Source organism: Acomys minous (genome assembly GCF_964271855.1).
Source record: "Acomys minous genome assembly, chromosome: 16".
Classification (NCBI taxonomy): Eukaryota; Metazoa; Chordata; class Mammalia; order Rodentia; family Muridae; genus Acomys; species Acomys minous.
The window spans coordinates 2078055-2180554 of record NC_140498.1 but is presented as its reverse complement, the minus strand read 5'-3'; the positions used below and the strand labels follow the sequence as shown (position 1 = coordinate 2180554).

Genomic DNA, 102500 nt, shown 5'->3' with positions numbered 1-102500 from the left:
GAGGGGACCCTGGAGGAGGGGACCCTGGAGGAGGGGACCCTGGAGGAGGGGACCCTGGAGGCGGGGACCCTGGAGGAGGGGACCCTGGAGGAGGGGACCCTGGAGGAGGGGACCCTGGAGGCGGGGATCCTGGAGGAGGGGACCCTGGAGGAGGGGACCCTGGAGGAGGGGACCCTGGAGGAGGGGACCCTGGAGGAGGGAACCCTGGAGGAGGGGACCCTGGAGGAGGGACCCTGGAGGAGGGGACCCTGGAGGAGGGGACCCTGGAGGAGGGACCCTGGAGGAGGGGACCCTGGAGGCGGGGATCCTGGAGGAGGGGACCCTGGAGGAGGGGACCCTGGAGGCGGGGACCCTGGAGGCGGGGATCCTGGAGGAGGGGACCCTGGAGGCGGGGATCCTGGAGGAGGGGACCCTGGAGGCGGGGACCCTGGAGGCGGGGACCCTGGAGGCGGGGATCCTGGAGGAGGGACCCTGGAGGAGGGGACCCTGGAGGAGGGGACCCTGGAGGAGGGACCCTGGAGGAGGGGACCCTGGAGGCGGGACCCTGGAGGCGGGGATCCTGGAGGAGGGACCCTGGAGGCGGGGATCCTGGAGGAGGGGACCCTGGAGGAGGGGACCCTGGAGGAGGGACCCTGGAGGAGGGGACCCTGGAGGAGGGGACCCTGGAGGCGGGGACCCTGCAGGCGGGGACCCTGGAGGCGGGGATCCTGGAGGAGGGGACCCTGGAGGAGGTGACCCTGGAGGAGGTGACCCTGGAGGAGGGGACCCTGGAGGAGGGGACCCTGGAGGAGGGACCCTGGAGGAGGGGACCCTGGAGGAGGGGACCCTGGAGGAGGGGACCCTGGAGGCGGGGATCCTGGAGGAGGGGACCCTGGAGGAGGGGACCCTGGAGGAGGGAACCCTGGAGGAGGGGACCCTGGAGGAGGGGACCCTGGAGGAGGGGACCCTGGAGGCGGGGATCCTGGAGGAGGGGACCCTGGAGGAGGGGACCCTGGAGGAGGGGACCCTGGAGGAGGGGACCCTGGAGGAGGGGACCCTGCAGGCGGGGACCCTGGAGGCGGGGACCCTGGAGGCGGGGACCCTGGAGGCGGGGACCCTGGAGGCGGAACCCTGGAGGCCGGATGCTGTGGAGGAGTGCTGCTTACTGCCTCACTCCTCATGGCTTGTTCAGCTTGCTGTTTTACATAACTCAGGACTACCTGCCCAGGGTTGTCACTGTCCATAGTGAGCTGGGCCCTCTCACGTCAATCAAGAAAATGCCTGACAGACCTGACAGACTCGCCCAAAGGAAAATATTATTACAGAGGCATTTGTTTTTTTTTCAATTTAGGTTCTGCTTCCCAAGTAACTAGCTTGTGTTGAGATGAAAAAACAAAACAAAACAAAATGAAACACTCCAACCTGTACTTAAGAGGTTCTATTTTCTCCTCACATCTTCATTTGCTATTGTCTTCTCTCTCTCTTTCCCCCCCTCCTTCCCACCTTCCCCCCACCCTTTGCCTCTGTTTTTGAAACACAGTCTCACTATGTAGCCCTCGCTGGCCTAGAACTTACTATGTAGACCAGGCTGCCCTGGAACCCACTATGTAGACCAGGTTGGCTTTGAATTCAGAGCTCTGTCTGCCCTGCTCCTTGCGTGCTGAGGTTAAAGCTGGCGTCACCATGCCCAGCCACTTCTTTTCTTGATAATAGTCATTCTGATGGAACCTCAAAGTAGTTTTCATATGCATTTTCCTGATGGCTAAGGACACCAAACACTCAGAAATATCTGTTTGCCATTTATTTTTCTTCTTTCGTTCATTTCATTAGCTCTTTTGTTGATTGACTATTTTATTTTGGATTAGCATTCAATTTTTTTGTGGTTAAGCAGATAAATATATTAACTCTTTATTTGAAGTCTGGCTGGAGAAGATTTCCTCTTACTCTGTGGGCTGCTTGCTTTACTTCCTCCCTGGCTTCTTTTGCTGTGCAAGAACATTTTGATTTTATGCAACCACACTCATTCATGCTCATGTTATTGGAATCTTGTTTGGAAACCATTTCCCTGCGCTTGTACCCTAAAGTGTTCTCTCTATGTTTTCCTGTAGCAATTTCACTGTTCCCGGTTTTCATTTAAGCTTGATCCACTTTGAGTTGACTTTTGTGCACCATGATAGGTCCAGATATAACTTTATTCTTCTAAAAGTGGATATCCAATTTTCCAGCACCGTTTATTCGGTAGGCTGTCCTTTTCCTAGTGTATAATTTTGACAGCTGTGTCACACCATAGCTGTGTGGGTTTATTTCACTGGTCTATACGTCTGATTTTGAGCGAGCACCATGCTGTTTTCATCACTGTAGCTCTTAGAGCAATTTGAGGCTGGGTATGGCGACACCTCCAGCTGTGCTCTTCTGTTAAGGGTGAGAATAGAGTCAACACCCGCGGACAGGACTGAAGGCAAACCAGCCAGGCCTACAGAGGCTCACGCGGTTATCAATGAAACAGGGGAAGTATTTGCCCGTAAGAAAGCTTTCAGCCGGTAAGGAAAAGGAAAGATACCTGCACTGTGATAAAACAGAAGTGAACACAAAAGTGCATGCTTTAAAAGCCTGCATAAGTTATCTTACCATCTCTCTAATTAAGTTAGGGCTTAAGAGAAAATAAAAAAGGCATAGAGCAGTTCTCAGGAGGAGTTGCATGAGGTAGTAAAATGAATTGAAATACCTGTTTTTTTTAACTCACAGCCTCCTCCTCCTCTTCCTCCTCCTCCTCCTTTTTCTTCCTTGAGAAACTCCTCCCATGCCAGCTCCCCAAAGCTCCTCTTGGACCTGCCACCTGCACCACCTTCGTGGCGACCTGGGTCACTTCTGCAGCCTCTCCGGTCCTGATGCGACCTGGGACGTGGCACGGAGGCCTCTTACTGAGACTGTTACCAGCACCATGCTGGCCTCTGGCCCTCTTCCACGGCCATTTCCACATCTACTTCTTAGTTCTCCTTTCTCAAAGATCCCCTCCAAGGCTAAATCCCCCCTGCACCTCCAAGTGTCCGTCATCGTGTCCTGTGTCCTAGAATGGTATACCCAACCTCAGTGTCTCCACTCAGGCCAGCCCCACTTGGGCTGTTCTCACCAGCTCCTTTGTGGAAACACGGGTGTTAGGTGTCCCCTCTCCAACTTAACTCAGTGGCCTGAGGCAGATGATATGACCACAGCCACCACGGAGGAGTGAGGTCCAACCCATAGCACCGAGCAACAGAGCACCAATTCTGGGACCAAGATGGCTCCATCTATGCCCACAGTGTGGAGGGTGTGTCAAGAGGCTAAAGGGGTTACTACTGCTCTCCAAGGAAGTTGAGGGACAATTCTACTGTGCCTCTTGCCAAGGCATCCCCCAGATCTGGCCCTTCTGACCCTGTGTCAGTGCAAGCTGAGAATGGCGTTTATGAGAGGCTTGAGAGGTTTGCTGCCACAACTTCTGGTGGCAGAACAAAGCTGGCTCCTGGTTACGGCGCTGGGATGGAGCCACCACAGTCTGGATCGTTTCTTTCGGTATGAGGGATATTCTAGAGTTTAGATTTGCTTAGAATTTACTTCACGGGTTAGGTATTTTGCTCAGAACAGATTAGGCGTCAGAGCAGAGCTGTTAACCCCCGTTCTTGCCGACGCCGCCACCATTTTTACCCCCACCACGTCCCCTTCGCCTCTTCTTGGGAGTTACTTCTCAGAGAGTCTTTGTTTCCTGTTTGTTTTGACTTTCTTCTTCTGTGCTATGGGCACCGGAGCAGAGACTTCTGAGAACAGAAAACATTCCACTACACCCTAGTTTATATAATCTCGACCTTAGTGTTTGAGTTACTTTGTTTTTTCCAGTAACTATTTCATAATATTTGATTGTACTGAAATGGATCACAATGTCTTTTCTAATACAAAGCGGGATGTGTAGGAGGAAAATGTAATACTTTTTTATTAAAATTATTTCCCACTGACCAATACATTGAGTTTTTCATGGGGAAAAATGTTCTATTTCAACACAGCCTTCATGTTAATAATGATGTGTTAATAATACCTGCTTTGTGAGAAGGGGAAAGGCACACATTTTAAAACCTGGGGCTTGAGGAACTGTCAGTTCTGACACAGAATGGAAATCAATCTTACAGAAAATGTGGCTAAAATCTAAGTTTAAAACTTGTAAGAGATAAAGAAAAGAAGGAATTCTCTTTCTTTAAGAAGTTCAATGCCGGGCGTGGTGGCACACGCCTTTAATCCCAGCACTCGGGAGGCAGAGGCAGGCGGATCACTGTGAGTTCGAGGCCAGCCTGGTCTACAAAGCGAGTCCAGGACAGCCAAGGCTACACAGAGAAACCCTGTCTCGAAAAACCAAAAAAAAAAAAAGTTCAAAGGTGACCAATAGTGTGACTCAACTTTCACTGCATCAGAGACAGTCACAGGGCTGCAGAAATGGTTCAGAGCTAAGAGCTCTGGCTGCTCTTCCATCTCCATCTCCAGCAACAGCTCCAGCTCCAGCTCGAGAGCCATCTACAGCTCCAGCTCCAGCTCCATCTACAGCTCCAGCTCCATCTACAGCTCCAGCTCCATCTACAGCTCCAGCTCCAGCTCCATCTACAGCTCCAACTCCAGCTCCAGCTCCAGCTCCATCTCCAGCTCCAGCTCCATCTACAGCTCCAGCGCCATCTACAGCTCCAGCTCCATCTACAGCTCCAGCTCCATCTACAGCTCCAGCTCCAGCTCCATCTACAGCTCCAGAGCCATCTCCAGCTACAGCTCCATCTACAGCTCCAGCTCCATCTACAGCTCCAGAGCCATCTACAGCTCCAGAGCCATCTACAGCTCCAGAGCCATCTACAGCTCCAGCGCCATCTACAGCTCCAGCTCCAGCTCCAGCTCCAGCTCCATCTCCAGCTCCAGCTCCATCTACAGCTCCAGCGCCATCTACAGCTCCAGCTCCAGCTCCATCTACAGCTCCAGCTCCAGCTCCAGCTCCATCTCCAGCTACAGCTCCATCTACAGCTCCAGCGCCATCTACAGCTCCAGCTCCATCTACAGCTCCAGCTCCATCTACAGCTCCAGCGCCATCTACAGCTCCAGCACCATCTACAGCTACAGCTCCATCTACAGCTCCAGCTCCATCTACAGCTACAGCTCCATCTACAGCTACAGCTCCAGCGCCATCTCCAGCTCCAGCTCCAGCTCCATCTACAGCTCCAGCTCCAGCTCCATCTACAGCTCCAGCTCCATCTACAGCTCCAGCTCCATCTACAGCTCCAGCTCCATCTACAGCTCCAGCGCCATCTCCAGCTCCAGCTCCATCTACAGCTCCAGCTCCATCTACAGCTCCAGCTCCATCTACAGCTCCAGCTCCATCTACAGCTCCAGCTCCATCTACAGCTACAGCTCCATCTCCATCTACAGCTCCAGCTCCATCTACAGCTCCAGCTCCATCTACAGCTCCAGCTCCATCTACAGCTCCATCTACAGCTCCATCTACAGCTACAGCTCCATCTACAGCTCCAGCTCCATCTACAGCTCCAGCGCCATCTACAGCTCCAGCTCCATCTACAGCTCCAGCTCCAGCTCCATCTACAGCTCCAGAGCCATCTACAGCTACAGCTCCATCTACAGCTACAGCTCCATCTACAGCTCCAGAGCCATCTACAGCTCCATCTACAGCTCCATCTCCATCTACAGCTCCAGCTCCATCTACAGCTCCAGCTCCATCTACAGCTACAGCTCCATCTACAGCTCCAGCGCCATCTACAGCTCCAGCTCCATCTACAGCTACAACTCCATCTACAGCTCCAGCTCCAGCTCCATCTACAGCTCCAGAGCCATCTACAGCTCCATCTACAGCTCCAGAGCCATCTACAGCTTCATCTACAGCTCCAGCGCCATCTACAGCTCCAGCTCCAGCTCCATCTACAGCTCCAGAGCCATCTACAGCTCCAGCTCCATCTACAGCTACAGCTCCATCTACAGCTACAGCTCCAGCTCCCTCTACAGCTACAGCTCCATCTACAGCTCCAGCACCATCTACAGCTCCAGCGCCATCTACAGCTCCAGCTCCATCTACAGCTCCAGCTCCATCTACAGCTCCAGCTCCATCTACAGCTCCAGCTCCATCTACAGCTCCATCTACAGCTCCAGCTCCATCTACAGCTCCAGCTCCATCTACAGCTCTAGCTCCATCTACAGCTCCAGCTCCATCTACAGCTACAGCTCCATCTCCATCTACAGCTCCAGCTCCATCTACAGCTCCAGCTCCATCTACAGCTCCATCTCCATCTACAGCTCCAGCTCCATCTACAGCTCCAGCTCCATCTACAGCTCCAGCTCCAGCTCCATCTACAGCTCCAGAGCCATCTACAGCTACAGCTCCATCTACAGCTACAGCTCCATCTACAGTTCCAGCTCCATCTACAGCTCCATCTACAGCTACAGCTCCATCTACAGCTCCAGCTCCATCTACAGCTCCAGCTCCATCTACAGCCCAGCGCCATCGACAGCTCCAGCTCCATCTACAGCTCCAGCTCCATCTACAGCTCCAGCGCCATCTACAGCTCCAGCTCCATCTACAGCTCCAGCTCCATCTACAGCTCCAGCTCCATCTACAGCTCCAGCTCCATCTACAGCTCCAGCGCCATCTACAGCTCCAGCTCCATCTACAGCTCCAGCGCCATCTACAGCTACAGCTACAGCTCCATCTACAGCTCCAGAGCCATCTACAGCTCCAGCTCCATCTCCAGCTCCAGCTCCATCTACGGCTCCAGCTCCATCTACAGCTCCAGCTCCATCTACAGCTCCAGCTCCATCTACAGCTCCAGCTCCATCTACAGCTCCAGAGCCATCTACAGCTCCATCTACAGCTCCAGCGCCATCTACAGCTCTAGCTCCAGCTCCATCTACAGCTCCAGCTCCATCTACAGCTACAGCTCCATCTCCATCTCCATCTCCAGCTCCAGCTCCAGCTCCATCTCCAGCTCCAGCTCCATCTACAGCTCCAGCGCCATCTACAGCTCCAGCTCCATCTACAGCTCTAGCTCCATCTCCAGCTCCAGCTCCATCTACAGCTCCAGCTCCATCTACAGCTCCAGTGCCATCTCCAGCTCCAGCTCCATCTACAGCTCCAGCTCCATCTACAGCTCCAGCTCCATCTACAGCTACAGCTCCATCTACAGCTACAGCTCCATCTACAGCTACAGCTCCATCTACAGCTCCAGCTCCATCTACAGCTACAGCGCCATCTACAGCTCCAGCTCCATCTACAGCTCCAGCTCCATCTCCAGCTCCATCTCCAGCTCCAGCTCCATCTACAGCTCCAGCTCCATCTACAGCTCCAGCGCCATCTACAGCTCCAGCTCCATCTACAGCTACAGCTCCATCTACAGCTCCAGCTCCAGCTCCATCTACAGCTCCAGAGCCATCTACAGCTACAGCTCCATCTACAGCTACAGCTCCATCTACAGCTCCAGAGCCATCTACAGCTCCATCTACAGCTCCATCTCCATCTACAGCTCCAGCTCCATCTACAGCTCCAGCTCCATCTACAGCTACAGCTCCATCTACAGCTCCAGCTCCAGCTCCATCTACAGCTCCAGAGCCATCTACAGCTACAGCTCCATCTACAGCTACAGCTCCATCTACAGCTCCAGAGCCATCTACAGCTCCATCTACAGCTCCATCTCCATCTACAGCTCCAGCTCCATCTACAGCTCCAGCGCCATCTACAGCTCCAGCTCCATCTACGGCTCCAGCTCCATCTACAGCTCCAGCTCCATCTACAGCTCCAGCTCCATCTACAGCTCCAGAGCCATCTACAGCTCCATCTACAGCTCCAGCGCCATCTACAGCTCTAGCTCCAGCTCCATCTACAGCTCCAGCTCCATCTACAGCTACAGCTACAGCTCCATCTCCATCTCCATCTCCAGCTCCAGCTCCAGCTCCAGCTCCAGCTCCATCTACAGCTCCAGCGCCATCTACAGCTCCAGCTCCATCTCCAGCTCCAGCTCCATCTACAGCTCCAGCTCCATCTACAGCTCCAGTGCCATCTCCAGCTCCAGCTCCATCTACAGCTCCAGCTCCATCTACAGCTCCAGCTCCATCTACAGCTACAGCTCCATCTACAGCTACAGCTCCATCTACAGCTACAGCTCCATCTACAGCTCCAGCTCCATCTACAGCTACAGCGCCATCTACAGCTCCAGCTCCATCTACAGCTCCAGCTCCATCTACAGCTCCATCTCCAGCTCCAGCTCCATCTACAGCTCCAGCTCCATCTACAGCTCCAGCGCCATCTACAGCTCCAGCTCCATCTACAGCTACAGCTCCATCTACAGCTCCAGCTCCAGCTCCATCTACAGCTCCAGAGCCATCTACAGCTACAGCTCCATCTACAGCTACAGCTCCATCTACAGCTCCAGAGCCATCTACAGCTCCATCTACAGCTCCATCTCCATCTACAGCTCCAGCTCCATCTACAGCTCCAGCTCCATCTACAGCTACAGCTCCATCTACAGCTCCAGCTCCAGCTCCATCTACAGCTCCAGAGCCATCTACAGCTACAGCTCCATCTACAGCTACAGCTCCATCTACAGCTCCAGAGCCATCTACAGCTCCATCTACAGCTCCATCTCCATCTACAGCTCCAGCTCCATCTACAGCTCCAGCGCCATCTACAGCTCCAGCTCCATCTACAGCTACAGCTCCATCTACAGCTCCAGCGCCATCTACAGCTCCAGCTCCATCTACAGCTACAGCTCCATCTACAGCTCCAGCTCCATCTACAGCTCCAGAGCCATCTACAGCTACAGCTCCATCTACAGTACAGCTCCATCTACAGCTCCAGAGCCATCTACAGCTCCATCTACAGCTCCATCTCCATCTACAGCTACAGCTCCATCTACAGCTCCAGCGCCATCTACAGCTACAGCTCCATCTACAGCTCCATCTACAGCTCCAGCTCCATCTACAGCTACAGCTCCATCTACAGCTACAGCTCCATCTACAGCTCCAGCGCCATCTACAGCTACAGCTCCATCTACAGCTACAACTCCATCTACAGCTCCAGCTCCAGCTCCATCTACAGCTCCAGAGCCATCTACAGCTACAGCTCCATCTACAGCTACAGCTCCATCTACAGCTCCAGAGCCATCTACAGCTCCATCTACAGCTCCATCTCCATCTACAGCTACAGCTCCATCTACAGCTCCAGCGCCATCTACAGCTACAGCTCCATCTACAGCTACAGCTCCATCTACAGCTCCAGCGCCATCTACAGCTCCAGCTCCATCTACAGCTACAGCTCCATCTACAGCTCCAGCTCCAGCTCCATCTACAGCTCCAGAGCCATCTACAGCTACAGCTCCATCTACAGCTACAGCTCCATCTACAGCTCCAGAGCCATCTACAGCTCCATCTACAGCTCCATCTCCATCTACAGCTACAGCTCCATCTACAGCTCCATCTACAGCTCCAGCTCCATCTACAGCTCCAGCTCCATCTACAGCTACAGCTCCATCTACAGCTCCAGCGCCATCTACAGCTCCAGCTCCATCTACAGCTACAACTCCATCTACAGCTCCAGCTCCAGCTCCATCTACAGCTCCAGAGCCATCTACAGCTCCATCTACAGCTCCAGAGCCATCTACAGCTTCATCTACAGCTACAGCTACAGCTCCATCTACAGCTACAGCTCCATCTACAGCTACAGCTCCATCTACAGCTCCAGCTCCATCTACAGCTCCAGCTCCATCTACAGCTACAGCTCCATCTACAGCTCCGTCTACAGCTCCAGCTCCAGTGCCGTCTACAGCTACAGTGCCGTCTACAGCTCCCATATGGCCCACCGCTCTGAATATGGATTCTTTGGAAAACTTTGGAGACTGGAGACAGGTACTAATTATGATGAGGTTTTCACAGAAGTTTTTTTCAGCTTATATGTGAGAGTGCTGAACTTTAAAGAGTGCTCATATGACTTATCCAGTGCCCTTGTTTTATATTTTATACACAGAAAAAACACACACACCACACATACACACACATCACACATACATACCATTCCCACACTATACACAAACACACACTACACACACATACCCCATATACACACATTACACACTCCATACACACATACACCCCCACACACTATTTTTACCCCCACTATGTTCCCTTCTCCTGTTCCTATCAGAGAGTCTTTGTTTTCTGTTTGTTTTGACTTTCTTCTTCTGTGCTATGGGCCCCCAAGCAGAGACTTCTGAGAACAGAAAACATTCCACTCCACCCCAGTTTATATAATCTTGACCTTTGTGTCTGAGTTATTTGATGGTTTTACTTCTGTAACTATTTCATAATATTTGACTTGTAGTGAAATGGATCACAATGTCTTTTTCTGATAAAAAGTGGGATGTGTGGGAAGAAGTATGTGTGTGTGTGTGTGTGTGTGTGTGTGTGTGTGTGTATGTGTGTGTACAAGGCACATCTCAGTACCTGCTATATCTCAAATGCCTTTCCTGTGTGAGCCCCCAGCAGTAAAGACTGATAATGCCCTAAGAGACACAATGAGACTTAATTTTCTAGAGTTCCCTAGTGGGTTCAGATCTTTATTCTGGTGGCTTGAAACAAATTCTGCTGCTGGGCAGTGGTGGCGCACGCCTGTAATCACAGGACTCAGAAGACAGAGACAGGAGGATCTCTGTGAGTTTGAGGCCAACCTGGTTTACAGGGTGAGTTCTAGGACAGCCAGGGCTACACAGAGAAACCCTGTCTTGAAAAACAAAAAAACAAAGCAGGACAAATCCTGCTAAAGCATTAACGAGGCCACATTGGGGGGAGGGGGAGATGAGGTCAACCGAGTCAGCATTTAGATGGAAAGAGTGAAACTGTTACGGTATTGAATCAATGTTGTAATTATAACTCTATATAAAGAGAATTGCTCTTCAGAAGACACCAGACTGCTTCTTGAAGTTGAGAAGTTCTGTGTGGCACCTGGGGTGGGATGGTGGCAGGTACGGAGGTGAGCAGAGCTAGGGACTCTCCTCCTCACTGCCTGCCCACGGAGATGGAGAGTCTCGCAGTTGAGCTGTGTTTGGAGAAAGCAGGCCTGTTCTTTTCACAGCAGGGGCGGGAGCTTTGGTTCTGCGATGCCAGATGCCAAGTGTGCCAACAGTCGGCTCAGGAGCATCTTCCCATTCGCTGACAAGCCTAAGTAAGTTATTAGAAACCTGACAAGACTCGCCGAAGGAAAAGAACTGTGGGCAAAGGTGGGAGACGTCGCCGACGGAGGAAGCACGGGCACCAGGACGTTCATTCCTCATAGAGCAGCTTAACATTGTGATCAAAGCCGGGCATGGTGGCGCACGCCTTTAATCCCAGCACTCCGGAGGCAAAGGCAGGCGGATCACTGTGAGTTCGAGGCCAGCCTGGTCTACAAAGCGAGTCCAGGACAGCCAAGGCCACACAGAGAAACATTGTCTCGAAAAACCAAACCAAACCAACCAAACAAACATTGTGATCAAATATTGGGTGTAAATTTTGGAAATTAATTAGAAACTTGTCTGATGAAGGAAAAAAATGATAGAGCGGAAAGTTAAGAGTTCATGAGGGAGATTATGGGACAGGAGGCAATGAGGCATGAACTAAGTTTCAGAAAGAAATAGGAAAAAAAAAAGCCATAGGCGTTGGGCAAGCTGAAATGAAAAGGAAGCTGTGTGAAGGTTGCTCTCATCTTTTCACCCTGTGAGGCAAGGAAAGGCGAGGGGGGAGGCTCCGTGGGTGAACTACCTGCCACGCGAGGGTCAGCACTGGAGCTGGGATCCCCAGCGCTCACACAAAAGCCGTTGGGCATAGAGGCCCACCTGTAAACCCAGCACTCAGGAGGCAAAGGTGAGCCCCAGGGCAAGGTGGATTAGCTGAAGAAGTGAGCCAATCAGCAAGAGACCTGGCCTCGGTAGACGACGCGGATGGCAATCCAAGACGTCACCCGACACCCGCTTTTGACCCCCACATATATGTACACATGCATGCATGCCCACAAACACGCATTTAATCATGCATATACAGCATATACACATACACGCTCAAAGGCAAAATAAAAAGTCCAAAGTAAGAAAAAGCAAACTCAATATATATGAGACTTTAGCCCTGCAATATTCCACATGTAATTTGTGCAGGGAAAAAACAGTCAAAACACCAAGACTACACAGAGAAACCCTGTCTCGAAAAACGAAACCAAACCAAGCCAAGAACAAAAAAACAAATAAACAAAAAAAAAAACCCATAACAAAACAAAAAACAAACAAACAAAACCAGTTAAAATAATAGACAGTTGGGCTGGAGAGGTGGCTCAGTGGTTAAAGAGCACTGCCTGCTCTTCGGAAGGACCCGAGTTCAATTCCCAGCACCCACATGGCAGTTCACAACTGTCTGTAACTCCAAGACCTGACACCCTCACACCAACGTACACAGATTAAAGTTAAATAAAATATTTTAAAAAAATAGACAATGAAGCAAAATCCAAACATTTCAAGGCACAACTCGAATGCTTTCCCTTGCAGTGACGCAGGAAAGTTGAATCTGCATGTTGCATGAGAAAGCTATGTGCCAGGACCACTGATGAACACGTTAGTCACAGAGGCATACCCTGATGAACTCTCGACATGCCTCCTTCATTCTCCGCCTCAGCTGTGTGCCACCCAGCGGTGGGTTGAAGCACCAGTGCAAGTTTTTCCGTTAGTTCAGTGCTCAGTCTGCAGGGGGTCAGGTGATGTATGCGGGGTCAGGTGATGCATGTGGGGCTCCAGGGTTGTCCCGGAGTCTATAAACAAGATTAACCTTCAGATTCCAAAGCACTCGTTCCCACGGTCCCCTGTGGTTTCTCCTTTCCCTTCTCTGGCCTGAAACTTGAGCCTAAGCGGAGAGTGATTAACGGTTACCCTGTTCTATTGGAACCTGCAGGCCAGTCTCCCCGGGGGTTTGACCTGTGTTGGCCCCGGTGGGGCCACGGCTGCCATTCTGCCTGAGATGTACATGGGCTTGAGTGCAGAAGAAAACACAGGAAGAAACCATAATTGTCTCCATATTTCTTTGGAGGGTTAGAAGTTCCTACTTTGAGTCCCGACGTCAGAGCTAGCAGGCACCCCCCCCACCCCCCAGAACCCCCTCTGAGCACGCCCTTTGCTGATTTCTGGGTTTGGGATTGTGTGACACTCGTGCTGGGGGGGACGCCATTCTGCTCACTGGGGAATCAAGGGATTGGAGCCTCACATATGGGCTCACTGACAGATTTCTGGTGGGGTTTGTTTTTTGCTTGCTTGTTTGTTTGTTTTTAACAAGCTTTTACTCTGTAGCCCTGGCTGACTTGGGGCTCACCGGGCTAGTCTTGAACTCACAAAGATCTGCCTGCTTCTGCCTCCCCAGTGCTGAGATTAAAGGTGTGAGCCACCATGTACAGTGCTCTGATTTTTTTCCCCTTGATGATTTGATTGAAGTTTATTTCTCAAAGTCTTCAAAGACTTGATGCATGTGTTACAATTATATTTTATCATTGTTGTTAGGTGAAGATAAGGGTGGAATTCTCCAGTGAGGCAGACGCGCAGGGGCGGGGGGGGGGGGGGGGGCAGGGGGGGGGGGGCAGGGGGGTGGGGGGGCGGGGGGGGGACTGGGAGGTGAGTGAAACTGGGCTCCATATATGAGATCTCCCAAATAATCAAAACTAAAAGAGATGTGGAAAGCAAATCTACATACGTTGGAATTACGCAGCATACCGTTAAATCACCCCTGGACCAAGAAAGAAAGCACGAGAGAAATAGTTTTGACCTGGATGGGAAATGAGAAAATGGTATTATCAAAACTGTGACCACAGAGCTTTACAACCTCAAATGCTGGGACAGTCATCATCTGGTGATGTGGGAAGTCGGCTCCGGGTCCTTTACCGTCAAAATCCTCAGACCGGCAAGTCCTGCGTACACAATGTGTCTCGTTTGCGTGTGACCTCCACGTTACTCTCTTTTGCATTTTAAGTCATTTTAGAATATTATAATGCTTAGTACACCGTATAACGCCGCCATAACTGGTTTTCATATCACACCATTGAAGGACCGGTAAAGAAAGAACCCGCGCACGCTTAGTACAGGGCTCATTTTTCAAAACATTTTTGGTCCACACTTGACGGATTCCAAGTACGTAAAGCCCCTGAGAACACACAGCTAACTAGGCGAGAAGAAGGACCCAATTTAAAAAAAAAAAAAAAAAGATTCTGTCTTAATAGAACCAGAGGCGGGGAAAGCAACGTATGTGTAAAGTAGGAAAGTAAAGAACTCACTGAAGAGCAGACAGCAATGGGATCGAAGGAAAGGAGGATGGGCTGGAGATGGTACTGAAAGGGAAAATTTTTAATTAGCATTAAAGCAACCAGAACAGCAGAGCTCTCTAACTCATAAGTGCAGGTCGACAGGTATGCTAGCCCAAGGTCCCAGATGATAAGTCACAAAGAATGCGGAGATAAGAGACAAAGGCCTACTGAGTGTTCCAGGGACCGGCTGGCCATAAAAGATAGGGAGGATACACAAGGACAAATTCCTGAGAGAAGCAGGTACCGGACATGATCAAGTGAGTAATGAGCCAAGACCCCTCATCCAATTTTATGGTGTTTGCTTAATCCTCTTTGAGGCCCGCACACAATGTTCCAGGTTTGAGTTTAACCAGATGTGTTGTCAGCTCAGATAAAACATCTACCCTCGGTTTCAAGAAAAACAGGAACCAAGGACTGTTCCCGTATGATTAAGTCTGAGCTTACCCCAGATCTGCCTATGCAATTTGCTGATGTTCAAATGTTTTAAAACAACCAATCGTGTGTGGCCTCGCCAAAACTTCCCACTCCCCCCGACCCTTGCCCATATAAACCCCTAACCCCTGGGCTTCTGGGTCGACCCCTCTGTCTCCTGCGTGAGATACGTGTCGACCCGGAGCTCCGCCAATAAACTGTCTCATGTGTTTACAGCAAGACGGTCGTTTGTGTGTCTTTTGGTGCGCGCCATCCCGAGGCTTGAGTGAGGGTCTCCCTTGGGGGTCTTTCAGTACTGAGCGCTGGGTGCCCAGATTTGGTTCCCAGCACCTACATGGAGGCTCACAACCGTGTGTAACCCCAGCTCCAGGGGATCCGACGCCCTCTTCTGCCTCCACGGGCCCCAGGCACACATGTGGTACACAGGCACTAGCGACAAGTGGCTCTGATCACAGGGACAGAGAATGGTGCGGTTTAAATTCTATGGCTTTTCCCTTCCCTCAGGGCGGCTCACTGAGCGGGAAGTGCTGAGCAGGCAGAAGCATCTCGGCACCTTCACTCCGCGACACTTAGTGTCCGAGGCACTCGGGACATTCCTAGGCGTGGACCTTTGCTCCCCTTGGGTGCATAAATGGCGAGTCCGTGAAGCGAGTGGGAAACTGCTGCCCCGAGAGCCTCAGAGAGTGTACAGCACCGCACCGACCTGGGGGTTTGGGGGCGGCGGGTGAGAGGATGGGGGGGGCGCTGTAACAGACTCCAATCCTCACTCCCCACCGCTCCTCCAGGCCGACTCAAATGTTAGAGAAGCAGAAGCAATTTAACTGTCCATTTAATGTTTTTTTTTCCACTCCACGTCTCCTTTTGATTTTATTTTAAGCATTGCCTTTTTATTGTGTTTTTAATTTTAAATATTTCATGATTTAATCTTGATTTCCTCTTCTCGCCTGTAGCACTAGCTGGACAGTCACGAAACACAGAAGTCAGACGCTTGCATGAAGGTGATGTCTTTCAAACACTTGTAAGCCCAGATCTGATGGAGGTAGAGACAGCAGGGTCGCTGAGGCTTCCAGCCTAGCTGAGAAAGCTTGGGCCCTGGGCTCAGGCAGAAGCCTCCACCTCAAAGGCATTGGCAGAGAGGGACAGAGGAGCCTACTCAAGAGCCTCCTTTGGGCTCATGTGTGCACACAGCATGCATTCTCACACACATGTGTGCATATACTCCCTAACACAGACAAACATAAATAAATAAATAAATAAGACCATCACTGTTCAGGGAAGAAGAATGAGAAAAACGATTTGGGAGTGAATAAGATTGAAGTATGTTATGTGCATGCATGAAAATGTTGCATGAGGGTCCTAATTTTTGTCAGTGTTACTATATTAATACATACTAATTATATATATATAGTCATTAGAGGTTATGATGGCTTTTTAAAAATGGCTCACATACACTCAGACATTGGCACTCCTTGGAGAAGTTGTTGGTTAGGTTTGGTTTTGTTTTTTAAATCAACTTGACACAAGCTAGAGTCATTTGGGAGGAGGGACTCTCAATTGAAAACATATTTCCGATGGGCAGTGGTAGTGCACACCTTTAATTCTGGCAGAGGCAGAGGCAGAGGCAGAGGCAGAGGCAGAGGCAGAGGCAGAGGCAGAGGCAGAGGCAGGGGCAGGTGGATCTCTGAGTTTCAGGCCAGCCTGGTCTACAAAACAAATTCCAGGGCAGTCAGGATTACACAGAGAAACCCTGCCTCCAAAACCAAACGACAACAACAACAACAAAAGAAAAAAAAAGAAAGAAAGAAAAGAAAAGAAAGAAAACATATCTCCATAAGATTGGCGATGGAGGCCACTCTGCCAGGCATTTTCAATGATTGATGTGGGCGGCCCCAGACGGCTGTGGGCGGTGCCAGCCCTGGGCATGTGGTCCTGGGTTGTATAAGAAATCAGGCTGAGCAAACCATGAGGAACAAGCCGTCGCCTCCATAGCTTCTGCTTTAGTTCCTGCCTGGAGTTCCTCCCCTAGCTTCCCTCAGTGATGGAGTGTGACGTGACAGTTGTAAGATGAAATAAACCCGTCCCTCCACGAGTTGTTGTTGGTCACCATGTTTTATCAGCAGCCCAGGAAGTGTGGCCTTGCTGGAGGCGGAGCCTCGCCCCACCCACTCCCCGTGTTCTCTCTGCTCTGTGCTGTGGCTGAGGACGCCAGCCCTCAGCTTCCTGCCCCCGCTGCCATGCCTTCCTGCCATGGTGGACCCTGATCCCTCTAGAACCGTGAGCCCAGATAAACTGCCCCGTAAGTTGTCTCAGCCATAGGGTTTTATCCAGGCGACGGAAAACTACTCCAGAGGTCCACAAAGCCGAGGGCGCCAAGTCATCAGTGGCCACATGGGACAGCAAACAGCAAAACAGACCAGTTATCCTGACACCCAGCATTGTGTTGTGTTGCCATGGTCCCTCCATAGAGTTGGGTGCGGTTTTTTTGGGGGGGGGCATCTTAAGGAATTCTATTAGATCACCGTTTTAAAGCTAAAGGAGAAAAAAAAGTTCAAAATAATGCCAGAGCCTCCACCCCTTCCAGGTACTCCTCTCCCACACAAGTTTTCTGAGGAAACACTTGTCCCCTGCCATCGCTGTGGTCAAGTAATCTCGGGAAAGCGTCTCACCATTCCCATAAATGCGACAAGTCTCGGACGCCAGCGGAGCCCCTACCTGCTCCTCCTTGCAGCAACAACCACCAGGTCAACGTGCTTTCGCTGCCAGTACTTGCTGGCTTCATGCCAGCACTTCTTTGAGAAAACCAGCAGCAGCTGCCTTTATAATCCCCCCACCCCCCCACCCCATACATGGAACAGCAGGTTCTTTCTGAGCCTCAGGGGCAGGAGAGGGTAGATGAAAAAAGTGGAGGCTCTTTCTGGTGGGCCGTGGACAGGAAGTGGTGGCCAACTAGTAGCCAGAACCCTCCTTTTCATGGCTCTCAAGATCAGCCAAGAGATAAGTCAGGGGCTGCAGGTCGCCCGCAGCTGGATTTGCAATACCTCGAAGGTTGATCTGAGACACGCAGATGAGGGCGAGGGCGGGGAACGGGGTGTACTCTCTGCTCCCTGAGTTCCTGGGGGCACGGACGCCCTGTGGAGCCCAGCCATGCCCGGGTGTGGGAGCACAGGCGTTTGACCTACTTTGGGTCCTTGACTCTTTTCCTCCAGCCAACTCTGCGTAGAAACTAGCTTTGGGTTCAAAGTGCAGGCAGCTCAGCACAGCAAGTTGTTCCTGCTCACACAGTCTTGGAGACCGGGGTCTCTCACCTGCCTCCAATTCCTGCCTCCAGTCCTCCACCTCAGCTGCATAAATGCTGTTGTTTCTTGCAAAATCTGGCCCAAAAAACAAAGGACCGGAACTCAGGAGTCACCCTACATATATGGAACCATCCCAGCTCAGGGACTCACCCAAGGCTTTCTCCCTCTTGGAAGTCGGTGCCTGGATTTCAGCCCCTGTGTTTGAGGTGTGATTGTGGGAAGTGGTTCTCAGGGCAACCAGTTCCCTTAGTAACTGGGAATCTGTTGAGGTGGCTGGGACTGATCAGTCATCTCTGGGACTCAGAGGGTACAGCAGGCGCTGTTAGCCCCCAGTGTTGCACTGAAAAGGCTCTGTGGCTTCGGAGGTGATGTACTGAGACTGCGTAACCCAACTCAGCGACACAGCCAACAGCCACTCGCACCGTGAGTCCCCAGCACTGTCCTCATCTATTTACTCTATGGCCCCCTCTGGCTGTTGACACAGTGGCAGGTGACGATAAGTCATTTGTCCATGGTTGCACAGGGCAGCCTGGGGTGAGGGACACAATAGGCAAAGCCAAGGAAGATGCCTCACGTGGATGAGAGACTCCCAGGAAAAACACTGTGGAAGATATTTTCACAGAGTGGAAAATCTAAAGGAAGAAAAAGAATATAAGGAACTTGATTTTGTGTCCAGCCACACATCTCACCCGGACTTTGTAATGCCTTGTCTTTCCTGGTACAGTGCATATGGTGTGAAAAACAAAACAAAACATATTCAATTCAGTTAATCCAAACTTTACAGAACAGGGCCTTAACAGATTAGGGCTTAACCAAATTTTAATACTTTTTGACTACTTTTCTTTCTTTCCTTCCTTCCTTTTTTCTTTCTCTTCTTCCTCCTCCTTCTTCTTCTGATTTTTGAGACAGGGTTTCTCTGTGTAGCCTTGGCTGTCCTGGAACTCGCTCTGTAGACCAGGCTGGCCTCGAACTCACAGAGACCCGCCTGCCTCTGCCTCCCGAGCCCTGGGATTACAGGTGTGAGCCTCTGTGTCTGGCTTAAGTAGTTTTCTAATGCACATTTTTTTAAAAAAAATAAAGAAACATTAGCTCAGCTTCTGTAAGATTAATGTCTTCAAATCCTAGGTGTGGGTGAGATCGTGTGGTACTGGCTTCTTTCCCTTAACATAACTGTTCCATGCAAGTTCTCAAAAGAATAGTACTCCAATTTTAAATGTGTATGTGCGTGCACACGAGTTCGTGAATGTGCATGCACAATGATTGAGACGCTCATAAATCTGGGAAAGTCAGGGGCAGGAAGTAGAAGAAACAGTTGGGAAAGTATGTCTGTGTGTGTGTGTATGTATGTGTGTGTGTGTGTATGTGTGTGTGTGTGTATGAGTGTGTGTATGTATGTATGTGTATGTGTGTATGAGTGTATGTATGTGTGTGTATGAGTGTGTGTATGTGTATGTGTGTATGAGTGTGTGTATGTGTGTGTGTATGTGTGTGTATGAGTGTGTGTATGTGTGTATGTGTATGTGTGTATGAGTGTGTGTATGTGTGTGTATGAGTGTGTGTATGTGTGTATGTGTGTGTGTATGTGTGTGTATGAGTGTGTGTATGTGTGTATGTGTGTGTATGTGTGTGCATGTATGTGTGTGTCTGTGTATGTGTGTGTGTATGTATGTGTGTGTATGTGTGTGTGTATGAGTGTGTGGGTGTGGGTGTGTATGAGTGTGTGTATGTGTGTATGTGTGTGTATGAGTGTGTGTATGTGTGTGTATGAGTGTGTGTATGTGTGTGTGTATGAGTGTGTGTATGTGTGTATGTGTGTGTATGTGTGTGTATGTATGTGTGTATGTGTGTGTATGTGTGTGTGTATGTGTGTGTGTGTATGAGTGTGTGTATGTGTGTACGTGTGTGTATATGTGTGTGTGTATGTGTGTGTGTGTATGAGTGTGTGTATGTGTGTATGTGTATGTGTGTGTGTGTGTATGTGTCCATCTTGTCAAATGTGTGTAGAGTCCTGCGGGTCCAGACAGGACTCTGGATGCCCTGGAGCTGGAGTAATGGGCGATTGTGCGCCTCCTGACATAGATGCTGGGAACTGAACTCATGTTCCCTGGAAGAGTGGCAAGTGCCCTTACCCACTGAGCCATCTTTCCAGGCTCTGATGACAGTATTTCACTTATTTTTTTTTTTTTTGCCTAAAAATGATCCATAATATGTATGTGGCACACTTCATTTCTCAGGTGACAGACACTTATTCCATTTTGTTGGTATTGTAAACAGAACTACAGTAGATGCAGGAGTGATGACATTACTTCAGAACACTGGTTCTTTGGGATATAGGTGTATACATACATACATACATACATACATACATACATACATACATACATACATACGCAGGATTGCTAGCTCACACGTGGCTCTATTTTTGGCTTTCTGTAAAACCTGTATGAACTGTATAGCCCTCATACTCCAATAACAGGCGAGTTGCTCTCTTCTCTCTGCCTTCTCGCCAACATGAACTTCCTTATTTTTAACATCCAGGATGGGGGAAGGGGACAAGAAAGAACCAGAAACGCAGTCTGTTGCTTCTCCTCTGTTTCTTTACTTCCTGCCCCTGAATTTCCTAGAATTATGCTGTCTTGATCAGTTACCCAAAGGTGCTAACCTCAGGCCACTGGCTCTTGCACACAGCATGAAAGTGAACGGCTTACTGTACTGCAGTCTTTGGGGTATGTCCCCTCTCTCAGAGAACCAGCCAACTAAATCTAGACACCACGCTGACCTGAGCGGACGAAGCCAGCGCCTCCTTCACTTGAGAACCAGGGAGAAAGAACTGGTTTAGATGTGGAGCGCGGCATGGAAGCACAGAACCGTTGCTTGTGCCTTTCGGTGTGCTCCTGCTTAGGCACAGTTCCATCTCAACCTGACGACAGGCCGTTACCTACTTCTCTGCAGGGTACGGACTGGCCAGAGTTTAGAGTCCGTATGGTCTTTCTGACAAAAAACATGTGTGGCTTAATTGAGACTCCACTGAGGGGGGTCCTAGCATTCCCTGGGTCCTGGCTGCCTTTGGAGAGCAAGGGCCAAAATATTGCCTGTCCTTTTTATGTTTTTTTCCTCACTGGATTAGGGCTCTGAGCTTTGATCGTTCAACACCGAAGATGTTTTATTTGGTTTTGAAGAGGAAGTCATGAATTTACATTTTAACTTTTTTGGTCACTTTGTATGTGTGTGTGTTTGTTGCTTTGTTTTGTTTTGTTGTGGTTGTTGTTTTTTGAGACAGGGTTTCTCTGTGTAGCCTTGGCTGTCCTGGACTCGCTTTGTAGACCAGGCTGGCCTCGAACTCAGCGATCCGCCTGGCTCTGCCTCCCAAGTGCTGGGATTAAAGGCGTGCCCCACCACACCCTGCTTACATTTTAACTTTTGTGTAACATTTAGACAAAAGCAGATTTTGAAATGAATCCTGATGTTCAGATTCCATTTTCTAAGCAGTTAAGAAGCCTGGCCGACTCAGCAGGAAGCTCACACAGCTTGATGAAGGAGCGTTTTTTGCTCTGTCAGACCGTCTGTGTAAGTGTTGCAGGCCCTATGTCAACGCTGGGGCTGCAGTCTAGCATCCAAAGGCAAAGACAGGCGACTCCAGATCGAGCTGGCTACATCTCCTCACTTCTTACTTGTTGCTGTGGTAAAATATCCTAAGGAAAAGCAGCGTGGGAAAGGGTTTGTTTTACTCATAGTCCTAGGTCCAGGCTGGCAGCGCGAAACAGCTGGCCACATTTCGTCACATCGTAACAGCTGGCCACATTTCGTCACATCGTAACAGCTGGCCACATTTCGTCACATCGTAACAGCTGGCCACATTTCGTCACATCGTAACAGCTGGCCACATTTCGTCACATCATAACAGCTGGCCACATTTCATCACATCAAAGTCACCAGCAGGAAAAAGAGAGACAGAGAGAGAGAGAGAAAGTGTGTGCCCGCCCACTTCTGTGTTTGCTTGTGCTCAGCTTGATGCCTCTACCCTCACACAGTTCGGGGCATCCTGCCCAGGGGATGGCGCTGCCCACAGCAGGTTATTAACTCACTTAAGACAACCCCCTACACACAGGCCCACAGCCCATCCAATGGCGGCAGTTCCTCACCAGGACCCTTCCCAGGTGATTCTAAGTTGCATTAAATTGACAATTAACCCAACCATTACACTAGGATAGCCATATTGGTGATTTCTGGGTTCAGCTGCGAGACCCTGCCTCAGTAAATGAGGTGAAGAGCCATCGAGGAAGACTCCCGAACATCAGACTCCAGCCCTTCTAAACACCTTCACACACACATGTGTCCGAATAGTGTAAACACGCTTCCACACCCCCACACAGACCCCCACACATCCACACACACGCCATGGAACAAAACAATAAAATGATGCTGGAAAACATTGAGAACTTTTTACCAAATTGTACAAACACTCCACGATCACGTGACAGTCACTACACCTACCGCAAAGACAAAGTCTCAAACCTATAGCCTGGTTAGGGCCAGGACTGGAGTGCAGCAGGTCACAGTCACCCAAAGGGAGGCTGTTCCCGCTCCAAAACTCCAGAAAAGCTATGGCACCATTGGGATAGATTACAGTGTGTGACAAGCTACCTGATTGGTGACAAGTTCTACTCTGTAACAACCACTGGTTTCTAGAACATGCGCAGGAAGTGGGAGAAAGCTCAAAGAGCTCTGCGCAGCTGACCCAACAGGTGCCCACAGGCCGAACGAAAGGGAGCGGCTTTCAAAAGGCTGCGTTTTTACAAAACAGAACAAAAAAGCTACTTTTTTTTAAATTTTAGGAAACATTTCAGGCCCATTCTCTAATTATACAAAGAAACCCTCAGAGTTATGTAAGATCCTCGTGTCTTCTGAAAAAGCCCTCACCCGCCCGGCTTCCAGAAAGAGACTGTCCACTTTCTGTTTCTAAACTGCTTCTGGAGGCAAGATTTAGGAAGTGGCGTTACCCCGTCAGAGGGTGGTATGCTGCTACTGTGTATCCTTATCAGAGTCCTGGGCTGTGCCTGTAGGACAGCACTTGGGAGGATAAAGCAAGCTGACTGAATTTAGGTCCAGTCTGCCAAATAAAATAAAATAAAAAGCCTCAGCCGGGCGTGGTGGCGCACGCCTTTAATCCCGGAAGGCAGAGGCAGGTGGATCGCTGTGAGTTCGAGGCCAGCCTGGTCTACAAAGCGAGTCCAGGACAGCTAAGAATACACAAAGAAACCCTGTCTCAAAAAAAAAAAAAAAAAAAAAAGCCTCACAATAGGACTGGTATTACAAACCACGGAAAACCTCTGGTCTTACCTAATGAGAGAGGATACCCATCACACAACAGTGTCTCACAGTCTGCCATGCATTGAATTGTAATTTCTAAGACACTTGTTAAACTTTTTTTTTTTTTTTTTGAGACAGAGTTTCTCTGGGTAGCTTTGGCTTTGTAGACCAGGGTGGCCTCCAACTCACAAAGATCTGCCTGCGTCTGCTTCCCTGAGTGCTAGTACGACAGGCATGCGCCACCCCAGCTACCTGCTCTGACACTCTCTCCCCCTGTCCTCACGCTCCCTAACCTCAGAACGTGACATTACTTAGAATGCTCACTGCTGATTTAATAAATTACGTCCCGTTGGAGTAGCTGGGCCCTCGATCCAATACGACTGACGTCCTTCTAAGAAGCTAAGAGACACAGCCGCACATGGGGCGGGGCAGAAAGAAGGCTAGGCAAAGTCAGAGGAAGATCGTGAAGTGCTGCACTTGGCCCCAAGCCTCCCGGAGAGCTAGAAAGTTCTCTGCCGCTGAGCTCCAGACTCAGCCTCAAGAGCTGTTAACTAGAAACCAAGCAGAAAGCTGGGGAGCCCAGACCGGCGCCGGTAAGAGGACGTCTCCGGTGTTTTAGGCCACCTAGTGGTGGTGCGTGGTTAAAGCAGCCTTAGGTAACCTCGCGGGGACGGGGACAGGAAGCAGGACAGGCTGGAAAAGAAAGGGGGGGTACTCCCGCACAGCCCCCCGCTGGGTTCTCCCCCCCCTCCCTCCCTCTTCTCCACTGCAGACCTCCTTTCTCTGTCCCTGTGACAAACGCTCTTGGTGGCTGTTTCCTGTTCCTTGTTTGGGTAATCAGGTCTGGGGCTGCAGCTAGTCCAGGGTGGCCCCTCTTTTTGGATTGGTTATAAAGTCCACTAGACCGCGCCTGCTTTTACCCATGACTGTTTTAGGAGTGCCCATGTGCCAGCCAGTGGCCCTTGAAAATGCGTCTCCTGAAGCTCTGTGAAAAAGAAGCAGCGTGTGTGTGTGTGTGTGTGTGTGTGTGTGTGTGTGTGTGTGTGAAGGTGCCCCCCAGGGATCCCAGGAGAGGGTGCTGGATCCCCAGGAATTGGAGTTGTGAAATGCCAGGCAGGTGTGCCGCGAACCAAACATGGGTCCTCTGGAAGAGCATTAACTGCTGAGCCATCTCTCCAGGCCAAGATTTTCTTTTGTGATGAAAAGAGAAAGGCCAAGGAGCAGGCGGATACTCCCCAGCAAGCGGGAAGCCCCGAGTTTGATCCCCACGGCCAGTGTCATGGCGGGTACCCCGCTCGGCGCCTCGTGGGGCCTGCATCTCATCTGTAACGAGGAACACGTGCGTGCCTCGCAGTCAGTGCTTTTATGTAGACTCTCGGGGAAAGGAATGTCGCGGGTTAACAGAGTCTGAAGAAAGCGAATGAATCATTTGGGTAGAAAGGAAGAGAAGTCGGTCTGGTGCCGCCGGAATTCTTAGGCTCTGAAATGTCAGAATGAGGCATAACTGGTCGCGTTTCAGAAGTTAAAAAGCAGTTCTATTGTGTATCATTGCCGGGGAGCACGGTTACTTCACGGGGGTGGACGGGACGGGGAACAATCTGTCGCCATTTGACAGGCTGGTTGCTGAGTGAGAGAAGGAAGCCATTAAACAAAACACCACGAGCAGCGGCACCCCTCCCTCCCACCATCCTGTCCCGGTGATTTCAAGATAACCATCTGCCGTGCCTTGGCTACTGTTCAAACAGCTCCCTGAGGGCTCAGGTGTTGGTGGCTTGGTCCCTAAGGTGGTATGACATTTAAGAGGCAGTGCCGAGTAGACGGCAGCTAGGCCGTTGAAGGCACTAGGGTTAATGCTGTCCTTGAACAATGAGTTAGTTCCTATAGGAGTGGGCGTGAGGAGAGAGCAAGTCTGACCTCTGCATCTCTCCGGCTTCCTGTATCACCACAAGCTTCCTGGCTTGCTCTCCCACGTGATCACACCCCCACGATCTCATCGGGCGTGGGCCCTCCACAAAGCTCGGCTCATAGCACCGCTTTGCCCTTAAGCCTCTAAAGCCAAGAGCTGAGTAGGACTCTTGGGTTTATAAAGTTACCAGGCTCAGGCACTTGTTTTTTTTTTTTTTTTAGACAGGGTTTCTCTGTGTAGCCTTGGCTGTCCTGTACTCACTTTGTAGACCAGGCTGGCCTTGAACTCACGGCATTCTGCCTGCCTCTGCCTCCCAAGTGCTGGGATTAAAGGCGTGCGCCACCACCTCCCGGCTGGTCAGGTACCTTTTTAAAGCAAAAGAAAATGGTCTGATGCCCTCTCCATTCAGAACACTGAGGGGTAGCTACGACCGGTAAAACCAGCCACATCCAAAAAGCACACACACACCTGAAACGTGGAGAACTGGAAACCAGGCAACTTTTGACCTTGGTAGAAAAATTGGTACCATGTCAGTTGAAAAAAATCCAAAAAACAAAACAAACAAAAAAATTCACCCACACCAATTGTTCCTTTGAATCAGCAAAGCTGTTGACCTTCCTCATGGGGTTTGCGGACAGCAAAGGGCCAGGAGCGAACAGGAAGTGATCTTTTAGCCCTTTGACCACATATGTTAATCTCAAGACCTTTTCCAGTTCAGCCTCAGAAAAATGGAGGTCATACTGAGGTCTCAATGTAAGAGGTTAGAATCCTTTCCTCTGGCCTTCTCTGTCCTCGGCCACACACACACACACACACACACACACACACACCACATGCACACACACAGAGACACACAAACACACACGCACACACCACACACCCACACACACAGAGACACACACACACACACACACACCACATGCACACCCACAGAGACACACACCACACACCCACACACACAGAGACACATAAACACACACTCATACATGCACGCACACACTCACATGCACACACACACACACCACATGCACACACACAGAGACACACAAACACACACTCATACATGCACGCACACACTCAGATGCACACATGCGCGCTCTCTCGCACACACACACACACACACACACACAGCAACACCCTTCTTTCCTTAAACAATTATTTAGTTGTATGCACCTGAACACTCCGCTGCCTGCCTGTGCGTGCCTGGTGACTGTGGCGGTCAAATGGGACTGGAATTACGATGTTATGTGAGTCTTCCTGGGGGATTCTGGGAATCAACACAGGTCCTCTGCATGAGCAGCAAGTGCTCTAAATTCCGGAGTCACCTCTCTTCCTTATCAAAGGCCGAGGGAAGGCCAGGCGCGGTGGCGCAGGTCTTTAATCCCAGAAGCAGAGGCAGGCGGATCTCTGTGACCAGAGGCCAGTGTGGTGCACATTGTGAGCTCCAGGACAGCCAGGACTACACAGAGAGACCCTGTCTCGGGGGAATGGCGGCGGGGAGAAGATTTAACTCACACATTCTCGGACTCTTCCTGTTTGAGACTCACAATAGCTTCCTGGCCTGGATTTGGAAGCTGGTTCTCCTAACTTTGTAATGTCCAGACGGTGGTGCCTTTTGTGAGTCCCAGCACAGCAGGCAGTGAGTGAGTCACGCTCATGGCCTCCCATTTGGGACCTGAGGGAGCCCACTCCTCTAAGCGGAAGCGGCCCACCATGTGCGTGTTTGCAGCCCCATGCTTAGCGACCATTGGCGTGTGGCCCCACTAGTCTACCATACGGTGGGCCTGCTCTGGCCTTAGATTCCTGTGTGAACCTGCACACTGTTTTGACGGTAGTCTCTTTGTCTTGTTCACGTTTTCAAATTATATTCTATCTACTTAAGTATTTATGTGTGTTTATTTTTATTTTCTCAAAAATTCAAGTATCTGAATTCTACACAGTTCAATTTTTCCCATTTCTTCTCTCTGAGTCTTATGTTTTGATGTGTGTATGTGTGTGATGTATGTGTGTTGTGGTGTGTGTGTGTGTGTGTATGTATATGGTATATGTGTGTATGTACAGGGTATGTATGTGTGTGTACAAATGATGTGTACGTGTGTATATGTGTATGTAGCATGTGTGGGGTGTGTGTGTTGTTCTTCTAGACTGTTGAGGGCCTATCCCGACTGGCAGTGCTTTCCTATAAATGCTCAGCTGTGGGTGTCTTGGATCACAGATGTGTCATATGTGTGTGCCCTGACCGGATTTGGAGCAGGCCTTTCCGGTTATGTTTTTGTGCTGTTGATGTTTTTGAGACAGTTTCTCTGTGTAGCCGTGGCTGGCCTGGAGCTCTAGGTGGACCAGGCCGGCCCAGATCCACAGAAACGCGCCTACCTCTCCTTCCCAAGTGCTAGGGTTCAAGCATGTGCCTCCACAGCCGGTACTAATTCTGAATTTTACAAGATGTTTTTTTTTCTTTGCACAGAGGAGGGGATAAGACAAACCAGGTTTCTTTTTGCCCATTCTGTGGTCTTTTCTGAGACTAGTATCATGATTGTGCCTGCCACCTTGTCTCTAACCCTCCTGGGAATGATGCCCTTGGCACCTCTGTGTCTTCAGCCTTTGCATCTTGTGATTCATTCTTTTTTTTTCTTTTTAAAGATTTATTTATTTATTATTTATTTATACAGTATTATGTCTGCATGTGTTCCTGCAGGCCAGAAGAGGGCACCAGATGACATTATAGATGGTTGTGAGCCACCATGTGGTTGCTGGGAATTGAACTCAGAACCTTTGGAAGAGCAGCCAGTGCTCTTAACCACTGAGCCATCTCTCCAGTCCCTTGTGACTCATTCTTTAGATCTAAAAACCCCCATTCCTTTCTCTGAAGGTTAGCTGCTAACTTAAAAGCGGTTATTCTTTCTTACTTTCTAACCTACCTTTAGGTAGCTGTGTAGTGGGAAAGCTCTGGGAATGTTAGGTGCCCTGTTGTTAGCATGGAGAGTTAAAGGTACCATTTTACATCTTTATAGCTTGGATCCAGCCATCTTGACAAATTTTATTATCAGTTATGCTATTTTCTATGAAAATGTTTATATTTTCTAGGTGTTTAGTCTATAACTATGTACTTTCATTCGTACTTGCTAGAATTTCTGTCAAGTGTTGATGGATAGAAGCAATCTGGAATATCTTGTTTATTTTATATTTAAACTAAATAGCTTTGGTGATTTTCTCTTTAGAAAAATTTTCTTCTTCAGGAAATTACCTCTATTAATTTAACATGTTTCCTAATAGGCCTATTTTATTTAGTTTTATTCTTTCTTACTAAACTTTTTTCTTAAAAGTTTATAATTTTTCTGGGCCATGGTGGCGCACACCTTTAATCCTAGCACTTGGGAGGCAGAGGCAGGCGGATCTCTGTGAGTTCGAGGCCAGCCTGATCTATAAAGTGAGTCCAGGACAGCCAAGGCTACAAAAAGAAAACCTGTCTCAAAAACAAACAAACAAACAAACAAAAAACAAAAAAAAGCTTATAATTTTTATGTGTGTGTGTGTGTGTGTGTGTGTGTGTGTGTCTTGCCTGCATGTGTGTCTATGGACCACACATGTGCAGTGCCCACAGAGGCCAGAAGAGACATCAGATCTCCTGGAACGCGGAACTGGAGTTACAGATGGTTTTGGGCTGCTTTGTGGGTTCTGGGAACCAAACTAGGTTCCCTTCCAACAGCAGCCAGTGCTCTTACCCGCTGAGCCTTGGCCCCCTGAAGCTTTGTTCTTTTAATCAGACTATGGCTGCTGAAACTCAGACTTATTGGTGTGATGCTACATTGAGTTTTAAAACAAAGTCTTGCTGTTCATCCTTCAATTATGAGCCCATCCACCAAGGCTGGAGCTGAGGGTACCAACCAGGGAGGGAACCCCAAAGTGTCCAATGGTAATATGACAAAGGAAAGGCAGAGCTGAATACTGAAAAACCTCACTTGGCTGCAGTGATAAGATTGGGTCGTGGGCTGGAGAGATGGATCAGGTTAAGAGCACTGGCTGCTCTTCCAAAGGTTCTGAGTTCAATTCCCAGCAACCACACAGTGGCTCTATAATGTGATCTGGTGCCCTCTTCTGGCCTGCAGGAGTACATACAGCCGGAGACCATTTGGGATGTGGTTGTGGTTGGCTAGGCCAGCGAGAGGCACACTAAGGCTGCTACATTGTTGCCCACTTCCTGCCACTAACACAGGAGCTACTTAAGACTCAGGGCAGAGTTGGTAGTCAAAAGCCAGAGAAAACAAGTGACACTGACAGTAACAAACAGCCAGGCGTGGTGGGCGTGCCTTTGAGGCAGCGCTGAACAGGATCTCAGCAAATTCTAGGTGAGCTAGGCAGTGGTCCAGGAACAGGTTCATCTGTTAATCTCCCTTTTCCAGCCTCTCTGTTCTCTCAGGTCCCAGCAGGCAGTTCGTAGGTGGCCTAGTCAACACTCTTGGTTTGTTGTTTGTATGCAGCATGATCTACAATGTTTCCATTCGTATCCATGGACCCTTAAGTATGTAGAAATCCACCCTATTTAGTTATGGCGGTCAGATGAGGCTGCCTCTGTTTCAGGCCCAGAGTTAGGACCTGACGGAGAAACCCCAGCATGGTGCTCTCATCTCCCCTGGCAGTGGCCGGTTTAAGCAGACATACATGGAAAAAGCCTGGCTGGGCAAAGGGGTATCTTCTAGGAAGGAAGGTATCTTTACTTCTGAGGAGGACACACTAGAAGAAATGCACAGCCACCCCATCATGTAGACAGCAGCAGCCAGTGCTGGAACTAAGAGGGGGGGAAAGGAGAAACATTCAAAGCAAAGATTAAAAATATGGGAAAGCGCCCAGTTCCTTACGTATGTCATTGAGCAAGTGGCTGCATTCCTGAACTTGGCTTAACTGTTTAGTGTGTGTGTGTGTGTGTGTGTGTGTGTCGTGTGTGGTGTGTGTGTGTGTCGTGTGTGTGTGTGGTGTGTGGTGTGTGTGTGTGTCGTGTGTGGTGTGTGTGTGTGTGTGTGGTGTGTGGTGTGTGTTGTGTGTGATGTGTGTGTGGTTGTGTGTGTGTCGTCTGTGGTGTGTGTATGTGTGTGTGTGTGTGTCATGTGTGGTGTGTGTGGTGTGTGTGGTGTGTGTGGTGTGTGTGTGTGTCATGTGTGGTGTGTGTGTGTGTGTGTGTGGTGTATGTGTGTGTCATGTGTGGTGTGTCGTGTGTGGTGTGTGTGTGTGTGTGTGTCGTGTGTGGTGTGTGTGTGTGTCGTGTGTGGTGTGTGTGTGTGTCGTGTGTGGTGTGTGTGTGTGGTGTGTGGTGTGTGTGTCATGTGTGGTGTGTGTGTGTCGGGTGTGGTGTGTGTGTGTGTCGTGTGTGGTGTGTGTGTGTGTGTGGTGTGTATGTGTATGTGTGTGTGTGTGTGTGTGTGTGTAGTGTATGTTGTATGAGTTTGATGCACATGTGCATTTGGGTTTCCAAGCATGCATGTGTGAGGGTTAGAGGTTGACATTGGATGTCTTTATCACTCTCCCACTTTCTTCTTCTCCCTCCTCTTTCTCCTCTTCCTCCTCCTCCTCCTCTTCAAATAGACAGAGTCTCTCCCTGACACTAGAACTTACTGGTTGGCTAAATCGTTTGGCCAGTGAGCTATGGGATCTTCCCATTGCCTCTCCTTGCAAGCGCTGAGGGTAGAAATGGGTCCTGCATCTGGCTTTAGAATAGGTGCTGGCGATCCAAACTCAGGCCCCCGTGCTTACACAGCAAGCACTTTATCCACTGAGTCATTTCCCCAGCCCCACCTGGCTTTATTGATGCCTGGAACGCCACAGCTTGAATATTTGTGTACTTCCCTTCTAGACCCTAATGTTGCACATCTAAAAATCCTAAAACACAGAGTGACATTGTTTGGAAGAGTCAAGGCCACAGGGGCAGTTTCAGGAATGAGTGTGGTGCTGGTCATAGGAGACCTTGCAGAACGCCTCCACTTCCTTCTGCCCTGTTAGAATACAGCAGGAAGACACCACGGACCGGGGTGCGAATCCTTGTCACAGAGCCGACCTATTGGTGTCTTGATTCTGTACGTCTCAGCTCCCAGAGCTCTGACAAACACGTGTCTGTACAGTTCATACGCCTGTGGCATTTAGTTTTAATAGCCAAGTTAGAATAAGGTAATGACATTTTTTTTCTACAGTTTTGTTTTGTTTGGTGTCTGTTTTTGTTTTTGACTGGATCTTTCTTTCTGTGTAGTCTTGACTATCCTGAAGCTCACTCTGTAGACCAAGCTAGTCTCAAACTCACAGAATCTGCCTGCTTCTGCCTCCCAAGTACTGAGATTAAAAGCATGTACCACTGCCAGGTGTGGTGGCGCACGCCTTTAATCCCAGCACTTGGGAGGCAGAGGCAGGCAGATCACTGTGAGTTCGAGGCCAGCCTGGTCTACAAAGTGAGTCCAGGATGGCCAAGGCTACACAGAGAAACCCTGTCTCGAAAAACAAAAACAAAAAAACCCAAAACAACAACAACAAAAAAATGTACCACTAAGGCCAGCTTTGTTTTTGTTTTTAATTATGTGTGTCTGTGTGAGGGTGTGTGCCCTTGTGTACAGTTGCCTGTAGAGCACAGAAGGAGGCATTGGGCCACCCGAATTTGGAGTTCCAGGCAGCTGTGGGCCACCTGCCGTGGGTGCGAGAACTGAACCCAGGTCCTGCAGAGAGCAGAATGACTGAGCCGTCTCTCCAGCCCTTGCCTGGGCTTCTAGAAAGGTGGGTGATTTGATGCCAATACCTTTGTATTAGCCCAGTTTTCTTTATTTATTACTATACTGAAACATCCAAACCAAACTCCCTTTATGAAGTAGAGATGTTTATTTAGCTCATGGTCCTAGGGAGTTAGGGAGTCAGGGTGTGATTCGAGTGATGTAACAGAAGACAGAAACATGAGCAACAGGGAGAGATTATATTATCAAACAGGCAATTAGAGAGATGGGGGTCCCACAGCCCACCCTGGGGGCAGGCCTACAACTGACCTAAGGTCTGCCCACTAAGTCCCATCTCTTAAAAGTCCTCTTCCTCAACACCACCATACCTAGGACCAGCTCTCCAACAGGTCAGCATTTGGACGCCATGGCATCTAAACCATCTTTCTTAATATTTTGGGGCCAGATAGGACCAGCATATCATTGAACCCCTCTCATTATGGATAGTATTTAGTGGAGATAGAGATAAAAAAGAAAACAACAAGAACAGATTGGAGAAGAATCTAGATTAAAAATGAAGTATATGCTTTAAAAAAGGGTGATGGGGGGGTGGGGAGCTGCAGAGATGGCTTAGTGGTTAAAAGCACTGACTGCTCTTCCAGAGGACCTGGGTTCAATTCCCAGCACCCACATGGCAGCTCACAACTGTCTATAACTTAACAGCCTTACACCGACATACATGTAGGCACACTACAAAAAAAAGAAAAGAAAAGAAAAGAAAAGAAAAGACAAAAAGACCATGTATGGTGGCTCATGTCCTTAATCCCAGAGGCAGGTGGATCTCTGTGAGCTGGAGGACAGAAAAAGAAAGAAAGAAAGAAAGAAAGAAAGAAAGAAAGAAAGAAAGATAGGTATGTGTTTACTGTCAGGCACAATAAGTTAGAACCAAAGACTGCTGAAGAGCTCAAGTGAGAAAGACAGCTTTCTGGGCTGGACACGAAGCTCAGGTGCAGAAGTACATAAAACTGGACACAGCAGAGCAAGCCTGTGACTTCAGCATTCACAGGCGGAGGCAGGAGGATTAGAAGTTCAAGGCCTCGCTTAGCTGCACCGTGGCTTGGAGAATGAGGTGTCCAGTAAGCCCAAGCACGGCGACCCTGGCTCTGGCCAGCCCCTCTGCCTTACTAAACTGTTAGATCACACTCCACACTCCGAAAGCTAGCCACTTACCGGGCCACTTTCTCCTCCTGAGGCTGAATACCAAGGCCCAGCTGTCAAAGCACTGAAGGCCAGCCCCTTCAAAGACCCCCTTAGGCTCAGCTAATTAACATACCAATCAACACAAACCAAGGCATCTTAACCTGGGCGGTTCCCCTTTTACCTTTACAGACCGCAGTTTGCCTCTGGGCCATGTCTGAGAGCCCTTTGACCCTTGGCGGCAAGTACACCTCCCCCTCGCCCTTGCACTCTTCTCTTCTCCCTGGCCTAGTTTGCTTTCTCCTGTCTTTTTGTCTTTTTCCAGCCCTTTGCCCCTTTGGGGCAAATAAATATTTTTTGTGTTGAGAACTTGGTCTTGGTGTGTCCTGGGACAATTTTGGTCTTTCCAGAGGCCAACCCGGGACATGTGAGGTCCTGTTTCAAAAGAAAACCAAAACCCCAAATGAGACAAAAGACACAGTAGCCCAAGTAGGAGGTACACTCAAACTGGGCTGCTCCTTCTGGCGTCTTCTTTCTGCTTGGGGCCCGAGAGACAAATGCATCTGATTCTCCTCACCGCCGTGGCTAAGTGATCATACTCTTTTCTCCTAGGCTCTTAAATGTTCAATTTTCCCGCCCTGGGCTCAAGGAACTAGGCTTATCGTCCTACACTGCCAGGCTCAGTGAGTGTTAATTTTTTGAAAGGATGTATATTTTTTTTTAAAAATTTTTTTTTTCTACAAAGAGCTCCCTAAGTCTAGTGTTGACTGATTTCTCATCAATCCTTATGGAATGAAGTCTTGGGCAGTGAGAAAAGAAAATCAGCCTTCAAAGTTATTTACTTTAGGGACACGGAATGTAACAAAGGGGTTGGCTGACTAATGTTATGTTTTGTAGACTTGTATCTAAGCATTCATTATTTTAGAATTTTCCTTTCCGTATTTTAGAGACCGTGAAGGTACTCATCTCTCAAGCATTTATGTAAACACCTGGGAAGGGTTAGCTCTAAGCCGTTACCCAAGGGACAAGCCATCTTTGCTTAAGGACAACAAGGAAATAAACTCAGAAACCACAAATCTCCTAAGACCCACCAAGAAGCAAGAGAGGCAGCACATATGCGTGTGTTCCAGCTACTCCTGAGTTTGAGGTGAGAGAGGGACATTTGAGGCCCTAAGTCAAGGTCAGCCTGGGCAACACAGTAAGACCTTACTTCCAAAAAGGAGGAAGAAAGGGAAGAAGAATGAAAGGAAGGAAAGAAGGAATTAAGAGGAAGGGGAGGGGAGGGGAGGGGAGAGAAGGGGGGGGAGGGGAGGGGAGGGGAGAGAAGAGGGGGGGAGGGGGGAGAGCCAAGCAGGCTTTATATATTGAGTTCAGTATAGAATCTTAGCTCTGCTTTGCTCAGTTCCCTGAGCACTCACTGTGCTCAGTACTAAAACATCTGCTCTTAAAGCCTTTGGTATCAACTTCTTATCTCCCAAATCCCTGGAATCCAGTGAGGTGTAAGCACTTTAGGTAGAAATCAGAATGCCTCCAGTTGCCCAGTGCCTTGCCTCCAGGTGAGATGATGGCGCCACCCTCACAGATAGCTCTTGGGTGAGGGGCAGCCTCCTAGCAAATGACTCCTGGTTGCAGATCAAGGAAAGAGGAGGTGCTACGAGGCTTTGAAGTTCAGTTACATAAAGCTCAGCAAAGCCGTTTGTCTGAACGCGCCCGCTGGAGAACAGGAATCCCCAGGGAGAGATGGGGTGCCCTTCGGGGTGCCAAGGGCTTTCTGAAAGGTTGAAAAACAGAGAGAGGCAGGAGGAAGCTTTCAGAGGACGTGGCACTGGGTTGGACAAGGGCGAAGGAGGTTTGTGGCTGATGAAGAGGATCTCAGTTTAGAAGCAAATGCACTGAGAGGGAAAAGATTTACCCTGTGGATAAACAAGAAGAGGGCGTCTGTCACGAGTGACAGATGCCAGGTCCTGAACCCTTCAGACCGGGACTTTCCCAGGCTTAGCCAGTCCTTACTGGACTCACCCAGGCATCTGCCTTGATGACAAAGGCTCCTTAGCTTCCTTGGTCCAGAAGACCACCTTGGTAGGTGGGAGTGTTGCCCAAGGCATATTTTTTTTGCCTGGAATATTATTATTATTATGTCATGCAGCGCTGACCTCCTGCACACCCTGGTTTGACAGCGCCCACAGGGTGGCTAGGTTACATTCCCAGGGCTGCAGGAAACCTGTTGTCCAACTCTCTCTCTCCGCCCTCTCCTGGCTTCTAGCCCTGCTTGACATGACTCAGCTAAGTAGAGACGCAGGCCGGGCCAAGCCACTGCAGCCCAGCAGGGTGATCTGGGGTTTATCTAGATACATCCCCTGAGGGACCACATAAGCTGCGTGCTGGGGTACCAGTCTGGGGCTGGAAAGATAAATACACACGGAAAACGGAGTGGTAGCTGAAGAGATGGGCAAGGGAGGGAGAAAAACTCTAGTCTGCCTGACCACCCTTCTCACATCGAACAACAGCCCGGGGCAGAGAGAGGACTGGGTGGGGACGCGGGGTGTGTGTGTGTGTGTGTGTGTGTGTGTGTGTGTGTGTGTGTGTGTGTGAACCGGTGGGGATGGGAGGGTGAGAGCCGGTGGGGAGAAAATTAGGAGGACAAGGAATAGGAAGGCACCTGTACTCGTAATTAGTGGGCCTACTATGCCCTGGAACTGTGATGGGGCCTTGCAAGTCTCCTTTCCTTGGAGTGCCACTGATGACCCTTGGTTCAAAGTATTAATTTATTTTACGGATGCCTAAAACTGTAGGAGTCAGGAACAATAATGCTTTTCATGGGTCCCCAGGTCCTGGTGCCACTGCCAGATGCTGCCGTGGCCTTGTTGTGGTTCAGATTCCATTCTGAAACAGCCTGTGTCCTCGGACTATAATAGTTAAAAGTCATTGTGAGCTGCCTTGAATCTGGACACCCTCCTTTAAGGAACCCCCAACCTAGGCCGGGCGGTGGTGGCGCACGCCTTTAATCCCAGCACTCGGGAGGCAGAGGCAGGCGGATCTCTGTGAGTTCAAGGCCAGCCTGGTCTACAAAGTAAGTCCAGGACAGCCAAGGCTACACAGAGAAACCCTGTCTCAAAAAACAAAAAACAAAAAAAAGAAACCCTTGACCTTATTGTTCATTTATTTGTGTTTGTGTTTTGTTTTGTAACAAGACAGGGTCTCTCTGTGTAGCCTTGGCTGTCCTGGACTCTCTTTGTAGACCAGGCTGGCTTTGAACTCAGAGATCCTCCTGCCCCTGCTCCTCACCCCACCCCATCCCTACCCCTCCAGTGCTGGGATTACAGGTGTGCCACCACACCTGCCTGTGTATTATTTTTTAAAGACAAGATCTTGCTATGTAGCCCAGGCTGACCTTGGGAGTTCTTTTTCTGTCTCAGCCTCCTGAGTTCTGGGGTCACAGGCATGTACCTCCTCACAAGGTTTTTTGTTGTTGTTGTTGTTGCTGTTGCTTTTGTTTTTAATGCCTGGGTTTGGTTGTGTGTGTGTGTGTGTGTGTGTGTGTGTGTGTGTGTGTGTGTGTATTTGTGTGTCTGTCTGTCTGTCTGTCTGTTTAGCTGGTTGGTTGGTTTTTTTGAAACATGGTTTCTCTGTGTAGCCCTGGCTGTCCTGGAACTTGCTCTATAGACCAGGCTGGCCTTGAACTCACAGAGACCTGTCTACCTCTGCCTCCCAAGGGCTGGGATTAAAGGTGTGCATCGCCGCTGCCCAGCTGCATGTTTTTTAAAATTTATTTATTTATTGTATCTGAGTACTTTATCTGCAGAAAGCATCAGATCACATTACAGATGCTTGTGAGCCACCACGTGGTTGCTGGGAATTGAACTCAGGACCTCTGGAAGAGCAGGCACGGCTCTTAACCATTGAGCCATCTCTCTAGCCCCCAGCTGCATGTTTTTAATTCACTCACTTTTCAGAGAAAAGATCTTGCTGTGTTGCTTACTGTGGCCCTAAACTCTGGACTTAACTGGTTCTCCCACCTCAGCCTCCAGAGCCGCTGGGAGGACAGGTGTGCGCTTCTGGGTGCGGCTCTACCTTACTATTTGTGATGGGAGGCAGAACCTGGCTATCTGCAGACACTGCAAACACCAGCTGTTTGCTTTCCTGGTGCTCTGTCAAGCGAGGATGAAAACACAGGGCTAAGGCTGCAGAGGCCTGGACCATGGCTTTGAACTTGAATTTGGGAGCTCCTGCACCAAAAAGCCGAGCAGCAAAAGCCGCTAGACTCAGCGTTTGCAGAAGGCTGATAGCAGTGACACCTACTGTCCTAGAGGTGGCTCAGCAGCCCATTTAGGCTTGTGGCAGTCCTGTCCATCCAAACTTAGTTCTACAGCCTTCTTTGCTGTTCTGTGACTTTTACACTACGGTGTAACCAACCATTTTCTTCCTTAACTGTGCTAGAGTTTATATCTATGGGTTTATTAAAATATTTATTTATATGTGTATGTGTGAGTGCCTGTGTGAGTTTATGTGTGAGCTTACCGCATGTGTGCATGCAGATGCCTGGAGAGGCCAGGAGATGGCGTCTGACCTCCTGGAATGAGAGTTCTACGTGGCTGTGAGCTGCTTGATGTGGGTGCTGGGCACCTGAGTCCCCTGCAAGAGCACTGAGCGGTCTCTCTAAGCCTGTCCATGGAGTTTTAACAATCTGACACGAACACTGACGTCCTAGAACCAAAGTAATCCAAATAAGCAAAGCTGGGGTAGACACTATTTTCACAGAGACCTCAGGGCACAGTCCCTTCATACAAACCATTAGCATGTTAAGAGGAGTGGGAAGTGTGTGTGTGTGTGTGTGTGTGTGTGTGTGTGTGTGTGTGTGTGTGGTGGGGGGAGGTGACAGAGGGAACAGATGGGGCTGGATTAGAAGAGGCAATGGTGACAGATTTGGTAGCAGAGCTGAGAGGTGTTCATGTTGGGGCAGGACTCCCAGCCCAGCATAGGCGTTGGCCAATCCAACAAGAACACCCCCAACAACTCGAGACCCACAAGCCAGTTCACGAAGGCACCCAGCAGACTGTTCCTGTGCACAGTGGCCCCGCAGTCTCCCTGCATCCTTATCGCATCACAGCAGTGGTCCTCTGGCCCTGAACCTCAGATCTGGGCCAATACGTCCTTACCTCCTTCCCGGGTCATGCTCTTTTGCAGGGTGTGCATCTGAACTCTGAATTCTGTGCCGACTTCCTGTGGCCTGGTCACTGGGTGAGTTGGGGGAAGGGGGTGGAGACTGGGGAGTGAGGGTGGGAGGCACAGCTGCTAAATTTTGAAAGCCCAAGATTAGCTGACTGGATGCTACAAAGACTCGTGTTTTTTGACCTCCTCAAACAGCAGTGTTTCCTGTGGACAGCTCTCACCGTCCTAGCCACCTTTGCAGACTGCTCTCCCCACCCCCATACATGCCCACAGGGAGAGCCGGGGGTGGGGGTGGGGCACAGGGCTTCACAGAGGTAGCAGGCAGAAGGCCATAAGAGTTCATGGGCCTTCTATAAAAGCTATTTTGTTTTATTTTATTTCATTGGTTTTTAAGGCAGGCTTTCTCTGTATACCCTTGGCTGTCCTGGGCTCACTTTGTAGGCCAGGCTGGTCTCTAACTCACAGAGATCAGCCTGCCTCTGCCTCCTGGGTTCTGGGATTAAAGGTGTGCGCCACCATGCCCTGCTAAAAAACCACTTTAGAGTTCACTAATATAGCCATGCTCCTAGATCCTGTGTCCTCAAAAATAATGTCTATACAGCCCTTGATCGTCTCTATGGCTTTTCTAAAGCCCTTATCTGGCTCCTCCCTCACCTCTGTGTTTTCTCTACGTGGGCAGGCCTGTCGGTATTGCGCCATGCTGTGCCACTTTAGGCAATGCATCCACTCACTCATCCAGCAACCCGCCATTCACCTTTACCACCTTTGGATGTGAAAGACCCAGAGATTAAAAATTTGAGGTCCAGTTTCCAAGGCCTCATAGTGTAGGAACAACATAACATGGGGGGCAGTGAGGAGCCGAAGCCAAAACCAGACAGTTTTCAGGCAGCTAGAAGCATCCTGGCAGAGGCCAAGCCAGTGCCTGCTGATGATAGCAGTAACCCCAACACACGGAGGCTGAGGCAGGAGGATCACCAGTTCAAGGCCAGCCTGTGCTACACAGTGAGCTTCAGAGCAGCCTTAGTTACCGAAAAAGATTCTACCTCAAACAAACCAACAAATACAGTAGGCCAGGGGTTCTCAACCTGTGGGTTGAGTGCCCTTTTGAGGGCCAAATGGCTTTTTCACAGGAGTCACCTAAAACCATCAGAAAATACAGGTATTTGCATTCAACTCATAAAAGTAGCAAAATTACAGTTATAAAGTAGTAGTAAAAATGTTACGGTTGGGGCTGACCCAACATGAAGAACTGTGCTAAAGGCAGCATTAGGAAGATTGAGAAACACCCCTGTAGGAAGATTTGGTGTAGGCGTGGTCTGGGGAGACTTCCCAGAGGAGCCCCTCTGTCCTCCTGCTCCGTCTATGGATCTGTCACCCTTAATGGCAGCCTGCCAGGGCAATAAAACCTTTGAACAAACGTATACAGCCTCCCAGAGTGTTTTCTTTTTCTTGAAGAAATGGGACAATGCACAAACATTAGTTTCCTATTATTCACCAAAGTAAAATTCCCCCTGAATTTTCCGCATTAAGCGTGACGCTTTGAGAAAGTCTCTCCTGTGTAAACGCCTCTCCACTAGATTCTCCTCACCACTCTGACCCTGCTTCCCACTTTAATGTCTTCTTCCTTCAATAAAACTAGGGGAAAATATCTCCCAGAAAGCATCTGCACTCTTCTGTGTGGCCTCAAGGCTTTCCAGACAGGACCCTGCCCCAAGACTGCCCTACGTCACTGCCCTACACGGCAACTTTTTACAGCACTGCAAACAAAATGCCAAGTTACTTCCATGCCTTCTCAGTTTTCTACAAGTTTTGCCAACTGCCTGGAATGCCCCCTACCAGCCACATTCATCTGGAAAACTCCTACTCACCCTTCAAGGCCTCGCTTAAGGGACCCTCTTCTGTGGAGCCTCCAAGCAGGCCCAAGCTACTGAGTCAGTCCAGCTCCTCCCGTGGGCCACTCCACAGAGTGTTTTTCTTTATCCTTGTGCTGAGATTCCCTTCCTGTGACTATTTCTCTGATTTGATTGTGGGGGCTAGGAGAGGAAAGGCATATATTATTCATGCATGTATCCTTATTTTTAAGCCTAGTGACAAGCATGAGAGATACCTATAAACACACACACACACACACACACACACGCATGCACAAGTATGTGCACACACACACAGGCACAGGCATATCATATCCATTTCAGAAAACAACAGCAGTAACTCCTCTGCTGGGTTTGTTTGTTTTTTTTTTATAATACCTAGTATGTTTCTGTTTTTGTACAGTGGGCCTTAAATCCAACCCAGAAAGCAGCTGGTTGCGCTTGTAACAGTTGTGCCATGATTTCCTAGTGGGCACGGGTGTTCGGCTTGCCTACAACCACACAAGACTGTGGATGACGACCCCACCCCCAGCAGCCTGCATAGCGCCCCTGGCACCGCAAAAGCCCTTGAGACAGGAAGGAGCTCTGAGTTTCAATTCCAACCCGATTTCTCCCTATCTTGCAACTAAAGTGTGTGGTGTCTTCAGCAATAGCGTCTTAAAGTCTTCGAGCGCTGGCATGCACCCAAAGGCAGTGACAATAGTCAGTCTCGGGTAGGGGCTCTCAAGGCCATTTCTGAGCAACCTCTACCCTCGGGGAAGAAATGCAGACAGCATCCTCTGGCTGGATAATTGCCCACCCCTGGAAAGAACTTACTGTTTCACATTTACTGTTCTGTCTGTCACTCCTTTTACCCCACCCTGGGAGGCTCACCAGCACAGGCTTTGGCTTTCTGACAGCTTACCCGCTAGGGACTCCCAACTCTACAAAAATCTTACCACGTTTGCTTTTGAGTGACCTGGAAAAGCTCTGTGTCTGGCCCACCCTTCACCCCACCCCCATCGCCTCCGCCGCATTGCTTGCTTTAGCATTTTATGGACATGATTTACCCACCAGAAAACATCACTCAGATCCAACAACTCTTTTCCTGTCTTGTAAAGAAAACAGCCTACCGCAGGGCTCAGCAAAAGCACCAAGGGCCTGTGCCAGACGCGAGGTCCTAGCTGCATTCACTTCTTTCCTAACTGGCCTGTGCACACAGCCCTACCAGGTCGGGGGACCTTAGCCACAAACACTGCCTCTCCCGCGCCCAGTTCCCCCAATAATGTTCGCCCTTCCTCCATTATCTTGCAGTCCCCGAGACTCAGCCAGTAACAGCCAAATGTCCCTAACAGGACCTATTTCTCTCACATTGTCTCAGACACACAATCTTTGAGTCAAGGATGAAGGGGCAGCTGTGTTACTCAGTTTCTCTGCCTCCAGGGCATTCAGACTGATGCCACCAACCCCTGTGTCTCATATCAAGTCCTTTCCAGTTAAAGCAGGTTTTTTCCAGTTAAAGCAGGCCTCGATGTGGGATGTGGGGGTGGGTCTCTGAGTATTGTGATTTTTCTGCACTGAACCAGTATAAAGGTCTGTACCTGCTTGCTGAATCATGGATTTTCCCTCCATCTGTATTAAAGATTGGGCTTGAAGGGTATATCCTGTGTTATACCCTCTGTCTCTCTCTGTCTCTCTCTTTCTCCACAGTCAGATTGTTCTCATGGGTTCCAAGTTTTTGGATTGCAGGAGAAGCTATTTAACACAGATCTAACTTGTATTCTCTTTCCCCTATATCCCCCCCCCCCGCAAGAAACAGCAAGCCAATACTTCCCCCCCCACACACATTTCCTATCAATTAAGAGGCTATTGAAGTAGCCGAGCATGGTGGCACCAGCCTGTAATCCCAGCACTAAGGAGGCAGAGGCAGTCGGATCTCTGTGAGTTCAAAGCCAGCCTGCTCTACAAAATAAGTCCAAGACAGCCAAGGCTACACAGAGAAACTCTGTCTCAAACCATCCCCCTCCCCAAAAGAAGAGGAGGAGGAGGAGGAGGAAGAGGAGGAAGAGCTATTGAAAAGCATAGAACCCAAACATCTTTTTCATGTTGCAATTCCTCCCTTATATGAATTCTTTCTAGGCAGACAGTTGAGCCACGGTTGTATATCTTCCCCCTACCACACGTGCCCAGATGCCTCTGGTTCCTATTCCTTTTACAATGCCTTCTGCCCCCAAGCACATCATGGGGTGTGCTTTATGGTTTGTTGACTAAGGAAGAGAAGACAAGGTGCTGATTTACAGATGTTTTACATGCTGTACAGGCACCACCTGGAAGTAGACAGCTGCAGAATTCCAGTCTCTGTGTGAAGGGAAATCTTCACAGTGGACAGAACTTTTTTTTTTTTTAAAGATCTATACACAGTGCTCTGCCTGCATGTACACCTGCAGGCCAGAAGAGGGCATCAGATCACATTATAGATGGTTATGAGCCCCACCTGGTTGCTGGGAATTGAACTCAGGACCTTTGGAAGAGCAGTCAGTGCTCTCAACCTCTGAGCCATCTCTCCAGCTCCGTGGACAGAACTTTTGACAAGGCACATGGTTGTGCATTTTTCTTGGAAGGAAATATGGCCAGATGTCGGACTACATCCTGATTCAAGTGTGTTATCTCAGCGTGTGGGAGGTAGCAGACGTTCAAAGTCATTCTTGGCTACATCGTGAACTTGGGGGTCAGCCTGGGCTTCATAAGCCCCGTCCCTCTCAAAAAAGAAAAGAAGTCACGATTTCTATTTAATTTTCTCATACAGGTTCATGCTTTACAGCCCATGTGATTCTACAGAGAGTCACGGGGTTGATGTGGCTCTCTGACCTTGAATTTACTAGGTCAGTTTTGAGTCTGAAGTAGACACAGCAAGGGGAAGTGAAGCTGCAGAGCCCGGTCAAGTTCCCCCGAGTTACGGTGATGACCAAGGGGCTATCGCATATCATGTTTGGACACTGTTCTAAGCCTCTTACTTACACATGCGTACACCATGATGAACGTAATCCTTATAACAACCCTATCAGGTAACTATTATTATAACCGTTTAAAAAACAAACAAACAAAAAAATGAGGAAATAGACATTTGTTTGCAATCAGATGGCTAAAGCGACAGAGCTGAAGGTCAAGTTGCGCAAGCCTTGTTGGGGGTCCGTTTCTCCAGCGCCGTGTTGCGTGCTACGTGCATGAACGTCACACAACTCTGGCTAAGAACATGCTGAGGAAGAGGAGAGTGTCCTTGCACAACCAGCCATCCCAGGCTCTGGGGCTTGCAGCCTTCCGGTCTCCTCCCTGCCTGCGTATTTACTTCACCGGGGAGAGAGTGGTTCCTTTCGGTTGGCCTGGTTCCACTTGCAGTCCTGACCAGTCCTCTCAGGAAGCCAGCTGTTCCCTGCTCGCTCGTGGCTTGAGTGCCTGCAGGCTCCAGTGGCTTTCACAAAAGCAACTCTTGACTGGGGAAACCAGTGGGGCCACTTTCCTAAAGTGTGTGTTTTAGCAGGGCTCAGCCTTCACTGGTCTGCTGTTCTAGGACACCAGCAGGGTAAAAAAAAAAAACACACACACACACACACACATACACACACACACATGATGGTGTGCTGAGGAAAGTCTGTCTACACTCTTGGTTTTTGGTTTTCAAGACAGGGTTTCTCTGTGTAGCCTTGGCTGTCCTGGACTCACTTTGTAGACCAGGCTGGCCTCGACTCACAGAGATCTGCCTGCCTCTGCCTCCCCAGTGCTGGGATTAAAGGTGTGCGCCACCACTGTCTACACTCTTTAATCTTCAGCTTCCAAATTTTGCAGCTATTTTTCTTCCCTTTCCAGGCAGATACTTTCTCATCAATTAGGAAACACTGCCATCCTGTGGCTGTTGATTGATACAGGCCTCAACCTGCAAACTGCGGAAATTTCAGTGGCATTGCTTAATGATTAAACCAAAGAACACACCTATCAGTCCAATGGCTGAAGTACAGCAACAGCGATCCTTAAAGAAGGATGCTCGTTAAAGTCTTCAAGAAAAGCACTCTGAATTCTTACTTTGCTTTTTTTTTTTTAAATCTAGCCTAAGTCTTCAGTGATTCTGGTGGCAAAGATCTCATCTATTGCCAGCCACCTTTGGTTTAGAATCCTATGCACTGTGGCTCCGCAGAGCCTCTGCCCTTTCCAGGGAAGGTCAAATCAGTCTCCAGGCTAGTTCCCCTCAGCTATTGCAGGCTCACTCCTAGGTCTGTACTCCCTGCCTCTGCTCACGGTAGGATAAACCTACATTCAAATCTTTCCACTTTCTTTTTTTATTTTTATTTTTTTGAAGCTCTCTCTTTGGCGGTTTTTAAATTTTTTTTTAATGTTTTGGTTTGGTTTGGTTTTGGGGGGGGACAAGGTTTCTCTGTGTAGCCTTGGCTGTCCTGGACTCGCTTTGTAGACCAGGCTGGCCTCGAACTCACAGCGATCCACCTGCCTCTGCACCAGTTACTCCGTTTGTAAAATGGAGGTAGCGTCATCTTCATGGGGGATATTGTAAAGGTGAAATGACAAAGTGCGTGAAGACGACCTGGAACATCACCGGTCTTGGTAATGGGGGAAGTCTTCTCGTTTCCCAGCTAGGACATGCTGGCATTGTGTGTCGGAGGCCAGTATTTGATGTCGAAGGTTCACAGGATCATCCGCAACAAACCGGAGACTCTGAAGAACTCATTTAGGCTGTAGAGACCACCGCTGTTTTCACGCGTGGACAGCCGGCCCGGCAGGGATTGCAACCCGGCTCTTCTTGCGTGTGCAGCCGTTTGCAGGTGCGTGGGCGTGAGCCCCGAGGCGCCGAGCCGCGCGGGGAGAGGCGGGGCGCGGCCACCAAGCACACTCATTCCTGGCGGTTTCCTATCCAGGGCTGGGGGTTGTGTGTGGCTAATTCAATCCCCGTGGGACTCGGCGTCAGGCCTCGGCCCAGGCTTGGTGGATTGGCTGTCTCGCTTTCCCCCGCCCTCGGTACTCACCCCCACCCCGTGTCCCAGGTGGCTCGGGCCCCTGTGGTGATCTCTGTTTACCGAGAGAACCGGTCCAAGTTGGGCTCCATCTCTGCACTGGCTAGCTGCTTATCAGAACCCTGCCTGCCTGCAAAGCGCGGAGAAAATCCGGCAGAATCCACTTTCGCCCTTTCCCTACCCCACAGCGCCGGGAGAGGTCGGGTAAGAGAGAGGGGGTTTGGAAGGAGGAGCCCCTGGCCTGGGGGAATCCTGCTGTCCTCCATCCCGGGACCTCACGCGCACCCAGGACTTCTATCCCTAGGCCTGGTTCCCGCGCCCATGTTCCGGGCGACGTGCCCACCCTGGGCGAGCAGCCCGAGGCTGGATCTCAGGGACGTCAGCTCCCTAGCGGAGGCCCAGGCGTGGAGACTTCATTCACAGGTGTTTCCCCACCCCAGCAGACGGCGATGACCCCCAAGCCGGCCGGACCCCCGGACGGGGGCTGGGGCTGGGTGGTGGCGGCCGCAGCATTCGCCGTGAACGGGCTCTCCTACGGGCTCTTACGCTCCCTGGGCCTTGCCCTCCCCGACCTCGCGGAGCACTTTGAACGAAGCGCCCAGGACACTGCGTGGGTCAGCGCCCTGGCCTTGGCCGTGCAGCAGGCAGCCAGTGAGGGGGGTCCCCCGCCCCGAGGTGGGAGGCGGGCACCGGGTGGAGAGGACATGATTGTAGTGATGGGAGACAGCAGACTCGATAACCAGACAACCTGGTGTAACCAAGTCCTAGAAGAGTGGGTCTTGAGGTCAAAGGAAGGAGTTACCAGGCCAGGCAAAAGAGCCAATGAGAAGTGTTGGAGATAGTTTGGGGGGGGGAGTCCCGGGGGCATGTCTTCGTTGACTCCGCCCCCTTCTAGGCCCAGTGGGCAGCGCCCTGAGCACTCGCTGGGGGGCACGCCCCGTGGTGATGGTTGGGGGAGTCCTAACCTCGCTTGGCTTGGTCTTCTCGGCTTTCGCCCAAAGCCTCCTGCACCTCTACCTCGGCCTGGGCCTCCTCGCTGGTAAGAAGAATGGGGTGCCCCGTATGCTTCAGGGGTGATGATAATGGGGACAGGAGCTTCTTGTGGGGAAGGGGGCCGAACAGGGCTGTGTGTGTTTGTATGTCCACGTGCGCTCTCAGGGGAGAAGCGGGGCTAAGGAATGCTAGCAAAGCCATCCGTGACCTCATCCTGTTGTATCCATTTTCAGGCTCAGGCTGGGCCCTGGTGTTCGCCCCTGCCCTGGGTACCCTCTCTCGGTACTTCTCCCGCCGTCGGGTCTTGGCGGTAGGGTTGGCGCTCACCGGTAATGGGGCATCCTCGCTGCTCCTGGCACCTGCCTTGCAGTTCCTCCTTGATACTTTTGGCTGGCGGGGTGCGTTGCTTCTCCTTGGCGCTGTCACCCTTCATCTCACACCCTGTGGCGCCTTGCTTCGACCCTTAGCTCTCTCTGGTGACCCCCTGGCTCCACCTCGCACCCCGCTAGCTGCCCTCGGCCTAGGTCTCTTCAAGCGACGGGCCTTTTCAGTCTTCGCTTTGGGGACAGCCTTGATTGGGGGCGGATACTTCGTCCCCTACGTGCACTTGGGTCCGCACGCTTTAGACCAGGGCATGGGGGGTTACGGGGCAGCGTTGGTGGTGGCTGTTGCTGCAGTGGGAGATGCCAGTGCCCGATTGGTCAGCGGATGGCTGGCAGACCAGGGCTGGGTGCCCCTTCCACGGCTTCTGGTTGTATTTGGGTCTCTGACTGGATTAGGGGTACTGGCAGTGGGACTAGTGCCCACTGTGGAGACGGAAGAGGGTTGGGGGGCTCCCCTGCTGGCCGCTGCTGGGGCCTACGGCCTGAGCGCCGGGAGTTACGCCCCGCTGGTTTTCGGTGTGCTCCCGGGGCTGGTGGGCCTTGGAGGTGTGGTGCAGGCCACAGGTCTCGTGATGATGCTGATGAGCCTCGGGGGACTCCTGGGCCCTCCTCTGTCAGGTAAGGACTGAGCCTGTAGATAGCTCAAGACCGTCGTCTTCTGCCCCTAGGATGCCAGGCCTCTAAAATTTCCTTTACCCTTGCTCTCAGGTTTCCTACGGGATAAGACAGGAGACTTCAGTGCCTCTTTCCTGGTGTGCAGCTCTTTCATCCTCTTGGGCAGCTTCATCTACTTGGGGCTGCCCAGAGCCCTCCCCTCCTGCCGGCCAGCCTCCCCTCCAGCCACCCCTCCCCCTGAGAGAGGGGAGCTGCTCCCAGTTCCACAAGTCTCCCTGCTCTCCGCAGGGGGCCCTGATGCCACCCGAGATATCACTTGTTGACCTCACTTGTTGACCACTTTCTTCTTCTAGCCTTCCCTAATAAAGAGCTTTTATCTGACTCTCTCGGAAGCTTCATTAGCCAGCCCAGGTCCCTGAAGAAAATCCCTATTTAGAGGACATCTCAAACAGTAGCTGAAAGCAACAGGACCCCAGCAGCCCTAACCCTATCCCTGAGGCTGAGGATGTCTGTCTGTCTGCCTAGTCAGTTTCCCTTTGCCCAAATCCTTGCCTTAAGACGGTCTTTGAGAAGTTGTCAGCTAGTCAGTTTCAATTTGTTAGGGGGCATATGTAAACCTCATACTTAATTTTTTTAAAAATAAATTTTATTTATTTGTGTGTGTGTGGAGGGGGCAGATCTCTTGGAGATGGAGTTACAGGCAGTTTCTGAGCTGCTTGGTGACATGCCAAGAGCCAAGCATGTCACCGGGAAGAGCAGCAAACCGTCTTAACTGCTGAGCTCTCTCTCCAGGCCTAGTTCAAAAAGAATTTTTATTTATTTATGGTGTGTGTGTACGCCACATGAATGTGGATGCCCATGGGAACCAGAAGAGGACATCGGGCTCCATGGAATTGGACCGTAGGTGGTTGTGGGCCACCCAGTGTAGGCACGCTGGCACGCTGGCACGCTGGCACGCTGGCAGAGCAGGAAGTGTTCTTCACTGCCGGGCTTTCTTTCCAGCTTCCAAACCCCACACTCTCTCTTGCATTTTTATCTGCCTTTGTTAGCCTAAGAGAAACAAAAATCCATCTGGGTATAGTTGTATGCACCTGTGATCCCAGCCCTTGGGAGGAGGCCAGGTCTCAGGTTCAAAGGCAGCCTGGGCTACACCGTAAGGCTGTCTCAAAAGTTCAGGCTCTTAGGTCAGACATCAGCTTGATCGAATCCAGTTTCTGCTCCTAAGCCTCCTCTTCCACACACACACGCCTTTCTCTTAATTTTTCCCTTTTTGAGGTTACAATTATTGTCCACTTTCCTTATTTGTTTTGTGTCCAAGGGACACCAGAAATCACATATGAGAACAGGAGAAGACTCTCGGCCTTTGATTTTCAGATTTGATTCAGAACCCAGTAGAGTGAGATCTCCTGGAGCCTTCAGAAAAGAGCAAAGGTGACATGAGAGTCCTCAACAAAATACAAAGGGTTGGCACATAAATTGCAGGAACCCCGGGCCTGCCCCAGAGGGGGCAGATCAAGACTCCTAAGGCACTGTGCTTCTGCGGACACCTTGATGAGGCCGAAGACCTGGCGCTGTCGAGCTCTGGCTTTTCACCACCACCACCGCTCCCAGCGCAATTCAGTCCTCCCCCAGCCCCTCCTCCTGGGGCAGGGGGATTTTGGTACCCGGCGCCTCTATTACAAGGTTCTGGGCTCTGGAGGTAGCAGCTGGGCTGCAGGAGAAGAAACGGGGCAGGGTGACAAGTACTCCACTTCCTGCGAGAAGGAAGGCCCCAGCCACCACAAAAGAAGCCGTGTAGTTGCCTGTCACATCCCGGAGGTAGCCTGGGTCCAAGAGAGAAGAAGAAAGACACATGGGTGATCCGTGCACTGGGGCTAATGGCTTAGACCCATTTTGGGCTAAGGAAGAGCCGCTGTCTTGGAAGAGCTGGGACTCCCAGGGTAGGACTAGAAGAATATGGAACTTGAGTTTCTTTCTTTCTTTTTTTCCCCCCAGTTTTTCGAGACAGGGTTTCTCCGTGTCCTGAACTCACTTTGTAGTCCAGGGTGGCCTCGAACTCACAGAGATCCACCTGCCTCTGTCTCCCGAGAGCTAGGATTAAAGGTGTGCGCCACCATGCCTGGTGGAACCGGAGTTTCTTAAACAGCCTCAAAATGTCTTTTCAACTGCCACCCGCCCCTGTGGAAAAAGATCTCCACACCAGTCTGCAGGTTTTCGTGAGACATGCTAAGTCAAGCGTGTCTGTGGGTTTTGTTCTGGCAATAGTGGTCCTCTTAGGCCTTCGGTTAATGCTTAAAGAAGAAGGTGTTAAAGATCAGAAAGTTCTGGCATCTTGAGCACAAGAACTTTAACCAGATGTTTCAGACATTTGGGCAGGGGCCCAGTGGGCCAAAGGGGGGAAAAAAAAGACACTAACATGTTAGGTCAAGCCAGGTCTTCTGAAAACCCAGCCTGCCCTTTCACTGAGTCCCTCTCTGTTTTTCCCACTCAGACCTTCTCAGACCCGAGTTCTGTCCCCTGGGCTGTTATGATCGGCTATGGAGGCTATGTACTGTAACATACTATAGAGCGCTATTAACATCTCCCATAGCGGGGACAGTCCCTTCCTCCAGTGACACAACATGGCATCCATGGCCCAGCTGGCAACCCCACTTCCCTTACCTGACAGAGGAGCTCCCAGCAGCCCCCCGATGCTCTCTACCATCTGCACCAGTCCCAGGCCACAGTAAATCCTTCCAGTCCCCACCAGTTCAGGAAGCACGGAGAAGGCCACGGGGGTCAGGGCCCCTGACGTAAAGCCATAAGCCACAGCCAGAACCACCAGGGTTGTGGGAGCCTGAGCCGCAGGGAACAGGGCTAGTGACACCCCAGTCAGGGTGGTCCAAAGCATCAGAAGCCGCGCCACAGGCCCTGGGACTGCATCTCCCAGCCAACCGGATGCCACACGCCCCACGAGGTCAGAGATAGCAGCCACTGAGAGTAAGAAGGCAGCAGGCAGTGGGTCCCAACTCAGGTCCTGCAGATGGGCCACCAGATGGACATAGGGGATGAAGTAGCCAGTGTTGATCAGAGTGAGGGCGACAGTGTAACGGAGGAAAGGACCATGATGAAGGAGGGAGGCGATCTGGGCCCCAGGGCCACCCACAGCAGTGTCTTCAGTCAGGGAAAGCGGGCGGAGGAGAGCACCACAGGCCACCAGGTGTAGGGAGAGGGCAGACACTAGCAGAAGGGCCCCCCTCCAAGCATAGTTGCTGATCAGCCACTGGAAGAGGGGGGCAAACGCGAAAGAGGAGAGGCCCACTCCAGTCAGGGCCAGCCCCGTGGCCAGAGATCGCCGCTTAGAAAAGTAACGGGAGAGGCAGGCCAGGGTCGGCGTGAAGGTCAGGGCCCAGCCGGAGCCTGTCAAAAAGGAAAACAAGGGTTGGGGGCGCTGTGGGCTTTGGAGGTGCCCGGAACACCCAGCGATCCCAACACTGTCTTGCGGTGTGGCAGCCCCTGCTTCTGACTCCCACAGACCTGGGTTTTTATAGTGCCGGCTTTAACACTTTCTAGCTGTAGGGTCTTGTGTGTTTTCCTAACTCTGGGGGTTGGGGGCCTCAGCCTCCTCATCTGTGAAGTGGGGTGTTTACACTTTATGGCAACGGTCCTTGACCTTCCTAAAGCTGTGGCCCCTTTTTTAAAAAAATACAGTTCCTCTCCTCGTTTGTTGCCACCAACCCTAAAATTATTTTCACTACCGCTCCATAACTGTAATTTTGCTATTGTGTTATGAACAAAATGTAAATATCTGTGAAAGGGTGGATAGACCCCCCAGAGGAGTCGCGTCCCACATGTTGAGAACCACAGTTTTATGGGATCTGGGAAGACAAGAACTAGAGCTTTGGAATTTCTGACTGTGCTAATCTTCCTTTGCCCAGGTGTATAATCATCGACAATCACTGAAAGGCTCGTGGTTATTTTTTTTAAGGTAACAATCTTAAAAGAAAGTCTCCACTCCAGCCCGATGGGTTTGGGCTTGTGCTTTCTGGATGATCTCTGACTTAGTCATTCCGTTTAAGAATTCCCTTCGGGGCACAGGTTCTCTCTAAGCCCATTTGGAAAGAGGTGGAAGGCGGCGAAAATCTAGCGGCTTAAGACCCAGGCCTTGGACTTCCGCCCTTGCCCGAGGTCTCACCTGACAGCAGCCCGATACTCAGGTACAGGTGGGTCAAGGAGGTAGCAAACGACGCCAGCAGCATCCCAAGCGCGGCCAAGATGCCCCCAGTCATCACCACAGGCCTGGGCCCCAACTTCGTGCTCAGGGCACTGCCTATTGGGCCTGGGGAATTGGAATGGATTCTGCGAGGTGGTCTCCGCCGTCCTCCCTCAGCGTCCTCCCGACCCTTTGCCTTTTCCCTTTCTGGTCCCCAAATCGCTTCTCTTTTCCGAAGGTGGCAGGCCACCGCACCCGGGCGCAGCACTCACTCCCAAACTGCTGCACCGCGATCCCAATGGAAGCGATCCAGGAGACTCTGGCTGCCTGCTCCTCAAACGCCGCCACAAATTCCACGAAGAAGACACCGAAGGAACGGAGCACCCCAAATACCAGCGCCGCCTGGAAGAATGCTGAGAGCACCACCATCCATCCCCAGCCCCCGTCAGGGGGCTCAGCCCTGCGCGCCATTCGAGAAGAAAGAAAGCTGCAGCCCCTAAGGCCGCCCCGCCCCCCCTGCCTGACCTGGGTTTTAAACCCACCTACTTTGGCCCTCCCACCCACCCTGCAGAACGCTCTCGGAGCTGAGCAAAGGCTGGTCGCTAGGAAGTTACTGATAAAAGCGTGAGGCGCCTGCGCCTTTCCCCAGAGGCCTTGGAGCTGGGACCTGGCACCGCCACAAGGCCGGGTTAGCCCACACCTAAGAATCCAGACCTGGGCCAGGGGATTTCTTTAGAGGCCAGAGAACAAAACCCAGCACGGGCTACAACCCTGAGCAGAGGTTGTCTGGTTGTCGATTTTGTTATCTCTGAGGACTCAGCACCTGCCCAGTGGGCCAACTTCCAATGCTGAGCTCGCCAATTAGGATGTAGGTTTGCAGACCAGAGGGGTGGATCCGGAGGAGCTGGGCGGGGCTTACAGCATTGTTCTGGACCTGCGGTGAGAGAGGGGCGCATGCGTAGGGAGGGGCTTCAGGGACGATAGATCCCACGTGACTGGGGACCTACCGCGAGGGTTTCTGTGGGTTCCGACCGTTCACTCACATTTCCAAGACTCGCATCTAAGGGCCGGTGGTGCATAAACTGGTCCCGGGCAGGCAGGGACTTATTTGTTTAGTGAGGGATCCAGGAGTTGCTAGACAGTGTGGGTAGGAAGGGATAGGTTATGAGATAAGATTCAAACAAACCGATAGAGCACCTAGGGCAGCTAGAAGAGCCCTGAAAATTCTAGACAGCTTGAGTTCGAGAGGGGCAGAGGGAGAGGGAAGACAGGAAAACGCAGCCAGTGATTCTGGCTGCTTCCAGAGACAGAGACTAGGGCATGGTCAAGCGGCGGCAATTGAGCTAGACCCTGCCTCAAGTTTTTTAAATAATTAAAAGGGATATACAGTTTTGTGTTGGTCCGGGTTCAATCCCCAGTACTGCTATGTTTAAGGGCTGGGGACGGGGGGGGGGGGGGTACAGTGGAGGACACGAGGAGTGATGGTTTGTTGGGAGTCCTGGCGTTCATTTCTGTCATGAAAATTTGTCCCGGCCATTTCTATCCTGACAGGAAACTTGCAGGTCACTAAAACCAAAAATAACTGGGGAGAGGAAAGGCGGCTGTCAGAGCATCCAGCGTCCTCCATCAGCACCTAACTTTTCCTCAGCTGTGCTGGAAGCTCTCCCCCGCCCCAGGGCCTTCTAGTAATGGCCATTTCCTAGCGAGGCTTTGATCTCATGATGAACTACTCAAGAGAGGAGCTATGACCCTGGTCACTGGAGCAATCAGCCTCTTATCTAACCAGGGGCCCCGGGAAGCACTGCCACCACCCTCATGACCTCATCACGGCAATGGCTTGAGCTTTTCTGTTCCCTTATTATACCCCAGACTCCCCAGGGCTCTGAAACCTTGGGGTCAGAACTCATACCCAGACCAGAAGGGAAAGAGGCAAATGAGAGGGGGGATGGGATAAGAAGCTACGCTTTTACGAAATCTTAACTGTTGCCAGGCGCGGAGGCACACACCTGTAACCCCAGCACTCAGGCAGGCAAATCGCTGTGAGTTCGAGGCCAGCCTCGTCTACAAATCGAGTCCAGGACAGCCAAGGCTACACAGAGAAACCGTCTTTAAAAGCCATTAAAAAAAAAATCATACTGTAGGTTCTGGAGAGATTGCTCGGCAGTTGAGGGCACTTGCTGTTCTTTCAGAGGAGCACAAATGGCCACCACAGTGGCCTGTAACTCCTGTTCCAGGGGACCTGACAACCCTTGGCCTCCACAGGCACTGAAGCTATGTGGGTCACTGAAGTACACGTAGGCAAAAACACTCATAAACATAAAAATAAATATACAAACCAAGTTTGATTGCACAGGCCTGTCTGTAACTCCAGCTGTTTAAGAGACTGAGGGAAGAGGGCGGCAAGCTCAAAGCTAGCCTGGGCTACAGAATGAGGTAAAGGGCAGCCTGGGCAACTTAGTGGGACCTCGTCTTAAGGAACTAAACGCTGAATTTTGCTGTGTTGGCATTCACCTGTTGTTCCAGTGCTTAGGAGGCAAAGAAGGAAGTTTGAAGCCAGCCTGAGCTATTTAAGACTGTCTCAAAAAACCAGAGGGGCTAGAGAGATGGTTCAGCAGGCAAGGTGCTTGCTCGAAGATCCTGGTGACCGAAGTCCAATCCCAGAAACCCACAGAACCATGGACAGAGTTGTCCCCTAACCTCCACACACACACGTGCCATGATATATACACACAGACATCATACACTCAAGCACAATAATAAATTAATTTATAAAAGCCCCCTCCCTGAACCCAAGGCCTAACATGGAAGTCCCTGGGTTCGATCCTCTGCACCAAGCAAAACCAAACCAAACCATAGTAAGTTTCTTAGTTTTATATAAGGAAAATAAAATAATCCTAATGCTATGGGAATCGCAGTTTTATTGTAAGTAGACTAGGGGTATGCCAACGGTTATAGAAAAATAGTGGACTCTCAGGCCTCGGAGCCCAGTCTTCAGATCTTTAGAATCAAGTCACAGTCTTGGTCCTGACTTTATCACTACTCCATGGTGAAGATACTTAACCTCTCGCTTTATCTCCTCATCTGTAAACTGGGAAGAGCACTCCTACTGTTTACAATTGCCAGTGGGTTAAATTAGTAAGTCTGGACGGGCTGTGGTGTTGGTGCACGCCTTTAATTCCAGCACTTGGGAAGCAGAGGCAGGCGGATCACCGTGAGTTCGAGGCCAGCCTGGTCTGTAATGTGAGTTCAGGACAGCCAAGGCTACACAAAGAAACTCTGTCTCAAAAAACAAAACAAAATTATTAAGTCTCTGCACTAAAGTGATTCAGGACCTGTTGTTCAACACATACTGAGTAACAGTAGCTGGTCTTATTCTCAACAGGGGACAAGCTGCAATGGGAGGCGACGAAACTTTGCTTAGTTTCTGTCTTTTGATTTTTTTTTTTTAATGTAACCTACATTATGGACTGGCAAGAAATGAAGAAATACAGGCAGCCACTAAAATAGATAATTAGGGAGGACATTAGACTGAAGATGAAAAAACCCACAGCCTGTAGGTGTTGGGGTCACTCCAGAGGTCACACCTCATCTTTATCACAGCGGAGTAAAGTCCAAAGGGAGATAACATTAGAGTAAGTGACTTCTGGCCTTGGGCTAGATCACACCTGCGCACCCTGGACACAAAGGCCAGGGGGAAAACCGGAAAAGACACAGGTGTTGGGCATTCGATAGAAGCCAAGATACTACAGCTAGGAGGTGGAGTGGGCACATAGGCAAGCAAGCACTTGCCTTCTCCTAGCTGCTTCTCCCAGCCTCTGTTGTTCGTGTGGGACCCAAGGCTTACCCACCTTCTTCAGTGATGGGTGTGTGTGTGTGTGTAGGGCTGGGTTGGTCATGAGCGTTAAGAACCCCCGGCTAGCACAGATGCATTTCCCGGGTCCTTGGTGCTTTCCAACTTTCTCCCTGCAACCTCCACACCTCAATCAGGAAGTGACCTCAGACCAGCGGATGCAGGTGGCTCCGGATAAACTTCATGAAGTCACTGGTTCCCACACAATGAGCCGGAAGGCTAGGGTGGGTGGGTGGGGGGAGGGGAAAGGGGGTGGGGGAGGGAAGGGGTGGGGGAGGGAAGGGGGGGGGAAGGACCACCGAAGAGGACTAGTGGGATGGAACAGTGGAACCACAGCAGAATCTGAGCTGCCGTTCTCCAGGGCCTCTTTCCAGGTTTCCCTGGTTTCCCCCTCCCCCGACAAACAGAAACCGAGGACACGACAGATGGCGCGAAAGGGGGGCTTCTTTATTGCAAGGGTCTGATCTCGTAGGATCCAACATTGCATCCCCTGCACTTTCCATACGCCCATCCAATCTGCTAAAGAGAAACCAAAGGACCTTCCCAGTCTCTCCTCTGTTGTCCTCTGCCACCTCCCCCAACACTTCAGTTCTGCACTCCCAGGACAGGGGAGTAAAACGGAAACAGAATGGCTCTCTTACTAGTGCCCCAGCTGTCAGCCACAGGAGTGCCTTAGCTTAGGAACCCGTGTCCTACAAATTCAAGTCTTCTTCCATTCGCCCAACTCCTATAGTCAAACAGGTCCCAGGGCAACAGGAGGACTAGAAACCAAGGCCCCCAAAGATTACCCAACATTCTAGACACCTCATCTAACCATGGCTCTCCACCCCTGACGCTCTGATCTACAGGGTCTACACCAGAAGCTGCAGCCCTCAACCAACCTGGGTAACACTATCTGGCAACTTGCTCACATAGAAGGGACCTTTGGCCAATCAATCCATCAATCAGTCCCTTAGAGCTTTCTAAGTGTGTAATTCCAACCATGATCCCCAGTGACATCAAGTGCGGCCCCTTTTCTCCCTGTGTACGGTCCTAGTGCATTCACCGGCCCCAGGCAGGGATGTTAACAACGGGAAGTCTGAGTCAGACCCAGATTTTCTAAGGTAAGAAAATTACCCAGCGCCCATGAAAGGTGACATTTTTGGTAATTTGGACACTTGCCAGAAGCTGTCCAAAAACAAAACAAACAAAACACATTCAAAGAAGGAGGGTGCACGGAACCCCATGTGCTGCACATGCAGCAAAGGACGTTGGCGGACTCACAGTCGAGGTAAGGGGTGCCATTACTAGTCTTTAGGTCATAGCATTCTTAGAAACCAGATGGATAAGAAAAGGCCCTACAGTCTCTAATGAGAATCTTCAGGTCTCTCCCCATGGGGACACTCACCCAGCCCTAGCGGGAGGAGGATTAAGGGGGGTTCAGCTCAAACCCTCAGGCAGGCTGCATCTGATACAAAGACGGAGTGCAGTCAGACCCGGCAAATAGATCAACGGCACTGTTTACAAGCCGGGGCTTTCTTGCAAGGAAAACTCCCCACCTCCATTTAGGATGAAGAATCCAGCCCCCACCTTCCCAACCTTCAGGAGGGATTTATTGTCTACGTTTTAGGTTCGTTTAAAAAAAAAATTTTTTTTTTTAAGTTCCCATCAACCTCAAAGATCTGAAAGGGTTCTCTCCATGACTTGCACCATCCAAAACACCAGAGAGAAACCCGGGCTCCACCTTACAGGATCCCATGATCCCGGGGTTTGGACTAGGAAAACTAAAGCTTCCAGGCCTAGGACTGGAAGGACAAACCAAAAAAGCAAAGAGGAAAAAGTTACAACAAAAAACAATGTTGAAACACTCAAGCCAATGGAGAGAGCCAAGTGCTGGCGCCTCTGCCAGCAGAGGCGTGCCCTCACCTGAGCTTCCAGGCACTTTTGATCACGACCTGCGGAAAAAGAAAGCTGGAAATGCAGATGCAGACAGAGTGAAGGCCCTGGTGCCGCCCACAGACCTTAATAAATTATATTTACAGATAAACCATTTGAAATGGGGGGGGGGCGCAGTTCGCTTAAAGAGAGCAAATCCCTTGCGTCTCCCCTTTTCCCCTTAGCTACCCAATCTGGATTGTGAGGAAGAGGTTTTGACCAGCAAAACAGAGGCAGATCTAAGCCAGGATCTGCCACCCCTGCTCTCCTCAGTAATGAAATTAAGTAACGAAGTTTCTGATACCAGGGTGGTCTGGCACACCTCCATTATCAAGACTGTCAGGGAAGCCAAGACTCAGCCGACTACAAACTTTCACAGCCCCCTTGTGAGCGTGCTGGGTTGGGGTGCCAGTGGGGGACTCAACTACGGTCCTCCGAGGATGTGGTAGCGCACTTTGGTGTTGGTGGCAGCCCCGTGTTTCTGCCGCAGGTGCAGCCGTAGTTGACTCTTGTGCCGAAAATGCAGGCCGCAGGGGTCGCACTGTGGAGGGACAGTCTGTCAGGTCCCTATACTTCCCCAACCAGCTTTTAGTTGGGACAGGATGGGGGAATTGTCCAGCTCAGCCTTTTGGTGTTCAGGCCCTGCCAACTCCTCTGGAATTCCTTACTTAGCAAAAAGCATCAACATAATTATCCCCACCACTCTCCGGGGTCCAAGCCCTGGATTCGCTCGGGCCTGAGCCCGTCGCCCCTTTCCAAGAAATCTAACGCCCCTGGCAAGACCCGCCCCTGCGTATGTAGGGGACAATTCCAAGACTAGGGTACCCACGTGGTACGGCTTTTCCCCCGTGTGGATGCGAACGTGGCTTTTGAGGGTTTGTAGATGGCGGAAGCGGGTTCCACAGGTGGGACAAGGATAGGGCTTTTCTCCGGTGTGGATCAGCACGTGCGCGCGTAGGTGCGCCACCTAAGGAGGGGCGGAGCCTTCAGATCGCCTGGGGGGATGGGCAGAACCCTCTCCTCTCCTCCCACTTTGCCTTCCAGCCCTCTCCTTGCCTGAACGAACCGCGAGCCACAGGTCTCGCACTTGTACGGTTTCTCTCCGGAATGGATGCGGCTGTGCGTTTTTAGGTTAGCTGGTCGGTTGAAACGTGCTCCGCAGACGGAGCAGCGGTAGGGCTTTTCTCCTGCAAGTAGGGAGGAAGACAGTCAGATAGCCTTAAGGGAAGAGTGGTCACGAAAAACCAAGACCCCCCCATCTCCTACCTGTGTGCACCGTGCGGTGACTAGCCAGGTTGCCCTTATAGCGGAAGGCAGATCGGCACAGTTGGCATTTATAGGGCTTGTCTTCGCCCCCTGGTGCTAAGGGGTCCAGCCCCGACGAGCACCCAGCCAAAGCCTCACAGTTCTGGCAGCCAAAAAACTCACTTCCTGGGAAGGGTGGCGAACAATGACAAATCTATTGAGGACTCCCCAGGTGCCAGTAAATCCACAACGGTACGGTATACTAGTAGGGTACGTTGGCCTTTTTAACCCCTAATTCTTTGCGGGTGATATTGGGCAATCGTTTGGCTTGCGGCCATACCGTCAGTAGGGTATGTTTGATTTAGTAGTACTACGCTTATACTTTTCAACGGTGGTGACATTACGTGGAGGTTCTTGCTAGTGGGTGGAGGAATTTCTGTTGCCTCACTCCGGGGTGACAGCCTGCCAGAGAGGCCCTGCCAAACTCTGGGCAGATCGTCCAGTCCTGGATTGGGTTAGGCCACGCATTCCCAAACTGTGCTGCTCTTTGGAAGTACACGGAGAGCTTAAAAAATATTTATGGTTGCTCCCCACCCACTCTTGGGACATTCTGACTGGTTAGGTGAAAGCTTCACAGAAGGGGCCAATTTGCGGTCAGGTCTGGGGAGTTACTAATCAGGTCTTTCCTGGGGTCTTTTGGTGCAGATTGCCTTGGAACAGCTGCAGGGAGAGGAGCCAGCTGAGAAGGGCTCTTACCTGGTGGCGGATGAGCCTGCTTAGAAGGTGACAGATGAGGTCCGGGTGGGAAGAGGTAGGGGTTCTTTGCTGCAGCTCCACATTTGAGTCGTGCAGTGGAAGTAGCTAGTGATGGTCTAGGCAGATGGTAAGAGCCAGAGGAGAGGTTAGGGACTGTGTGCGTGAGCGCGCATGCGTGCATGAGTGTGTGTGTGTGTGTGTGTGTGTGTGTGTGTGTGTGAAGGGCGCCTCAAGGCTCATCTTCTGAAAGTGAGCTAGTATTGATCAATAAGTCACATCTCCCCCTGGCCTTTGGCCAACTCCCTAAGGGCCTGTCCCCAGTAGGTGTCTTGATGGCCACCCAATGGCCACTCCTAGAGAAGACTAGCCTCTAAGACTCCTGGGAAATCTAAGGTCCAAACCTGCTCTGGAGACCAGGGGTGTGTCCTTCTTCGCTGCTGCTGCATCTGCTGCTGCTGCCGCTGCTGCCACCAGAAGCTTCGTCTCCACTAGGGAGCCTGACTTTGGGGCAAGGTTGCCCAGAACTCTCCCCAACCAGGCTCCCTGCTTGTGAGGTCTGAGAATTTAGCACAATAAATTTGTACTTTTTCCAGTTGCAGGCCTTGGGGTCTGGGCTGGCTGGACTTGGGGGGCCTTGACTGCAGCTTCGAGACTCAGTAGGTGGGTCTGGGTGTCCTTCGGAGCGCCTGGGACTGCCTGGTGGAGGGACTGTTGGGGGGGCTGGGGGTTCTGCCTCCACGGGTCGCAGGGAGATGCCTAGAGGTTCGTAGCTAGGAAAAGTATGGTGATCATTAGTGCCGCTTCCTAACCACGGCTCTTGATCCTATCCCCAGCACTACTCCCGCGGAAGAACAGAAACCCAAGGCTCCTTCACCTGGCTTGGATGAAACGGTGGCATGCCTGGACTACATGTTCCATCTGCAAATAGGTGGCAGCCGCTAGGACAGCTGGTGCAGTGGCTGGAGAGAGGCGAAGCCTTGAAGTGTACATGAAGTCCAGAAGAGGTGCAAAGCCTCTGGCTTCTGGTCCCCCAGGCAGAGAGAGTACATCCACCCCAACTCCCGCTCGGCCCCGGAAAATTGAATAGAAGAAGCCACTGGAGAGAGGGCAGATGGGTCATGTTAGGAGCTGGGAGAGCAAAGGGGACAGGATGCTTTAAAGTCTTGCCCCGCTCCCGCCTCTCCCCCCCCCCCCCAGCACTGCAGCCTGCCTCCCTAGTTGCAGGTGTGGGCCGCTGTCCCCAGCTCCCCTCATACTTTGGATTCATTCTCTCTCGAGGGCCTTGTGACTCTGACCTTTACCCTGTTAAGTTCCCAGGAGCCCTACCCCCTCGAACCTGCAGGCGATAAGAACTGCCTTGTGGGCTCTTAGGGGTTGCCCGCCAACCAGCAGCGTGACGTCAGTGAGGATCCCGCGCAGGCGCAGCTCATTCAGATTGCCAAGCACGTCGGAGGAGTGGCGGGTGAACTCTCGGACGTAGCCCAGCGCTCCCTCTGGAGCCGCTGTGGAACCCATAGCGACCCAGGCCTGCGTTGGCCACGGACAAAGTTAAAGAGGATGCAGGCATTCCTGAGATACATTTCTGCCCTTCTCTGGTGTTGTCCCCCTCAAGCCAACATCTTTAGATAGCATCACCAGCCCCACTTAATTCATCTCGTTTCTTCTGCCTCTCAACAGTCGCTTCCTTCCTTTTGCTGGATCGCAGAGCTCTTGTAGCAAGTTAGAAATTACCATACCTTCGCCTGGAGAACGAGCTTAAGGAACCCCGCACTCCTGCACGCCGGGACTCTAGCTACCTTCACCCACAATCCTTCCCTTCCTCTGTTTCCCTCCCCCCCACCCCCCGCGCGAGCTTGGGTCACAAGCACCAGAGCTTGCCGGGGGACCACATAATGATCTGCAGCCCAACGCCCTCCTATGCGACACCCTATAACGTTAGACCCAAATCTCCCCATCTCCTTTCAGCACAATTTCTGGGATTCAAGTCTTACTACCATCAACAAACCCCAAGCCCTCTCTGGGGGAAGAAGTCTGATTCCCTCGAGGTCTGGTTCTTACCCCTGTCCTGCAGGGGCTGCAGCTTCTCTTCTCGAGGGGGGCGGGGTCTCTCTCCTCTTTCGGCCCGGCTCCTTTATTCGGCCGGGATGTCGGGGGCGGGGGTGGAGGTGGGGTGAACCGGTGGGTCCGTATCCTTCCTTCCTCTTTGGCCTTCCAGATGGTGAGCACGGGGCGGGGTCTCTGTCTCCAGCTCTGTATCTCAGAATTACGGGGTGGTCTTATCGTGGGGGGAACTTTGGTTAATTAAAGGAGTACCCGAGGATGAGGCTATTAGAACGGAGGAGGAGGAGGAGAACGAGTTTAGAGTTGTGGCGAGTGGTAACATGGGAGCCTTGTGTCGTCGGAGGACCCGGGGCAGCGAGAATTTGGAGGTTGCATTTGTGAGAGAGAAAAGAAAAGCCATCAAACTCTCCAATGTACGAGATTCAGGGAGAAAATAGAGAGCCCAAGTGGTATCGGGTTTGGGGAGTCAGTAGTGGGCTTCCTTGGGGTCTCAGAGGGAGAGGGAGGCGTGGTTGGCAGGCAGGGTTCACAAATGGGGGGTGCGGGGTGGCTCTGACCAGGCAGGGTAAGGAGAGGGCGGATATGATTTCTAGTTCGTTTCCTTCCATTGTCCTGCGACCGGACGGCTCCTGCAGCTGCTTCCCGTCGAGGAGGTGGGGAAAGCCCCGGGTGGGGACCGAGGGACGCTCAGGAGACCTAGGCGTCCGGCCTCTTACTCCCAGTTTTCTTCTCAGCCCTTTTAGGGATCCAGAGAGACAGACTCTCGCCCAAAGCCCAGCCGCTCTCCGTCAGTCCTAGCTCACTAAGGCCTCGAGCACCCGCCCGTCGGCCGCGCTTGGAGTCTGGCGGGGCGCCGGGGTCCAGCGCGGCAAGTAGGCAAAGCTCGGCAATGTCGGCATCCTTCCACGAGGGGGCGGGCGAGCACTAGCCTCGCTTGGCCCCTCGGTCTCCTCCTGGGCCGAGGAAGTACTCAGACCAGGCAGCTGGATGCCTTCAGCCTGGGCTACCTTCAGCTGCCTTCTGCACTTCTGTCTCTTAGTAGGGCACCCAGGTAGAAGACAGAAGAGTCAGGGTGTCTGCCGGAAACTCAGGCTGGAACTCTTAGGAAATTGGCCTTGAAATGGGGGGGGGGGGGGGGCGTCGTGTGCCTGGCAGCACAGGTGTTTTGTTTTTCCTAATTAGTTAGACAGTGCTACCCAGAGCCTGTAGACATGATTTTTCTTTCTTTATTTTTTTTTAAGTGAACGTTAATTTGAACATTAGGTGGAACAAACAAGACAGAGGAGAAAGGGCAAGAGGACCTTGGTAACTTTTAAGTACTGGATCTAGGAGGTAGGCAGGGACTAGAACCTTTGATTTTTTTTTTTTTTTTTTTTTTTTTTTTTTTTGGCTTGTGGAGCCTTGGGGTGGGAGGACAAACTATTTGAAGAAGAGTGGCCAGAGCTAAGCCCAGGTGCAAAGCAGGAGCTCTTTTGTTACGGGGTCAGGAGCGTGCGTGCACGCTTGACCAGGAGTGATGGGTGGACCTGCGGATCTAAGGCCTGCGGCCCCTCCCGTGTGTAGTAGAGGCGTTTTGTCAGTTCATTTGTTTTACTTTGGCTTGTTTGTTTTTGAGCAGACACACAACAAACGAAGCAGCGGGCCAAGTGGGAGTTGAGGATAGCTAGGGACCCAGGATAAAGACGTGGCCATACTTTGTGAGGGTTGTTTTGGTCTCATTTCCATTTTTTCACTTCCAATTTATTGGCAAAACCCACTAAGGGCTCCCTTTAATGTCAAGGCAGAGTTAGCGGTATGGTCAGTTTTGCGGTGCCACTTGCAGTAGGTTGTTGTTATAGTCAACCCCAGTCCTGGTACAGTCTTGAGACCTGATAGCAAGTTGAAAATGTGGGGCTGGGTTTAAAGCTGTCTTAGTTCTGAGACTGGCTGTCTCTGTTATTTCGGTCTGCTGGGAGAGAGCCCGAGTGCTCAGACGAATTTCAGGGATATAGTCTCTTGCCAAGTGCTCTCTGTTTCAAGTTTTAGATGAGATTGTGTGGGGACATAAAATTCAACTTGGGGCTTTTTAGAGAATGAAATTACATTGAGTTGGAGGCAGAGCAGAGAGCTAGGAGTGAGTCTGAAGGCCTTTTGTAGTTGAGAACTTGGTGGGAGGGGCCAACATTTTCTATTTGAATCTTGTGGAAGCTCCTATCAAGGGAAGGGGGAGTGTTACTGTGCTCATGTTTAGGTGTGGAACTCCCCCAGAGGAGGAGGGACTGTGAGAAGCCCCCCAGGGTGGAAGGATCATTTTGGGGTGTCCGATTTCAGAGTGTTTTGTCACTGGCCACATTTGGTGAAGCTGAGAGAGGGACCATGGATTGATTTGGAGGCTCACCTGGTCTGGAGCACACGTCTTTTGCTGATAGCCCCTTCTTGACCCAGACTGTAAAAGTTTCTATTTTTGGTGAACCCCCAAATAAGACCAGAATTTGAAGGGAGACACCTGGAAGAAAGCGGTATGTTTCATCATGGACTTATTAGTGTAAGGCCTATTGAGCTGAGGGTGGAACTGTGGTTTCACACTCCCAAACCCCGATTTCTTATGGAAGAAAAAAATTCTTTCCCCATTTGGAGGAAATGGGGTATCTCTTATTAAAGTGGGTGCTTCTGGCGAACACAGTGCTGCTGAGACTGGCAAGGGGGGGTTGTGGTGGGCTACAAGGAGATGAGTCTTGCACCCTAATTTTTTTTTTTTTTTTTAGGATAAGAGCCCCAAACAGAAAGCAGACAGAGGCCTGGGTGTGAGGGTGAACTGAGGGGGAGGGGTTCCCAGCGGCAGCAGGGGCTGGAGGGTAAGCCAGGCCAGAGATTCCCGCCTAGGTCCCAGTTCTCCCCGGCTCTCCACCCCCCTTCTCCCTCCCACCGCCCACCCCCCCAACCCAAGGAAAAAAAAAACTGCCTGTGCAATAGCAATGGCAGATTCCAGTCCTCCAGGCTTTCCTAAACCACCACGGAGACCAGCCAGGGGGGAGGGGAGGGGAGGGGAGGATCGGGCTTTCCTGCTTCCTTGAGGCAGGGGCAATAAGCCTGACCTTTTGGCCCCTAGCCCTCTAAAGAGTGTCCCCCGGTCTGGAAGCCAGGTGTCCTGGACCCTAGCCCCCAAGCGGGGGGGCCTAGAGAAACGGGGAGGAGGAAGGAGGGAGTGACTTCCAAAATTGGCATCGGGACAGAGCAGGGCTGGCGGGAGGCAAGAGAAAGACAGAATTTTCCTGAAAAAACGGGGGTATCTAAGGACCCCAAATTTGGGTAGCTAGTTCAGGACCGTCTTCCCAACATCCTAGATTTTTTTGGGATTTTTTGGGGGCCCCGGGACCCCTCTAGATGGGGTGAGGAATGTAGTGTTGGGGGAATCTGACTGGGGCATTGCAGCTGCCTCTCCCGCCGAGTTGGAGACGGATGGGCTGGGACGGGTTTTGGGGGGGTGTCCCCAGTTCTGACTGGGAGTGGAGGAACCCCTCCAGAGCTCTCTTGTGGGGGTCCCCCTCCCCAGGGCACTCCCCAGCCCTTGAGCCAGCTGAGAGGAAGGAGGCCAGCGATGCGACTGGGGCGTCTCTTTTCTCCTGCACCCCAAATGTGAGGGATGCACCCCCAAATTTGCACCTTTCAAAATAGGGGACCAGGATCTCAGGGGAGAGTAGCTGAGGTAAGTGGGGAGGGAAGTGTCCCCTGTTTTCAGGAGAGACGTGGCAGTTGGGGGGAGGCTTGGAGGTGCGTGCTGGGGTGGGGTTGCGCCTTGTAACTCTTAGAATTGGGGTGATGACTAGAGAACCTTTCTCTTGTACCCCTAAGATGTAGCTCTTCATATTGAAACCAAAGCCTGAGACTCGAGACCCCCCCGAATATCTCTGGACATTAGGATAGTGTTTGATTTTTTTTACCCCCACAAAAGCTTTGCTGGGATGGGAGCTGGGGGGCAGCAGTTGCTTTTCGGGGGGCTCTGGAGAGTGCAGGGAGCAGGAGGCCTTGGCAGGGCTTGCTGTAGGAGAGATGGTAGTCTTGGAGCGGGTGTGACATCCTAGGGGACCTAAAAAGCCTGCTTACACCATCTTAGATCTTTTGATTGCTAAGAGTTTTGGGGGGTGTGTCGGAAGCTTGGTGGTGGTAAAAGGTGGGATGAGATGTGGAAGGTTAATATTTGGGTTTTACAAAGTTTTTTTGTTTGTTTGTTTGATTGATTGATTGATTTCCAGAAGAAACTTTTGCCTTCTGGGAGGTTCTTTTTAAAATGAAGTCTTGGACAGGAGGAAAGGACTAAGGGAAGGCCTAGGGTTGGGGGTGGGGAAAGGCATGTTTGTCTTTGCTTAAACGTGGCTTTCAGGGGTGGGCCTGCTTGCCTGGCCTGGCAAGGCACTAATGAGGGTTGCTGTGGGGGTGGGGGGTGGGCCTTGGGGGACCATGGGGCATGGAAGCAGCACTTGGTGTTGAGTACTTGGCCCTCAGGTCCAGATGGGCCTCCTCCTGGGCTCTGCTGCTCTCCTTTCTCTCTGGCCTCCATTTCCTGCCTTTGGCCTCCATCTTGTGGCAGGCCCAGGGCCCAGGGCGACTTCCGGCCCCCCCTCCTCAACCGTGTTCCAGCCCCACCACCTCTGGACTGCCAACTCCCAACGCTGCTGTCCTTGGCCCTGTCTCTTCTTGTATTTCTCCTGGGTTCTGACCTAGGGAGGGAGAAATGGACACAGGAAGCCTTAGGTCCTTGTCGGGAGGCAGTTTGTTGGTCTAGCCCAGTCATCCCCCGTTTCCCCTACCACTTTCCTAAGGATCCCCACAGCTGAATTCCTACAGAGGTGAAGAAGGCCCGAAGCTTACACTTTGAACTCATCTTCCAGGGCCCTGCCCTCCTGGTGGCCTGCTGAACTACTGTTGCTGGGTCCTGATTTTTCTCCAAGTTTTCGGGCCATGCTTGCCATCCACACCTTCTCTGTCTCCTCACTCTTGGTGAGGAGTCTTCATGGCACTATCCGGTGCTCTTCCTCTCAACCTACCCCAGTCCTGCTCCCGCCCCAGCAGCACACTGTGGTTTGTACGGCACTGTGGCCACGTCCAAACCACACTGTGGTGTTAGAGCGAGGGTGGGGGAGGCACCGCTGAGGCCTGGCCCTGGGAGGCCACCCTGGAGAAGCAACACACACACACACACACACACACACACACGGCTGGCCGAGGGAGGGTATTGTGATGAAGGTGAGGCAGGAGCCACTCTAAAACCCTCAGGTAGTCTAACCCTTGTCAGCAACCCCGGGAGTCAGTTCTGGCCCCACAGAGCAAAGTGGAGTCTTTGTTGCCCACACCCAGCCCTCCTGGCTCTAGCAGCACAGAAATATTGGCATGGGGAAGTGAGTCTGCCAGTATTGGCTGTGCTGCTCCAGGCAGGGTGGTGAGAGCTGCTGAGAAGGGGCCGGGCCCCCGAGGGCTCAGGAGAGGAGAGGGAACAGCAGCTGGCAGCACCATACTGAGAGATTTTTTTATTATTATTATTATTATAATTTTCTGTATAAAAATGTCCATCAGATGGAGGTGGGAGGGTGAGGGCACGTGGGTATCAGGACCGAGGTGGACAGCTCCGGCAGCTCTCTGACCCTCTCATACGGTCCTTGCTTAGAGTCCCAGGTGATCCACAGGTCCAGGGTAAGCATCAAGGGTCAGAGGTAGAAGGCTCAGCAGGAAAGCAGAGGAGCATCAGCAGAGGTCGAGAGAAGGCCCGAGTCCAGGGTCAGGCTGTCTGGAACAGGAAGTAAACGAGATGGAGCAAGCGCGGCGTACTCTTTCCAAGGAAACCCTCACTTCCTCAAACATTCCTAACTGACCCAGCCCCCACACTGGCTCTCTTCCTTCTGAAGCCCTGCACAAGAACGGGGCTCCTGCTGGGACCCTCCCCTCCCATCCAGGTGAGTACTTCTGCCCACCCCAGCCAGCGTGGGAGGAGGAGGACTCCTACCCTGGTCAAAGCTGAGTTTCTTGGCTGGAGGAGTTTCTCCTAGCCCTTCAACATCCACCAGGTCACTGTTGGCGTCGGAGTCGTTCAGAGCACTGAGGGTGACATCTGGGAGGGGGCATAGGCTAGGTTCTAGGTTTCCCTGACTGCTCTCCCTCCTCCCAGCTCGCCACAGCTTCATGCTCAACACACCCTCTAGCCGGGACTGGAATCGCCAGAGTACGGAAGAGAGATCTGTCCTTCTTTGACCCAGGCCCAAGTCTCTCACTGAATCTCAGATGGGACCTTTAACCCCTGCCCTAGGCAGCACCCCCACAGGTCTCACCAGCCTTCTGTTTCTTTAGGGGAGGCCCCCCAGCTTCAGGGACACTGGAGCTGCTGGGTGGAGGGGCGGTTGGAGGTGAGAGGACACCGGAGGTCGTCTTCTTGGGCCCTTTCTTGGGAGACTCTGCCGGAAGAGGGACAGCAGAGTCTTCATATACTTTCCGTTTCACGGTGGTCTTTATCTGAGCCCTGGAGGTAAGAGAGAGCAGATTAGGGAGTCATCAGAGAAGCTGGGGCAAGAGGGGGAGGGAATTAATGGGCCACTCTGAAGGAATCTAGGAGTTCCTTTATAAAGATCCAGGCCTAGGCCCTAACCAATGTGTAAAAGCCCCTCTACCCCGCAAGAAGCTTTGCACCCACTTAGGGCTAATGAATTACAAAGAAAGGCGTCCCTGAACTGAGTAGCCAGGAAAAAGCCCTTTTCATGATCCTCCGGGAGAGATGGATGCATCTGTAGGGCCACCAGGTTATGTTATGATGTGGTGATATAAAGGCAGACTGAAACTTTTTCATAGAATCTGGCCAGCTACTGAACGCATCCCCTGCACATGCTGGTCTCAAAGGAGTTACAGAAGTAGCCAGGGAGCCCTCATCACCAAACACACCCATGGAGTATCTGTATCTGGGTACCCTGAAAATAAAATTTTCCGAAGGCCCTAGTTACCACTGCATTCCCTGAACTTCCGGACCACCTGCCACATTTATATTCTCTCAGTCTTCAAAGAAATGCTAACAAAACTAGCCGCTTAGGAAAGATATCGAGCTGGGGGTTCCGAGAGAGAATAGTGGGTAGGGAGGAAGAAAGTTGGCCGCCCCTCCCTTTCTCTGCCAGCCACCCTCCCTCACACTGTCCGTTCCTTGATGACACAGCTGATGTGATTAAGGTCGTCCCCAAATCGCTTCACAGCAGCCCTCAGCATCTCTATCTCCGTCTCCGTCCACTTGGCACTGTCGGAAGGGGAGAAGAGTGACAGCCAAAAAAAAAAAAAAAAAAAAAAAAAAAGGAGGAGTGTGTGTGTGTGTGTGTGTGTGTGTGTGTGTGTGTGTGTGTGTGTGTGTGTGTGTGTGTGTGTGTGTGTGTGTGTGTGTGTGTGTGTGTGTGTGTGTGTGTGTGTGTGTGTGTGTGTGTGTGTGTGTGTGTGTGTGTGTGTGTGTGTGTAACCAGCCCGCAGGCTATGCCGTCCACGGCCGAGCAGCCTCTCCCCCCAAACCCCTAGTCTCTGGGGCACCTTTCAAAGATTCATAAACAGGGCCTCCTTAAGAAAAACCCTGGGGACAAGCCGCTAGCCGCATGAAATTGCATCCAGGGCCACTTTGAAAACATTTCATAGTGTTACAGCTTCCTTGAACAACCCACGGAAACCAATGCAACAAGTGAGGCCTTACAGACGGAACCCTTGAGAGACGTGTGGCGGCACTAGGAGGGAGTCCACCAGGCTCGGGTGGGTGGGAGACTATGGAGGTTTGCAGCTGGGGGTGGGCGGTGTGGACCCGGTGGTTATCTTCAGCTGTCATTTACTAACTCAACAACGATCAACACCTCCACTGCGCTGGGCCAGGCGCAGAGGAATTATTTGTCCCCCCCGCCCCCCGGCTCTACAGAGGGTTTTGTCTGTGACTGAGCCCAAGAGTCGGCTCTGGGCGTCCGGGTCCTAGGCTGGTCTCACGTACCCGGCAGGGGAAGAGTCCGACACTGGATGCAGCTGCATCGTCAGCTCCCCGAGCTTCGTGAAGGCGGCGCCGGCCGCCGAGAAGATCTCTCCAACCTGGGGGCGGAGCAGCATTACGGGGGGCCGGCAGCTCGCCGTCCCTCCCCAGCCTCGGATCCGCCCGCCCCCGGCCCAGCGCGCGCACCAGCCGGGAACCAAGCAGGGGGCCCACCCTCCCGTGGCCGCCAGGGAGCGCAGTCCGCGAGGGGAAGGTCGAACCTTGGTGGACGCTGACGTCATGGCCCCCGCGCACCTCCTCACGGAGACGCTCCGCCGCCGCCGCCGCCGCCACCACGCGAGCTGGAAACCACGGAGGGCCCGGCTGTCGGCCGCTCGGGCTCCCGCGCAGGAAGTCCCGCCTTCCCTGCAGCTGATTGGCTAGATTCCCGACCTCTCCCCCTGTCACTCAGGTCGCTTAGACGCGCGAGGCGAGGGGACGGGGAGAAAGGTGAGACGTCGTCTCACTTCCGGCAGGCTTCAGTCCACTTCCGTCGGAGGGTCCGGGGGCCCCTCGTGGAGGCCGGTCTCGGTCCTTCAAGCCCAGACCCTCCCGCTCCCTGAAAGCACGAACACCAAGCTTAGGAGAAACGCTTTTTATTGTAGTTCCGGGGAGGGCGGGGGCGGCCAGTCCCGGTTCGCAGGGTCAGGCAATGCCGTCTCCCCGGGGCGCCAGGTGGGTGGGGCGGACAGGCTGAGGGGGGTTTAAATAGAGGGGGGGGGGAGGGAAGGCCGGGCAGCGCTCTAGCGCACCATGTACTCCTTGCGCTTATTGAGCCGGACTTGGCAGAAGGAGAAGCCTCCGAGGAGGAGGTAGAGGCCCGCGGCGATGAAACAGTTGTAGCTGACTTGCTCGTACAAGCTGTATATGCTCTGGGGGCCGTTCCTGCAGAGTGGCGGGGAAGCAGGCAGACGTCAAGCACTCGGAGTCACCCGGTGCGCGCGCGGTGACACCGGACACCTTTGCTCAGCGCATAGACTCCTATCGGTCTTGCTGACAGTCATACCAACTGTGGTATGTCTGTCCATGGTGTCCGTTTTGCAGAGCAGGAAGGCAAAATATTGGGAAGAGGCGACATCCGAGCTGATGGACGGCCCCTGCGGTGGCCGCGGACGCCTGGCTTGCAAGGCCGCTCCTAAGTACACTCCGACCCCCATTTCACTTTTTAGTGTTGGGGATTGAAACTAGGGCCTTGAGTGGTTAAGGGCGCGTTTGACACTCAACCACTTTGTAGAGGAACAGCCCTCTTCTTGCAGCCTCCCCCCCCCCCCCACACACAACCTACGGCCATAAACGTCCAGCCTTCAGCAGCGTCCCCATAATTCTGACCCTTAACCCTGCTGCTTCTCATCTGCGCCCAGGCTCGCCTAAGCACCCGTGACCACTTACTCAAAATCTTTCTCCGTGAAGGGAACGTCTTCAATTAACACAGCAGAGTGGACATTGAAAAATATCCCGAGCATTATCTGGAGGAACAAAGGGGGCAGATCGGTGGTCAAGCTCTTTGGTAGCTCCTAAGCTCCTCCCATTCCTAATGTTGGCCCAACGCTGGCGCCAGAGATTTAACTAGACAGGGCTAGGAGCAGGGTGGTTCTAACTAGATTTGGACTCAGCCATCTGGAACAGGGCATGAGGTAGGACACTGGGAAGAGTAGCCGGGTACAAGGAGGCATACAGCAAACAGCTCTCCAAGACGCGTCATCGTCATGGGAGCAGACGGAAGAGATGAGGGGAAGCCAGCACTTCGTATTTCTGGAGGTGGCGGGCGGTAGAGCTCTGGAGAAGCAAGGCTTCGGGTTCCATTTTCCGGAGTCAGCACACTTTCCCCCTTGCCTCCGTTCAAGTCAAGCACGTCACACAGGTCTAGCTCTCCTTTGCCTTTAAAGGTCTGCAAATTTACCTGAACTGGCTCCCAGTCCCAGGGTCCTGTCCCCAGCACCCTTTCGCTCCGGTTCCCCAATTTTTTTTTTTCGACCCGAGTCCCATCTCGTTTACAAGCAGCTATTTAGCCAGCCCCTTTAATCGGTCTGCTGCTTCCTCAGGCCTGGGGGCGGAGAAGGGGTGTTCCTGGCCTCCCAGCACTTCAACCCCGGAGCCCCTCAGACCCGGACCGCAGGTAGGTCCCCTCACCAACATAATCACTCCCCAGGCGCTGAGGACGATGCCACAGGCGGCCAGCTTAGGTCCGCAGCACAGGAGCGACGCCATGGAGGAGGGAGGCAGGGGCCGCTAGAGACTGTGCGAGGCGCAGAGCGACCGGAGGTAACCCTGGCGACTCGGGGAGCTGGATTTGGGGAGTTGGATTTGGGGACTTGCGCGGTGCCGAGCGGGGGGGCGTGGCCTCGGGCGTGGACCACTTGGTGGGGGGGAGGGGGTGGCTGGAAATGACAGCTGTGTCCCAGGCCGGGCCAAGCCTCCCGCAGGAGGACGCAGCGTCGGAAACCAAAGCAGCCACTCTACCAGTCCCCTCTCCTGACCCAGGTGGCAGGGGCGTGAGTGACGCAGGAATCAGGGCCAGCGAGTTCTCGCTCCATCGCCTACCCGGACTTGGAATGGAAGGAGCAGGCATCTCACGTGACCGGCTTTGGCGGGTCACATGACCAGGAACCAGCCGTAACCTAGTGTCAGGAAAGAGTCTAGCCGCGGTGAACGCCTGTTCGGTTGAGTAATGGGGCTGTTACGGTAGGGCGAGAAGCTTGGGGTCGTCCGATTCCTCCCTCACACCCCTTAGTCGTGGGTGGTCCTTCGGTAATTGGGAAATGGTAAGCGAGCGAGCCTGGGCGATGATTCGGTGTGAGGGCCTCTTGCCTCTACCTACCAGTCCTCCTTTTGAAAAATGCTATGACACTTTGAAAGGATGAGCCCCCTCTCCTGAGGCTGAGCATCCTGCTTTGAGGGGCACTTTTAAATAATAGTCGCGGGCTTCCTGACCCTGGAAATGCGGCGCGTGGAATTCTAAGTGCCACATTTCGGGGAAAATATGGGTCTAGGAAAAGCTGACTCAGTAAGAGAAGGCGTGAGATGTGTCACTGTTCCAGTGCTGTAAGGAGACACCGTGACCAAGGCAACCCCTTAGAAAAGAAAGGATTTAACTGGGGCCTGGCTTACAGTTTCAGAAGTTTAGTCCGTCATCATCCTAGTGGGGAGCGGGGCATGGCCTGGGGCAGTAGCTGAGAGCTACATCCTGGTGTGTGTGTGTCTTGGGGGGGGGGGCGTTGCGGGAGTGACCGGCCCTGGCAAGGGCTTTTGAAACTTTAAAGCCCACCCCTAGTGACACACTTCCTGCGGCACGGCCACCCCTCCCCTCCCCTCCGGTTAGCCAGGCATTCAACTATAGGGTCCTATCGGGCCGTCCTCATTTAAATCACCACGTGGTATAAAAATAAGAATAGGCCTTCCTCTCCAAAACACAAAGTTGGCAACTTCACCAGGGAGGAACACATTTGGAGCAATTAGATATGTTTAAAGAACACTTCTCGGGGGCTGGAGAGATGGCTCCGAGGTTAAGAGCACTGTCTGCTCTTCCAGAGGTCCTGAGTTCAATTTCCAGCAACCACGTGGTGGCTCACAACCATCTATAATGAGATCTGGTGGCCTCTTCTGACAGGCAGGCACACATGGGAGCAGAGTACTGTGTACATAATAAATAAATAAAATCTTTTTTTAAAAAAGAACACTTCTGTCTCCTCCTCCCCACCACCCAGGTCTGGGTTTGAGCTCAGGGCCACCAGGGAAGGAGAATTTTGCACTGACATTGGTGTACCCACCTTAGCAAGGACAACAGCCACAGAACAATCTAGAGAATACATTTTGATCACAAGACCCCAGAACCAGAGGAACACTGTCATGGACTCATCTTGGGTGGCATTTTTCTGTTTATTTTGTTCTCAAAATGGTTGTGAAAAATACAGTGGTTCCTGCATGGTAAGCCAGCTGGAAGAGTGGGCTTCCTGCCTTGTTTGCAACTGTTGGGGAAGGACACTACTTGGGGATATGGTTTTTATTTGGGGCTTTATTTAGGGCAGTCAGGGTATGTGTTCAAAGTGGAGAGGTCAGGGTGTTGGGACACTGTCAAAGAAGAGAGTCTGGGACTTACAAGTTGGCCATCAAGCATGAGGCCTGGCTCCTGGCAAAGGAGGATTAGCTGAAGTAGTTGATTTCATCCAGAAATATCCGTTTCCTCTCCTCAGCCATGGCTCTTGGGTGTTTTGAAATAGGGGTTTTGGGCCTGAGGCTTGTATGAGGTTAGACCAAATCTGGCCTGAAATTGTGCATGTTCCGAGTGCTGGGATTAAAGGCGTGCGCCACCCTCCTGGCTTTGGTTTTGTTTTTAAATGGCTGAACAAACCAAAAGAGCACCTGGTAACATGCAGAGTCCCCATCTCAGCGTCTATACATAAAAGTTTTATTGGAATGCCATCATGCAGATGATGACGGTGGCCTGTCTCAGTGGTACAGTGAGAGAGTGAGAGCGCCTAGTAACTGTGGCCTCCAAAGACTCAACTGTTCCTCTCTATAGCAGAACACTCAGTGCTGTGCAGTAAAATGCTGAGTGGAGAGTTTAGTCGGGAGAAGAATTAGAGTCCTAGCAGCAGACACGAGGAGGCACAGGGTCGAGAGGGGTGCACCAGTCCCACAGCTGATGTGAAGACATCCAGTGCCTGCACCTCTGGCCTCAGATGGTGATGCTGTTCTCTATGCGGCTGGGCTTGAGGTATTCATAGGGCAGGTCGAGTTGCTCGTTCCGGGCTGTAATCTCCTTTTCCAAATCCCCCAAATCTGCTTGAAATTGGCTGAGCACAGCTTTGGTCCTGGGGTCTGAGAAATACTTTTCTTTGTGGTGTCCTAGAGGTACCTGAGACAGAAAGGGTCACCCAGGTTACAGTCCGAAGACATGTCCCGTCTCCTGACGCCCACCCCCTCACACTGGTATTTCCCTCTCCTGAGCCTTACCATGTCTGGCTGGAGGCGACCCAGATGCCATGTGATGGTCATTTGAAGACAGGACTTCTGAATATCGGGCAGCGACCCCATCACAGTCTCCATCGTCACGTCTTCCTTGTTGGTGGGTGGAGGCATCCGCATTGTGCATGGAGCATTAGGTACCCAACTGTACCAGTCCAGCTGCAGAAGGAAACTAACTCTAGGACCCAGGTATTGGGATTTGAATCCCTACCTCCCCCTTGGACTCCCCAAGGTCCAGGCGCTTGCTTTCAGGGACATAGGCGCTTGCTTTCAGGGACACAGGCGCTTGCTTTCAGGGACACAGGCACTTGCTTTCAGGGACACAGGCGCTTGCTTTCAGGGACACAGGCCCTTGCTTTCAGGCACATAGGCACTTGCTTTCAGGGATATAGACGCTTGCTTTCAGGGACATAGGCCCTTGCTTTCAGGGACACAGGCGCTTGCTTTCAGGGACACAGGCACTTGCTTTCAGGGATATAGACGCTTGCTTTCAGGCACGCAGGCCATCAGCTCTCCATACCTGGCCCTGGTTGATGGCAGCGTGCTGGGAAGTGCATGTGAAGACGCACATGGTAAGGAAATGGCAGAGCTGTGCCCGGGACTGGAAGGAAACAGGGAAGCCTGGCCAAGAAAAGAACAGGATGTAAAGAGGAAAGAAAGAAAGGATGGTTTGGTAGGTCAGTATTTTAGAATGGATGTGTGGGGTTTTTGTTTGTTTGTTTGTTATTGTTGGGTTTTTTTTTTTTCCGTTTCTGTTCTGAGATAAGAGTTTCTCTGTGTAGCCTTGGCTGTCCTGGACTCATGTTTGTAGAACAGGCTGGCCTCGAACTCAGAGATCAGCCTGCTTCTGCCTCCCTCCCTGAGTGCTGGGATTAAAGGTGTGTGCCACCAAGCCTGGCTGTGTGTTTGTTTATGTAGCTGTATATATATATATATATATATATATATATATATATATATATATATATATATATTAAAAAAAATAAGATATGGGTTTCAGTACTGGCCTAATCACTTATATATTGGTTACTTTTTTTTTTTTTTAGGTCAGTTACTTAACCTCTTCACAGTCCAGTTTTTTCTATCTTCACAGTGGGTATAGTAGTGCATGTATGTAGTCCCAGCTCAGGGGCACGAGGACGGCCCAGCCTGCACCATTGTCTGATCTACATAGAGAGAGCTTGTCTTGGAAAAAAAAAAAGACGTCAGAATTATCTGTTTTTAAACAGTGCTCAGCAGATAGTAGATACTGTTTTTGTAGAAGGATTAGGGCCTGGGTGACCCTTTATCCCTAGTCAGTGAAGAATTTAATGAAGCTTCTTCCTATTCCTAGGCAGGTACTTATGGTCTCTCAGCTACAAAATGGAGAATAAGAGAGGTCGTAAGCTGGGCATGGTGGCCCATGCCTGTAATGCCAGTGCTCGGGAGCTTGAGGTAGGGAAAGCAGGAGTTCAAGGCCAGCCTCCACTACATAGTAAGTGTGAGGCCCAGCTACGGTAAATGGCCCCTGTCTGAAAACAACAGAGTCCTGAGTTTACCTCAAGCCAGTTGCGTTGCCTGTGGGAGCTTTGCACTGAGCTGGTGCATTTATAACTACACTTGCTGTCTAGATAAGAAAAGCAAAGACCAGGGAGATTAAACTGCATGTCAAGATTGCCCGTGGGGGTGGGGCGGGGTGGAGGCGGGGTTAGGGTTAGGTTCCTGGCTGCTCTTCCATTACCTGTTTTAATTTTAGCATGCTTCCTTTAAGTCCATCAGGAAAATTAGGCAAAAATGAGCTCTGACAGTCGAGAGGGAACAGAGAGGGCAAGGGCTGAGAATCTATTTATGGAGGCTAAAGTTCAAATCCATGGTGTGGAGTGAATGTTTGTGTTTCCACTCCCAAGTTACTATTTCAAAATTATCCACCAGCGTGGACATGAGGAGCCTTTGGAAAGTTATCTGGTCACGAGGATGGAGCGTGAGTGATGGCATGATCCTCACAAGAGAGGATGTGGTGCCATGAAAGTCACCTATGGGCAACCTGGAATAGCGCCCCCAAGAGCCCAAACATGTTGGCACCCGACCTCAGACTTTCTGCCCCCAGAAGGAGAGAAATAAACTTCTGATGTTCAAGCCATCCCGTCTGTTTCACTGCATTATTTCAATCCCGGGGGGACTAAGACCCTGAATATCTATTGTACGTTTTAGGCTGCAGATACTGCGTGAGGAGCCGGCCAGGGAGAAGAAAGACTTTTTTGGATGCGTGGAGCCAAAGGGCCAGGACCGAGGAACACTAGAGAAAGCTCGGTCCTGGGACAGTGGGGGCCATGAGACCTTTGCTTTCTACAGAAGAGGCGCTCTCCAGGGTCCACGTGTTGCTGCCCTGAGGGTCTGGTCATGAAGTTCCCCGCCCCCCCCCCCCCGCTCCCCTCCAATACCTTGGAGGTGCTGGATGGGATTCAAGGTGGCAGTTGAGGATGAGGGGGGACCAATCGGACCCCCAGAGCCAGGGAGGAAGAGGCCCCATGTTTAGGTAGCCCAGGAAGGGCCAGCTCTTTGCCTCGGTAAAGGAGGAAGAGGATGGACTGAGAAGAACGGCTGCATCCTGAGTGCTGGCAGGGGAGGTGGGGAGCGAGGGCCAGATTTCCCACAGAAGCCTGAGCCCCAAGCATGTGAGCCACAGCATGCAGGTAGTGTGGAGGTGGCACCTAGAAAGGACCTTGCTGCCTGGCAAATGTGCAGCACTCCGGAACCCTCTGTGCGCGCACGGGAGCAGGCAGGAAGAAAAGGATGGCCATGGTGAGCCGTGATGATGGGCTTTCCCCATTTTATGTCTTCAGGCAGAAAAATAGGGAACCGTGAACACAGGACATAACACACACACACACACACACACACACACACACACACACACAGAGGACTGGGCAGAGCTCACCGGCTGCGGCTTGGGCTGCTTGAGCCCCACACTGTGGCAGGTTGTGGACAGGACTGAGGACGCGAGGGCATGTTGATGGGCAGGGCCTCTTTAGGAGGACATAGGGTGGTCCTGGGTGTTTGGGGGCACGGCGGGTGCTTTCATGAATGGGAGGGAAGCTGCGATTGGGGAGTTCAGTCCCTGAGGTCTGGGGAGGGGCGCTAGCTGGGTCTCTGTCTGGGAACTGTCTCGGGACGGATCTTACCTCTGTCCTGGGCACGGCACAGCCCCACCTCAGTGATCTCCCGACACCAGGCCTGCAGCTCTGGGTCTCCCCTCACAATATCATCACTCTGGTAGAAGAGCTGGACCATTCCCTTCACATACCTGCCCAGAGAAGGAGGCTGAGCTGCCGAGACCGCGAGGCTCCTGTCTCACCTCTGCACCCCAGCCTCGCTCCCACAGCTCTCCTCATCTGTACCCCGCTCCTGTTTTTAAACCTTACAATGGACTCCCCCTGTTCTTTACATCTCCCCCGCCTCTCTTTGTGACTCTGTCTCTCTGTCTCTGTCTCTCTCTGTGACTCTGTCTCTGTCTCTTTCTGGGGAGATGCTTTTGGCCCCAGGTTGGGTCTCACCCACAGCCTCTTGCTCACCTGGCAGTGATTTCCCAGAGCTGTAAAGCATCCTGAGCATAGAGAGCACTTGGGATTCTCAGCAGGCCTCGGTTCGCCAGGTCATCGGGAGGACAGAGGGAACGGTACGTCAGCTGAGCCATCGCCCGAGTGAGCAGCTGAACATGGCCGCCTCCACCCGTGCTCACTACCTGGGGCAGGAGAGTTGACAGGTCGTGGTGGATGGCAGCGGGCATAGAGAACCCAGGCCCTGAGGGCCCCGGAGATGGAGTTTTCAGACTTAAAGTCATGTATACGGAGGGACAGGAGATTTTCACGGAGGTTGGTCCTGCACCCCCAAGTGTTGAGACCATCCAACGGGAGCTAGATCAGGTGCTGCCATCGCCACCTTACCTGATCAAATATCCCTCCATCTGAGATGAGCTGGGTCCGGCTTCGGGTGTTGATTTCCATAGTGTAGCGGATGTGAGGAACCAGGAGCTGGGTGGAGATGGAAGGGGGCTGTGCCTGAGACCTCCCTCACAGGCCCTGTCACCAAGCATTAGGGGCCTGCTGTGCTCCCGATGCTGTTGTTCACGCTGCTACGTCGGCAGGCTGGTCTCTTGCTTCTCTGATCACTCATTCACCCTCTCTAAGTCCCTCAGGCGTTGTCCCTCTAGAGCCGTAGAGACTAGGATGTCAACCTACACCTCACCACTCAGATACTTGGCCAAGGTAATTACTGTGTAATCCGCAACACCCTCATCTGCCAACAGGGGGCAGCAATAGGCTCTTATCCGAGGGAGCTGTAGCATTGTGTGTGACTACGTTTGCCCACATAAAGGATCGCCCCCCTGCACCCCCCCCCCACCCGCCCAATCGATAGCTGTTACTCATCCTCTTCCAGCCTGAGTGTGGTGTCTCTTTGGGGCTCTCAGCCCCTTTTGATTATATTCTTATTATGTATATCCTCACAGCTTAAATTAGCCTGTATATTCCTTATCAAAACTGTACTGCCATTCTTTGGCTGTTTGAGTCTTGGGTTTCTTCAGGGGTGCCTTCGGGGGAGGGTATATGAAGCTGCCCGCTGACAGGGCTGTCTCCATCCCTCTGCTTTTCCTTGACTGTTATAAAAGGCCACCTCAATCACATACATTTCTTGTTGTCTTCTTCTCCTCCTTTTTTTAAAAACATAGTTAATATTCATAATCCATCTAATTTCGGTATTTATCTGAATTGCTTATGCCAAACACAGGAAGGACTCAAGTGATCTCTTTGATTTTGATATATCAAAGCAGCTCACGTTGGTCTGAATTTTGTTTTCAGAAAATTCACACACAAGCTTCTAAATGACATAGAATGCCCCAAGTCCACATGAGGAGACAAGATGTCTGGAAACAACCCCTAATAAAAGTTGAAAGAACTTTCTGGATAGCAATGAATATGTATCACATTATAATTTGTCATTCCTCCTTCAACAAGCAGTCTACAGGAGACCTCCTGTCATTGTTTAAAATGTGCACAAGAAGCCTGGAGATGTACCTCAGCTGGCAAAATGCTTAGGTCACATGTACAAAGTTCCAGGTTCAACTCCCAGCACCCCATAAGTGTGTGGGTGTGTGGTACGCACCTCTAATGCCAGCATGTGGGAGACGGACACAGGAGGATCAGAGAAGTTTGGGGAAATCTTTGCTTGTAGAGTGTTTGAAACCAGCCAGGGTTACATGAGACCCCTGTTCCAAAAACAAAACAAACCCAAAAACCAAAGCCCAAGCCCAAAATAACAACAAAAAACAGCAAGTGGACATTTGGAAAGTATCAAGGCAAGATTTGGAATTTAAACCCTGACGATCAAAGCCCAGACTGTGCACAGTAAGGCGGCTTTTGGACATTTCTACATTTAGTGTCCTATGATGCGCAGCACTTTGCCATGGGATGCAGTTGTTATGGTGGATGGAGATGGGGGGGGGGGGGGGCTGAGCCGGAAAGGAAGGTTTCAAGGTGAACAGAGGCCTTAACTATACACACTGAGCCAAAGACACAGATACAGGTGGCCCCATGCAGTAAAGAAACTCAAGGTACTATATTAATCAGACTCTGTTACCCAAAGGGCTAATTGCAAAGGGGTCACAGCCATCTTGGCCAGGTTTGGGCAGCCAGAGAGAAGAACCAAGCTGGGGCAATTTAATTGTTCTCCTTAGCATGTACCTCACTTGGATACCCTGCCACGCTTTACGCACCATGTAGCTAAAACCAGACACCTCATCTGACCTTTACGCCAGCTCTGACAACCACATTCTTTTTTTTTTTGGTTTGTTTTTGGTTTTTCGAGACAGGGTTTCTCTGTGTAGCCCTGGCTGTCCTAGACTCGCTTTGTAGACCAGGCTGTCCTCGAACTCACAGCGATCCGCCTGCCTCTGCCTCCCCAGTGCTGGGATTAAAGGCGTGGGCCACCACCGCCCGGCCAACGACCACATTCTTTTATAAGCTCGCACCAATGTCGTGATCTCTGGCACATGCTATCAAGATTTTTGAAATCTTTTTATCTTTTATTACATTGTTTGTTTGCTTGCGTGTACGCGTGGGCGGGCACATGTGGGTCCTATGGCCCGTGTGGAGGCCACAGGAAGTTGGCTCCCTCCTCTCTCCTCCCACTGTCACACTGCTGGGGCAACAGATGCATCACTACGTTTAGATTCTGCGCAGATGCTGGGGATCCAAACAGGCTTCAGCGGCAAGCATCCGCTAGCCATCTCCCCCATCCGGGACACCTTAGCCGTTTGTCTAATACTGAATCTTCTGAGGTAGGAGAGGAAGCCCCGCCCCGCCCCGCCCCGCCCCGCCTTCACTCCCAACTGGCCATGTTTCAGCTGTGCTGTTAAGCCCCGTGTGAGACTGCCAGATATTTGAGAATTTCAGAGATCTCCCTTGTAATAATGTAATAATGTAATAAAGAGATGTTAAATGACTCAGCTTGATTAAAATAAGTTCCGAGGTGTTGGTACCATTTCTCTGCACCCTCTCCCCGACCGGTTCTCACTCACAGGTTGCTACGAGGAATTTTGCTGTCGTACCCACCTCAGTTGAGTTGTGTGTATGGGGGTGGGGGGTGGAAACAGGTGCATCCCAGAGACTTGCTGGGTCTAGCCAGCCCGGCGAGCTCCAGGTCCCGTCACAGTCTCCGTCTCCACACAGCTCATTTGGGTTCTTTTGGGTCTAAGGGATACGGACCGAGGGTCGGGTCTGTACCTTGAAGATAGGGTGCAGTCCCGGGAGGCACCTCATGGTGGCGACAGCGATGACCTCAGCCACCAGATGAGTGTTCAGCAGGTGGAACTGGAGCTCCTGCAGCTGGAAATCTGAACTCCGGACCCAGATCTTAGCCAAGAGCCAGGCGAGTGGAGGATCTGAAGGCAGGAACAGCGTTGGGGCTGGGGAGCTGGGGCTGGGAGGCTGGATCTGGGAGGAATAGAGATCTGGTGTTTGGGCTGGAGAGGTGGCTCAGAGGTTAAGAGGGCTGGCTGCTGGTCCGAAGGTCTTGAGTTCAATTCCCAGCACCACATGGTGGCTCACAACCATAATTTTGTGCCCTCTTATGGCACACAGGAGTACTTGCAGACAGAACACTGTATATATAATAAATCTTTTTTTAAAAAATCTTACTTAAAAAAAAAAAAAGAGCCTGGCGTGGTGGCGCGCGCCTTTAATTCCAGCACTTAGGAGGCAGAGGCAGGTGGATTGCTGTGAGTTTGAGGCCAGCCTGGTCTACAAAGTGAGTCCAGGACAACCAAGGCTAAACAGAGAGACCCTGTCTCCAAAATCCAAAAACCAAAAACCAAAAAGAAGGAAAGAAAGAAAGAAAAGAAAGAAAGAAAAGAAAAGAAAATTGAGTATTTATTGAACTCCTGCTCTGTGTGTGACTGGGGTGGGGGTGGGGTGGGAAGCAGTGACTAAGCAAGTTTCCTTCCAGTGCCTCACACTCAGTAGAAGGAATAAGAATGTTTTCCTAGCTGTGTGCCTTGATGGGCAGGCTGGTTGCAGAAGGCGGCAAGCAAGGGGTCCAGAAAGGAGGTCCTAGTAGCAGCGTGGGAAAATGTACTGGGGTTCAGAGGTCAAGTGATGAGGTAGCGAAAGCTGGATGGATGTGAGCCAGCCGTAGTGGCGCACTCCTTTAGTTCCAACACTCGGGAACCAAAGGCAGGTGGATCTCTGTGGGTTCAAGGCCATCCAAGGCTAAATAGTAAGACCCTGTTTCAAAGGACAACCAAAAAAAAAAAAACCGAACAAAGATGGATGTGTCAGACTTCTGGCAGTGCTCATCAATGGCTGATGGGAGTAACAGGTGAAAAGACAGTCAAGGGACAATGGATGTTTAGAAGCAGAGGACAGTGGGAGATAAACACTGTGTCTCAGTGTTGTCCTCAGCCACTTAGTCTCACCATGAATTTGGAACATAAAAGTACTTTCTTAGATTCCCACTTCACATACACTGAACCAGAAAGGCTGGGGTGGGGTGGGGGCAGCAAACTTCCTCCCCCCACCCCACCCCCACTGTCCCACCCAGGGCCTTGTACGTGCCAGGCAAGCGCTGTGCTCTGAGCTACACCCCCCAGAAGCCTGTGTTTTTTAACAAGGGCTTGATGTGATCCAGAAGATCATGAATAGTTGGGAGCTGCTGCTGATAGGTTGAGCACACAAGAGGCTGGTTTTGTTTTGTTTTGTTAAGATCTATGTTGCTCAGGCTAGCCTGAAACTTGTCACGTGGCCTTGGGTAGTCTTGAACTCACGATCCTTCTGCCTCCAGAGTATTGGGATTACGGGTATGCACCTCCGCACCCAGCTTGGGTGAGTAAGGAGGGGCCGGGCTGTGAAATGACGGTAGCTCCCAGCAGAGATACGGCCCGGGAGCCAAGCACCTAGACATTGGGTTCCTGGGTGCTGAGGTTCAAGTAACCGGGAACCGCGGCATGGATGGATGGCCGCCTCGGGGACCCTACCTGGATAGCCATGGGCAGCAGCTTCCCAGCGGGATCCAGCCTCAGCATGACAAGCGGGGCAGCCAGATACTGCTGCTCCCCTCGGACCACGTTGGCTGCAATTCCATCCAGCAGAACGAAGTCGGCTTCAAACAGGGAGCCGTTCTGGAGGAAGGGACGCATCCGGTTTTAGAGTTCAAAGTTCACACACATGGCGGTGGGGGGCAGGGGAAGGGGGAAGGGGGCCAAGACAAAGGTCAAGATATTTAAAGACATTGGCTCCAGCTTCTTGTCACTGTCTTCCATCGGTCCCAGAGTCCTCTTGGTAGAGCTGTTGTACCTGGTTGGTCCAGTTCTTCTAATCTCTTTCTTTTTTTTTTTTAAATTTTAATTTATGCGCATTGGTGTGAGGGTGTCAGATCTTGGTGTTACAGACAGTTGTGAGCTGCCATGTGGGCGCTGGGAATTGAACCTGGGTCCTTTAGAAGAGCAGGCAGTGCTCTTAACCACTGAGCCATCTCTCCAGCCCCAGTTCTTCTAAACTTAAAGTGGGGGTGGGAGTGAGATGGGGTGGGATGGGGTGAGGGTGGGGGTGGGGGGGTGGGGGTAAACAGCCTGATAAGGGTAGATGTCTTGTGTGGGCATATGTGTAGTGGAGCTGGGTTCAGAGCAGTTTGCCTTACAGACCTGCTCAACCCAGTTTGGATTACAGGGACTATCTGCCTGACTCAGTGACCAGATGGTCAGCCCCGTCTCACCAGTCCCAAGTGGTCGCTCTGCTCTTGGCTTCCATCTTGGCAACCCCTCTTCACCTCTGTGAGACTCTCACCTGTCCACAGAGCTGCCCAGGGTTGACCTCCGGGTGACCACTTCCCCAAAATCATCTCTCTAGAAAAACCCTAACCCGGACCTCCCCACTCTGTGGCACAGGCTTTGCCTCTTCTCCTGCCAAGACACTGAGATCCAGACAAATGACAGCGGCAAGAATGTCATTGTCCCTTCTCTAGACCCAGCCTGTGTCCTGAGGATCCGTTCTCTTTCTGTCTGTCTGTCTGTCTGTCTCTCTCTTTCTAGCTCTATTTCATTCGTACAGGAATTCCTTGCAGCTTTTACCCGACGTTGCCATTTTTGTTTGTTTTTCAGGTTTTATCCCTTTCAGGAGCATGCACAGGGACACTTCCTGCCACCGGACATTGGTGTCTCAACCTCACTAGGTCTTATGAGCTGGAAACAAAAGAACAGTGCCGAGGCAGGAGAGAGGTACCTGGAGTTCTTTCTCCAACTGGGCTTGGAGCTCCTCTGTGCCAGAGGGCAGTACCAGTCTGGAGGGCAGAGAGGTGGAGCGTCTCAGCAGCATGGGGTTGGCCCCGTTGAGGAACTGGTAGCCAAAGAGCTCGTCGGCCTGCCAGTGCTGGTGCACCTTCTCTGTGGTGCGGGGGTGGGGTGGGGTGGTGCGGGGGGGGGAGCGAGAAAGGCGACACTTCTGTTCTTCACATTCTGCCTCAGGGACTTAGCCTACCTCACCTACTCTCAGCCCGTTTCTATTTTTATTTATTTGTTTGTTTGTTTTTGTTTTTTGAGACAGGGTCTCTCTGTGTAGCCTTGGCCGTCCTGGACTCACTGTGTAGACCAGGCTGGCCTCGAACTCACAGTGATCTGCCTGCCTCTGCCTCCCGAGTGCTGGGATTAAAGGTGTGCGCCACCACCTCCCGGCTCTGTTTTTATTTTTGTCTCTCTTGAGGCCTCTGTGGGAACATGGGGCCAAAGTTGCTTTAGTTTGGCAAGGAGCTGTGGGGACCCATGCGTCGTGACAAGAGGCCACTAGGAGGTTGTGGAGACCCGGGGCAGCCACTGACCGGCCAAGGCACTCTTCTGGCCCCAGAAGATCTGATCGAAGTCTTCCAGACGGTTCCAGCTTCTCAGGAGGGTATACACACGCTTGAGGCCCATTTCCAGAACCCTGGGACAGGTGTTGAGACATGAGCCCATCATGTGACCCCACCCCCACCCCCGCCAGCTCCTCACCACAGCCCGCCGTGCTCGGGTCTCCCAGGCCCCACGCCATGAGCCCTTCTCTCACCCCGCCTTCAGCGTCCACTCAAAGTCCAGTCTCTTCTCCTCGTGGAATCTCATATTTGCAGGCAGATCATCCTTACAGTCCGCTGCTATTGTCTGAGGTAAGCCTTCCTTCCAGGTGGCCCAGCTAGAAGTTGGGGACCAGACTTCAGGGAGAGCGTTGAGATCAGTGGCTGGGGGCGGGGCAGGAATGGGGGGACTGTTGGGGGGGCCTGTGGGTGGACGGTCACCAGTAGGTCTGTTGCCGTTCCTTCAGTTCCTTTTCTCGATGCTTCTGGAAGGCATCCAAGGCATTGTCTCCTGCCAGGCGGGCTGGGGAAGGTTAGAATTAGCCACACATCTTGCCTGGTTTGGAGCACTCTTCCGCTCGTGCCCCGCCTCCCGTAGCCAGAGTCCACGCTTTCCGCTGAGCCCAGTTGTCTCTGCCCCTGGCTTTGCCTCGCTTGACTCATCCCCAGACACACTCGTCTGCCTCTTGCCTGTTTTGAGCTCAACAATTTCACTTCCTTCAACCCACCTCTCTCCCTTCCAGACCAGAGCCCCATACCTGCCAGTGTTTCCTTAAACTCATAATCTACCTGACTGTCTTTCACCAGTGTCTAAAGTTGGGGCCGGGGGTTGCGGGGGGCGGGGGGAGGGGATGACCCACTGGCACCACACCTATCTGTTGCTCTGGCGAACCTCACACCCTAAAACTTCATCTGTACACCTTCACCCTAACTTCGCTTTCCTGAGCTGACCACCCCACTCTGCAGTTGCGGACTTGTCCCCCTTGTCACTGTGTTAGACTCCCCTGTCTCCAAGTGCTATTTCAGGTTTCCACCCTAGGCTGTGATGTCTCTGTACATCTCTTTGTCTTGTGGCAGCGCGAATAAGAGCCTCCCCTGCCAGGTGGCCCCCACTGCTCCAGTCAGACTAGCTGCCCACGGCCCTTCGGGGCTGTGTGTGGCCACTGGCGTTTCTTGTTCCCTTTGCCCTTCGCCTGTCCCTTGCCCTGACTTGTTCCTGTTTTCCTTTGCTTCCCTGTTTGTGTCCGCGGCTCCCTGGCCTACTTCCGACTTAGGAAAACCGCGGCTCCAGGTGGCTTATTTATAACCCTCTTTAACTCATCTGCAACATCACTTATTCTGGGAAACACTTGGGGAATTCATAACTTCTTCTCCGATCCCCTCATTTGCGCCCTGGAAACTCACTGTACCAGTGTCTGCCTATCCTTTCTCAAGGGTCTTCCCCTCCCCACCCCCACCTTTAGCCCTATCCCCTTCCCCGGCTCGCACCGCCCACCCCCCACCCCCACCCCCTGCCTGTCCGCTTTGCCTGCTCACCTGTTCCCTCGGGCAGGCTCAGCAGCCCCGCTCCCTGCACCCAGCGGTAGCACGGGAACACAGCCTCGGCACTTGTTCCGGGCCCCTGAACTGTGATGAGGTTGCAGAACCAGGCGTCGTCCACAACCGTGTACTGTTTGTACAGTTTCACAAACTGTAGTGGCCCCAAGTCCTCGGGAACATCGAAGTCAAATTCCTCCTCCTGCGGGGACCTGACTTAGTGGAAGGCATCGGGAGAAGCCCTTCTGGAGGCGGAGCCGCCCCTTCGCGGAGCCTTAGTTTACCGCAGCCGCCAGAGACTACACCTCGCTCCTGCTCTCCCTCCCTCTTCCACCCCTAACCTGTCTGGTGGGTCTAAGGTGTCCCGTTTCTGACGGAAGGCCCGTCTACAGCGCGCTGACCAGAGACGTGGCCTGATGATGGAGCGGCAGCATCGCCTGCCTCATCCCACTCACTGAGCTCTCACCACCCTGGGGCCCGGAGGAGCTTCGTGACTGACCATAAGTCCTGTATTATTTACATCGGCTGTGGGGCTGTGTATGCAGGACCCAGAGGCTTCCTGGGTCAGGATCCGGGAAAAGAGACCAAACCAGCCCAGGCCCACAGTGGACATCACTCCCTGAATCCCACCTCCACAAAACCCCATCGCGGTCATGCTGTCACAGGCACTAGCCTCCTGTCTCTTGCCAACCTCCCACGCCCAGCCCGGACACCCGGGGGCGGGGAAGGGAGGGACCCAGTTCTTGCCCGCTGACCTTGCCCCGCGCTGGCCGCAGCTGCAACTCCAATTTCGCCTCCCGGTGCGCCCCAACCAGCCACAGCCCCACTCGATTGAGGGATCCGGAGAAGAGCCAGGCCCCAGTGACCACGCGGACACGGTAGCGGCCCATGGCGCCCTCTGGCCTCTCAGGAGGCAAGCCAAGCCAAGTTCAATTCGAAGACCGCCCAGGGCCACCTTCGCCTCAGGGCCAGTTCCAAGGCTTTAAAAAGATGGACCTGTGTCCCCGCCCTCACAACTCAAAGGCACTCCCACGTCCCCGCCCCAGACTAGCCCGAACCTGCTAACCCAGCCCCTGAGCAGGCTTTGGAGAATGGCTGTGTCTTTGAGAAAAAACAAAGGGGCCCTGGCAGGCGGAGGGAGTTAGGATAGGAAGGGAAGGCTTAGAACCCGGATGTGGCAGAGGACTCTAGGCTTATAGAGGATCCCTGGGGCAGGATTCCAGGCCTGAGCTAAGGAGCTTTAGGGCTCTTCCCAAGGTCTCTGGGTCTACAGGAGAGCTTGCAAAGGGGTTGAACCCATTTTTCAAATGGAAGAGGGAAAACTGGCTTTTCTGGGCTGAGACCAAAGGAATGAAGGTGAGCCTGGGAGGGTCTGGGGGATCCGCAGCTGCTAGACTCTCTGTGTCCTCAAACGCCCTCACTCCCAGCTCTGTACTGCTTTTGAAATCTGCCCTTCAAATAAACCCCCAGGAGTTCTCATGCTGCCTTGAGCCTGAAAAGACAGCATTTCCCAGAGTTACGGCCCCACCCCTCCCTCCTTCTCCCCCCTCAGCATTTCTCCCACTCCCCTGAATATCAAGACTTTAAGATTTCACATACACTAAACGGCATGGACCGGACACCTTAAAGGAGGCCAAAGACCCCCGTGAAGACCACATTTGGTCCAACCTCCTTCAGACAGTGGGCACAGAAAAGGATAGGTGGCTGAGAACACTGGTCAGGGTACAAGGGTGCAGTATAGGATCACTTAGGCTTCCAGAAGATATGGGTGGGTCTGGGTGGGTCCCATGAATTTATTCCTTCCAGGCAAGGGAGCCTTTCTTCAGTGGAACACAGCTTGGCTTTTCCTCCCGAGCTATCTCCCTGGTCTTGGGTCTCAGAACAGGAAAGCCATGATCAGTGGTTAGAGTGACGCTTGGTTAGGGACTTTGTTAAACAGTGGGAAAGTGCTCAGGACCCTAACCCTGGCTGGAAGGGGAAGTCACACCTTCAGGCCCCCAAACCTCAGGGCGTGTCCTGTCTTTAGCGGATTACCATTCCACAGCTCCTAGGACCATTTCTGCCTGGGTGTCTGTCAAGCCCCCCTTCCTTGCGATGCTTTGGTGTCATTCCTGTCTGTACAGTTCCCAGGGTTCATAGCGGCAGGCAGTGACCCTCTCCACGTGCGTTTTCACAAGGCACGCTTTGCCTTCTCCGAGAATTTGGTTCACGTCTGCTAAGTGATTCCTTAACCCAAAACTGCTTCTCTAGTGCCTTGTGACTAGACTGGTTTTCTGACACTTTAGTGTGCTGTGAGGGTACATGCAGAGAGGGGGAGCAGAGAGGGGGCGAGGGAGAGAGAGGGAGAGAGGGAGAGAGAGAGAACACAGAAAAGGGATCTGAACTGCTGCATATGCTTAATGACATAGCATGATCACACACTTAGCACAACGTTGGGCACAGAGCCCTCTGTGAATTGGCGTGCTGTTATTATTACACATGACAGGATGCCAGCCTCGCTCTTAGAGACCCCCCCCTCCCCACAGACCCAGGTTTCTACTAGGAACCTCACCCCCCAAGACTTGCTCCCCTCCTTCATTTTTCAGTGCTTTTAAACACCCGTGGTGTATTGAGAAGATCAGTTTGATTTTTAAGTGCTTTCTGTAGTGCTGAGCACTGGGCCCAGAGCCCAGTGGGTTTCTGTCTCTCAGGAACTTGTGTCAATCTACAAACCTCTTCAGGCCTCTTGTGCCAGCTCCATTCCCCAGAGTCAGAGAGGCACGTGCAGGTTTCCTCACACAATTCTCTCAGATGCTTCCCTCTCTCCCCCTCATTATTATTTATTTATTTATTATTTTATAAAAATTTATTTGACGGGGAGAGAGAGAGAGGGAGAGAGAGAGAGAGAGAGAGAGAGAGAGAGAGAGAGATTGAGAGAGAGAGTTTTACTATGTAGACCCAACTGGCCTCGAACTCACAGCGATCCACCTGCCTCTGCCTCCCGAGTGCTGGGATTAGTGGCATGCGCCACCACACCCAGCTCCTTTCCCTATTTTTTTTCCTTTTCTTTCTTTTTTTTTTCTTTTTGTTTTTGTTTTTTTGAGACAGGGTTTCTCTGTGTAGCCTTGGCTGTCCTGGACTCACTTTGTAGACCAGGCTGGCCTCGAACTCACAGTGATCCGCCCGCCTCTGCCTCCTGAGTGCTGGGATTAAAGGCATGCGCCACCACGCCCAGCTTTTCCCTATTTTCTTAACAGGGAAAATTCAGCGTCATTTTAAAATCTGCCCTCTGGTGCTGTTGTGTACCTACATGAGACACAAAAAGGACCAGGCCCTGGTTTCCTCCGGCCCTTTTGTAGCGGGGAGTTCACGCTGGTGCAGGGGCACACTCCAGAGCTTGCCTCTCTTGGTCCAGACTTCCAGCGCCTGCTGTCGGTGCCAGAAGCCAACTTCTGCATCCCCATCACTTGTCTCTGCGACTTTTAAAGTTTCTGGATTAAAGTTTCTTTCACTGGGTTATGCCACGGGGAATGTGGACGAGCAGGGAGCCTCTGCATTCCGTAGCCAAAAGTGCTTCTTAAAACCTTTCCTGAACATAACAATTCCATTCTTTTCCTTTCTCCCATGCCAATAGGCCTCACTTTGCAGGCACTTTTTCTTTTCTTTTTCTTTTTCTTTCTTTCTTTCTTTCTTTTTTTTTTTACGTTGACCCTATTGTCTTTGCTGTGCTATTGTTTGGAGCTCGTGTATGGCATGGGGCTATACTGACTCATGTTTGTTTCTTGAGGCATGTACTCATAAGAAAGTCATTGTTAACCATGTAATTTTAAGCATGCGATCTTAGGATATGATTTCAAGGCAGACAAAGTGAAACGTTTACTTTCCTAATTACTAATTAGGATGCCGACCTGTCTCTGTTGGAGGAAGGTCAGGCTGAGTGTGGTCATTGGTATCTGGTGTCTTGTGGTATGACAGGAGGGACTTTGTCCTGTGAAATCTAATAGTCATTTCCTAGTGCTTGGGGATGCCTTGCATAGGCCACAAGTGACACAAACTAGAGCTTACAAATTCTGGCTTCACACAAATTTAGACAAGGTGCTAGGGGCATGTGCCATGGTTCTGGCCATCTTCAGCTTCCTGTGCCCTCAGGCTTGGAGCTGAGTTCTGGTCCTGGAGGGGTCTCCTTTGGGGTCATATGGATCTTCCCTAGCGCAGACCTTGCTGGAGACCTTCTGAGACTCTCAAAAAGGACATAATAGTGGAAAAGAAAACCATTGGCTGGCATCTTGCATCTTTCCTTTTCTTCTACCATGGACTCTGTATGATGTGGAGAAGTGGGCATGACAAAGGAGGGAGCAGGGACAGTGACTGTGTGCCTCTGAAGGACACACAGGGCGGGCGGGGACACTCAAGCCTCAGAGAAGAGACCAGGAAGGTTTGTTCAGGATGGCTGGTTTTAATTATCTGAAAAATCCTGTGCTATGCTGTATGTGTGTGTGTGTGTGTGTGTGTGTGTGTGTGTGTGTGTGTGTGTGTGTGTATGTATGTATTCCCCCCCCTCCCGAAGGTTTCCTATAGAGCATGGTTGGTTTACAACTTTAGTCCCAGTTCTTAGGAGGCAGAGGCAGGCATGGCTCTGTGAGGTCAGTGCCAGCCTAGGCTGTATAGTAAAACCTGTCTCAAAGAGAAAGGGTGTATGTGTGGCCTGACTCATCTCCCAGAAATCTCTGGAGCTCTATTCCAACACATCTGATTCATTCATTTTTAAAACTTGGTTGGTTAATTTGCGTGGTTTGTGTGTGTGTGTGTGTGTGTGTGTGTGTGTGTGTGTGTGTGTGTGTGTAAGACAGAGATTGACACTTAGGTATTTTCCACCTTATATGGAACCTAAGAAAGGCTGAACTGCTAACAGGAAAACAGTGGTTACTGGGAGCTTGCATGTCCTTGTTTGAGTCACTGTTGATGTGATGGAACACTGACCCAAAGCAACTTGGGGAAGAAAGGGTTTGGTTTTGGTTTTGGGTTGGGTTGGGTTTTTGTTTGTTTGGGTTTTTGTGGGGGGCGGGGGGGACCTCATATGCACCATTGGGGGGAGTTCAAGACGGGAGCTCACACAGGAGCAGAGGCTGGAAGCCTGGAGGAAAGCTGCTCCCTGACTCACTACCATGGTTTACTCAGCTCGGTAGGCATAGAAGCCATGCCCACCTGACCAGCGGCGGCAGGCATTGCTTAGGGTGGGTTGAGTCCTCCCACCTCAAATCAGCAAGGAAGGAAACGCCCCAGAGGCAAGCAGACCTCTGTGAGTTCGAAGCTAGCCTAGTCTATAGAGCGAATTCAAGGACAGACAGAGATCTCCAGAGAAACCCTGTCTCAAAGAATAAGAAAAAAGGAAAGGAAGAGGAAAATGCCCACAGAACGATCTGGTGGAGGTAATTCTTTAATTGCAGTTTCCCCTTCCCACATGGCTACTTTGTAGCATCTTGACAAAAGCTAACCAGCACTTGGGGTTTGGAAGAAAAGGGGAAATATTGGTCAAAGTAGACAGGACCTCATTGAGTGAGAATCAAGGACATGGCACAGTTCATAATAGTGTGTATCTGAAATTCACTAAGAGGATTCAAGTGTTCTCATAACAAATAAGCATTCACTATAAGATAAGCATACTAAATAAAAACAATAATAGGTACAAATAGAATAAAATGGTAACTAGATGAGGTGTAGACATTATTATTATTATTAATTATTATTATCTTGGTATTTTCTGAGACAGGGTTTCTCTGTGTAGCCTTGGCTGTCCTGGAACTCACTCTGTAGACCAATAATGTAGTAGTTGTTGTTATTATTATTTTTTTTAAGGTTTATTTATTTATTATTATGTACACAGTGCTCTGTCTGTAGATGTACCTGCAGGCCAGAAGAGGGCATCAGATCCCATTATAGATGGTTGTGAGCCACCACGTGGTTGCTGGGAATTGAACTCAGGACCTCTGGAAGAGCAGGCGGTGCTCTTAACCTCTGAGCCATCTCTCCAGCCCCTATTATTATTATTATCTTGATATTTTTTGAGACAAGGTCTCTCTGTGTTGCCCTGGCTGCCCTGGAACTCACTCTGTAGACCAGGCTGGCCTGGAACTCACAGAGGTCTGCCTGCCTCTGCCTCTGAAGTGATGGGATTACAGGCGTGTGCCATCACTGCCCTGCACAAGTTAATTATTTTGATTAACATACACATAACCATCACACATGCTATAAAACATACATGTTACATTTTTCCATCATGCCTCCTCCACAGAATAGGGGCAAAGTTTATTTCAGCGCCTGGCTTTGCTGACGCAGCTAGCCTGTTCCCACCTGGAGCGCAAGTGGACGAGTCTCTGGGTGACGCAGGTGGACGAGTCTGTGGCGTGATGGGGAAATGAGAGAAGGTGGGGAGAGCAGGCAGGAGGGCAGGCAGGAGGGCAGGCAGGAGGGCAGGCAGGAGGGCAGGCAGGAGGGCAGGCAGGAGGGCAGGCAGGAGGGCTGGGAGCCTAAGACCCTGAAGAACAGGTAGGAGACCCTGTCGACGAGCGGCTCTCACCGTTGCTTCCTAATGCCGCCACCCTTTAATACAGTTCCTCATGTTGTGGTGACACCAACCATAAAATTTTATCTCCTTTTCTTTCTTTTTCTTTTCTTTTCTTTTTTCTTTCTTTCTTTAATTTTTAAAAATTTATTTATTTTTTATATTTTGGTTTTTCAAGACAGGGTCTCTCTGTATAGCCTTGGCTGTCCTGGACTCGCTTTGTAGACCAGGCTGGCCTCGAACTCACAGCGATCCACCTGCCTCTGCCTCCTGAGTGCTGGGATTAAAGGCGTGCGCCACCACGCCCGGCTTCTCTCCTTTTCATAACTATAATTGTGCTACTGTTATGAATTGTCACGGTAAATGTCTGTGTTTTCTGCTGGTCTTAGGTGGCCCCCGTGAAAGGGTCATTCAGGACCCCAAGAGGTCTCAGCCCACAGGTTCAGGACCGCTGCTGTAGGGAGAAAATTCTAGAATGTGTAGAACGGCTCTCAGGGATGCAGTCCCATCAGAGGGCGCAGCATGGAGACAACTTGGCTGTTCCAGTGGCTTGTGGCCCCCCAAAGGGTATGGAACCTCGTATGAAGGTATTGCATTTTTATGAGGTGGCAGACATGGCAATTATAAAATAATGTCTTAAAGACTCCAGGGCCAGGTAACAATACAGGGAAGGCAGAGAAACGTGGCCTTGGGTAGCAGGGCAGACTGGGGAGACCCAAGGGAAGCAGTAGACAGGAAGTGAGGTGCGGCATTTGCAATCTTTCTGGTGGCTTGTGTTTTCTCCTGTTGGTTTGTTTCCTGTGAGGTTGGCAGCAAGGGAGGGACACCAAGCCCAGCTGCCATCTATATCCTTAAAATATTCTCAACCATTCCTGTGGCTGACTTGTTCTGTAACAGCCATGTCCCCACACCGCGGAAGCCTCGTCCTGAACTGCTTCCCTTGTCTGCTTTATTTCTAGACCGTCTCCTTAGTAATGGCATACTTGAAGGCTCTGTGTGTGTGTGTGTGTATGTGTATGTGTGTGTGTATGTGTGTATATGTATATATGTGGTGTGTGTGTGTGTGTGCGTGTGTGTATGTGTGTGCATTTGTGTATGTGCATGTGTGTGTGATATGTGTGTGTATATATATGTGTGTATGTGTGTGGTGTGTGTGTAGGTGTGTGGGATGTGTGAGTGTGTGTATATGTGTGTGTGGTGTGTGTGTGTAGGTGTGTGGGATGTGTGTGTGTGAGTGTGTGTGTGTGTGTATGCTGGGGACCTAACCCCAAGCCTCCTGAACACTAAACATGTACTCTGCGACTGAACTATACTCAAGTCCTAATATTGTTTTATTATGTTAAAAAAAAAACCTTACCTTTTAAAGTCTTCTTTTTTAAAGGTCTGCCCTGCTCTCCAAAACCAAGATGGTCTTCAAGGTCAGTTAAATATGTTCCACCTGCTTAGCTCATTAGCAGTTAAGTCAATGCTTTCCCAAGACCAAGCTCTCTGTCCTTAGCGGTCTTCTCCCAGTGTCTGTAAGCTGAACAAGGCAGGGTGTGCTGGTGGGTGCCTGGAACCCTAGGATGCGGGAGGCAGAGGCTGGAAGATCAGGAGTTCAAGGCCAGCCTAGGCTTGAGGCCCTGTCTTAAACACAAACAAACCAAACCACACACTGCCTTCTCCAAAGGACACTGAGGAGGATGTGTTTGAACTAAGAAAATTAATGTGTCTAATTCACTCCTACACATTTCTGAGAAGTAATTATTATCCTGGCTTCATACTCAGACACTGGAGCTCAAAGAAAGGATTCTGTCAAAATCACACACCGCAAAGGTCAAAGAGCTTAGCCGGTGTTCCGAGAGCTTGCCTCTCACCATTCACTCCGCCCGAGGCTCTTCAGTTCTTTTCCCCCATCACTACGATGAATCCATCTGCTCCCAAGCTGATTTCTAAGTTGCTCGTTTTTAAGTTTTGTTTTTTTTTTTTTTTTTACATCAGCGTACAACATAGTGGGAACTCTACTGATTCTGATTTTTTTAAGGTGATCTTGTTTAAAGACACTTTGCCCAAGACTTCCCCTTTCGGTGTGTGGGGTCTCAAGCAAATAAAATTTAATAGGTCTCTATAAGTTTTGTAGAGCATGTCTATGTGCTACACGTGTGCCTGGTGTCCACAGAGGCCAGACGACGACATCAGATCCCCCGGGACTGCAGTTCCCGAGGCTAACTGTACGTTTATGAGCCCCTGTGTGGGTTTTGGGAATGGAACCTGATTCGTCTGGAAGGGCAACAGATGTTCTTGACTCCTGAGCCGTCTCTCCAGCCTACGTACAAATGGCATGCTTAAATTTTTATGATGAAATTTATTGGCCCACACAAAGTATGATGACTTATTAATGGATATGTAGAACAATATATATCTGTGATCCTCAGGCGCCCATAGCACCTGGAGCTTGGCATCGGCATTGACTTCAGTAACTTCTTTGAGAGAACTGCTTAAGGCGGGACATTTTGAGATTTTCTTTTTCCCTACGTGAATGGGCCTTTCTTCAAGCCATGTTTTATTGGCAATTTTGTATAAGAAGGGGACTGTGAGAGAAAAGTAAAATTCCCTCAGGATTTGCAAGGTAGGTGTGCATAGGTGAAAGTGTGTGTAAGGCTTTTTAACAAGGAAGCCTTAAGGTGCAGCCGCTTGGACACGTGGCACACTTCCTGTGCCGCACGTGTTTCCTTTAATGTCCACCTGCCTTTGCTGGCCTTTCCTCTCGGTTTGTGTTGGTTCCATCATGACGTCTCCTCTGCCTTCTGCTGCACTATTTTAAACCCCACTGCTCTGTCAGGAATATGCTGATTCTCCCCCACCAGTTCTGAATAGAGTAGCTGTGGCTGAGGGCTGGAGAGATGGCTCAGCTGTTAAGAGCACTGGCTGCTCCTCCAGAGGACCTGGGTTCGATTCCCAGCACCCACGTAACAGCTCACACCTGTCTGTAGCTGCAGTTCCAGGGGACCCGACACCCTCACACAGACACAGGCAAAATACCAATGCACATAAAACAAAGATAAATAATTTTTACAACCAGGAATGGTGGTGCACGCTTTTAATCCCAGCATTTGTGAGGCAGAGGCAGGCAGATCTCTGTGAGTTCGAGGCCAGCCTGGTCTACAAAAGAATTCCAGGACAGCCAAGGCTACACAGAGAAAACTTGTCTCAGAAAAAAAAAAAAAGTAGCAGTTATGGTTAAAATTGACTCCTGCTTCCTGTGAGTCCTTTCTGGGTCTTTCTACTGTCTGGTGAGTCTTAGTTGCTTTGTGTTTAAAATGTGTTTAAAAATGAAGCACTGGCCGGCCGTGGTGGCACACACCTTTAATCCCAGCACTCGGGAGGCTGAGGCAGGTGGATCGCTGTGAGTTCAAGGCCAGCCTGGTCTACAAAAGCGAGTCCAGGATGGCCAAGGCTACACAGAGAAACCCTGTCTTGGAAAACAAAACAAAACAAAACAAAACAAAAAAGAAAGGAGACTGTAAGATGTGGGGTTTCTGTGCAGGGATCCGTCACTGGGCATGTGGCCAGGATCAGTAGGTCTTTTTTCACTGACGCCTTGTTTCTCCAGAGATGAACTTTCTAGATGCCTGTTTGGGTCACAGAAGCTTGACCATCAGCACTGGGAAGAAGAGGACAGGGGACGCAGTCAGTGTGTGGCTTTCCTTGGGTTCTCCGTGTTCGACAGGACACATCTGCTAATGTCCCCAGCTCAGAATTATTCCTGTATCAGAGGTTAAACTTCTAGTCCTCCATGGAGGAAGAGGAGGAGGAATCGGCTGCCCAGGTGGGATGTTATGGACATATGATGGACATTTGCTTTTCAGGCACATTTTCAGCCCCAATATGCACCGACATGGTCCCACCTTCAAGTGATAACGCTATGCCCATTGCTGGCTCTGAGTACAAATGCTTATTGGACCACCATACGCTGCAAGCACTTGATGTTTAAATACTTTATTTTATGTACCTGGGTGTTTTGCCTGAATGCATGTCTGTGTAACATATGTGTGGGGCCTACAGAAGTCAAAGAAGGCATAAGATCCCCTGGAACTGGATTTACTGCTGGTTGTTAGTTATCATGTGGGTGCTGGGAATCAAACTCGGGTCCTCTGGAAGGAGCAGGCAGTGCGCTTAACCCATGAGCCATTTCTCCAGCCACAGCATTTGCCTTTGGAGGTTGTCTCTGGTCTGCTGGGTTGACTATTGCTGGCTCACCTGCTTTCAGCTTCCAAAACAGATCTCATCTCTTAGCTACTGTTGTGCCGTGCACAGTTCCTTTGTATTGATGGTCCATGGCTTCCTGTCAAAGTTTTCAAGCCATCTTTGTTTCCGCTGAAAGCTGAGCCTGGGTGGATGTGCTGTGAGACCCTGGGGAGTTCGAGTGCAGGGTGCGATTGTTCCTTCTTCCCTGTGGGCGGGGCCTCTGCGCTGCACGGTCCTGTTTCTACCTAAGCATCTTCCCTTTGACGTGCAAGGCTGCAGTTCCTGTGACAGCCTTATCTACACCCATTGTCAACACACTGTCCACTTATTCACAATGTTCTTCTTGTTAAAGTGTTCTAAAATGTTTTCAAAAGTCATGTCCTTGTCTGTGTGTGAGTTTGTGTCTGTGTGATGAGTGTGTTTTCTGGGGCCCACAGGACCCCCTGACGCTGGAATTACAGGCAGTTGTGTCCTACCTAACACGGACACTGGGAACCGAACCCAGGTCTTCTGGGAGAGCAGAAAGCATTCTGGTCGCTCTACGGCTAGAGTTTGGTGTAAACTTTGTCTTGTAACCAGTATTAAAGATTTGTTCTACACCAATCTGCATTCCTGATTTAGAAGACACTTCAAAACAGTCTTGGGATTATTAAACTATGAATCAAAACAGCAAAAAGGAGTTCAACTAGTATATCTTGTTTTGCCGGTTTGTTACAAATCAGGTCACCCTCTTAATATTCAAACTTAATGTTCCGTCCTCTGCCCTCTCTCCTAGGGCATGCCCCTTTCTTTCTGCAGGAGCCTTTGTCCATGCTGCTCACTCCAGTTCCATGACACTTATTTTGAGTCTTGCTTTGTTTGTTTGAGACAGGATCTCACTGCGTAGGCCTGGCTGGCCTGGAACTCACACGTGCACCAGTTTGGCCTCAGACTAGCATTGATCCGTTGGTGATCAAGGCCATCATTCGTGGCCAAGTCAGACGATCTTTTAAGTGCTTTTGACAATATTAAGCCATGACAGGTCCCTCAGAGCTGCTTAGGAGGTTAAAGGAGAGCGTTCATTCCTGTGTTGGGGACGATGAGGCTGAGGATCTGCTCAGCCAGCCAGAGGCCTCTGTGTGTCCTTTGCTCTTAGTGGTGGTGTTGACTGCTTGGTAGTTCTGCCCGCCTCCTGCTCATCAACACACCGAGACAGGCAGTGAAGGGGCCGCACCCTCTTGCCTAGTACAAGGTGGACGTGTGGCCAGGATGGAAGAGGCCTCTTCTGCAACTTTGATGGAAATAGAATGAAGCCTTTGTTTCCACTGTGGCTGACAAACTTGCTGACTAGTTGGCTCTCTCCCTGCTCAGAGCCTGCCAGAGAGGATGAGGGTGGGGGGAGGGGGAGGAGGAGGGGGAGGAGGAGGGGGAGGAGGAGGAGGAGGAGGAGGGAGCCCTGCCAGGAGCACAGAGAAATGTCTACCTTCCTCCCCCCTGACTCCAGTAGAAGCAAGTCTGGCACCTCATTGCTGCTTTAGTGGAAATGGAAGTCAAGAAACTCCATGTGGTTTCTCCTGCCATTTTAGAGGAGGGGAAGAGAGGGAGGAAAGAAAGGAAGTCAGGGAGGGAAGGAGGGGAGGAGGGAGGAGGAGATGACATCATTAGAACCCTTTGATCTAGCTGTACCTGCAGTCAGGACAACCCCAACCTTTTAAGTTACAGAAACCAGTGCATGCCTTAAAGAAAACAAAACAAAACAAAAAATCACCCCAGGTCCACTCTCTGTTACACACGCACAAGAGCTGTGGATGATTAGGGGTACGGCCGGGGAGCCGTCTTAAGACTGGAGCACCGGAGAGCTTGTGCACTCACATGGGCAGAGGCAGGTAGATCTCTGAGTTTGAGGCCAGCCTGGTTTACCCAGCAAGTGCCTGGCCAGTCGGGGATACACAGTGAGACTCTTGTCTGTTTTATTAAATAAAACAGAAGGATGAGACATTGGCATTTAAAATACCGAGATTGCTCGGCTGACATCCACAGTCACAGGAGTTTGTACCCCGCTAGAGTCTATGAGCTTGCCTACGTCCTGACAGATCTGAGTGAGCCCCACTCACAGGCGGGGGTCCCAGGTCTGGCCAGGTGGGTTTCGCCGTGAAGTGAGTCGTGATGTGAAGGGTTAGCCTGGTAACTTAGGTTCTTAGTTTCCTGTGAGATTCCTTAATAATTTTAGAGTTCTGATTATTTATAGTGCTTTGGGGTACATGTCCTTTTTTTTTTTTAGAAGTTGCACACAGATGTAAGTTATTACACTTTACTGGAGTTGACATCCGACCATTTGATTGAAATGTAAAAAACTTTCATTATCTTTCTTCAAATACAATACTCCTATTTTAAATACTTGGTTTTTTGTTTTGTTTTGAGACAGGGTTTCTCTGTAGTGCTGGGATTACAGGTGTGCACCACGGTAACCAGCTCTTAAATACTTATTTTACATATATGGAGACACATATCAAACACTCACGTGACTTTCCCTGCCCCCGTCATACATGACTTGGCAAACCCGAGATGAGGAAGACATTTGTTGTAGGTTTGTGGGCAGCAGATTCTCTCTGTTTTTCTTTCTCTAACAATGTTTTTGTTTCTCAGTGTCTAGAGGACAATATACTATTTCAGGTCGCTCTCCCTCCCTCTGCCCTCCCTCATACCTTCCTTCTTTCTTTCTTTTCTTGATTTATTTTGTTTGTTTTTTGAGACAGGGTTTCTCTGTGTAATAGTCCGGCTGTTCTGGAACTCTCTTTGCAGACCAGGCTGGCCTGGAACTCACAGAGATCCGCCTGCCTCTGCCTCCCGAGTGCTGGGACTAAAGTCCTGCGCCACCACATCGGCTCTTTTCTTTTTACGTGTGATGTGTTTGCACCTGTGTGTTCATGTGTGTGAACGTGGGCATACACACATCCAGGGAAAGCCAGGGCAATCTCCGGTATTGGTCTGTGCCTTCTTGTTTGAGACAGGGTTTCTTGGTTGTTGGCTGCTGTGTAGGCCCGGCCAGCTGGCCCACGAACTTCTGGGAATTCTCTTGTCTCCATGCCGCCCCCACCTCCCTCCACACCGCGCCCCTGCGCCCCCGCCCGCTGGCCCGCCCTCTCCAGTCTCCCCTAGGATCCACACCGCGCCCCTGCGCCCCTGCGCCCCTGCGCCCCCCTCCCCCAGTCTCCCCTAGGACCACTGGCGTTGCAGACACGCTTCATCTGTAGTTGCTGATGAAAAAAAGAAACCTATTGTCAAAGTATTTTCTTTGCACTTGTAATTCTTCCCCTTTCCTGTTTTAAATATGTGTTTAGTTTTAGAGATTAGATCGTTACATGTCATGGTATAGATTTCTTTGAGTATATTTTGTGTTAGGTTTGATATGCTTTTTATATGTTAGATTTTTTAAAATCATGTGTTTTAGTTTGAGATTTATATTTTACATCTTTATTTCTGGCTGACATGCCCTGTATTCATTCATTCATTTATTCATTCATTTCTCTCTCTCTCTCTCCCCCCCCTCTCCTCTCTCTCCCCTCTCCTCTCTCTCCCCTCTCCTCTCTCTCCCCCCTCTCCTCTCTCTCCCCCCTCTCCCCTCTCTCCCCCCTCTCCTCTCTCTCCCCCCTCTCCTCTCTCTCCCCCCTCTCCTCTCTCTCCCCCCTCTCCTCTCTCTCCCCCCTCTCCCTCTCTCTCTGCCCCCTCTCCTCTCTCTCTCCCCCCTCTCCTCTCTCTCTCCCCTCTCCTCTCTCTCTCCCCCTCCTCTCTCTCTCCCCTCTCCTCTCTCTCTCCCCCCCTCCTCTCTCTCTCCCCCTCTCCTCTCTCTCTCCCCCTCCTCTCTCTCTCCCCCTCTCCTCTCTCTCTCCCCCCTCTCCTCTCTCTCCCCCTCTCCTCTCTCTCCCCCTCTCCTCTCTCTCTCCCCCTCTCCTCTCTCTCCCCCCTCTCCTCTCTCTCTCCCCCTCTCTCTCTCCCTCCCTCTCTCTCTCCCCTCTCCTCTCTCTCTCCCCCTCTCCTCTCTCTCCCCCCTCTCCTCTCTCTCTCCCCCTCTCCTCTCTCTCCCCCCCTCCTCTCTCTCCCCCCTCTCCTCTCTCTCCCCCCTCTCTCTCTCCCCCCTCTCCTCTCTCTCTCCCCCCTCTCCTCTCTCTCCCCCCTCTCCTCTCTCTCTCCCCTCTCCTCTCTCTCCCCCCTCTCTCTCTCTCTCCCCCTCTCCTCTCTCTCTCCCCCTCTCCTCTCTCTCCCCCTCTCCTCTCTCTCTCCCCTCTCCTTCTCTCTCTTTCCTTCCCCCCTCTCCTCTCTCTCCCCCTCTCCTCTCTCTCTCCCCCCTCTCCTCTCTCTCTCCCCCTCTCCTCTCTCTCTCCCCCTCTCCTCTCTCTCTCCCCTCTCCTCTCTCTCTCCCCCCTCTCCTCTCTCTCCCCCTCTCCTCTCTCTCTCCCCCTCTCCTCTCTCTCCCCCTCTCCTCTCTCTCCCCCCTCTCCTCTCTCTCCCCCCTCTCTCTCTCTTCCCCCTCTCCTCCCCTCTCCTCTCTCTCTCCCCTCTCCTCTCTCTCCCCCCTCTCCTCTCTCTCTCCCCTCTCCTCTCTCTCCCCCTCTCCTCTCTCTCTCCCCCTCTCCTCTCTCTCTCCCCCCTCTCCTCTCTCTCCCCCCTCTCCTCTCTCTCTCCCCCTCTCCTCTCTCTCTCCCCCTCTCCTCTCTCTCTCCCTCTCCTCTCTCTCCCCCCTCTCCTCTCTCTCTCCCCCTCTCCTCTCTCTCCCCCCTCTCCCTCTCTCTCTCCCCCTCTCCTCTCTCTCCCCCTCTCCTCTCTCTCCCCCCCTCTCCTCTCTCTCTCCCCCTCTCCTCTCTCTCCCCCTCTCCTCTCTCTCTCCCCCCTCTCCTCTCTCTCTCCCCCCTCTCCTCTCTCTCTCCCCCTCTCTCTCTCTCTCCCCCTCTCCTCTCTCTCTCCCCCCTCTCCTCTCTCTCTCCCCCTCTCCTCTCTCTCTCCCCCCTCTCCTCTCTCTCTCCCCCCTCTCCTCTCTCTCCCCCCTCTCCTCTCTCTCCCCCCTCTCCTCTCTCTCTCCCCCTCTCCTCTCTCTCCCCCTCTCCTCTCTCTCTCCCCCTCTCCTCTCTCTCTCCCCCCTCTCCTCTCTCTCCCCCCTCTCCTCTCTCTCTCCCCCTCTCCTCTCTCTCTCCCCCCTCTCCTCTCTCTCTCCCCCTCTCCTCTCTCTCTCCCCCCTCTCCTCTCTCTCTCCCCCTCTCCTCTCTCTCTCCCCCCTCTCCTCTCTCTCTCCCCCTCTCCTCTCTCTCTCCCCCCTCTCCTCTCTCTCTCCCCCTCTCCTCTCTCTCTCCCCCCTCTCCTCTCTCTCCCCCTCTCCTCTCTCTCTCCCCCCTCTCTCTCTCTCCCCCTCTCCTCTCTCTCCCCCTCTCCTCTCTCTCTCCCCCTCTCCTCTCTCTCTCTCCCCCTCTCCTCTCTCTCTCCCCCCTCTCCTCTCTCTCTCCCCCTCTCCTCTCTCTCCCCCCTCTCCTCTCTCTCCCCCTCTCCTCTCTCTCCCCCCTCTCCCTCTCTCTCCCCCCCTCCTCTCTCTCTCCCCCCTCTCCTCTCTCTCCCCCCTCTCCTCTCTCTCCCCCCTCTCCACCTCATGCTGAGGATTGAAATCACAGCTCTATGCTGGGCAAATGCTGTCCACCCT

The 102500-nt window shown here is 51.5% G+C and overlaps 6 protein-coding genes and 1 long non-coding RNA gene across 18 annotated transcripts; 2 read left to right on the top strand and 5 right to left on the bottom strand.

Moving 5' to 3' along the window:
- The first annotated feature begins 44342 nt into the window (after positions 1-44342).
- Positions 44343-47574, top strand: SLC16A11 (solute carrier family 16 member 11). 6 transcript variants are annotated; one of them, XM_084764097.1, is made up of 7 exons: positions 44343-44475; positions 44825-45013; positions 45233-45406; positions 45507-45853; positions 46098-46241; positions 46429-47196; positions 47287-47574. In XM_084764097.1, the coding sequence occupies exons 4-7, from the start codon at positions 45652-45654 to the stop codon at positions 47514-47516; spliced, it is 1344 nt and encodes a 447-aa protein (XP_084620223.1). In that variant the 5' UTR covers positions 44343-44475; positions 44825-45013; positions 45233-45406; positions 45507-45651; the 3' UTR covers positions 47517-47574. The 6 variants fall into 6 exon arrangements, with proteins under 6 accessions (XP_084620223.1, XP_084620225.1, XP_084620224.1 ...); XM_084764099.1 differs by lacking the exon at positions 44343-44475 and having other exon boundaries at positions 44645-45013; positions 45646-45853; XM_084764098.1 differs by lacking the exon at positions 44343-44475 and having other exon boundaries at positions 44646-45013; positions 45643-45853.
- A 413-nt stretch (positions 47575-47987) lies between these two features.
- SLC16A13 (solute carrier family 16 member 13) lies at positions 47988-52266 on the bottom strand. The gene is made up of 4 exons (XM_084764103.1): positions 51658-52266; positions 51368-51511; positions 49855-50592; positions 47988-49016 (listed from the first exon to the last, which is right to left on the bottom strand). The coding sequence occupies exons 1-4, from the start codon at positions 51854-51856 to the stop codon at positions 48811-48813; spliced, it is 1287 nt and encodes a 428-aa protein (XP_084620229.1). The 5' UTR covers positions 51857-52266; the 3' UTR covers positions 47988-48810.
- Positions 52267-55661: 3395 nt separating this feature from the next.
- On the bottom strand, positions 55662-61310 carry BCL6B (BCL6B transcription repressor). 2 transcript variants are annotated; one of them, XM_084764338.1, is made up of 9 exons: positions 61209-61310; positions 60487-60677; positions 60025-60246; positions 59552-59920; positions 59151-59266; positions 58416-58580; positions 58206-58336; positions 57979-58116; positions 55662-57690 (listed from the first exon to the last, which is right to left on the bottom strand). In XM_084764338.1, exons 2-9 carry the CDS (start codon positions 60663-60665, stop codon positions 57574-57576), a joined length of 1437 nt encoding a protein of 478 aa, XP_084620464.1. In that variant the 5' UTR covers positions 60666-60677; positions 61209-61310; the 3' UTR covers positions 55662-57573. The 2 variants fall into 2 exon arrangements, with proteins under 2 accessions (XP_084620464.1, XP_084620463.1); XM_084764337.1 differs by lacking the exon at positions 58416-58580 and having other exon boundaries at positions 61209-61285.
- On the top strand, positions 58587-60105 carry LOC311587481. Its single transcript, XR_014775881.1, has 3 exons — positions 58587-59177; positions 59744-59810; positions 59984-60105. It is a non-coding gene; the product is annotated as an uncharacterized lncRNA (long non-coding RNA).
- A 5390-nt stretch (positions 61311-66700) lies between the features above and the next one.
- On the bottom strand, positions 66701-69661 carry BACC1 (BPTF associated chromatin complex component 1). Of its 5 annotated transcripts, none has more exons than XM_084763694.1 (6): positions 69438-69597; positions 69181-69275; positions 68356-68457; positions 67511-67698; positions 67189-67293; positions 66701-66972 (listed from the first exon to the last, which is right to left on the bottom strand). In XM_084763694.1, the coding sequence occupies exons 1-6, from the start codon at positions 69456-69458 to the stop codon at positions 66908-66910; spliced, it is 576 nt and encodes a 191-aa protein (XP_084619820.1). In that variant the 5' UTR covers positions 69459-69597; the 3' UTR covers positions 66701-66907. The 5 variants fall into 5 exon arrangements, with proteins under 5 accessions (XP_084619820.1, XP_084619821.1, XP_084619822.1 ...); XM_084763695.1 differs by having other exon boundaries at positions 66701-66968; positions 69438-69596; XM_084763696.1 differs by lacking the exon at positions 68356-68457 and having other exon boundaries at positions 69438-69661.
- Positions 69662-69796: 135 nt separating this feature from the next.
- RNASEK (ribonuclease K) lies at positions 69797-71545 on the bottom strand. Its single transcript, XM_084763699.1, has 3 exons — positions 71347-71545; positions 70606-70682; positions 69797-70101 (listed from the first exon to the last, which is right to left on the bottom strand). The coding sequence occupies exons 1-3, from the start codon at positions 71422-71424 to the stop codon at positions 69960-69962; spliced, it is 297 nt and encodes a 98-aa protein (XP_084619825.1). The 5' UTR covers positions 71425-71545; the 3' UTR covers positions 69797-69959.
- Positions 71546-72408: 863 nt separating this feature from the next.
- Positions 72409-87092, bottom strand: LOC311587202 (polyunsaturated fatty acid lipoxygenase ALOX12). 2 transcript variants are annotated; one of them, XM_084763693.1, is made up of 14 exons: positions 86823-87092; positions 86068-86269; positions 84973-85054; positions 84747-84869; positions 84523-84626; positions 83931-84091; positions 82688-82831; positions 80940-81149; positions 78105-78191; positions 77733-77902; positions 77343-77464; positions 74702-74802; positions 74170-74340; positions 72409-74071 (listed from the first exon to the last, which is right to left on the bottom strand). In XM_084763693.1, exons 1-14 carry the CDS (start codon positions 86955-86957, stop codon positions 73892-73894), a joined length of 1992 nt encoding a protein of 663 aa, XP_084619819.1. In that variant the 5' UTR covers positions 86958-87092; the 3' UTR covers positions 72409-73891. The 2 variants fall into 2 exon arrangements, with proteins under 2 accessions (XP_084619819.1, XP_084619818.1); XM_084763692.1 differs by lacking the exon at positions 86823-87092 and adding an exon at positions 86567-86786.
- Between the last annotated feature and the right edge of the window lie 15408 nt (positions 87093-102500).

What these genes read in the sequence shown, in the direction of transcription:
- BCL6B (XM_084764338.1), bottom strand. Translation starts at nt 60,665, where the DNA reads ATGGGTTCCACAGCGGCTCCAGAGGGAGCGCTGGGCTACGTCCGAGAG. An exon ending in GCAGTTCTTATCGCCTGCAG is followed by an intron (nt 60,247 to 60,486) that starts GTTCGAGGGGGT and finishes CCCTCTCTCCAG; the next exon opens with TGGCTTCTTCTATTCAATTT. An exon ending in ACCCCTGGTCTCCAGAGCAG is followed by an intron (nt 59,267 to 59,551) that starts GTTTGGACCTTA and finishes CCATCTGCCTAG; the next exon opens with ACCATCACTAGCTACTTCCA.
- RNASEK (XM_084763699.1), bottom strand. Translation starts at nt 71,424, where the DNA reads ATGGCGTCGCTCCTGTGCTGCGGACCTAAGCTGGCCGCCTGTGGCATC. An exon ending in CCTGGGGAGTGATTATGTTG is followed by an intron (nt 70,683 to 71,346) that starts GTGAGGGGACCT and finishes TTGTTCCTCCAG; the next exon opens with ATAATGCTCGGGATATTTTT. An exon ending in TTCACGGAGAAAGATTTTGA is followed by an intron (nt 70,102 to 70,605) that starts GTAAGTGGTCAC and finishes GCCACTCTGCAG; the next exon opens with GAACGGCCCCCAGAGCATAT.
- SLC16A13 (XM_084764103.1), bottom strand. Translation starts at nt 51,856, where the DNA reads ATGGCGCGCAGGGCTGAGCCCCCTGACGGGGGCTGGGGATGGATGGTG. An exon ending in CGCGGTGCAGCAGTTTGGGA is followed by an intron (nt 51,512 to 51,657) that starts GTGAGTGCTGCG and finishes CCAATTCCCCAG; the next exon opens with GCCCAATAGGCAGTGCCCTG. An exon ending in GCTGGGAGCTCCTCTGTCAG is followed by an intron (nt 49,017 to 49,854) that starts GTAAGGGAAGTG and finishes TCTTGGACCCAG; the next exon opens with GCTACCTCCGGGATGTGACA.
- SLC16A11 (XM_084764097.1), top strand. Translation starts at nt 45,652, where the DNA reads ATGACCCCCAAGCCGGCCGGACCCCCGGACGGGGGCTGGGGCTGGGTG. An exon ending in GGCCGTGCAGCAGGCAGCCA is followed by an intron (nt 45,854 to 46,097) that starts GTGAGGGGGGTC and finishes GCCCCCTTCTAG; the next exon opens with GCCCAGTGGGCAGCGCCCTG. An exon ending in CGGCCTGGGCCTCCTCGCTG is followed by an intron (nt 46,242 to 46,428) that starts GTAAGAAGAATG and finishes ATCCATTTTCAG; the next exon opens with GCTCAGGCTGGGCCCTGGTG.
- LOC311587202 (XM_084763692.1), bottom strand. Translation starts at nt 86,722, where the DNA reads ATGACCGCGATGGGGTTTTGTGGAGGTGGGATTCAGGGAGTGATGTCC. An exon ending in TAAATAATACAGGACTTATG is followed by an intron (nt 86,270 to 86,566) that starts GTCAGTCACGAA and finishes AGGTCCCCGCAG; the next exon opens with GAGGAGGAATTTGACTTCGA. An exon ending in ATGGAGGGATATTTGATCAG is followed by an intron (nt 77,903 to 78,104) that starts GTAAGGTGGCGA and finishes CTCCTGCCCCAG; the next exon opens with GTAGTGAGCACGGGTGGAGG.
- BACC1 (XM_084763694.1), bottom strand. Translation starts at nt 69,458, where the DNA reads ATGACGTCAGCGTCCACCAAG. An exon ending in TCGGACTCTTCCCCTGCCGG is followed by an intron (nt 68,458 to 69,180) that starts GTACGTGAGACC and finishes CCCTTCCGACAG; the next exon opens with TGCCAAGTGGACGGAGACGG. An exon ending in GTCATCAAGGAACGGACAGT is followed by an intron (nt 67,699 to 68,355) that starts GTGAGGGAGGGT and finishes TCTTACCTCCAG; the next exon opens with GGCTCAGATAAAGACCACCG.